We start from the raw sequence: 144,179 nt of genomic DNA on the forward strand, positions 1-144,179 counted from the left end.
CATGGTTGGAGAATACAAGCATGTCGTCTTCTCTAGCCATGGATAATATTTGTTCGTCTTCTCCAACCATGGAGAAGACATATCTCGTCTATGGGCATCTAAACTGCGGTCAACTATTCTCGCTAACAATTTACATGTTTGGTTTTAGAATGGATTTTACAGATACATCATCTCATTATCTAATACTTGTAGAACTTCATTAGAGGACATAAAATCTCTAAGACTAATAACAACCATCAAAACCCCGTATTTGCCCGATGGTAGATTTGATCTCGAAGGATATGATGCATTTGTGAATATACAAATTGTTAATGGTGTTGAAGTTGTGATAGTCTACTGGAGAAGATAGATCTTGTCTTCTCCATGGCCGGAAAAGACAAATGGAGAAGACGGTGTTCCAAGGCTGGAGAAGACAACATTTTCGTCTTGTCCAGCTATGAAGAAGATGATTGGTGGCCAGAATGTAAACAAGCGCTGGCCGGAGTGGGAGTGGGTGATGGTCGGAGTGGCGAGATTTAAAATTTTGGGCTAATAATCAACTATGACACCTCAATTTTGGCCCCCTATCACAAGACCCCCTAAAAAAACATCACAAATCCCCTAAATTTAATGACGGCTCTCATAAAACCCCTTTTTTCCAAAAATGACCAAAATATCCCTAAAAGTCATTAGTTAACTAAAAAAAATCAAACCTAACCAAACTCAATCAAACTCAAAACCATCTATCCAACCCCCTAACTGGCACCCAAACACTTGTGATCGCCAGAAACCACCGCCATCGCTGGAACAGACCTATCTAGATTTGACCTTCAACGAAGAACAGACCCTAAATTGGGTTCGTGCTTCGTTGAAGTTGGGTTTGTCCTTCGCTGAAGGAAAACCCCAATCTGGGTCTGTTCCGGCAGTGGCGGAGGTCGGCGCTAGGTGAGTGCCGGTTAGGGGGTTAGGTAGGTGGTTTTGAGTTTGATTGGGTTTGGTTGGGTTTGATTTTTTTAGTTAATTAATGATTTTTAGGGAGATTTTGGTCATTTTTAGGTAAAATGGATTTTGTGAGCGTCGTCATTAAACTTAGAGGGTTTTGTGATTTTTTTCTTATGGGATTTTGTGATAGGGCCCTTAAAGTGAGGTGTCCAAAATAAATTTTAATAATAACATTGGCGGTTTTTGATTTATTTAATCTTTTAATAAAATTTAAATCAATTATATCTCTACCAATATAATTAAAAATTATAATTATAATCTAATTAATTATAATTTTAAACTAATTTTTATTAGTTAATTTAAAAAACATTAATTTTTTTAGTATGTATAGATTTTAGGGGTATTGGCGAAACAAATCCTGACGTTTCACTTTTTTAGCGATTTAAGCCTAACGTTTGAAATTTTACGAAAAAAATTCTAACTTTTTCAATTTTTGCAAATTATAGCCCAAGTTCTGATTCCAGCCATTTTATCATCTTTTTTAGGCTATAAGTCGCGAAATTGCGAAACGTCGGGATTTTATTTGCAAAATCTTAAAACGTTGGAATTTAATATACTAATAATATGGTTGCCACATAAGCAAATAATGTTGGAATTTTAAAACGTTGTTGGAAGTGTAATATTTAATTATTATTTTTTAATAATTAGGGAGGGGAGAGCGTTTGTGAGAGAATTTGAACTCACAACCTAATAGTTTGTTGCCAATGCTTATATCATTTGAGATATATCTCATCAATTTTAATTATTTAAATTAGAAAACTCAAATTATTGAAATAAAAAATTAATATTTGGTTATTAGTCTATAAAAAATGTTATTTTGATAACCAAAGAAAAAAATTACCAACCGAACTTCAAAATTTTCATCTTTTCAACACCTCTTTGTTTTCATCGAATCAAAAAGAAAAAGAATTAATTGATAAATGCTTACGAGATAAAAGAAATATAATAAAAAAAATTATTGATTAATTTTTTGTAAAATATTTATTTGATTAAAAGTATTTTTAAAATAACTATATAAATGTAAATTATTTCTAAAGATAAAACTATTCTAAAAAATTACCCATTGACTAAATATTTTCATAAAAAATATTTTTAATTAAAAATATTTTAGAATAACTTTCTCAATGTATATGTAAAATATTTTCAAAAATATATTTTAGAATAACTTTCTCAATATATATTTCTCAATATATATTTTCAAAAATATATTTTAAAAAATACTCCCTCCATTTCATATTAGATGACGTTTTAGGGGTGATTTCTTGTTTGGAAATACTTGGCGTTTTATGCATTCAATGCATTTTTAGACTTTACATTCCATGTTTGCCCTGAAACAACAATCTAATCTATGGGTCCATACGCCTAGTCCACTATAATATACTATCATTATGATTTAGAGATTGTTAGCATACGAGTCAAATTAGTCATTTGGATATGCATTTAAAAGATATTAACTGATTTCTTAATATGTGATGAGCCAACTCCAAACACGTCAACTAATACCAAATGGAAGGAGTATGATACATTGAGAAATATGTCCCTTCTTAAATGGTGTTTATCATACTTTTTAATGTACTCCCTCTGTCCCATTTAAGAAGGAACATATTTCATTTTTATTTGTCCCACTTAAAAAGGCCATATCGTGTTTTCTGTGCCAATTTATATAAATTTTCCTTTTTTACCCCCTATTTTCTTTCCATAATTAATGACTATTAGTCTATACAAAAAATACAACACTATCATAAATAGGGGTAAAATAAGAAAACACTATAATAGTTAATGCTTTCTTAATCTATGTGAAAAAGTCATTTGTCTCTTCTTAAACAGGACGGAAGGAGTAATTACCATTAGTGCCACTAACTATTGTTCCCCACCATCCCATCATCCCCACCTTCAGACATCATCCCATTTCCCACCTCCGGACATCGCCAGGTGCTGCCTTCGACCGTCGCTACTTGTCATCAGTTCATTTTGATTATTTTCTTATTTTTATTTGAAAATATTTCGTTGGGTCTACTTTTAGTTTACTTTTAGTAAAACTTTAGTTACTTTATTTTATATTCAGTAAAATTTAATTTCAATAAAACTTTAATTAATTTATTTTCAATTTACTTACAATTTATTTTTAGTAACCTTTGTTAGTTTACTTCTAGTAAAACCTTAGTTAGTTGGCTAAACCTTCAAAAAATACCAAACCTTTGCGATTTTTGTCAGTTATGACCAAATCTTTCAAAATTTGCAAATGTAATCCGTTTGGCAAATTATGTTCTTTTTATAGCCATTTTTGAATCAGTTTGTTTTTTTTATTGTGATTAAACTTTTTATTATGACACAACACGCAGACGTTTGATATTTTATTGCGAGTAAATCTTATATACATGGTTGTCATGTTGGCAAGAAAATCGGTTTGATCAGAATTTGGCTATAAAAGAAATATAATTTGTTAAAACGGGTTATATTTGCAAATTTTAAAAAATTTAGTCATAATTGACAAAATTTGTAAATGTTTGGTATTTTTTGAAGATTTGTCTTAGTTAGTTCATATTTAACTAATTTTCAGTTTTATAAATATTTACTGAATTTGTTTTACTTTCAGTTTACTTTACATTTTATAATTATTTCAAAAACATTTGATACATATTGACATCTGTCAGCGTCTTATTAGTTATATACATACACTCTTACAATTGCTGGTTGTAGACATATGTTAATATCTCACTAATTTTGTGCATTCACTCATATACATTTGCTACGAGCTATATATAGTTGTCCACCATCACAAGCCATCATCTTTGGCCAACGTTGATCACCGTCGACCGCCCACCCTAGACATAAACTCTTCCATTCCTAACTCCTAAAATCTAACCTTAAAATCTAACCTATAATTTTTTTTTGAAAGAGCACATAAGGTTTTTAGTTTGTTTTAGCCATTTGGCCCCTCTAACGTTTCTAAACGTTGCAAAAAAACTTTTTAAATTTTTAAAAAGAGCACCAGAAATTTATTTAATTGTTGTTTGGTGTTAGGCTTCACAAATAAATTTTACTTTTTGAATGTAATCTGGAGTTAAAGATTACCCAATACTAACCGATAATAAACTAATTGTAAACTTATTTTATTAGTAAATTGAAAATAAACCGATAATAAACTAATAATAAATTTATCTTTAAGTAAACTCAAAGTAAACCGATGGTAAACTAAACATAAACAAACTAAAACTAATTTCATACATAAAAGAATTTGATTGTAAACTAAACAAAATAGTTTACTATATTTTTTATAGTTCTGACAATAAATTAATAGTAAACTTATAAACCGATAGTAAAATGACTGTAAACTAACAGTAAACTTATTTTTTTTAAGTAAATTGATAGTGAACTAATAGTAAATTTATTTTATTAAACTAAAATAAAATAAACTGAAACTATTTTTTATTATGTTTTATAATATTGAAATTAAACAGATTGTAAACTAATCAATAATTTACTTAACTTTATGATTTAAAAAATAACTAATAGTGATTTTTTTTAAAAATAAACCGATAGTAAATTTATAGTAAACCGATAGTAAATTTCTCTGTTAGTAAACCGTTAGGAAAATAAAATTTAGAAATTTTATGGAAATAGTATTTTTGCAAAAAAAGTCGTATTTTTACAATCAAAAAGTCTAATTTTACAACTTTTAAAAATCAAACTGTATTAATTAATTCAAATTGGTTAAATTATATTTTTTAAAAAATATTTTCCCACCGTAAGGGTATTTTTCAAAAAATCCCTTCTCTTTTTGATAGGAAAACTTGTTATCAAAAATCTTGGAAATCAAATTTCTAAATCGTATATCTTGAAAGTGGCGTTGTTTTCACCATCATTTATTTCCGCCATCTTTCCTTTATTCCACTAAAATTTTAAAATTTCAATTTATAACCCTAAGTTTCCTAAATTTAATTTTACTAACCATAAACTTTTTATCGCTTGTTTTTTTTTCTAGGAGAGGCCAGGGCCTCCAAAAAGACCTGTGAAATATTCATCTTCTAGTTTTCCACTCTATAGCACCATAAGTTAGTAATGCTTATGTGTTAATAAAAAAATATAACTCGACTATATATCTCTCTCTTTACCTTAATTTTATGTCGATACATGGGTAATTTTTGAGTTTTTATTTTAATATATATGTGTTTCAGTTCAAAATAAGATCAAAATTCTTTATAAAATGAAAAAACGGTCTAAAAATGAAATTTAAATCAAGGCGTTGTCCATAATCTTCCATGCTCGTCGAGGGAAATACATTGCGAAGACCATCAACTTCAAAACACAATAAGTTGAATTGGACACTTTTTAATGTATTGAAAAGATTATGATTTCTATTTTGATTCTTACTAACATTATTTCATTTTAAGTCTAATAATGGCAAAATTGTTGATGAATGATCTTAAATGTGGTTTGTTTAAACAAAATTTTCATTGCTATATTATTTTTGCCTTTTTTTGCTATCCTCGGTGCATTACTTCTTATAAAATCGAATGTATTTCATAGAATGTAACTTTAGTTAACACAATAAACAATTCAAAGTTTTAATTAGATTTATTAATAATACTTTCAATCTATCAAATATGATGATGATAATAAGGCAGTGTTCTACATGACTTTTGCTTTTGTTTTTATTTTTTATGTGAAAGGTTTTATTTTGATTATCACTAAATTTATTAAATATAGTCTATCTTTAATCAAATTAAAACTGTTAAATATTTTTCTGATATTTAGTTTATTTTTATTTCAATTGAATCAATTTATCTATATAAGACAACCATTCATATTCAATACTACATAAACAAGATATATTTAATTATAAGTACAAATAAAATTAAATAATTTTAATTATATTTTAAATAAAAATTAATAAAATTTCTCATTTTCTCATTTTTTATGCCTAATTATAATTACAGAAGAATTAAGCACAGCCCATGCATGTGACACATGTGCAATCCTCAACTTAAATATACATATGATACCCTTCAATCTTTCCCATTATAATTTGCACTTTTCATGAGATGAAATGTTGATTTTATTTCTTTTAATAAAGATTTTGTTGCCTTAGGCATAATCCCCATGTGGGCCACGTCATTACCTTTCACCTCTCCACCATTAATCCACTTAATATAATATAAATAATTAAATCAATTTAATATCATTTAATTCTCACTCTAATTATATGAAAGATAAACAAGAATATGAAGAAGAAAGTACTTACTATAGCATGGAAGTTGCTATTTCACATGGGATTCAACTTTTTTTTTTTATGAGGCAGAAAATGAACATTAGTCTCACTATTTGTTAATTTTTTAAAAGAAGAATAGGGATGAAATTGAAAATAAAAATTGCACATGTTTGCATGTGAAATTTGACATGTTCTTTCTCTCTATATGTTACTTTTTTTTATTATTTTAATTTATCTTAATGAAGGAATTGAAGTTAGTGGGGTCAGACTATGATTGAGGGCATCACTTCCTTCCATTTTCTCCCATCCCTTCTCTATCTTTTTGTTTATTTCTTGTTGGCTTTTGATTAGAGGTTTATTCGTTTCAAATTAAAATGAATCCAACTAAAATTTCTATCTTCGTCAAAATTGTATTGAGCCAAAATTTAAGAAAAAAGTACAAATTTTCAAAATGAATTGGTCGATTTGATTATGTTGATTGTTCAGTTTTGTTCGATTACTTTTGATTCGGTTTACGTTAAAATCTAACTAATATTTTTTATAGGCAAAATCAAACTAAACTAAAATCTAAATTTTTATTATTATCGAATCGAATTGAACTGATTTGATTTTCGCGCACACTGTTTTTGTGTGTGCTTATCTTCACCTCTTTCTTCTTATCTTCTATCACTTGAGTACCTCTACTTCTTGAAATGCCAAAATTGGCCATAATCTTATAACTTTTAGTATTCTTTATAGTAAGTAAATAAAGGTATAAGCAAAAGTAAAGAAAAGAAAACAATATGAATAAGACAACTGAAAATAAGAAAAAGGTATATCTAGTATAGTTTTCTTCATATAATCACATTAATTAGCTCTAATTTGATGTATACTTACATGGATCGAATTGGATTCAATTATATCCGACTTTCTTTTTATATTGAAGTCAAGTTCGGTTCAAATCTAATTTTTATGGGCTTTTTATATAAAATACAGGAAATCAGCCATTATTTTCTTTTATACGGCCCAACCCAAATCTTTACTTTACCTACCTCATTTTCTTACTTTGATAACTTGTACTTCAAATTCCTTTCTTTTATACGATTTTTCTTATTTCTCTCAATTATTCTTCTTCTCCACGATTTCTTTTGAGCTGTGAAAGAAAATTTTCACGATTTCTGCTCCTTCGCTTCCGCCGTTCCGCCTCCTCCGTTCCGCCGTTCTGCCTTCGTCGTTCCGCCTTCGCCGTTTCGCCTCCATCGTTCCGCCTTTGTCTCGCCGCGCCATCTTTCTTTTATCTTTTTAGTTTTAGATCTGAAATTTTTTGTTCTTTTTTTTTATTTTCAGATCTGTAATTTGTTTATCTTTTACTGTTGATTCACCATTAAACATGTATAAAGAGTATTTTTAAAGAATCCAATACTTATTTCATGTTCTATAGAATAATTTTGTGATTTTATATAATAAAATTCTGTTATTTCTGCATTTTTTTGTGTTTTGTTGTATTTCTGCGTTTTTTTTATTCTGCAGAACGATTTGTTGATGATGATTGATTACTGAATTATTGTAATGTTACAGTGTTGTTGATTTTATGTTGACTTTATGTTGATATTATGTTGATATCTACTGATTCTTTTTATTTTAACATTGACAAATAAGATAATATTGTCTGTGAAATAAACTTTCGTTGGATGAAATGAAACTGTATCATAATCGTCTTTGTCGAAATTTAGTTAGGTATATGAGGTGGAACGCAAAACAATTATACAAGCGATTTTGAAGAAACTGTGCAGCTGCAAAGAGAATTGAGAAAAAAATATATTTTAAAATAGATTTTTTTAATTTGTGAACTGTTGTGTTGTTGTATATTTAATATATTTTTATTTTTATATGTAAGAATAATTTTATTTTTTCATTTGAATTATTGTTGTTGTTTTTTCATATTGTTTTGATTACTTACTCTGCTAATATCTTTATCTGATTCATTTATTTTAAACATTTTGTACATTTGTTGTTCTTTAGTAGAATTACTACTATCATATTAACAAGTTATCAACATAATGTCAACATGATATCAACAATTAATGCTAATTTAGTCAAGATGTTTGTAAAATAAGAACATCGATTGATTTAAGCCAAAAACAATCAACATATTATCAAAAACATGTCAATAACTCATCAATACAGTAATTTAAGACTAACTTTATTTTTCTTTTAATGATTGAAAAATCAACATGTTATCAACAGTATATCAACAACATGTCAACATAAAATTGAAAATAAAAAAAAGTTAAAATACTTATCAACATAATGTCAACAATAAATCAACAAAGAATCAACAATTAATGCTAATTTAGTTAAGATGTTTGTAAAATTAGAACATTGATTGATTTAAGTCAAAAACAATCAACATATTATCAAAAACATATCAATAGCTCATTAATACATCAATTTAAGACTAAGTTTATTTTTCTTTCAATGATTGAAAAATCAACATATTATCAACAGTATATCAACAACATGTCAACATAAAATTAAAAATCAAAAAAAGTTGAAATACATATGAACATAATGTTTACAATAAATCAACAACGAATCAACATAAGGAATAAAATAAAACATAATTTTTTGAAAAATTGTGACAATCGATAAAATATCAACAAGAAGTCAACAACATGTCAACATGATAATGCTAACATATCCTTATTTAATCTCATTTAGATTTTGTTTTTTTTTTAATTATTTCACGCACAAAATTATCTAATTTGCTAATGTTTTTTTAGAATAAATTTTTTTAATGTTAAAATTAAGGAAATACCAACTAATTATCAACACAAAATCAACATAAAATCAAAAATACTGTAATATTATAATATTTCAGCAATCAACCATCATCAATAAATCGAACTGCAGAATAAAAAACACAGAAATACAACCAAACACAAAAAATACAGAAATAACAAAAATTTATTCCATATAACCATAAATTTATATTACATAACATGAAATTAGTATAATATTCTTAAAATATAATCTCTATACATGTTTAATGGTGAAAAAACAGTAAAAAAATTGTAGATCTGAAAATAAAAAAGAAGAAGAAGAAGAAGAAGAAAAATTAATAAATTATAGATCTGAAATCAAATAGATGACGACGATGAGCCGAGGAGATTATGGCGTTGACGAAGATGACAACGGAGACGGTGATGAGAACGATGACGGAGGAGCGGAGGAACAGAGGACGGCTCAGCGGAAGACGGCGAACGGTAAAAAAGAGAGAGGAAGAACTGAGAGGAAGAGAGAATTGAATGATGAGCAGAGAGAAAATAAATGAAATTATGATTTGTATGCTGTTAGGGTTTGATATATAGAGTCCGTATAAAAGTTATAATTCAGTCCGCACATGGTAGTTTAGAAAACTCAAACCTGCACCCGTATAAAAGTTATAAAGTGGGCAAAGTAGGTTGTTTGTGTAAAAAGCCCAATTTTTATTATCCAAGATCAATCCATAAATTAAATTTCTATTCATGCAATTTTTTTAACGAAAATACTCTTCAATTTTTTTATCTTTTTTTTAAATAAATAAAATTATGTTTATATATTTAGTTTTAAAAAAATATATATATAATTATGTCCATCCATTTCACAAAAGTTAGTTTTACCCCTGCCAACGAAAGATTTAGCGTAATGTTGTTCCTTAACTGAGGGACCAGAAACAGTAAAAAGTAAGTGTAGGAACTAGCTAATCAAAACAAGTGTAGTTACAGGATCTAATATTATGAGTCTAGCCATTAATGTATTACTTATATTAGTAATATAGATCTTTAAATAAAAAATTAAAAGAAAAAGATGTTAAAGTACTCTTAACTCTCACCTCTAAAACTAATAAACCCCTCTTAAACTTTGTATTTTGAATATACTCTCAAAACTATAAACATAAATCAATTGTGCCCCTTATTGAAACATAGTGTTGACACCGTTTGAAAGAGGGGCATAATCAAACAATTTTCAAATTTTGACAATATATCTAAAACATATAACACTGCTTACCCATAGGGCTGACAATTTGCTACACGACACGAAATTAAGCGGGTTCGGGTTGAGCTTATATGGACTTGGATTATAAACGGGTCCAACTCATTTATGACACGATTAAATAGCGGGTTAAACAGATTAAACCTGTCTAACTCGTCTAAGACACGCTAAGACACGTTTAAATCTATGCATTAATTATAATAGTTAATTATGTTATTATAATGCATATCATTTATTAATCGTTATTTGTTGTTTTGAGATTTATGGTTATTTTGGAGTTTTGTTGTTAATTAAAAAATATGTTAAATTCGTTAAATGGGTCATTAATAAACGTGTTAAACAGGCTAAACATTTAATCTGATATGATCTGTTTTGGTAAGCGAATTAAACAGTTCAACACGTGTCAACCCGTTTAATAAACGGGTTGGGTTCGGGTTTGACATTTTGACACGATTAGTTAAACGGGTCGGATTCGGATTGAGAAAAATTATCTATTATTAAATAGGTACATGACACATTTATGACACGGTGACACGAATTACCAGCCCTACTTACCCATATCCCGACATAAACATTAGGGGCAAAATTAGACCTTTTCCCTTATTACAAAGAAAATGAAAGAACATGGTCATTTTGGCCTTTCTTTGTATGATAGACTTACTAAAGATGAACATGGAAAGATTCCATTTTACTCAATTATCATAACGAACTAACCTAACCTTACAAATTAATTATGGGTGCTGACGATCTATTGTCTTCTGGAACAACATGAAGAAGAAGAAGAAGAAGGATACTAATATAATAAATTAATAAGAGAGAGTTGTGTGCTTCCATTCAGTAAATGATAAGGGTTTTATCAGAAATAATCACATGTATTACATCATTATCATGATTCAAAAATTCTTTTACTACTTAAATAAATAGAGATAAGAAAAAAAAAAGAATAATATTGTCATTCTTAGAAGCTACCCTTCAGCATTAAGTTATAAACTACTAATCAATCATTTTGATCATCTCCATCTAAAACTACTTTCAAAAGTAGCTTTTCAACAAAAATAGTACAAGAATTTAACTTTTACAAGGTTACACTCACCACTAATTGTGACTCACCAATAAGAAGTTTTCAAACATTTAATTTAACAACACAAAAATTCGGATTTTGCTAAGTTTTTTTTGAAAGCTTTATCACCTATGCATAATTTTAATTTGGAAGAGAACTTTTAAATCAATTTATGTATTCATGACAAATTTTCAAATGAAAAAGGTAAAATTAGGCGGCCACATGTATATTTGGCCAAAAACCTCATTGAAATTAAATCTAATATTTAGTAACCAAATTGGAAAAATTAAAATAATTTTGACATTCAAATTAAAACTCAGCCACCAAATTGAAAAAAAAAAAAACAATAATTTAGATATCCTAAATCATCAATACATGGTCACAGTCATTTGATAATGATAACAAACGAGAGAATTTTACTGCTTGATATTGTTAATATATGAAGACATAACTTGAAGTTTTTTTTTTTGCCAAAGGAAACTTTCATTGAAGAAATTATCGACTACACGAGTCTCGGTTCTAACCACAAAAATTGGGCTAGAGGATTGTTACAAAAAAGATTATCTCTTAGGGCCTTTTTGGCTACAATATGTGCCACCCAATTACATGATCTTCTCACAAAATTAAAGGAGTGAGCTGCTATATTTCTACATAAAACTCGACAATCTTGAAGGATAACGTCACAGCTCATATCGAAGTTCGTACAGTCCTTCATAGCATCAATAATGCCCTTGGCATCTCCTTCAAAAATTGGCTCTCTCAATTGGAGTCTAGCTGCCAAAGTAATAGCCTCTCTAAGGGCGAGGGCTTCAACAACAGCCGGCGAAGATACGTGCAGGAAACGGCGAGCAATCGAAGAAACAACCCGGCCAAGGTGATTTCTCACTACACAAGCTCCAACTCCCACCTTAGAATCTGCATGGTAAGCTCCATCGAAGTTAACTTTATAAGCATGCTCATGCGGCGGTAGCCATTGTTGAATTGTTGCGTCCTCTACGAAAACTGGAACACTCCTTCCCTGCTGCAAACAAGTGTTTTTCCATTCAAAATGAAGTTCGCCTGCTGTTCGGAGAATTGAATCTGGGCTGTTAACTTCATCCCTGAAAATTAGAGCATTCCTAGCAAGCCAAAGAGCCCAGACAAACCAAATAGCTAGGCATAATAGATTATCTCTATCCCCATTATTAGCTAATCTGAGAGTTAAAAAAGACCAAAATTCCTTCATAGAAGAAAAGGATGTATCCTCAACTCGAAGATTGAATGAAGAGCCTAACCATACAACTTCAGCGAACGGACAATAAAGGAACAAATGAACCAGCGACTCAGCCTTATTGCAGCGAGGACACAAATGAGATCGATCAGGGAGGCGACGGTGCAAGTTACTATTAGAAGCTAAGCCATCGCTAAGTACCTTCCAGAAAAAACACTTGACATTTGAAGGTAAATTAAGCTTCCAAAATAATCTCCAATCATTGGCACCAAAACTGGAGTGCGATTGAGCAAGAGCCGAAGTCTGAGTAGGCAGAGAGGATTTAGAGATGTGATAGGCAGACCGAACCGTGAAGTTTCCAGCTTTGTTGAAGTGCCACACTAATTTGTCTTTTGCTCCAGTAGCACTAATAGGGAGACTCAAAATGGCATCCGCTTCTGAAGGAGAGAAAGTACTCTTAACGAGCTCAGCATTCCAATTACCTCGACGTCTATCTAGTAGATCCGAGACCAAGTTGACATGATTTGGAACAGCCCCTGACCTGCTAACTAAAAAAGGATGGGTGGTGGGCAGCCAAGGATCTCTACGGATGTCAATTTCATTACCTGATTTCACCTGCCATCGTACACCCAATTTCAGGACATCCCGACCTCGAAGTAAGCTTTTCCAAGCCCAAGAGCTATTGTAGTGAGATTTAGCTTCCATAAATGAGTCATAAGGGAAATACTTTCCTTTGAAAACTCTAGAAATTAGGGACTCTGTGTTCGTTAGAAATCGCCAGCCTTGTTTTGCCAATAGAGCGAGGTTGAAATGCTCCAAATCTCTGAAGCCTAAACCACCCGCTTCCTTAGAATTGCACATCCGATTCCAAGACACCCAATGCATACGCCTTTCTCCATTCTTTTGACCCCACCAAAAGTTTGAGATAATGGTGTTTATCTCCTTACATAGTCTCTTTGGAAGTAAAAAGCATGACATAGAAAAAACGGGTACCGCAGTGGCTACGCTCTTGATCAACACTTCACGACCTCCGAAAGAAAGGAAGCTTTCCTTCCAGCCCGCAACCTTTTGTCTAACCTTAGAGCAAATCTCTCTGAAAGTAGCATTTTTGGACTTATTAACAATTGATGGCAGCCCTAAGTATTTGTCTTGACCCCCCATGTTTTGAACTCTCAACCGATTAGCCAAAATGTTCCTAAGCTCAGCAGGTGTATTGCGGCTGAAGAAAACTGACGATTTGACTCTGTTCACCATTTGACCCGAAGCCTCACAGTAAAGATCAAGAATAAACTGGATACTATCAGCTTGTTCACAAGACGCTTTGAAGAACAACAAGGAATCGTCCGCAAAGAGTAGGTGCGACACTCCTGGACTTCTACGAGAAATTTGAACCCCAGAAATGCGACCATTAAGCTCTGCTTGAACCAAAAGAGAGGAAAAGCACTCAGCACAAATCAAGAAAAGGTAGGGTGAAAGAGGATCTCCCTGTCTGAGGCCCCTAGACGGAGTAATGAACCCATGTGATGCGCCATTAAAATTCAGGGAATAACTTGAAGTTGACTATTTACAGTAACAGAACAAGTACTAAATAAACTATTTGAAGTGAATAGTAAGAAACACATTCCCTAGCCATGTTTAATGTCGGAGAAACTTCCAAAAACTTGCTGTCATTACATCCTCATTTAACAACTCAATACCTCACGAGCTCTCCATTATTAATCCAATCAAACTCACTCCCATTTCTTTATATTTCATACTCTTTTTCCCACTAAAAGATACTGAAAATGGCAGATTATACTAAACTGAGTCACTGACTCATATCCCCATGAACAGATGAGAAAAACAAGAACAAAATGCAGTTCAAAATCTTCATTTTCTTCTTCTGTTCTTGCATTAGTTTCTCTTCTGCTGATACTTTCAATGACGAGAGATCAGTTCTGCTGTCGATAAAAGCCGGGTTTCAAGATCCGTTGAATAAGCTTCAAGATTGGAGATTTTCTAATGGTTCTAGTCACTGTAACTGGACTGGAGTATGGTGCAACTCTCATGGAGCTGTAGAAGTTCTTGATCTTTCTCATATGAATCTGAGTGGCATTTTATCGGATGATATTCAAAAGTTGCAGAGTCTTACTTCACTCAACTTGTGCTGTAATGGATTCGCTTCATTGTTGCCGAAATCTGTTTCGAATCTTGCTTTATTACAGAAGATTGACGTGAGTCAGAATTTCTTTGTTGGTGAGTTTCCGATTGGTTTCGGAAGAGTTGCTGGTTTGACTTTGTTGAATGCGTCCAGCAATAATTTCTCAGGAGAGATTCCTGAGGATATCGGCGATGCGGTTTCTCTTGAGATTCTTGATCTCAGAGGGAGTTTCTTTGAAGGGTTTATTCCGAAATCTTTCAGGAAATTGGATAAGTTGAAGTTTCTTGGTCTTTCTGGGAATAATCTCACTGGCGAAATACCTGCGGGATTAGGGGAGCTTTCTGCATTGGAGAAGATAATTATTGGATACAATGAGTTTCAAGGCGGGATTCCGTCGGAATTCGGAAATCTAACCAATCTGAAGTATCTTGATTTGGCAGTTGGAAATCTTGGTGGTCAGATTCCAGCTGAACTGGGGAAACTCAAGTTTCTTGAGACAGTTTTTCTTTATCAGAATAATTTTGAAGGAAAAATTCCTGCTGCAATCGGCAACATGACTTCAGTAAAGCTGCTGGATTTATCCGATAACGCGTTATCAGGAGAAATTCCAGCTGAAATTTCCGAGCTTAAGAACTTACAGCTCTTGAATCTGATGTGTAACCATCTGTCAGGTTCAGTTCCTGCTGGACTCGGAAAGTTGACTCAACTACAGGTTCTTGAGCTATGGAACAATTCGCTTACGGGTCCTCTGCCTAGTAATCTCGGTGTAAATTCGTCACTGCAGTGGATGGATGTGTCGTCCAATTCATTCTCCGGCGAGATTCCAGCAGGTTTATGTAATGGTGGAAATCTCACTAAGCTCATCCTCTTCAACAATGGATTCTCAGGTTCAATTCCTGTAAGCTTATCCTCGTGTCTGTCCCTAGTTCGCGTACGTATGCAGAACAATTTTCTGTCCGGAACAATTCCTGTCGGTTTAGGTAAACTTCCAAAGCTTCAAAGGTTAGAGTTAGCTAATAATAATCTTACAGGTCAAATCCCAAATGATCTTGCTAGTTCTTCATCACTTTCTTTCATTGATCTCTCTAGAAACCGGCTTAGATCTTCACTTCCTTCAACAATTCTTGCAATTCCGAACCTACAAAACTTCATGGTTTCGAGCAACAACATAGAAGGAGAAATCCCAGATCAGTTTCAAGACTGTCCTTCACTTGCTGTGCTTGATCTTTCTTTCAATAATTTATCCGGTACTATACCAGCTAGTATTGCTTCATGTGAGAAATTGGTAAATTTGAATCTAAATAACAACCAATTAACCGGAGAAATCCCGAAATCAATTGCTTTGATGCCTACATTAGCAATTCTTGATCTATCCAGAAACTCTTTAACAGGTGAAATACCCGAGAATTTCGGATCCTCACCTGCCTTAGAAGTGCTGAATGTCTCCTTCAACAGGCTACAGGGTTCGGTTCCTGCAAATGGTATCTTAAAAGCGATTAATCCAGATGATCTAATTGGAAATGCAGGTCTCTGCGGTGGTGTACTGCCTCCCTGCAGCGGCGTTGCACAATCTGCATCGCAGCAGAAGGGTCTGCACAAAAAGCACATAATTGCAGAATGGATAATTTCAGTTTCGTTAGTTGTAGCACTCGTGATAGGACTTGTTGGTGTTCGATCTCTGTATAAAAGGCGGTATTTGAGCGGAAATTGCTTCGGAGAAAGTTTAGAAATGAGTGGAGAGTGGCCTTGGAGACTGATGGCATTCCAGAGGCTTGGATTCACCAGTACTGAGATTCTAGCCTGTGTCAAGGAATCCAATGTGATCGGTATGGGAGCAACGGGCACTGTATATAAGGCGGAAATGCCACGGTTAAACACAGTTGTGGCAGTTAAGAAGTTATGGCGATCGGGCAAGGACATTGAAGTAGGAAGCAATGACGATTTTGTAGGAGAAGTAAATCTTCTAGGAAAGCTAAGGCATCGAAATATAGTCCGGTTATTAGGGTTTCTTCACAATGATAGCGACATGATGATTCTATATGAGTATATGCACAATGGAAACCTCGGAGACGCCTTACACGGTAATCAAACAGGAAGTTTGTTAGTAGACTGGGTTTCGCGGTATAATATAGCAGTTGGAGTTGCACAAGGGCTTGCTTATCTGCACCATGATTGTCATCCGCCTGTAATTCATCGCGACATCAAGTCAAATAACATCCTCCTTGATGCGAATCTCGAGGCAAGAATTGCTGATTTTGGATTGGCAAGAATGATGATCCGGAAGAACGAAACAGTTACCATGGTGGCCGGATCCTATGGATACATTGCCCCAGAATATGGATACACCTTGAAAGTAGATGAAAAGATCGATACATACAGCTATGGAGTAGTTCTACTAGAACTTGTCACCGGAAAACGACCACTCGATCCTGAATTCGGAGAGTCGGTCGACATAGTTGAATGGATTCGAAGAAAGATTAGAGACAACAAACCTTTAGAAGAAGCACTAGACAAGAATGTAGGAAATTGCAAGCATGTTCAAGAAGAGATGTTATTAGTTCTTAGGATAGCGCTTCTGTGTACCGCGAAGCTTCCCAAGGACAGACCGTCCATGAGAGATGCGATAACAATGCTCGGAGAGGCAAAGCCGAGAAGAAAAAGTAGCAGCAACAGTAACAGAGATAAGCCAGTGTTTAGCACATCGCCTGTAAATGGCCTCGTCGTATAGCCATAATTTTCTTTTTCCTAATCTTCTTTTGTACGTAGCATTTGTTTATGTTTGTAATCATTGATTCAAATTGTTGTCCAGAGAATTAAAGGGTATATGAAATTTAATTTTCCCTTCTTTAAGCAATTAAAACCCATCATTGTCTGTCCATGAAATCTAGAAAATTTTGCAGCAAAGCAACTTCAAGACAAAGCTACTGTCACCTGATACAGGGTAAAACAAAGATCCGCTGCATAGCAACTTAAATATAAAGCTACTCTCTGGGGATGTAACCAAGCCGAATTAACTTGTGAGCTACGACATTGACTCGAAAAATATTCAAAATCGACTCGATGTTAATCGAGTCGAGCTCAAATTCAAATATAACTCCAGTAATTGCTCAGTCGAATTTGAACAAAAATACTCAGCTCAACAAGCTCGCAAGTACTTCGGTTGATTTATTTATGTTCTTTTTATTTATACAAATTTACACTAATATTTTGGTATAAAAAATCAACTTTTAAATATTTACCCAGCTGCTGGAGTCAAGTCGGAGCTCGATTCTCAACTGTTCTACCGAGCTCGAGCTTCTAAAGTAAAATTCAACCTAGTTCGAATCGAGATTCGAACTTCAAAATTTTAGAGTCTAATTGAACTTCAAACTTTAGAGTCAAGTAGAGCTCGAACTTGACTCCATTTGGCCATGACTCTGACTTTATTACAACCCTATTACTGTCTACTAATTGAGATAAACAATAATGAATGTTAGATGATCAAAAGGAACTTAAAGCATTTTGGAAGTAAGAATTTACAGGATCACTAAAATGCATGTATATATTACACCAAAAAGTAACGCTTTTATACCTTTCAAAAACTTTGTTAAGTATTTCCATATGTAAAACAAGAATGAACCAATAACATGGTTTGGTAATATGTAACCCAAACCAAAAAAACAAAAACAAAGCCGCAAAAAACCGGTCATGATTACTTTTCGAAAAGCCTTCCTTATTGTTTATTTTTCTCCTTTGTATATCACTCTTCAAGCCATATATTGTCTTCAGAATACTTAATTTAAGGGGAAATATCGAGATAGGAATGTTTTTATATACCCCATTCCTTTCATGCAATCTCGGAGCTATGTATTAAACATTAACTTGACATGATTAGTAATGGAAATGCAGCATCATGGCGAATCAGAATGTTCGAGTTGTATTTTATCATGTTTATTTACCGAGTCCAGTTGCCTCAGACGTCCGCATGATTCGGAGCCTCTTCACAGAGGTAAGGAACATCCTGAATACAAAATTCAAATTGAAAAGAAAGGAAAGGAAAGGAAAATTAAAGCAAGCATGAATCCAATCAAAATAACTTAAAAAGAAGCTGTGAAATGATAAAGAAGAAAGCACAGGAAATTTTTAAGGGAAACGGGAGCATACAACCTTAACTCTTTTCTTCTTCGCCCATTCCATTTTCTATTATTTATTATGCATGCATCAACACCATAATTTTTATCCAGTTTCCCAATTTTTTGGCTGTACTAATGATTACACACTGCCTCTTCTCCTTGTTTACCAATGCTTACGTTTATTAAGAAAAATCTTTTCTTTTCGCGCCAAAAGCTCTAAAGATTAATGGCACCTGCTCCAGACAGTGATATCTATTGGATGAATTTTCTCTTAGGGAGTTTAATGCATGGTCTTAACTTGCATTGGTTTTTTTGCCACCATAAGCTTGCAACTACTCAGATGGCAACAAACATCTAAATAAACTGGTCTGTCTAATCTGACTTCTGCCCCAAAAGGCCACGGCATTCAGGCTTAAAAAAATTTACACGATTTTATTATGCAGCATGTATGAACATAAATGCACAATGTATGATATACATACCCCCAAGGAACATCTCCAACAAGCATCCAATCCCCTTCCTTGTCCTCATAAGTAAGCACAAAATCAGATGAACCATCCAGTAATTTTGGCCGCCTAGTTCCATCTACCATGATGTTATGTTCTGGTGCACTCGATCCTAATTAAATATAGAATGGCAGTCACTAAATAAAAAAATTAAGTGTGGTAAAAAAATGTTCCATGTATTGAACAATAAAATCCCAAAACACTGGTAACACTTCTAAATCTCAGCTGTTTCATAGTTTTGATTTAGGCAACATTCCATGTATTGAACAATTATCAAGAATATATTGAACTTTTGAAACCAGCATCTATAAAAGCTTATAAATGAAAACTAAACATTATGCCCATCTGCATAAAGCAAAAGGATGGATAAAATGAATTTCCTCCCAGCATCCATATTAAGAATTATAACCGTTCTAGCTGTTATTATTGTATTTTAGTTATTGGAAACCAACTAACAAAGAATACAGAATTTAAGACATGAAAACAATAACACAAAGCTTCTTAGGGGAACATTTTTGTGCCAGCAAGTATTATTCATGTGGTTCTTAACTCTCTTGTAGTTGTCTTTAAGTGGGTTCTAAAATTTTTGTGGATGAAAATCATAGGAAAAACTTACGTATTGCATTGATAGTTGGAGCAGGTCGGAGGAACATATCTTCCAATGTTTGAGCTAAGGCCTCATAGCAACCATGACTACTCAGATCAACCTTCCTTCCTATAGGAATGCCATCCATATTAACCTTGACAAAGAGGGAAGTCCTGGCCTTCGAAAAACTGTTAATGTTGTTTCCATTTTTAGTATTCTCCACCAAAGTATTGTTGCCTTTACTTTTTCCAACCATTGAGTTAAATTCTTCGGTGGCCATTGATCTTGCCTGGTTAACCATGCTGTTCATTCTATAAGCTCTTATAGGAGGCCAACCAACAACCTGACTGCTATAAAATTAAAAGAAAACCAATTCAAACAATAAATCATTTCATGAGAGAAGAAAAGCATAAATGAAATGATAAAACAATGAAGCCTTCTGTACCAAAATGAAAGACATAAGTTGAAAATATTACAAGTATTACTCATAGCCATTATCTAAGATCTTAGCTCAAGCTAGTTAGAGAGTGAAGTGGATTCGAATACTATGGATAAGTGGAAAAAAATGATTTATTGGAGGGGGAAATGGGGTAAAGTAGCCAGCCTTAAGTTAAAATAAGCAGAACAAAAACACTTTTGAAAATAAAAATGAACAAAATCTCTCCGCCCTAACTAGAAAAGTGCAACAAGCAATTTGTAACAGCATAATCTTTAAGTAGGAACGATCAGGCATACAATATTGATTGTTTTAACATTCGAAGTCTCCACTATTTCTGAATTTCTAGATATTACAAATTGAATATTTCATTGTGTACATTGAATTGATGTTGCATAATTCACATCATCCATATAGAATTTGCAATTAGGAGACACATATCTACTTCACACCAACTAAAGTAGAACATATAAATAAATCGAAGTTCTTTATGGATTGGATCAATTATACCAAAATTTCCAAATAAACCGTATAGAAACTCAATATAGATCTAAATTAAACTTTAAAGCACTTAAATCCTATCCACCATTAACACCATATCTGCATAAAACTTTAGTCCTCGTTTGGTATTCATACAGACCCTAAAATGATAACAGGATAAGCATATGCTAAAACAAGGAAAAAACTTCTTAAGGAAACATTTTCATCTTATATTGGCAATTTGTGATACATGGTTAGCTAACTAATAAAAAGCTGGCAAAATTCGACAAGTTGTGGAAATCAGATCTAATGAATTCCAAAACTAGACGATCAATCAATAAATCAAACATAATAATAGAAAAGAACCTAACTGATCAAGTACTATTCATGCCAAAAAGGGGGAAATAACACCAAGTAATGATCTTTTTCACTACAATTACTAAACAATCAGGCATAAGAAACTAAGAAATTAACATTCATACAGGCAAAATTACAATAGAACATCAATACAACAAAATTAAAAGAGATAGATAGAGTAAAGGGTATTGATATATTATATAAGTATACATTAAAAATTGAGGGTTTCAAAAACAAAATGTGAATATAAGATAAGATATATACCTAGAAGCAGAATTCTGTTGAGCAGCAGAGAGAGAATCAGCAGCACTTCTCTTAGTACCCACATTATTATTACCACTACTTCTGCTCAAAGTAGAAGAAGACGACGTCGTAGAAGAAGCGTACTGAGAAGAAGGCATATCTTTAGCAGTCAAGATTCTAGGATAATCATAATTATGACAAGAATTACCCTTTATAACAACTTGATGATGATGATGATGATTGAAACCAAGGCTCAACCCGAGTCCCAATTCGAGCTCGGAGTCATCCGGGCTAGATGAATCCTCCGAAGACATGGCGGTGGTTGTTGTTGTTGTGTCGTCTAATTCCCTTGAAATTGTCGACATGGAGCCGCTTATAAAACCGCCGCAGCCACCAGCCAGAACACCGCCTTGCATGAATTAGCAGCAGCAGAAGAAGAGAAGAAAATTTAATAGAAAAGATGGTGAATTTGTTGTTGAGAGAGAGGGAATTAAATTGGGTGAAATTGAGTTAATTTGGTGAAACTGGATGAGTAGAGAGAGAAAGGAGGGAGTGAGTGAGTAAATAAGAAAGGTTTGGTGTAGAGAGAGAAAGCAATATTAGATGGGACCCACATGTCTGCTTTTATACGCCCACGTTTCTTCTTCCTTCTTTTTGTCCCCTCCCCCCATCTTTTTCTTTTCTCATATCTTCACCTCATATTTTCAATTTCTCGCCCTTTTTGTTATTCCCTCCCTCAAAATAAATTAGTACTACGGGAGTAATTCATTTTTACAATATGTTTTTATTAAATGAAAATTTAAGTATATATGGAAAAAAAATTAATATAAAAATAAGTTATTTCAATATTCAAAAAATCAAGTTAAGTACTAAATAGTTAATGATTACGATAAGATAATAAAATGATATATATTTAAAAATATTTATCTAAATATGTGCTCATTAATATCATAAACTAATAATCGTTTGAAGTTAAAAATATACTAAAAATAATTTAGTGATATTCTCAATTAAGATATAATGAATTGCACTTAATAATTAAGAAACAATGAATGTTATATATTGTTTATTTTTTATTAATATTTATGTGTATGGAGATTTAACTTATTAAATGATATTTATTTTATTATTTTGAAAATAAATAATATTTACAATTATTTAAATATGATAATTTTTATAAATTCATGCAACTAAACTATTGAAATTCAAGAATATCCTTAAATGATTAAATATCAATCTATGAATTAGTTAATATCTATATAAAGTAAAATTTTACGGTTCCAATTTATGAAGATTTTTCTGCAGTAGTAAGGTAGAAAAGCTGTAGCGGGCTAAGAGTATGGCAGCCCAGAGAGAGTAGACCAGGCCCAAGACTCATTATAGCGTGAAATTGGCGAGAAATAGAAATCATGAGATGAGATAAAGATATAGTAGTACTTAAAATGGAAACTTCCGCGTCCAGAATGGGACCCCATAATTGATTTTCCTGGGCAGAAATAAATGGGAGTGGGACCCGTTATTACAACTTCCAAACGACAAGCCGACAAAAAGTGGGTCCCGACATCTTACCGCTCGACATATAAGTAAAGCAGACGAGAAGAGAAAAGAGTTGCGTTAGGACTATCACGGGACCCACGCATCAAGGATTATTAATGCTACTTTTTTTTTTTTTTTTTTTTTTTTTTTTTTGAAATCAAAATGAAACCTTCATTAAAAGAGAGCATCCGAGCTCAAGATAGGAAACAAAAATGTTGGTGGGAAAATTTCCCATAGCATAGGACCAGACATAGAAAGAGAAGCTCTAGCTAAGCTATGAGCAGCACAATTCGCTGATCGGTAGACAAATCGCAAGGAGCAATTAGACAAACTAGAAAAGAGAAGCTTACAATCTTTAACCGCTGCACCAAAGTAGCTGCGATCATCGACATTTTCACGCATTGCTTCTATCACTTGTAGAGCGTCAAGTTCGATAATAACATTCGACAAATGACGTAACTTTAGCCAGCTTAGCACCTCTTTTAAACTTAAAATTTCAGCTAACTCGTTCATAATTATTATAATTAGTTATTTGTTACAAGGTTTTAAAACCCGGACCGGACCGGACGGTTCAACCAGTTTGACCGGGAACCGGAGGTCTCTCCGGTCCGATTATGCACTGAAACCCGGATTTCCGGTTCAACCAGTTTGAACCGGAAAAACCCACCAATACCCGGAAAACCGTGCAACCTGGTTCAACCTTGCAAACCGGTTTTAAAAAAATGCTTTATATTTATAACAAGTTTCAGATCTGCAAGAAAAAAACGCAACGCAGATTATTATAGGACATCAACTGCATTTGTAGTTCCACTGAGATTTTATATAGCTGAGACCATTATTAAAAGAGGAAAGTTTATGTAGTTAAGAATTTGGAGTAGAAATGAAGAATAAGAATATTTTTAAATTCAAAAGTTAGATAAACAGAGTCCATGAAAAAGAAGAGATGAGATGTTGTTATAAGGAGTGTTGCTTAAGAAAATAATATATTAAAATGAAAAAGATAAAAAAAGAAAATAAAAGCTATGAAAATGAAGTGTTGCAGTAGACACAGTGTAGAAATGTATTACTCCATGGACACAAGCTTAGAAGCTATTCATTTTCTGACGAACAGAAACCGAGGAGTCAAACCAAATGAGTGGATATTTTTCACTTGTAATTGTGATATGTCTTATCCAACAGTTTATTTTACTTTAGAGGTCGGACCACTGGTTGAACCGGTTGAACCGGTTGAACCTTGAACCGTTAGCTTCACCGGTTCTCTCGACGGTCCGGGTTTTAAAACATTGATTTGTTATAAATATTAACCGTAAAATTTATTTTCCTATTATAAAAAAATCTGATTGTATCTACTATATATACTGCTAATTACTTAAATATATGTTAAAACATGTAGATTTATTGATCTTAACTATAATTAATCAACTAATTTGATGTTTAATTTGTAAAAAAAAATATTTTTAGAATTGGACGGAACCGGCCCATTTCTAGACGGCCTAAAACCGTCCAAAACTTGTTTTTTTTTTCTTCGCTAAAAAAACTTGTTATTTTTATGTTTAATTTATTATAACATGTTCAATTTTTTAAAATTAAATTACTTAATATTAAATTAATAATTTGAAAGATAATTCATAAAATATAATATAGTCAATTTTTATAATATTTATCATTAGACTTTAATGTAATTTGTAAATACAGCATTTTCATTGACAAAAATATTTACAATTTAATAAATTAAGATTTACACCCAATGGTATTATTTTATACAAGCTTTTAATTTGAAATTGGTTTAACATTGGGCTCTATGAGATAAACCGGTTGTCAAACCAGCAAAGCAAACTTTAGTTGCCAATCTGATTATGATTTGCACCAGTGACGTTATTAATAGTGAAGAAAATCAAATATTTACTCATCAATTCAAAAAATTATTAGCAATGAAAATTATTATGTGGTAAATAAATTAATTATGATTGATCTCTAACTAATTTTTAACTTATCATATATTTTATTTTGATTATACCAACTAATTTGAAATGATTATGCTTATCTTGTTCTATTTTATTTAAATATAAATTTTTATTTATTTACTGAAGGTTATATTTGTCTTTTAATTTTTACTTTTAGTTAAAACTACTTAAATAACCTTCAAATATTTTTAAAAAGGACCAAAATGGGTCTCTCTATCCGGATAGATTCTATCCGGATAGCTTTTTCCTATTATATGGAAAAAGGATTTTTAATACTAGTAGTGATTTATTAGTAGTAATATTTTCGTTTTAAATTTATATGGCCGATTTTACTTATTTAAAAATTAGCAAATCAAACACACCTAACCTCTTTGGTTTTTAATTTAGTACTGCACCTTACCCGACCGAGCCATCAAATATTAGTTCAAAATCTAGTTGCATTTGCTTCTAAAGTTGAATTAAAGACAATTGTATAAGTTCAATCTAATAATAATAATAATAATCGATAAGTCACCAACTAGAACCAAACTCCGAGATAACCGAAGACACCAAAAAATAGAGGTTACACAGAACACCGGTGGGGGTTTCACCAGATGTCTGCTCTGGCGCTCAAGTTAATTTAGTGAGCGAAAGAAGAAGAGAAAAAAAAAGTGCAAATTGAGTAAACAGAGAAGTACTTTAGGGTTTGTACGTAAGGTTGTTTTCATAGCCTGACCCATGCGAATCTTGATGCGTTGTCCTTTTTTCTTCTTTGACCCCCACTTTTCTGTTACGGGAGGTGTCTTAATAACAAGCTGAATACTAGAGACAAACAACACAAATGAGGAACCATTCCAAATGATAAATACCGTTTTTGTAATCAAGCTAGTGAAACTATTAGAACTCGTGACCTTTCTTTTCTGAGTTTTGAAAGAAAGTGTTATTCTACCTGGGTTTAATAGAAGGTAGGACTATTGGAATAGGGAGGTTAGCTTCTTCACAAATTGTATAAGTTCAATCTAATAATAATAATAATAATCGATAAGTCACCAACTAGAACCAAACTCCGAGATAACCGAAGACACCAAAAAATAGAGGTTACACAGAACACCGGTGGGGGTTTCACCAGATGTCTGCTCTGGCGCTCAAGTTAATTTAGTGAGCGAAAGAAGAAGAGAAAAAAAAAGTGCAAATTGAGTAAACAGAGAAGTACTTTAGGGTTTGTACGTAAGGTTGTTTTCATAGCCTGACCCATGCGAATCTTGATGCGTTGTCCTTTTTTCTTCTTTGACCCCCACTTTTCTGTTACGGGAGGTGTCTTAATAACAAGCTGAATACTAGAGACAAACAACACAAATGAGGAACCATTCCAAATGATAAATACCGTTTTTGTAATCAAGCTAGTGAAACTATTAGAACTCGTGACCTTTCTTTTCTGAGTTTTGAAAGAAAGTGTTATTCTACCTGGGTTTAATAGAAGGTAGGACTATTGGAATAGGGAGGTTAGCTTCTTCACAAGAGGCAGAGTAAAGTCTAAAACTGCTAAAGTTAGGAAATTGGTTTCAGTGCAGCTGTCTATTAAATCCGGTATGCTAAAAATGAGATGATCTTTAATAAGAGAAATAATTTATATGATGCTATCTTTAACAAGATTAGAAGTAGCATTGAAATGAGATGTCGAGGCTGGAGAGTTAGTCTGTTTTTGCATGTGTTTGCTGTTGTTGAAGGCAAATCAGTTCTGCAGTGTGTGCTTTTTCATGTGTCTGCTGTTGTTGTAGCAAGGTCAATCTGCAGTGTGTGCTTTGCTCTTGCTGATCTGCCAACTTCTAATGCAAGTTTTGTTCCTTGGTGTTGTGTTTTAGCTGGATAAACCTATAGTTGTTTGGGTTATGCGGTATTTTTGTTGTTTCTGGGTTGAGGGTTTGTCCTCCCTTTCTTGATTGGTGTATCTCTCTTCTTAGAAATATATTTGCGAGAAATTTGCACAAAATATTCTATATTCTATATTTATTTGTTTTAAATACCTCAATTTTGAAAATTTATATTTTTAATCCTTTTTTGTAATGTTTTTATCTATACTTCAATTAGAATTTTAATTTATTAGCATTTTTACTCTACTCATACAGACACATATACACTTTATTTTTTTCATCTTTGTTCTTTTTTTTTTCTCTCTCTTTTTCTTTTTCTTCTCTCTTCTCTTCTCTCTTTTTTTTCCTCTTCTTCTTCTTTTTCTCTCTTTTTTTTCTTTTTCTTTTTCTTCTCTCTTCTCTCCTCTCTCTTTTTTTTCTTCTTCTTCTTTTTTTTTCTTCTTCTTTATCTCAGAATTTTTTTACTTTTTTTCATTTTACTAAAATTTCTTAACAAATTCTATCTCCTTCTTCTTAGCTCTGTAGTGCTATATAATAAAGTATATTGATTCAAATTTTATTATTATATTAGTTTAAAAACTATTTTTTTTAATTTTTGAATAAATATACAGAAAAGTCTAAATTTGAATTAAGCTGATAAGATAATAAAAACATATATTATTAATGATATAAAGAAAGCATTTTTATTGCTTGAAAAAGGCCCAAATACAACAAGCCCAAAGGCTATAACAGGAAAGCACAGCTAATCAAAAACATCAAAAACCAGCTAAAAACAGACACTAAGAGATCAAAGCCTATTTCTAACATCTGCTTCAATTCTATTGAAGACTTGGTCTACTATCTGATTTTCCTGCGCAAACACAATTTTGTTCCTTGCCATCCATACGTGGTATACAGATGCATTGAACCACAGCTTCATCACTTTAGCCCTAATGGATTTTTCTTTTGTTCTTCTAACAATATAGCTAACTTCTCTTCTCGAAGTGAATCTCTGTCTAGCTCTGTCAGAGATCTGTAAGACTTTCTCCCAAATACTAGAAAACCTGCAAGCAAAGAACAAGTGCTCTATATCCTCATTCTGCTGGTTACACAGGGAACATGTGCTGTTTGAGACAACCCCCCACTTCATAATTCTGTCTTTAGTATTCAGGCGACCCAGCAAAGCCATCCAAGTAATAAACGAGTGTCTTGGAATCTGTCCTGCAAACCAGACAATAGAATGCCAAGACTTCTTTCTTTGCTCTGGAATCATGCTTTTCCAGGCACTACTCACAGAATAGCTACCACTCTTATGGGCCTTCCACATAACCAAATCATTCTTGTTTCATTTACTTTGCAGTTCTGATTAAGATACTCCCAAGCTGCACCTGTTTTGTCATCCACAGGATCAGGCAAATACCATCTGCTATTCCTCCAGTTACTTGAGACATTTGCATACTTAGAAACATCAGAGTCCTTAATGTTTATTCCTAAAAACCTATCAGTAAGAGATAGACCATCTACCCAAGGATCATGCCAAAACAAAAACCTCTCTCCATTACGCAACTGATACTCAAACTTGTCTTTAATACAATTTCTTAGCTTTAAAAGTTGTCTCCATGCCCAAGAGCAATCATAGGGCTTATCAATCCCCCAGAAACTTAATCTTTTAAGCTTATTTTCAGTCACCCATGTAGCCCATAACGAAGGCTTAAGAGTAATTAACCCCCAGATATGCTTTACTAAAGCTGCTTTATTCCAAATAAGCACATATTTAATCCCTAACCCACCAAAGCACTTTCCTGTGCAAACATTCTTCCAACCTACTGGCCCACTTTTCCTATTAGAATTCTGATTATTCCAAAGGAACTCTCTGCAAATAGATTCTACCCCTTTAATCACTGCTTTAGGAAGCAGGAAGACAGAACACCAGTATATTTGCATACTTAGCAAGACTGACTTTATTAGCTGAAGCCTCCCAGCAAAGGACAGACTCTTTGCTGACCAGCTATTGACTCTAGCTGTAATTCTCTGGATTAAGCCTTTGCAGTGGTCTTTAGATAATCTAGAAGATACCAGAGGTAGTCCCAAGTAATTCACTGGCAAATCCCCCTCCTAGAATCCAATTAAGCTAAGGATATCACTCTTACTGGTGTCTGGAACACCATTGAAGAATATGGTGCTTTTGCTATGATTTGGATGTAATCCAGAAATCTCTGCAAAGGCTCTCAGGGTCTCTTTAACTATCTTAATGGAAGTATTATCTGCATTACAGAAGATAACATATCATCTGCAAAATAAAGATGATTGAGAGATATCACTTTGCACCCCTGATGGAAGACAAAACCAGAACCAGCTCTTGTATTATGCAGCATCAGCCTAGAGAAATACTATCACGACCCAAAATATTGAGCCGCAACCGGCGCTAGGGAACGGGAGTGGTAGCTCCGGAACCCGTAGCAAGCCTAAAACCACAGTTAAATTTTTCGCAAATAATATAAACCAATAGTATAACACAACAGAAGCAAATATATAACATATATAAACATTTACACTAACTGTTCTGTTAACCTCGCGGGCTCTAGTTACCGTACCCTGTACGAACTGGCCTCGCGGTACTATGTACATCAGTTAGTGTCTCAAAACATCACACCGGCATCTGGGCCGTGGATCATATACTAAACACGTAGCCTATCAAAAAGCATATAAATCAATGACAGCAGTTAATATATACAATCAAAATGAACTGTTGTCTAGGCTACTGTTCTACCGACAAAGGACCACTACTGCAGCATTTACAGAAGTCAGAAACTAACATATACAGCTGACTTCTGGACTTCAAAATTGGCCTCTAGCTAAGTCCACAAGCTAAGCACCTGAAAGACATCAAAGGTGAGGGATCAGTATTTGGGAAAATACTGAGTGAGTTTGCATTTACTAACGGTATTATTATAAAAACATAGCATCGCATCTCAATAAAACAATAATATAAAACATATAAACAGGTATTTGATCCGTACGAAACTAATATCCTAGCATGCGACACATTTTTCGAATAATCATTGTCATTCAACCCAATCGTAAATATCAATTGCGAGTCTAACTCGCTGGTGGCCCAGCCACTAGATACGGGGACTCCAGACTACACCGTAGCCGAGTACTCACTCGTATCAAAAACCTAATCGTATATCAATCGCGAGTCTAACTCGCTGGTGGCCCAGCCACATAAATTTTATAATCATCAACAGCTCCCAGCTGTGTCAAGTCATTTCTCAAATGCAAACATACTAGACTGACTCGATACTGGTGATCACACAGCCTATTGACACCCAATAGGTAGCTAGTTTCTTTGGATCGCATACTAGTTCTCGTATATAGAGATTAATAAAACATATAACATTTTGATCAAATATATATAATGCGATGCATGTAAACAGTATATAAATATCTATACAAAATAACTTTATATGTATAATACACGAAAGTAAAGTGCAACTCACAGTGACCGCTATCCAAGTAATGTTGTGGTCGATCTGATAGTACACTCTCGCTAGTCCGCGTCTACTAACCCCACTATTTGCTGACACGTCTGACAAATTGTTTAATGATTAGACGTGCACTTTATACTTTAATACGTATAATACTTTTATGTTCTAGAGTTTAGTTTTACTTTTAACGTTATTTATGATCTCATTATTCCTTTATCATAATTGCGATATCTCAAACTCTATTTCTCGTATTCGAGAAACGTGTAATATCCTTGACATTTTCGTTATCGTAGCTCACGTAAAACGCCGAGCTAAAACTTTACTTTTCAATTTATCGGGGTCCTTAATCGTTTTTAGGGTCTAATATTCAAAAATGTTGAAATCCCACTCAATTAGGGCTAAAAGCTCAATTAGGTCCCTGCGGACCCACCGTGTGCGCTTGCACACTTCAGTGTGCGTCCGCACACTTGGGAGTGTGCGTTCGCACACTCTGCAAGTGTGCGTTCGCACACCGAGTGCAGCTCACGCACAGCCCCGGAAAACCTTTTTTCCGGGCGTTTCGCCGGTCCCTACAACTTCCGACACATTTTAAACATCATTTCTAACAAAACCCGTATCGTGGTTTTTGCATAAACGCTATAATCAAGCCTAAATCGTCAAAATTCCAAATCCTAAACATTAATACAAAGGCAGCCATTTTCTATTCAAATTCAACATCAATTCTCAAGATATTACCTTAAAACGAAGCTCGGAATCAGTAGATAATTGAATTCCGAAGAGATTGCCGCGAAAATCACTTGAATCGGACGTCGAACGGCGAAACGGCGACGAAACGACGATGATCGGCGATGATTCTCAAATTCTCTCGATCCTTCTCTCTGATTCTTCAATTCATATTTCCTTCCTTATATATTTTTGGTTAAAATACCACTTTGATACTTGTTCTTTTTGTTCCTTATCATTTATCCTTTAAACTTTTCTTTTATACGATTTAGTCAATAGCTAAATCGATAAACTCTTTTATTATAACTTATACGTATTATTTATATCCGATAAATAATACAAAACTCGATATTAACACTTTCTCGTCAAAATCCAATATTTCTATTTTCGATACAAAACGGCTAAATTACCACTTTGGTCCCTATACCTTATTTTGGACTTTTCTTAACATTTTTCCTTCTAATTTCAATTCTAACTTTAGAATCGAAATATAACCTTAATTTTCTCATAATTTATTTCCTGAAACCGACCTACTTGAAATTTATTCATCTTAATTTTATCAAAATCTTTCCGATTTCGCCACTCTGCCGAATCTAAACTGAACACGTGGTCCAATTAGATAGTTAGATATTTTGGGGTATTACAAATACTCCATCCTAAGGACAAAGAGTAAGGGGGGGAATTGGATCCCCTTGCCTAAGCCCTTTCCCACCAGGGAAATACCCTGCCACTTCACCATTGACCATAATTGAGAACCTGGTTGTTCTGATGCAGACCATGACCAGCTTTATGAACTTAGCAGGAAATCTGAGACCACCCAGCACCTCTTCAACAAAATCCCACGCCAATGAGTCATAGGCTTTCTGGATATCAACTTTGATCGCACAATTATTTCCCTTCCTTCTGTGATAGTTCCTGACAACTTCATGGGCCAGAAGGATGTTATCTGCAATGCTTCTGCCAGGCACAAAAGCAGACTGAAAAGGATTCACAATCTTATTCAGCACCAGACTCATCCTTTTAGCCAGAATTTTAGATATACACTTGTATAAGACATTGCAACAGGCAATTGGTCTATATTCACTTATAGTAGCAGGGCAATCAACCTTAGGGATCAAAGTAATAATTGTCTCATTGGTTTGTCTAAGCATACTGCCTGTAGAGAAAAAGTCCAAAACTGCCTGATTGATATCTCCTTCCACAATTTGCCAGCTGCTTTTGAAAAAAGCACTGCTGAACCCATTTGGCCCAGGGGCCTTATCAGAATTTATTGAGAACATTGCAAAGTCACTTCTCTATTAAGCTCATTCCTGTCAATCTCATTCAGCACAGGACCCTCATTAAAGATGTCAGGCTCAGCAAATCTTCTATTTTCATCTTTAGCACCTATAAAGCTCTTAAAGTGCCTCACTATCTCAGTTTTAATGCTCTCCATATCATTACACAAACTGCCATCATTAAGCTTTAAGGAAATAATTCTCTTCCTAGATTGCCTTTGAGATAGACTTTTGTGAAAAAACTTGGTGTTCTGATCACCTTGTTTAATCCGAATTATTCTTGATTTTTGTCTCAATATGCTTTCCTCCCAGTGCATGATCTTTTGAAGATAATTGCAAACAGCCCTTTCTTCATCTTGTGAAGACTCATTAAAAGGATTATTTACCAAGTCATTTTGCAGACTATCAAGAAGAGCCTTAGTAGAAACAACTTTAGCAGCTATATCATTGAATTCCTCTTTGTTTAGAGTTCTAAGCTCCTTTCTTAGCCTTTTAAGCTTCTGGTAGACCTTAAACATCTTTGTGCCCTGCCCTTGCTGCTCAGAATTCCAACACTCCCCTACTACCTCCAAGAACTTTGGATGATTGCACCAGATGTTAAAAAATCTAAAACAACTCTTCCTAGCAGAGTTGTTATTCCCCATCTTAATCACCAAAGGAGAATGGTCAGAAATGCCAGGACTTAAAATATCACAATAAGCATCTACCCACTGGTTAATCCAAGCCTCATTCACAAAACACCAATCCAGCTTTCTCAAGATTATGTTCTCTCCCCTTTGATTATTCCACCAAGTATAAGTCATTCCTTGATGCTTAATTTCCACAATATTAGATTGACAAGTCCAATTTCTAAACTCATCAGCTGCTTGGTGGTCAATAACATTGCCCCCAATTCTATTTGCCTCACTCATCACTGCATTAAAATCTCCAAGAATGATCCAACTTTCCATCATGTTCAAACTAATACTATTTAGCTTATCCCAAAGCTCTTTCCTATGCTCAGGGATGTAAGATCCATACACCATAGTACAACAGACTATTTTACTCTCAATCTCCACTCTGCAATGGATAAACTGACTATGAGCTTCCAACAGACTAATTTTAACATCATTTTTATTATACAAGAACCAAATTCTCCCCATACTAGAGCAGTTATAGTTGTGGATGACTTTCCACCCATTCAACTTCCTGCTAAGAGAACTCCAAACTTTATCAAAACTACTACTATTAACTCTTGTCTCCATTAATCCCAGAACTTTCAGCTTATTCTTACAAATCAGAGAATACACCTCTGTTTGTTTGAGGGTATTATTTACCCCTCTCACATTCCAACACCCTATCATACAACCAGGTTTGGGGGCTTAGCAGGTCTCATCCTGCCCTCACCAATCACACCAACATCCACATTCTTTCCAAAAGAGCCACCAGATCTTAACACAACTTTTTCACTGCCAATAAGTAAAGCATTAAACCTATTTGGAGTTACCTGGATACAATCAGCATTCACCTTCATCTTCCCTTTATCATCATATTGAATCTTAGTGATCTGTGAATCTTTCCCTACTTCACTAGGAACAGAATCCACTACTGCTACAGGTTTCTTACCCTTATCCTCCAAGACAGTTTCTATATTAGACATCATTTTCTCCTTATCTCTCAATACAACTCTGCAAAATTTCTTAGTATGCCCCATTTTCTTGCAATTCCCACAGAATATAGGTTTCCATTCATACACTATGCTCTGTTTAAAACTGCATCCCTTCTCATCCATCAGAGTGACAGATTCAGGAAAAATACCAAGGACATCCATCTCCACTAAAATTCTAGCAAATCCTAATTTTGTCATGTGGATGGTGCATTGGTCACAGTAAAGAGGTGAACCACATATACTCCCTATTTTGCTTAAGATCCCAGGAGACCAAAACTCCCAAGGCAGTCCTGGTAATTGAATCCAGATTGGGACTGTTTTAATCTCATATGGATCCATAATCATTCTTGGATGCCATTTCTTGATCATTAAAGGCCTTTGATCAAACGTATATGGCCCCGATCCCAACACCTTCTTGCAATCCTCTTATGTTTTGAATTCAAACAAGAACATCGAAGCATTGATCCTTATTACTTTGTCAAGCCCTGAATTTCCCCATCTGTTCTTCACAAAAGCCTCTATTCCTCAACACATCCTACCAGTGCATTTTTCCATTTCTCCTCTTCTTTGATAGTTTCATTAGAATTGAAACTAACAATTCGTTCTCCATCCAAGACCGCAGGAGGAACATAACTAAGTTCACCATTACTGCTCCTTAATCTGTTACCAGCAAACAAATCTCTCCAGTTCTGTTGGTCCCCCCCATTTTGCGATTTTGCTCCATTAGTTACCCCTTGATTATCATCAGGAATAGTTGATTCCAAATTAGATTCCTCAAGATCCATATTAGATTCCTCAATATCCAATTTAGGGTTACTCTTATTACGATCAGATTCAATCTCAACTTGCACAAACCCTAACTGTTCCACTGAAGTTTCAATTACATCTTCCTCAACTGCTGCCGGAGAAGAGATCACCGGAGAACTGACCTTTTTCTGGACTCTTTTCCTCGCCATGGAAGCAAGAACGTGATCTAGACGGAAAAAACCGTTATTGAAATGCGTTCAGAGAAAAAAGAGAGGAGAGAGAAAAGTAAATTTTTTCGAGTGATAGTTAATATCTATAGGTAGGGGTGTGCAAAACCGAAACCGAAAATCGAAACCGAATTGAAAATTGCCTGTTCGGTTTTAAAATTAAGATTTTTTATACATTTCGGTTCGGTTGGTTTTGAGTTTTTAAAAACCGAAAAAACCGATATTTTAAAATTTATTAATTTTTTTATAGAAATATTACTATTATTTTTTTAAAAAAATACTATTGGCTTTCATATTTAAGTGTTATTGTGTGCAAAACATTACATTTGATTTAGATTTGAATTTTAGATTTAATTTTTTTAATTTTTTATGAGTAAAATTTAAAGAAAAATAATTATTTTCCTATTTCGGTAAAACCATAAACCGGACCGATTTTTTTGGTCAAAATTCCGGCCGGTTTAAAATTTCTAAAAACCGATCGGTTTTGATAATTTCACTTTCGAACCGAATCGAAAAACCGAATGCACATCCCTATCTATAGGTGAGACAAAAATGATTAGATGCGAACAAATCATTATATATTTCCACGCTTCTGCAGACATTTGCCAGTATATATGTTCATGAGTTCAGATTGTGCTGAATTTTGTTTTTCAAATTTCTTGGGCGTGTACTGTGTCCTTCAGGGTTTGAATTGTCTCCTTCAGTCCATTTTTTTTGGTTTGACAGAAGTATTGCTATCTATTTTCTTTTGGTTTGAATTGTCTCCTTCAATCCAAATATGGTTTAGTTGGTAAATGAGTAGAGGGTAAGCCAAAGACAATGAACTAGATCACCCGTTCAAATTTTATTTCCGCGTGAATTTATTACGGTAAATTGCTGGACTAGTCTTAACGGAATCTAATTCAAATAATTCAAAAGGACTCGGTGGAGATGCTCCGATAGTCCAAAGAACGGCGATTTAATAATATTGTACAAAATCAATATAATTATTACATAACTCCATTTTGTTGAAAAATCATTTATTGTAATATAATTTTTTTTATGAAATAACTCAAATAATGTTGTGAAAGCTGATTATGTAATAAGTGCAATGAGTTTCAGTTCAAGTTTTTGAATTCAGACTGCAAAAACCAATGAGCTATAGTTTGTAATGATAGAAGAGTCCCGCAGAATTCTGCCTGGTTGTGAGTTCAATTCCTCCTATGAACGTTCCCTGTTTCAATGATAAAAGAAACAGACTGCAATATACAATGATAATTCATTGCTTGGCTGCCCAAATAAATATAAAAAAAATTGGACTAAGTATACAGAAATAAAAAAACCTTTTCTTAAAAAAAAAAACATTCAGATCAATGATCTATTTAGCAAGGCAAAGTGAATTGTAAAGAGAGGTTTCCCTTTTCCGGTTTTTGTGGTTATGGTCTGTACTGCATCATCATATCTATGTGTGCCTAGCAGTGTTGGACCCAGGCTCCAGCTAGGGGTGAGCACTTGGTTGTTTTAGTTAAACATAACCAAAACCGGAACCCAATCAACCAACCATTGTAACTGAACCGACCAAATAATCAACATTAACCAAAACCATCCAACTGAACTGACCATAATTATAAAATTTCAAACTGAAGTGACTGAATAACAAATTTATCAAAATTTTGCTCACCCCTAGCTCCATCTCACAGGCAAGCAATCTTCCTTGAAACAGCCGAAAAAGCTATTACTTTCATTTCTTGTTTAAAGTAATGGATGCATTCTGATTAAGAATTCTTATTCTAAAAGCAACAATAAGAGTTGGAGTAAAATTTACAACTCTCTTAATTCTTAATCTTTTGAACACTCTTCAAAAGTTACAACTTATGTTGCATGGAAACATAAATGAAAAAACGTTGAGACCGTTTTTACAAGAACACGTTATAGTATATAGTTTATGAGTTTGAAAAGTGTTTCCGGAATGGAAATGAAACACGGAAATGTAAGACAAACAAGTTTCCGTGCAACATACTGCAACTCTATGGGATTTACATCCCAGACCAAAAAAATAGAAAGGCCTAATGACTGCAATAAATCACATGCCCTAAATGAGAGCATCATCTGTTTAGCCGTAAAATTTTATCCTACAGCTGGAAAATATAGCGCTTGTTTGCAGAAAGGGGAAATTGCAAAAAAGTTCCACTACTATAATATGCAACTTATCATTTGTTCTCTGGCTTCTGGGATTCCTGTGGACATGTGGTACATGTCGTACAATCTGAAGGTGGGTAGTTGTCGGATAAACTAATACGTAGTGTTTGCTGCTTCTCGTTATTGCCAGGAATGTGAAGGAGAGCTTCCATTATTAGGATTTGCCAGTCACGTGGAAGGAAAAATGAAAACCAGTTGTCATCTGTTAGAAAGACGCTGTTCCCTTGTTAGTTTTAACTTTTAAGAAGAAGAATTTTAGCTACACAACATGTCATCTGAAAACTTGAAGCAAAAGGCAAAAAGCAAATAGCAAGAAGGCAATATTTTTAACCTATATTACACGGAAATTTGTGGAGCCCTATGTTCCAGCATTTTATTTCTATTTCTGGAAATATGTTTGAAACTCAACATTTTATACTTCTAAATCTATTATAAAAAAATATCATTTCGTCTTTTCCAGTTTCAGCGTTTTCGTTTCCATGCAACATAGATTTTAACTTGATCAACATTATTGATGCTAGCCCATTGGTGAAAACTAGAGACTCAATCAAGTCAAGTAAGACGGCGTTCAGGCCGGACTCCGGAGATCATTTCTGGATTGAGTCATTTTGCATTCAGTTAGTCTCAGGGTTGGCTCGATTTCGGGTCAAATGCTAATCCGTTGCTTGCATGATGGACATGGACTTTGCATATAGCAAAAGGTTCTCAGATAAGATATCAACGTGGACATAATATATATAGCAAAGAATGAAAAGCGCAAGGAAATTAAACCTAAGTGCACAATAGGACAAGAAGAAAAAAAATAAAGCACAAACCTCCATTACGAACTGCCTTCAATTGGAAGACTCCGTTGCCATTTGGACCGGAGACAGGAAATGTGCAAGACACAGACTTCCTTTTGTGAGCTACTGCAAGAGAGGCACTGTACCATGGACCTTTAACAATTGGTTCTCCAATAGCATCTTTGATTGCCTGATTTTCACTGGCTTTCTCCATCGCCTTGCTGAAAAAAATTGGGCGAAACAACGGGCATCAGGACCGTGAATGAAAAAAATGTAAGACACCAGCTAACCAACTACCCTTTATTTCAACAAGAAAAAAACATCATCAAATTACTCAACTTGGATTCCTCCAGCCAACTTTCCCTTAAAAGTTCACTCTCATTTTCTCTCTCTATTCAACAAAAGATAATTTAAGCAATTTTCTACTTAGACATGAAAATTAACAGGACTTCAAGTTAGGAAATTGCTTCTGTCAAGAAGCATAACTAGAGGTACACGTAAAGATACCGTGAGCACAAAAGAAATGTAAACAAATATAGGAAACTATTGAGGGATATGACATTATGACAGATATTATCCTAATTTTTGGGAAAAAACGAAGGGGAACTTTTCTGTTGTAATGGAAGTAATGGTGCCATGGTAAAGTGAAATCCCAAGCAGAAAACTACAGATTAGCTCAATCATTTGGAATCTTTGCATGCCATAGAGATTGGTCAGACCTGAAACCCGCAAGTCCTGGTAGCAACCAATACTCCTGAACATAATAAAATGATCTCTAATAACCAGCTAGAGCAAACTACCATGTATATAGCTCAGAGATAATACAACGTCACACTGTTTTGGACATCGGAATAAGTTCTCTAGTTGTCCTAGAAGGTCACAATACAAACCTTCATTTAAGGAATTCTACGAGTAGAGGAAATAAATTGAGGTTGTCACATTTGATTTAAAAAATACCGCCAAAATAAGTCATACAATTACCAATGAGCCAGCAAGCATAAACCGGAATCACTACAAATCATGAAAGAAACAATTTAAACCTACATCAGTGATTTAATTCAGAAATGAGAAAACGCTGGGTAGAGAGGAGGACAGATTCAATAGAGTGTCAAGTATCATGCAAGAATTCACAGATGGATCCACTTTAACAATTTGAGCTAAAATTGTAAAACTTACAAGTGCATTCTTTTCTTTTACTTGAGACGAAAAATTACCATGGATTAAACTTACGTAAAATTGCCTGATTCCCTAATGTGATTAACTAACAATTTCGATTTCTCTATAATATAGAGCACACCACAGCTTATGGCATATAAATAAGCAATAAAAAAAACATTAATCTAACAGAACCAATTCTTTTTCTTTTCAACAACTTCAACATTATTGCAAGTTAAGTAAAAATGAGAATGTAAAAAACCTGCTGCAGCCTTGATATATAGCAAGATCATCGAGAGCACTCAAAGCAACACCACCAGTAACAGTAATCAACACAAATGAAACAGCTTTACGACCGAATGAGCGGCTCTTTTCGTCATCTACCGCCTTTGCAGTACTGTAACAATACAAACATTATTAATCAAATTTCTAAACCTCCATTATTAAAGAACAATAATTTGCCTTAAAAAGAAATGATAAAGTTCAAAACTTGAATTCTTATAAACAACAATTCTGCACCTTAAACCTCACTGAGTACACTGCTTAAATGCATTTTGTTACCAAAAGCAACAATAAAGTTCAAAACTTTCACTGTCAAAGATTAAAATAGGTTGCTTACTTAAACCCTAAGTAAATTAAAATTGTTCTAATTTCAATCTAGAATTCTAAAAAAGAAAAAAAATTGACCTGGAAGGCTGTGATGCTGAAGATCTTCTAAACAAAGAACCTAACCTTCTCCCTAACATCTCTCTTCTAAAGCTTCAAAAATGTTGAATTGAATGGTTTCTCAAACTATTGATCAATTTCAAATTTGCTTTCTTTTTTCTTTTCTGGGTCGGGTCTGGGTTTGAAAATAGTACTAGTATATTAGGGGAGATCAAATAAAGAAAAGATAATCCTGAACTTCAGAAAATTTTAAATTTACCACTGAATTTGTAGGTTTTGACCTCTCAGAATTAAATTAACATTTTGACATTGGTTAGTTCTGAAATGGTCTATTTACTTAAAAATCACCCACCTTGTAACTTTTTTCATTTATACCATGACTTAGGAAAATTTTCAATTGTACCCTATTTTTTATTTTTATGTTTCATCTCTATCCTAATGAGTTGAATTGACCTATTTTCTTTTAAAAAAAAGTTTAAATTAGTCCTTCATTTTTAACATATATTCTAATAAAACGTTAATGTTAATCATTTATGTATCTTGTTTTTAATATTTTCATCTTTAAATTAATTAAATTATCAAAAAAAATATTTTTGGGGTACAAACGAAACATAAAAATTGAAAATAGGGTACAATTGAAATTTTTTTAGGTCATGGTATAAATGAAAAAAAATTATAAGGTGAGTGATTTTTAAGTAATTAGGCCTTCTTAAATTTATACATTTAGACTATGTTGTACTCCTAGCATAGATATGAAATAGGATGGGAAAAGGTTTATTTATGCCTTTAATGTTTATCCCAAAACACGGAGTTTCTTCTAAGTTTGTTTTTGGCTTAAATACACCCTTAATGTTGGAAAATTGTCCTACTTATACCCTTATTTTGACGGGATTAAATAATATAAATATAAATTTTTCATCATCTGTTTTTTATATGGATGATAACATGGCTGGTGCATCTAAGGTGGCGTTTGATAAAACTGAAAATTAAGTGCTAAATTTTAAGTGTTGAAAATAATAATTGATGATTTTTTAAGTGATGAACTAAATAAGTCTGTTTGATAACTGATGGAGTCTGCCTTCTGAACCGGTGAGCGAACCTGCAAAACAGGGTAGAAGCTAACCGGACGGTGGTTGTCCGATTAACTCTCCGATGCTAAAGTCAGTTTAGAGCTTTGAGCAGCGTTTTGAGTATATGAATGTAATTCTGATTCTAGGCATACCTCGTGCTCCTTTTATAGTAGTCGAATATACCTAGTAGAGTTGTATTAGGCAGGTGAATCCTATTTTGTAGGGATTCGGCCGTATCGCAAGGATTCTCCTGACTTTAGCATCCGGTGATTCCTCGTTAGATTTTTCTCTGTCAGGACTTTCCTCGTCGCTGGTTTCCTTTTCTCGCTGGTTTCTTGCTTCGTTCCTTTCTTCGTTTCCTCTGGTCCGAGGTTCTTTGCTTTTGTTGTTTTCTGCCCTTGTCTCTCGTCGGCCTGGGTTTGCTTTTTCTGTTCTTTCTCTTCTTCTGGGAGCTGTAGGGCTGAAGTTTTCCCTTAGCATTTTCATAGTTTCTTCGTGCCTGTCGTTTGTTCTTTTGGCCTCATTGGCCAATTTGTCAAGATTTGCCTGTACAGATTCTAGTATCTTTTTCAGCATTTCGCTGTGTGGATCTTGTGCCGCTGCATTCGGTGCTTGTTCTTCAGTGCTTAGGTTGAAAGCAATTGGGATGCTTCCTCTTATTGGATTAGTTTGGTACTGGGGTGTTGAGAAAGAGAGCCCTCCGGTGTTGCTTTTTTCCCCGGAGTTGAGAAGCCCGTCTTTCGTCACGTTGATTATCTCCGGAGTGCTTTTTGGGTCCATTGGTTGCTTGTCCTTCAGGTTTACTCTTTCAGAAGTCATCTTCTTCAATGAGATTTGTTTTTGAGTTCAGAAAAGCTCCTTCTTTTGAAGTTTAGTTAAGCTTTTCCCACAGACGGCGCCAATTGATGGAGTCTGCCTTCTGAACCGGTGAGCGAACCTGCAAAACAGGGTAGAAGCTAACCGGACGGTGGTTGTCCGATTAACTCTCCGATGCTAAAGTCAGTTTAGAGCTTTGAGCAGCGTTTTGAGTATATGAATGTAATTCTGATTCTAGGCATACCTCGTGCTCCTTTTATAGTAGTCGAATATACCTAGTAGAGTTGTATTAGGCAGGTGAATCCTATTTTGTAGGGATTCGGCCGTATCGCAAGGATTCTCCTGATTTGTCGAGATCTACCTTAATCTGATAAGAGTCCTATTTAGGAACGTCTTCCTAAATAGTCTTATCTTCCTAAAGTAGAGCTTATCCTTCCATATGTAGTGTTTGTGTCCAAATAGGACAAGATTTCCATATTTAGTCGTTTACCCGAATTCCGGACCTGACGCGCTCTTGGCGGATCATGTGGGATTCGGTCTTTATCAGTGTGTTACCGAATCTTAGAGATTCGGTATCTCCTTCATATCTTTCCGTCTTCAGGGGGAGTCCGGTGTCGCCTGAGAGTGGATCTCCTGCAACTCGGCTCCATTATATTTTCAGTGGGATTCGGTATCCATCATCTGTTTTGACGGGATTAAATACACCCTTAATGTTGGAAAATTGTCCTACTTATACCCTTATTTTGACGGGATTAAATAATATAAATATAAATTTTTCATCATCTGTTTTTTATATGGATGATAACATGGCTGGTGCATCTAAGGTGGCGTTTGATAAAACTGAAAATTAAGTGCTAAATTTTAAGTGTTGAAAATAATAATTGATGATTTTTTAAGTGATGAACTAAATAAGTCTGTTTGATAACTGCATGACTATAATTACTGAATATTATTAAAATTATTATATTTACATATTAAACTTTAAAGATTAACTATTTGAAAAATCAAATTACTGCATACAAATTATATATTATTTAAATTTTAAAATATAAATAAAAAATATAATAAAAAATAATAATGAATATTATAAATATCATAAATAAAAATTATAAATTTTAGTTGCATTTGTTGATAATTAGTTCTTAAAGATTATAATGATGCTCTCCTTTAACTTGAAAATCAGCCCTTAAAATAAAATACTAGTTTTTAGAACTCTGAGAAACCGTTTAAATATGGTAATCAATGTTGTGTATTACAAACATAAGTCCAAATAATATTAAAAAGCGGGAATATTAAATAAATGACATATAGACTATAGAAAGAGATAAAGATAGAAAATAAAATATTTATAATGAAAAATATAGTATTTCGTAATTTTAAGTGATGATCTAAATATAATATACTCATTGTGATATTTTAATTAAAAAAATATTAATATATGTGAGATAAAATATTTTTATTCGTGAGTTATAATTGGAAATAATAAAAATATAAAATTTATTCAATGATAAAACTAATATTTAATAATTTAATATTTTCAGTAAAAAAAATTAATCAAAATTTTTAACTTGTTATTTTAAGTATATTTTGACTTAACTGAATAAGTTAAGTTGAACTTTTTTGAGTTATCAAATCAACTTAAAATAATTTAGTGCTTAATATATTAATTTAAATAATAAACTAGGTTATCAAACACCCTCTTATTATGGGAAAAGGTTGTTTATGCCCCTAATACTTATCCAAAGATCCGAATTCGCCCCAAAGTTGAATGATAAAAAGTTCAAAGTAGTATTTAGTATTTCTCTCATTTCTAAATTAATGCTTGATCATTTTTAAATTTTAATTTTCCCATTATATTTTTAAACTTTAAAAATTAATTTTTTTTAAAATAAAAATTGAGAGACTTTTTTTAAAATTTCTACATTACGTACCCATTATAGAAGCAATCATCGGCCGGAAAACGAGGAGTTGGTTCTCCTCGTATTCATTCCATATCCACTGATCTCGCCAGAAGGAACCCGATGAGTTCAACCTCTTTGAGGATGAACCCGAGTTCATCCGATGAATTTGCGGGAATTACTGAGTGTAAAAAAACCTTTGTTTAGGTGTATGAGTCATGTCATTCATGTTATCATCCACGTAGGAAAGAGATGATGGAAAATTTGAATTATTTAACCCCGTCAAAAATAAAAGCATTAGTAGGATGGGTTTGCAACGTAAGGGTTGTATTTAAGCCAAAAACAAGCTCAGTGGAAAATCTGGATTTTGGGGTAAAGATTAAGGGCATAAACAAACCTTTTTTCAAATAGAATAGTTATTTTTTTTTGTTAATGGAATAATAACTCTATAAAATATTATTTTATAATTTATAAATAAAAAGTAGCTATTAGATTCATTACGAAATAACTATTTCATTTCATAATACATAGCTAATATTTAGCTCAATTTAACATATCAACGAGTACATCTTATGCAAATTCAAGTATATATTGACCAAATTGAATCTATTAGACTTAAAATGAATAAATGCATAGAAATAGAATAATTGAATCAAAAGTTTAGTTTTGAAGTTAATATATCAAGAGTTGTGAATTTACATAACAAATTAACATTTAAAAATTACCAAATTATTAAAAAAAATTGGTAATTTCATAAAAATTCACCAACTTTACACGTTTTTTTAGTTTAATCACATTATTAAAAAAATTTCATAAAAATACACCAACTTTCATTTTTTTTCCAAATTCATACATGGTGTTGACGTGTCACTTATTCATTGGTACAATTTGCTGAGGTGTAAGTCATTTTTAACCGATGAATGAGTAACACATCAACATGGTATATAAATTTGAAAAAAAAAATGAAAGTTGATGTATTTTTATGAAAAGTTTTAAAAAATGTGATTAAATTGAGAAAACGTGTAAAGTTGGTAAATTTTTATGACAGAAACCCTTAAGAAAAACTAAAAAAAAGTTTACATTGCTCGTATATTTTAGAACGCATGAAAAGTAATGTGATTTTTTTTTTACTTTTCATTCGCATAAATTGATGGAATTAAATTCAATTCAAAAAGTTGTGGACTAAACTATTAAGGAAAGCCAAAGTTACACTGTAAAATTATGACCTTTAACTTAAGAAAACTCAAACTCTCTCTTTAAATTTATATACAAGAATGAATGAAAATGAAATACATAAATAATACAAAATCAAGCCGTGTGATTCAATGATTTAAAAGCTGTGAATGAGACTCACATATGGAGCAAGAAAATCCAGGAACTCAGCTAACATGCTTAGCTCCTTTCATCTCCTATCCAGTTGTTCTTTTCTTTCGGTCCGGTAGGACCTTCTTCCCCGGAAAGCTCCACTGGAAGCTTATAAACTATGTTCTGCACAGAATATCTAAGCATCAACGGCAAACGATCAAGTATTTTGTCTAACTCACTTCTTGAATTGTACACTATTTTTGGACCCCACTCTCTCATGTATTGCAACCAACCAGGTTCAATAATATCTCCTCCTAGATATTCAGCTGCAATGACTTCGTAACGGGTGCTTGAATCCACGTATAAATTACTACGAGCTGCATCGTTTCGTATTCCAATCCCGAGAAATGCAGAACCTTGGATGTAGGTTCTGGGATGAGGATAGCTAGCATGTCCATGTTTAGATGAGTAAACTATGGGTTTATTGCCGTTTATGTACTCCAAATCATAAGGCTCCACCCATTTGCCACCGCTATGCTGAGAGAAATACATACTTGAAAGCTCTCCGTTAAAGTTGCATATGCGAAGAGTGACATGCTCCCAGTCACCCACATGCTGCCCAATCTTGCTCAACGGAAAATTTACGGGTCCGATTTTCAGAGTCGCTGGTCCGTTGAACGGACAGAATATCCACATTGCCAGATCGGTGAAAGTTCCACCATTTGCAGGCTTCACATGAATATAAAGTTTTGCACTTTCCAAATTTCCTTTCTTGACAGTATCTCGACGATCATCACAAGGCAAGTCTATCCAAAATTCGCCATTGTTTGTCCCGTCAGCTGGCAAATTTGAGCCACTAACATCGATAGGTTCGCCTGTCGAATCATCAGCTCTGTATAAGAGCGATCCATTTTCAAAAAACCATGAAACAGATGATGGCAAGTAAACTTCATCCGGATGAAAGAACACTGTGGGACCATAGTTGTTAATCAACGCATGGATCTGTTCGATATTTGGCATGCCGTGTAGTTCAGGATTTACATTCCTCAAGCAAGCAATATTCAGTTCCTCTCCAGATGACCAGTAGCTACCGCAGAAAAATGTGCCAACTGAAACGCCTTTACCTAGCATTCCTCGATGACTCGGTCTTGTGCTCCAAACTTCAAACGGAAAAGATGAAAATTTAGAGAAGACATTAAGTATTGGGCGATAAGCTTGACATTCATCTGTCAGGTCTGCTCTAACACACCTCACTTCATCTAAATCTGGCTTGTCTGGATTGTTGGTAACTATATAACCCAAAGGCTTATATCCTTCAGGAGGCTGAGGTAGCCAGAAGAAGCCGCATCCATCGTAACTTTCATCATTTAAATTATACGAACTCCAAACTAATGTATAATCAACGGGCTTCCGCAGAGCAGGTGAATTTCGAACAGAGCTGGCAACGTCTGTGGCTTCCATTTTAGAAACAGTCACCTCCCTCGCCGCAAGAAGAAAGCTTCTTAAAGGCTGGTTGTTAAATTGGCATAGGTGACCGAGGCTATAAAATCTTTCGGGCACTCCTACAGGTTTGTAGAATGAAACACCTTTCTTCTCATCCTGTGGAAGTTTGCACATCCAAACGAACTCGAGCCTCGAGATTTTAACGACTTCAATTTCCCCAAGATTTATCCTTCCAGAAGCAAATCCCAAGCCTGAACATAAACATAAAAGCAAATTACAAATGACAGATACAAGTAGTACAAAAGAAACAACAAAGCTAGACAACCACATCCATTTACACTTGGACAAACAAGTGAATCCAGCTTACTATATCCTTAAGAACTACTTGTCCTGCAAACTCTTCATATTATACAACGCAAAGAAGCACAAAACTACAATGCAGATATGCATAAGGATAAACCATGCTCTGTCTCCTATGCAGCACGAAAATAGAATTGCTGAAATGAATAACTGCGAAACAATATTTTTCTGTAAGAATGGGTTATAAAGATAAAGTTTTCAAGTTTCAGACACGTTTCCAGAAAAGAAAAAGAAACGCTGAAACGCAAACTCGAGAAGTTTCTGTGCAATATAGAGTTTAAGTATTTCATAAGCATTTTCAAAAAAGTTAATGAAACGGAAAAACATAGGAATCGAGAAGTTTTCGTACAATATAAAGCGTCTCAAAACACAAAGGTGACTTGGTATAGAAAATAGCAAAAAGATATCTAACTCATATTCTGCCTGCCCAAAAAGACAAAAGGAACAAATTTTTTGCTTAAAGGTTGAGATTCAAGTTATCTAAAACTAAAATGCAGAGGGACAGACCAAATTCAAATGTGAATATGTGACCAGCACAGCCATCCATGACAAAGAAGATTCAGATATAAGTCAGAACAAAATTTGCTAGCTGACGTTCACAAATTGGGTAAGTAAAAATGGAGATTAGGAGTTACCAATCATGTTATATAAAACAAGAAGCAAGCATTCAGTAAAGTACAAGATGCAGATACAGTTTGCAGAGTGAATAAAGGAGTTCCAAATAAAATAATTATTAGGCTTGATTAGCTTCTGCAACTATTAGCCAAATATATATAAAATTTTGTCATTTGCTCTTGCTCAAAAGTGTGAAACTCAGATTTTATAAAGCTATTAGCTAGAAGAAAAACCAATCAAGGACTTTCTATCCCTGGTTCCATCTGGCAACTACTTTAAGCAAAAGATAATCATAATTTTGAAAACCACCAAAAGGAATTAAATAAGCTTAATCAAGTGAATATTACATAATTGTCAAAATGTAGCAGGTGGCAATTTTACATGAACTGCATTGCTCTTCATTAAAACAGCCAACTTCATTCCTACAAATAGACCACCATCTCAGCTAAAATACAATGTAAGAAGGGCCCACAATGTTCAACACTTCAATATTAAAGAAAATCCAAATCTAATGTAGCAATCAAGGACAAGATTTATCCAAATTTTCAATCTTTGTGGTCATTCACAGAGACCAAAAATTACCCTTTATCTATCTTCACATAGATAGCACGGGACACGGATAAATGGAACACTTGGACATCGGACATGGCGAAACAGTATTATTTCAATAATTTTATGAAAAGTTTGATGTCCGAAACGTCGACTGTCCAACACTGTTTCAGAAAACATTGATAGAATGAAGTGTCTGTGCTACCTCGCAGAAGCCATAATCCAAAAACCCAGAAGCACCCATCAATTGCAAAACCAATAAATTAACAATCTAGCAATGACCCAACAAATTTAAGAGCAAAATGTAACGAATCAAAGATAAAAGAATCGATCTTTTAGATGGAAAAATATGAACAAAAAGTACCTGGAGGCCAATGAGGAAGAGAAGCTGGGAGAGAATAGGAGTCTGATTCGGGTGGCAATAGATAATCTATTTTATTCCAATGAAAACATTTGCATCCCAACATCTCCAGATGTTTGTCAGCACAAGAAAAGGTGTAATAGTTTTGGAGTGTTCTTTAAAGAAAGGATCGGATGGAGTGTGGACAAGTGTAAAATATAATTCTGAAAAAGTGGCAAACATGATCCAAGAATTTATAAGTGAAGAAGATAAGGATGAGTGGTATTTGTGTTCATAAAGAATAGTAAAACCTAAAAGTGAAAGAAATTAAATCTTTCAATTATTGGTTGAAGCTTGCTAGATATTGTTCATGGCATTCATTCTCAAGGCTGATCATCACTTTTCTTTTTGAGTTTTGTCCTCTTTACTTTTGGGTAATTTCATCAACAATCCCTCAATTTTCATCAATTTTCTATAATAGTACTTATACTTCAATTTATAACTATATTCCCACTCTATTTTGTAAAGGTTCATATCATCCTCCAATTTAACTCAAACAGTCAAAACTGCCCAAGTTTATAATTTTTTGACAAATAAAACTTTAAATCGTAGAAATGCACTTGCGAGCGTGATATTCATTTTCAGGTTAAAGTATAAACTGATTCAAATTTGATAAATTGTGTGAATATAATCATAAACAATAAAATTAGATACTTTAAATTTTTTATGATAAGTTGGAGGGATAAAATAAATTTTTATTGATATTATATGCTTTGTTTTAATTCATTCTTAAATTAGCCAAAGAACTGTGCAAAGAGTTGGGGTCGAACCCCAACCTCACGCACATATAACCTTAGCCATCGCTGCTAAATGCCCAAGTGCCTATTATTAAAGTTCTCAATGTATTTTCATCAAATTTTAATAATGTGTTTCCTTTTATCTTTTTTTAGGCCTAATGCCCCCATATGTTTTAGTCTCTTTTTCAATCCTATTCCGATGTTGAAGATTCCAATTTTATCATATTTAGCATGTTTGTGTGTTAATTGTACCCTGAAATATTAAATCGACGTCTTATTTATTTGAAAAAAATTCAAAAACGTTTTCCATATCTAGCACATATTAATTGTATACGTTTTTAGTTTATTTATATTGAGTTAAATTAATTAAAAATTTAAAACGTAATTTGATTATGGTTTTTAGTTAATTTTTAAAAATAAAGGACTTATACTTTTTTAAATGGAAATGAATTTAATTTTATCCTTAAAATTACTTAATTAAATGATTTCATCCTTTAAGTAAAAAATTGTCAAAACTGAAATATTGGGGTACAATTGAAACGAAAAAATGTGAAATAGAGTAAAATTAACCAGTTTTCAACGTTAGGGTAGAATTGAAAAGGAGTTAAAAGGTCAACATTTTTAAAGATATTAGGCCCTTTATCTAATATTGATTCATGTGATTTAATGATTTGGAAATTAAAATGATAGAATCCATCTTCAGATCCCTAAATTTTTTATTTTTTGTTTAATTTGTTTCTTATCTATTTAATTTTTAGTCAATTCTTATATTTTTATATTTGTCACTATCCCATATAAAATTTATTATTTACTTAGTTCTTTTTAAAGTTTTATTTTTTGTTTAATTCATCCCTAGTCTATTTTTTTAAGGAAGAAACCATTATAAAATTTAATTGTAAAAGGATAAAAAATTAATATTTTTTTAAAAACTGAATAAATAAAAATTAAAAAATACAGAGACTTAAAAAGGGGTCTGCCAATTAAAATCTATTTTTGAGACTAATACTCCCTCCGGTTCGTAATATTTGTCGCATTTGAGAATGTTTTTTGGTTCATAATATTTATCACACTAGAGTTTTAAGAAAACATTAATTGCTATTTTTTCAAATTTATCCCTAATAATAAATAACTTAATAAGGATAGAAGGACTAGTCAAACATACAATTAGTGATAATTAATATGGACAATTTAGTAAAAATATATACAAATCAAGATACATTTATTAGTTTTTTAATTTATATAAAATAATCAAATGCGACAAATATTATGGACCGGAAAAAATACAAGGATATAAAGAAGGCTACATGAGTATAGAATTGTACTTGTATTTTTGTTGAGTATTCATCACAAATTTCTCTAGTGTATTATGGTTGAAGGAGTATTTGATTTATAATGGTATTCAGTTTCATTTATGATTTTGTTTGTATAGTATGGTTCATCAAATCAGCTAGGTCTTCAAGTGGTCATTATTATTTCCTTCTTTTTTACCCTTGTTGATCATCCTTGGCACCCGCCACCGCATGCTACTCTAGTGGTTCACATTTTTCTTTTTCCATTTTTTTTTTGTATGATTATGTTAAAAGGGAAATTGATCATTTCCACGCTGAACCGAATTGATAAAAAAATTACATAAATCAGAAGATAATATAATGTTTACAAACTATATCAAATTCTTATGTGCTCAAGATATGAAAATATATTATATATTACAATTTGACCTAGGTCCAAATTTTAATTTTGATACTTCATATTTTTTTTAAGAATACTCTTATATTTCGGTAAAACTTTAAACCAAAAAAAAACTAAACTAAACAAGACATAAATATCAAAATATTTTCCTATTTGCGAGGAGGCTAATAATGGAAATCGAATCCCAAATGTAATAAACCGAGTCGTACAAGATCCACTCACTAGAGAGAATCCAAGAACTCGCCAAAGCGAAAGCCGGAAGCTGACAATGCTCGAACCCTAGAGGTCTTGATAAACCGAAGGCTATTTAAGAGAATTCGCCTGAATCCCTAATATGGTCGAATCCTACAGAGTTTGGCAAAATTCAGAATCATAAAGCGTGTCGTCAGAGGACTAGATCATACGGAAGCGGAATGAAGATTCTAGAAGACCCAATCTTACGTAATCACTTTCCTACTTGGAAACATATTTCTATTAAGGAATATAATCCTATTTAGAAAAACACTCTTGAAATCCCTAAGAGTGGGGGTGACTTAGGTTTAATGGCTAATTAAAATTTGTTTAAGATAGAAAGAGATGAATTTAGAGTTTAGAGAGAATACAAAGAGATGTTTAAAGTGGTTCAGATTAAACACAAATCCTATGTCCACTACTCAATTAAATATTGAGATTTTCCTCTAGAAATAAACTTGATCACAAGTTATAAAATTGGTGCTTTATAGCTAAACACCCAACTTGAAATTTTTTCAAAGCTAAACCCCTAACTTACAACTAATTGACTTTTACAAGACTTAATCAACAACCCACAAAAAAAACTATAAATGTTCTAACAGATTAGAACAACAAGCAATTAATGTTAAAGAATTGATGCACAATAAATTTGAGAGAGTTTTGAGTTGTTGAGAGTTTTGAATGTTTGCAATTAATGTTCTAACCAAACTTAAGGGGTTAGAACAAGTCTTTAAAGGCTTCTTGCTGATGTGGCAAAGTCTATTTGTCCAATACAAAATAATCCTGTTACTTTGTCCTTCAAAAAACCAAAATCAAGTTTGCAGTTACCGACAGACGATCGTCCAAAGGGAGTAGATGATCGTCTGCCTCTAACGGTCATAAAAATTATAATGATGGGTTGACAGACGATCGTCAGCTTGTGATAGACGATCGTCTATAAGGCTGACGATCGTCTTCCTGATCGTCTTCCTGATCGTCTTCCTGATCGTCTTCCTGCTCGTCTGCAGCACGCAGAACTCCGGAGAAATTGCCAAACTGAAACAGTGCGTTTTAAAGTGACAGACGATCGTCTATTACCTAAAAACAACACAAAACTGAAAAATGCTAGGAGTGATATTAGAAAACGATTATACGCCAATTAATTATTTATATCAAATTTAGGAACGTTAAGACGCATGGTCTAACAACTCCTAAACAAGATTCTTATTGAATAATGAATCTTTTTCCTATTTAAATTCCTATAATTAAATAGGAATCTCTTTCATATTCTAAATCTAAAAGATATTCACCATGCTCACTCTATAAAGACATGAGGTATGCCTACAAACACAATTACATAGAATACACAAACACTTCCTTAAACTCATTATTGACTTAAGCATTGGAAAGTTAATCGGACAACCACCATCCAATTGACCATCTACCCTGTTTTGCAAGTTTAATCACGGTCAAGAATATAGACTCGATCAATTACTTTTCCTGTATTTTTTAAATCAAAAAATAAATTAGTTTTCTTATCTAAAACCCCCTATCTTATGTTTGTTCTTCTTCTTCCTTAACTTTTCTTTCTTTCTTTACTTCTCTTTTCTCTTATCCCCACACTCGTAAACAATTATAACACAGAAGAAAAAAAAAATGAAACAGAAAAATTCATTTCATTTGACTCTTCATCATCTCAAACTTCGTCTGTGCAAATTTTATTTTCATCTTTACTTCAGAACCCACCATGCCAATGTTACGTATTCAGTTATAGTAATCACTTTATTTCTTCAATAAATACATTTTTAAACTAACCTAAAAAACCTAAAACTCTTTAATAATCGGATCTATATTTCTTAATTGAAGTTCATAGATCTAATACATAAGTTGGTGGTGAATCAGACTGATTTTCCGGTTCTACCGGTTCAATAGTACTTCAATTTTATCGTTTTTTCCGGTTTAAAGTGATTGAACCATAAATCATACTTTAAGGTAGAAATAATCAGACTGGCCCGGTCCGGTTTGGTTTCTAAAACGTTGTTTTTATTATCAGAGATAAACTTACTCTAAATTAGTTGTTGGATGGAATTAGCAGAAATTAGTATGCATCTTTTAAATTTAACTCAGACAAATTACGGCCTGAAGAGAATCGGGGATTCAAATCCCCGACCTCATGCACCAGAAGGACTTGGCCATCGCCAAGCCTTCACATGCTAAACTGCTGTTTCAAATATATGGAAGAGTGGGAGGAAATCACTAGAAACCCGCATGGTCTACTTTCACTTAACAAAAACAAAACGGGTCAAAATGAAATTAGCAAAAGAACACAATCTTTGAGTTGATTCCACTTGAGTCTTGTATTATTGTATAGTAACTTCCAAGAAATGATAATATTTCTTTTGGACTTAGGCATCCAACTGGCAACATGCATTTGTTTCTCTTAAGAAGAAAATTGTCATTATTTTCAAAAATTATATGACAGTTCCCTTTATTTATTAAAGAGTTACTTGCAAATTAAATCATAAACATTAACTTAATATGCAATTACAATACGGATTTTAAAATTTGATAATATCAATAACCAACTTTCATTTTTTGACAAATTATTAATACGCCGATCTAAAAAAAATCTGATGTGCACACTGTAATGTACCGTCATGTGTCGCTGCATGATTGGTATGTGTATCAATTTACAAATAAAAGTTGATTATTGACATTGTCAAATTTCAAAATTCGTGTTGCAATTAGGATAAAGTTTATGATTTAATTTGCAATTAACTATTTATTAAAATTAAATGAACTCAAAATATTGTAATTTAAATCAGATCAATTTAATTTCATTTTTAATCGGGAAATTTTCAATTGGTATCAAATAGTTACTTATAGAAGAATTCAGAAAAGATAAACAATTTCAGTAACTTGACACAAAATAAAATGTTTAAACAAATACGTGCATATTATTATTCGCAGATCGCTTTATAAAATAAAAATAATATAACATAATTATTTATAAAATAAAATAAAGTTATATAATAGTTCTAACATAATAAAAATAAAATCGTCATTTTTATAATTAAAGACTGACATTTTTTTTAAAAAGACGAACAAACTCCTCATATAAAAAAGACAAACCAAACCTTTAATAAAAAAAACATATAGTAGAATATATTAACACAATAGACTATAAAATAAAATACCGATAGCTTTTAGATGGTTTTATTTTTATTTTTATTTTAAATTTTGATTTACCTTCGATTCTTAACTCATATATAAAATTAAAAAAAAAATACTTCTCTCATCACTTCTCTTTCTCATCTTCTTCCTCTCAACAAACAATAACTGTATTCTTAATTTTTTTTGTAAAATCATTTTTGCCTTCTTTTGACTAAAAAACACCTCCTCACCTCTACATTCTTCTATTCCAACAACAAATAAATGATTTTTACCTTATATTAATAGTTTAGTGTTGCTCTTTTCTTAATTTTTAGTTTATGTACCCTACATGAGTTTTGTTCTTTTAAATGATGAAATTTTTGTAAGATATGCTGAGTCATAAATCGTTTGATGGTGCTAGCAACAAGTGGATCGTCCAACCCTTATATATTTTTGCATTTTCGTTTTACTAATTTAAAATCTTTACAACATAATTTGTGATAGATTTATGATTTTTTATTGTAATTTTTTTAGATTTATAAAATTGGATATCTATTTGGAGGATCTAGTTTTTTCGGGTTGATGTCGTATATCGTTTTTGGGTGACATTTTAGGTAGTTGTAATGTCCTTCTTAACTGTAATTATCTAATCCGATACACTAGATTTGAGACTCTTAGTAGTCGATTTTATAAATAAGATATTAATTTTTTGATAAAAGAAATATATAAAATTGAATTCAATACGCTGATCATCGATGAATTCTAATCAACTAAAAACAAATAAGATGAAAATAAATTTGACAATTTATTATATTTTTATGAATTAGTGCAATATAAAAAGAATATCATCAATGATAAGAAAAAGTCATTAACATCATCGGTTGGAAAGAAATACAAACAAGCAATGCTTTTTTTTATAATTTCATGAAATGTTCTGTACGGATCTCAACTATTAGACATCGTCTTTAAACTTTTCATATTCATATTAATTTTTATTCGATTGGAGCAAGTTCTTTGTGAGAGAAAAAGCTCTGACTTTAAAATTTAAACGGCTGCATATATGAATGCGGTTAGATACCGCAACCTCATTTAAGGTAAAAAAGTGTTTTACTAACTCACATACCTTTTAGGGTTAATGGTTAGCGTTTTTTTGCTTGAGGGGAAAAGGGGTAAATATGCCCCTATAGTATATAGCGGGGAGCAACTTAGCTCTTAATGAATTTTCGATCTCAATTAAGTGGGTGTTTGGTTCAGTTTTTCGGTGGAACTTTTAGCTTTTGCTTTTCAAAAAGCTCCATAAAAGTGTTTGGTGATATTTTCTTAAGAGCTTTTTGGAACTTTTTGAACCTCCAACAGCTGCTGTTTGAAAAACTCCATTTTGGAGCTTTTTGCCAACAGCTGGTAGCTGTTTCAATATTTTTAATTATTTTGACAAAATTACCCCCATTATAATATACGCTTTTTTAATATATAAAATTATTTAAATTATTTTTAATTACTCCAATCATTTATAAATTTTATAAAATTATTTTATTTATATTAAAACAGCTATAATTTAATAATTTTTTTAAATAAATCATAAATTTATCAAAAAAAATCTAAATAAACTTAAACTAAATATTGGATTTTTATATAAAAATAATTATTAATATTTTTATTAAATATTATATAAAATAATATATTTATAGTTTAATAAATAAAAACAAAAATTATGCCATTTACGATCATTTCACATATAAACAACATCAGCTAATCAAATCTCACCAAACACGTATGGTCTATCAGCTATCAGCTACCAGCCAACAGCTAACAGCTATCAGCAACAGCTACCAGTTATAAGAAACAGCTGAACCAAACAGGCCCTAACCCTTAACGTTTGAAAACTGGTGTAAATAAGCCCTTCGTTTTAACGATGTTGGAAAATAAACAGCTCCGCTAAACATTGTCTATGTTTAAAGTTATTGATGCTGATGTGGTGTCCACGTGTGATTAAAACATTTCTCCAGTCTCCACCTTCAAAACTCTTTAACCCAATAATCCTTTCCTCTCCACCATTAAAACTTGACCAACCCATTTACAGCTAACCAACACCAAAAATTAGGAAGTTTTCTGGTGAGATTCAAGAAGCTAACATTCAACTCTTTCAAGAACAGACGGGTGGTTATGAGCTAAACGGAGAACACGCCACTCCGACAAGCAAGAGCAAATACCACCTAAAAAAGGGCCAGAAACCGACCAACCAGACATTCAAATTCTTCAAGATACCCTTGGCTGCTGCAGGTAACTATATTGAAATTGCAACAACTGAAATCCCAATTCGACAAAAAAAAATTGGGTCAAAAGAGTTTTGCACATAGCTAACGCCTCATTGGTTTATGGTACGAATGGCGTGGCGCAACCGTTGCGTTGTATAATTATTCTTAACAAACAGAGTTATTCAATCTTTTAACATCGTTAAAATGAAGGGCTTATTTACACCAGTTTTCAATCGTTAAGAGGTTAATTGAGGTCGAAAATTCATTAAAGGCTAAGTTGCTCTCCCCTATATACTATAGGGGCATATTTGCCCCTTTTCCCTTTGTTCGAGAGAAGAAAACTGTAATACAAATGGACCCGTGTCTTTATTAATGTATGCTTTTTCACAAATAATAGTTCCACCCACCTAACCCGAACCATGTGCCCATTTGCATGTGTCCACTAAACAAGTACAAAACTGATTTTTTTTTCTTCACTGACAAATTACATCATTCAAAGCCTTTCTCCACCGCACAAAATAATTATAAATGGATTGGGATTCCCTCAAGTTCATTTTCAACTTGAGGGGGTCATGTTCAGATCTACACCGTTCATTATAAAATAAACAGCGTAGATTAATTTAATTAAAATTATATCTTTTTAATCTACACCGTTCATTTTATAATGAACGGTGTAGATCTGAACATGACCCCCTCAAGTTGAAAATGAACTTAAGGGAATCCCAATCCATTATAAATTTCTTCCACACCAAACTCATTTAATTTTCTTACAACAAAAATATCGAATCTTTCTATCATCCTCTCTCTGTCCAATCTCTTATTCACAATCTTTCTGTTTTAAAGTTGACATCTTTTTCACCCAAATTACTCTCATTTTTTTATTCCGACAATACACAAAATTACAGCCATAATGCTGCTAAGAAGCTCTTCAACTCCAGTTCTTGGATCTCTGCTTTCCCCATTTTCAGACACCCTAAACAACAATATTAAATCCCCGTATCATCAAATTAGCTGTCTCAATCTCTCCACTACTACAGTTAATTCTTGCAGTTCTTCTCCTTCCATTTCTGAATCATCTGACCATTTTTCGCGTAAAGGCGGCATCATTCGAAGAGCTCAATCTGAGAGCAACTTGGATGGACTACTTGATGAAGATTGTCAACTTTCGAGTCAGCCCAAGAAAATTTCATTTTCTGGGAGACAAAAGTGTTTGATGTTGGAAACTATACCCTCTTTCTCTTGCTATAACTTAAAGAATCGGATCGGAGAAGAAGATTGCGATGAAGACGATGATGGTGATGACGATGATGGGAGTGAGTTTCATATGGAGGAGGAAGAGAGAGTTCAAATGGTGGCAAACAGTGGTTTAAGTTTGATGGAGAGAAATTGGGAAGTGGGGTTTGAAGAGGAAAAGGGGTTTATTAATGAAGAGATGTATCTTGCTAGAGGGCTAGGGATTGGTGGTGGTGGTGGTGGAGGAGGTGGTGGTGGTGGTGGTAGAGTTGGCAGCGGCGGTGGAGGTGGTGGATTTCGTTGGGCTGCTGGAGATGGTGGAGGAGAGAGGCAAGATACAGAAGAGTATTATAAAAAGATGGTTCAGGAAAATCCTGGGAATTCCTTGTTTTTAAGGAACTATGCTCAGTTTCTCTATCAGGTTAGTTCTTTTTGAATTATTACAGAAGTATTTGATGCATATTTTGATGAAAATTGATACCATGATTTCGGTTTTCAGACAAAGGGCGATCTTCATGGAGCAGAAGAGTACTACTCGAGAGCTATACTGGCCGATCCTGAAGACGGCGAGATTCTGTCACAATATGCAAAGTTGGTGTGGGAATTACATCATGATCTAGATAGAGCTTCGAGCTACTTCGAAAGAGCAGTTCGAGCTTCTCCAGCAGATAGGTATGTGCTTTCAACATATGATAAGTTTGGTTGTGAATCGGTTCAGTTTGTTCAGGCAATTCATTCAACTAATTCAGTTTTGGGTAAATATATTGTTTAAACAAAAAAACAAATGTACAAGAGCTGAATTGAGTTAAATTTCTGGATTTACAGCCATGTACATGCAGCATATGCTAGTTTCTTGTGGGAAACAGAGGAAGACGAAGATGAATGTAATGCAGCAAGAGATTTTGATACCATGTCACCTCATTTCCATGGAGGTGTAATGGCTTCTACACATGCATAACTGCGTCAACTTGTGCAAAAACTGCATTCAGAACAGATTTGACGTCCTAGAGAGTTTTTCTTAGTGCTATAGAAACGACCCTCGTTTCCAAAAATGAAACTGGTCCAGCAAAATTACCATGAATTGTGTAAATCTAGGAACATAACATTGAGTGACTTGAAAATTTAGTGTGTAAGCTAGTTAAAATAAATGTTTATCTTTATGTTCTACATTGCTTAAAGAAATTTGTCCATGAGTCAATCCCTATGTAACTCAGACCCCGGCGATGTGCGCAGAGAGAGCAAGCAGTGTCCGGGAGATGCAAATTTTAAAACTAAAGAGGATTGTATAGCCTATAAAAATCTCCCGCCTGAATTGCATATAAAACCATTCAAGGGGATCTCAAATGCAGCTATACCCATCAGAAACAACAAAAACAATAAACGTTTATCTCTAACACTCCATCTGTAATAGCACACCTCAAAAAAGTACACGTCGAAAGAAAGACATTTGATTGGGAAATCAATCACTCAAAAAACTTGTTACAATTGTTCTAGATCAAAAACCTGGATGTAAGCCTGAGCGCTTCCGGCTGGAACACACTGGTTATTAGCCTTTCTCCTATCGTGAAGCCCGCTGCTGATAGAAACCATTACCTCTGGGTCTAGAGTAGTCACCGCCATCTTGATTGCTTCCCCTGCCCCCCACAGGGCGGGAACCAAATCGCCCTCTTGGTGCATCTGCTAGATAACTGCCTCGGCCTCTTCCTCTTCCACCTCGAACTGATTAAACAGCAAAGCACAATTTAGGCGAACAATTTTTATTTTTTTTTTCATTTTACAATCATCTAAAGCTTCCAGTGTTCAAAACATAATTGCACACCCACAAAAAAGAAAGATTCAGCAGGTGAGTTTTGATTGCACGAATCATACATTATGAAAGTAAAATGGCAATTACACAAGTAACTATTGCTATCTACTACTACCACAAATAACTATTCAAAAAAAACAATCTACTATTACCACTGTATATAATGCAATATATTCTTAGCACGGACTCTAATTACTATGAATAACTAGATCATGCATCTAATTTAAAACATCAAAGCTCATACAACCAGAACATGCATCAATATCAAAACACGAAGCTACATCCATAGATAAGCCTATAAAGCTAGGAAATCATGATTGCTCTGTGCTTCACATAGTTTATGGGTAAATTATTCATCCACGAGAGAGCATATTTCTTAGATGGGAACAACTTCACTAGTGCAAGTAACAGAATAACCAAACACTTCAAAAACACTATAGCTCTCAGAAAAGAAAGATAGTAATGAGATCAAAAATGAAAGTACATCTAAATAATAGAATGCATTAATGACTAAACTACCTCCTCCACCTCGAGAAGCAATGCCAGTGTTTGGCCTTCGCTCCTCAATGTAGACCTGCCTTCCAGCCAGCTGTATCGGAGATGCCTAAAGGAAAGACAAGATTAGGTCAGAATGATATATGCCCACAACACTTCATTCAGAAAATGCTTCAAAAATGGGAAATAAATGTGTACGCTTGTATCAACATTAGAAAAATAAACTATTTTATAATTTGAAATTTGTCCATTTGTTTAGCTTTAATAATAGTGAATTATGGATGCATTGAATAATACAGAAGTCCTAATCGTATAACTAGAAGTACAAAGCCAACAACATATTTTCATTAAATTTTTAAAGTGCATTAACATAAATTTAAATTCCATTGTTTGTTTTTTCATCTTCAGAAGCTTAAATGGATGGACCAATTCTCTATGTTTGAAACACTACTAATACTTAAGGTGGCATCATTTGAAAGCACTGTAGCAAATTGCCACAAATAGCAATTTCAGTGATTAATTAAAAGTAAAACAACAAAGGTTGGAGTCTAGGCAATGACAAAAAAAAAAGAATAGTGAAGGCTAAAAAACAAGCATAAGTTACAATATACCAATGTTGTCAAAACCGACCCGGTGCTTGAACCGGTGACAGTAAAGGGTCAAGGGTCTAAGGTTCAACCAGGGTTCAACCAGGGTTCAACCAGGGTTCAACCAGAGTTCAACCCATGTTATGGGAAAATAAAATTATAACCATTTATAATATAATAAGAAATATAGACAAGCATTCAGTTGAGCTTGGTGGTTTAGTGTGCAGCTCCTTTATCTCAAGAGATGCTGGGTTCGATCCTCAGCATCCTCATTTAATTTCTTTGATTATTAATAAGGATATTGAGCTGGTTCCTTTATTATTAATCAAACTGAATCCGGATCTTCTGGTTAATGGCTCTAACTGGATGGTTACCCGGCCGATTTGATATAAAACCGGCGGGTTTCTAATTATAAGGGATTTAGGTGCAACCCGAACCGGTGATCTGGCCGGTTTGCGGGTTTTTCAATTGAACCGGTTTGGGTTTGACAACAACGCAATATACAGCAGTCAGGTGCATTATATATATTTAGAAAACATATATTAAGCGAAAAATAAAACTTAAAGAAAACTTATCAAAACCTGGACTGCATTTTGAACACTCGCAAGGTCTTCAAACTCAACGAAAGCATAGCAAACGCCAATAACATCCTGTGCGAATAAAATGCATTTCAGCTAATTTCAAGTTTGTACAAGTAAGATTCGTACTTAGGAAGAAAAGGAGAAATAGATTTACCTTCCGATTCCTTACAAACACACCATCAGGCTTGATTCTGCCAAAGTTCCTAAATACCTCATCAAGTTCGGCAGCAGTGATATCAGATGGCAAGTTTCTAACATAGACAGATTTTGGTTCACCTGAAAAAAAGGATTATGTTAATTGCAATGATTATATCTTCCCTCAAGTGTCAGGCAATACAAATAACAAGTTTTAAACTAGGTAAAATCATTTATGAGCTGCTTAGGGGTGGAGGAGAAGGGGGTTAACCGAAAAGACAGTGAGAGATTAGTTGAATAAAAAAGTATTTTTTGGAATGAAGTAGTTGTCTAATGTTTACATAGTGCCAAAACTATTTGAAAAGGAATCCATGCATTCAAAAGATGGCTCATATTTGACCTTGTCCATTGACTAAATCCAAAATATCAGCCATATTACTTTATGAAAAGCTCAGCAAATAAAAATTCCAACAAAAAATAGACAGGTAGAATGCAGAACTATAGCAGGAATGCTTTATAAAAACAACAATTAGCATATCTTTAGAGTACTGAAATTTAAGAGCTTGACCTTCATCTAGTCCGAAGTTGTCGTTTGCTTCAAATCCAGAATCAGACAGATTAGACAATCCAGAGTCTGATGGCTGAGGTGTGGATTCCGGTACATGATTCCAATCAGAAGTCGTTGGGAGACTCTTGTTAATAGGTGGATGAGTAGCAGGTGGAAGAGTAGCTGGTGGATGAGTAGCAGGTGAATGAGTCGCAGGTGTATGAGTCGCAACTGATGACTGACCCCTAGCAACCCGTAACTGTCAAATTTACACCAATGCAAAGGAAACAAAAAAAGAAATTAGTTAGTATACCACCAACCTTGCAGCTTTTTAGAAAACAAGAAGAAAAAAGAATTATTGTTCCTGCTCTTGAAATGCTCTGCCTAAAGAATTTAATGCCAAATACTGGCTGCTCATTACCATTCCTCAACCACATTGTATGATCCTATTTCTCTACTTACTTGCCTCTCACGCAAAATTGGAATTCAAGAACAGCTTCAAACTTTTATGAGGATGCAAAAACAGAGGTACGTAAAAGAACCTAGGAAAGCATAAAAGGAATAACAGAATTGGCACGTACAATAGATGCATAAGTTTTCCGTGGAGCATCTTCTGTAGGTTCTTCCCAAGCAACAGCTGGAGAATCTTGCACAACATTCACAACACCTTGAAATGAAGTAGGTGTCTCCTCAACAGGAGTTTCTTCAACTACGACTTCAGTCTCAAAATCTTGCTGCAACTGTTGTTCTGGGAGACTGTACTTGTCCACTGGATCATCTTCTATATGCACTGAGTCCACATACTCCCTAGCTTCTTCTTCCAAAGCATAGTCGGAAACTACAAATTCAAAGGTTTAAACAAAATAAAAATCGTAGTCCTATAATCAAATCAATCATTAATATCATATGCAAAGTATGGCAAAAACAATAACATTCATTCAGAAGCTACTTTATAGCCGCATACTTAAATAAATTTGGTCTACTACGTCTTTTTTTGTATCAGCAGTTCAAAAATTAAGAATTGGCTCCCAGTCCCACCATAGCCCTTTTACCATTTGATTGTAGGCCCAAAGGCGTGCGCACATAGAGCGCAAATACTTATATCTATAAGCAACAGCAAAAATAGAAAACAGGAACACAATGCAGCTGACTATCAAACAAAGCACGTCACTTCACCAAGCTAGCAGCATGACAATGGCTTTTGTGCCTTCTTCTCATAAGTACGAACAAAACCATATTATAGAGCCTTAATTTAAAAATAATGACCTAATCATATGATCTCCCAATCGCACAGCAGTCAATTCATTACCTGGAGGCTCTAGAAGATTGCTAGAAGCATTCAATTGTGTGTCATGAATGTCCTCAGATGATATCCCAGCTGAATGTTGCTGGTATACATTTTCAGATGAGACAGGAAGCTGATGCTGCTGGTAAATACTTTCCTCGTCAATAAACTGGAAGATATCATTAAGAACAAAGTAGCCCTTCTCCTGAGGAGCCAAGAAAAAGCTCTGCACAAAACTCCTCCTGCCACCGACATCCTTGTTTTTAATAGATCCAGAAACCATCACCGTAAGACCTCCATTCCATGACTCGAGCGAATTAATGGTCTTGATCTCAATTGCAGTAAAAGCTAAAGAAGTGACAAGAGTGTGGATTTGCTGGATAGAAACAATAATAATAAGTTAATTAACTAGAAAAACAACCAAAATACCGCTCAAGACCGCACCCACCAAAGAACCCGAAATCAAAATGCCCAAATACAGGTTCCACAGTTATTAATTCGCAAATAAGAAGCGACATCAAATCATATTGATATGTAATTATACTAAATATATCGACAGCAAACACTTAAAAAAGACATGCCAAAGATAAAATAACAATCAAAGATTCAGACAGTTCAGTAACTACAAAAGAATTCGATCAATTTATGAATCACAAACAACAACCAAAACACAATTATAATAAAAATTAGCATATGAGCATCATTTCATCAAAAAAATTCAAAAAAAAAATACCAGCATTGAAGAAGCAGATTGGGTGGAATCGCCATCAATACGAATCATAGAACTGGAATCATCATAAAACTGATGAACAAGATCAGGATGCTGTTGAAACACCTGATAATACTGCGCTACAAAATACGATCCCACCTATCCAAACAACACAAAAACACATTAAAGTTCACATCTTTTCAAAATTTATCATCAAAACAAACAAAAACACACTAAAGATTTTACATCTTTTTCAAAAGTTATCGTCAATTCAAACAAAAACACACTAAAATTTATCATCAATACAAACAAAAACCAAGAACATTAATTACCCGATCAGCACCCGGGTATGAACTCGCCATTATTACCAAACAAAAACAGAAAAGATTGAATCTTTTTTTCTTGTGGAGATCTGATGATGATGATGAATAGTAATTTTTTCCTCAAAACCCAAAATTTTAGGGTTTATATAAGTGTTTGGATGTTTACTCTTTAGAGTGTTAAATGAAAATGTTATTTTTTTTCTTTGTAAAGATTTGCTAAACCCAGAAGAAGAAAGAAGAATCCTCAGATATATAATAGGAATAGGATTAAACTGTTACCAAAAAAAACGTTTCTTTTTTCTTTTTAAAGAGATTTTTTTTGTAGATTTAATTTTTATAGATCTGCGGAAATGAAATTAAGAACAAAAAATTACTAATGTAGTGTATTATTATGATTTGCTAATTGAAAGTAAAAAGAGTAATAGGGATTAGCTGCATGTAATCATAGCTGTACACGTGTCAGTATTAGATTTAGAATCAAAACCTAAATGTATATATTACTAGAATTTTGTCTGAGGTAAATTGGTAAAGTGTGTTTAGCTCAAATAGGAAAATTAATGAATTAATTCCAAATTAGCTAGAATACTAGAATTGTAAAAAAAAACTCCAACTATGAGAATTAATTTAAAGAATTACTTTATAAGAATTTTTAATCTTTAATCTTTCTGTGTTTACGCATTAAAATAATGTCATTTCATTTTAAATTTTCACATTATTTTCTGAATAAACAAGTGGAATTTTGTGGGATAAAGTTTATAGTGAAATTGTCCTTTGTAGTTTCTTAAAGGGATAAACATCCAACGGTTGAGATTGGGTTATGATGTTATTGTAGCTCTGTTTTAAGAATAAGAACTGAACCGACCAGCCGATTCGAGCGAGAGCCGAAAGTCAGTCTGGATGGGTTCTTTCTTAAAAATAAAAAATACTGTAAAACCTTTTTGAATAGAAATCAGTTAAAACTAAAAGTTATTAAACCGTAAAAATTATATAATTTTTTTATATTCTATTTAGAACACAGATTCGGTTTTTAACACTGATCGTATGAATTGTATCATAGTGAGTGCAGCTGAATGTAGGATAGAAGTGGGCATTTACAAAGTACAAACTACTTTTGTAGTGAAGAGCAGAGATTGGAAAGGAAAAAAGAGAGAGTAAGCTATAAATAGAAGTGTTTACCAAAACAAAAGGAAGTGGACTCATTCCAAGAACTCAGGGTTATCTTTGGAACGCTTTCTGATTTAATTAGGCAACAAAATGAAGCACTTTTATTGTTACGACAGAGACTGTAACCTTTCAAGTACCAAATCAAAATGGAAGTTTGGTGCAAAAATTCTCATTAATTTTATTTTGTGAAATGGGCTATCAAAAAAGTAACCTGGTGTTTTCAAGAGGAAATTACACCCTATATCTCAATTTCTATAAAAGTATACATTAGCGACTCAAAAAAATGTTATGTGCAGAAATCTCTCATTTTATTTTTTGTCTTTTCATTTATACCTCAAAATATTTTTATTCCTTTTTTATCCCTGTTATCCTCAAGCCAAGGCAAAGATCCAACATTCAAGCTCTACCACTGTCGCTAACCATATCCCATGCTCCGACGACCGTCCATGACTTCCGTTTATGCTCCGACGACCACCGATGACTGCCGCAACCGAAAACCTTCCGTCTAATCTCAATCAAGCTCCTTCTCGATTAGGCCAAATCGATTAGATCTATAACATTCCAGAAAATGAGGAACAATCATTGTTTGGATTTTCTGAAAAGGCAAGCCTCCAATCTCTTTTCAATTTTTTTTTTGATGAGTCTTTTGGTTTTGTTATTAATTTTCTGATTTGTTTCCTCTCCTTTTTTCTGTTTGGGTGTTACTGGAAATAAATCTGAAAATATAGATTGATAGTTTTGTATGCATAATACAGGAATAGTAGAGGGTTTTAGTTAGATGATAAGATCTTTTGATAGTATTTTTGTTGATATTCAATCCTTCTCATGATAATCTTTGGATTCCAGTCCATGTTATAAGCAAATTCTGAAGTTGTGTGGTAATGTGTTCTCATAGCATTAGGAAGCTAATAAAGGATGGGAGCATCAAAATGAGAAATCGGGTATAACGTGAAAGCGGCCAACCGTTGGTTGGATAAAACTCAACTCGGATGCGGGGAAAGCTTCTGATGGTTTGGGTTGTCTTGGGAGTATTATCTGAAATGCAGATGGGAATATGATGGATGCGGCAGTAAGCTGATTGAAAACTGTATTGATATAATTTCTGCCAAAGAAGAAGCTATGATGTTGGGACTGCAACTTGCCAAGGATTGTGGTTGTTCAAAGTTAATTGTGAAGAGTGGCAATGCCTAACTTATTTTTGCTTTGAATTATGAAGCGAACTGTTTAAATGAGTTAGACGATCTTATTAAGGAACTGCATATTTTAGCGAGGAGTTTCGATCAAGTTCTTTGGTGTTTTACTCACAGAGAAGCAAACCAGATAGCCCATGAATTGGATGCAATAACGGAGTCGAAGACGAGTAGAATCTGGTATGAAGAGCATCCTGCATTTTTAGATCCAATCTGGAAAAGAGATAAGATGGTTATGAGTAGTGAAGGGTACTGCTGGTTTGGATCTTAGTTGTTTGCTGTTTTAGTGTTTCTTTGAAAAAACAAAAAAAAATCAACTTGTTATGACCGGTAAAGACAATCTTACTAATTATAAATATGCAAATGTCAGATGTTTGTTTAAATTAACCTTATATCTTTATCATTTGTATTTTATTCTTTTTTTGGTGTAAATTTTGTTCTAATAGATTTATGATTTCTTTTAAAGTTAAGTGGGTGTTTGTTTGTTTATTGGTTTTACTTTTCTAAATCTATTAAATTTATCTTTTTGACCATGTTTTATAAAGGCCAATAAGTGTCAGTTTTGACTTTTTTTTTTAAATTCTCTTTAATCTATTGATTGTTTTTTGTAATATGACTAATTTATAATATAAACTAAATGTCAATTTAAAATCAACTACAAATCAACTGAAAATCAACCAAATGTCAACCAAATATGAAAAGTTTTATTTTTTATTTTTCTTTCGCACTCCATTTTTAGACAATTATTACCATTTTCCCCTTTTTAATGTTGACAAACGTTGATTTCTACTGTTTTGACGGGTTTGTTTTATTCTGTTGAAATTCTTATTTTATAATTTTTTAAATTTTAAAGATCAAACAAATGTCAATAAAAGATCAATTAAATATCAACTAAAAATCAACTACATGTCAACTATAAATCAACCAAACGTCAACTAAAATTCAACTACATGTCAACCATAAATCAACCGAATGTCAACCAAATATTTTCATTATCTTTGGCAAAATTTATTTATTTAAATATTAGTTATTATAATTTGTTATCACTTACATATAAATTTAAAATCAAGTTAAATTTGATCTCTACATGTAAAATGCCATCTGCAGTGGTCGGTCAATAGTTGTGGTAAAGTACTAAAAAAATTAAATAAAATATCATTTTGCTCTCAGTGGGATTCGAATTCAAAAATTCTTCTGTGACACATTTTAAAACTATTATTATCTATTTTTTCATTTCTTAATGTTGACAAGTGACGATTTTACTGTTTTGACGAGTTCGCTTAAATTTGTTGAAGCCGTTATTTTAAATTTTTACCAATTTGTAAAGATCAATTAAATGTCAACTATAAATCAACTAAATGTCAACCGTAAATCAACTGGATGTCAACTTAATATCTACCGAAGATCAACCAAATATTTTTATTGTCTTTAACGAAATTTATTTATTAAAATATTAGTTATTGAAATTTCTTACCAATTTCATTTAAATTTAAAACTAAAATAAATTTAATATCTACATGTAAAATATCAACTGCGATGTTCGGTCAACAGTTGTGGTAAAATATTAAAAAAATTAAATAAAAAATAATTTTACTCTTAGTGAGATTCGAATCCAAAACTTTTGCCACGACACATTTTTAAACTGTTATTATCATTTTTTTCACTTCTTAATATTGACAAGTGACGATTTCCACTGTTTTGACGAATTCACTTTAATTTGTTATAACTATTATTATATAAGTTTACCAATTTTAAAGATCAACCAAATTCAACGGAAGATCAACTAAATGTCAACTGAATATTAACCATATATTTTATGTTTTAAATATTATATTAATTTTTAGTACATTTGAATTCTTTTGTGTTTATAGATTAACTAAATGTCAACTAAAGATTAATCAAACAGATATCAACTAAAGATTAATCAAACAAATATCAACTAAAGATTAATCAAATGTCAATTAAAGATTAACTAAATATCAACCGAAAATCAACCATATGTTTTTATTATTTTTGACAAAACAGAGAACATGAACCAAAACATATAATCCAATATTTTAAAAATCAATAACACAACCAGCAAGAGTTGATTCTCAATATTCACCCTGAATATACATGGCAGTATGCCATAATCAAGATTGGAACGGAATCCATCTTGAAATGCTACAGAGTTATTATATGGTATAACCAAATAATATTTCTGAAAAAACTTGGGGTTTAACCCATCAGGAACGGGAGCCTTGTCTTGATGCATATTAGAGACCACAACTTTTCTTCTTCTGGATCAATATTCCTCAGTGACATGAAATTCTGCTCCAGGATAACATTTTTATTCACACACTCAATAAAAAAATCACCAATAGAGGTATTAGAACTAAACAAATTCAAAACAGAGTTAAGCATCAAGTTACTTAAATTTCCATTAATAACATGCCAAACAATGATAGGAATAATAGTGACTCAAAATTTCCACCAGCCAATTGTATTTTCAACATCAAATCCAAAACCTTTTTGAAAATTTCCAGTTTTATGTATTTCAACAAGCTTCCTTCCTAAGACGGACCACCACAAGCAAACGATTTAGTCCTACAAGTATAAAGTGATAATACAACAATAAGCCAATTAAAGTTTTGCCATCCACCTTATTGCCTTTAGATGCACCAAATTCAATAAATTCCATGATGATATATGTTACACTTAGATAATCAGACAGATATATAACATAGGTTAGTTGATAAGCAAAATCCAATACAATAAGAAAAGAATCAGCTTAGACTATTCTCGCAATAAACAACAAGCACATATACACATCATTTAACCTGTATAATTCCAAATATCTTTTTACAATGTTAGTCAACAACAAAAAATTTATGAAAAACTAGAGTTAACCCAGATCACAAATTGTGTCAACATTGATAACTACTAAGAAAATTAAAATGCATTAAGAATTCAAAAGGACTGGTAAAGATTCATTTTTTCAAACAAAAGCTTACTAGATCATAAATGTCAATAAAAAATACGTTGAATCTAAAGGCTAAAGCAAAAGTTAAAAAAAAATGAAAAGAAAAATGAAAAATAATAAAAAATGAATTATTATTACCTTTCTGATAGTGTGAGCGAGAGGCACCAACGATGCCAGGACCAACATTGATGAAAAACGATTGAACGGAGGAGCAGTGGAACGACGAAGTGGATGGACAAAGGTTTGGCGGAACGCGCGGAACAAAAGACAATAGAGTAGAGGAGCGAAGGACATCGGAGCAGAGAAAGGAAGGATAGTAGAGCAGAGGAATGGAGATCGCCGCCGCCGCTTCTAGGAGATCGTCGTTGCCGTTTCTAGAAGATTGTCGCCGCCTCTTGAATGAGATGATGAAGCCGGCAATATTTACAGATCTTGTAAATGTGGATTCTTAAAGAAGGGTAATTTTGTCCTATTTTTAGTGAAAACCTCTGTGTTTGGTGATTTTATGTATTTACGAAAACTATTTTTTTATTATGAGAGATTTTTGCATTTATTTATTAGCTGATGTATTTATGAAAGGAAGGGGACCATTTAGGTTATTTGTGTGCTTGACCCTGTTTTCAACCAAATACAATTCAAGTTTTACCTGAATCTGATAAAACTCGAACTCTAATAGATCCAGACCCAATGAGATATGAACCAAAACTGACCTGAATTTGTATTAACTAGACAGAAACTCGAATTTGATAGTACCGAAAATTACCTAAAATAAAACCAATAAAATCTGAAGCCGATAAATTTAAACCTAAGTTGATAAAAACCAAATTAACCCACCCCAAAACAATCAAAGCGAACCGTCCCAGCCTCGTCATTTGGGGTCTCTAAGTGGAAGCTTAACAGCCAGGCAAGTCAAAAAGAAAATACAATAAATCATAACAGAAAAACAAAAAAAAAGGCAATAGTAGATGATTTGATAAGCTAAAGAGATTTCAAACTAAATCTTTTTTTCCCACATTATCATTTCAGTATCAATATATAAACTCCAGGCTACCTTATGAAAAAACTGTTGAAAACTAACACTAAAAATACATCAAAAATAGAAAGAAAAAAATTGTTAAGACTAACTACAATGCCGCTATAGTGACTAGAGAAAATAAATAGCTTGTTCCTTCATCCCCCACCTCCATTCATTCATTTCTGCTACACCATACCCTTGTGTTCCATACAAAACCATGGAAATCGTTGATGACCGGAAAAGTCCTGCCAGCTAGTAGTAACTCCCACAATAGGGCTGAGGAACAGCAGCTGGCTGCTGTGCTGGAGCCAATGCCGCTGTTGCAGCAGGTTGTGCATAACTTTGTTGAGGGAAAGCCTGCTAAAAATTTAACAAGAACATCAGCACGGGAAAAGGAAGACGAAGAAAATTTTAATAATGCCGTGATTTGAACTAAAAGAAGAACAAGAAAATACGCTCAACGATATACAGAATTTTGCTCATAGTTATATCCGAGTCAAAATGGAAAGTAGAAAACGCCGCTAATAGACAATTTTCATGTAATATTCGCAGGACCACAAGTCCAAAATTAGGAGTGTTGTTGCTTGCAAAGGTTCCTTCCAAAATTAATGCAAGCAATGAGCAGCGAAAAGAACGTGAATGCATAGCATAACCACTGGTGGAATCCAATAAGGAAAACACCATATGTGCAAAGAGATCAAACAGAAGCAAATTTGACAATTTGGTACCTGGGTAGGATAGGTTGGAGGATAAGCACCATATGTAGCTGTTTGTGCAGCAGAAGTGGGCACTTGTGGAGTAGTATAGCTGTTTGCATAACCACCATATGCAGCCTGCTAAAAGATATCCCAACACTCACAAAATCATAATCAAGTTGTTTGTAATCTTTGAAAAAATAGACACTAATAATTGATGATGTACATCGACAACTGAAAGAGAATCAAACATACTATCATCCTTATTCTTTAAATGGACCTATAAAACTGTTTAGAAACACAAAAGTGCAAATGCTACATAACATTGTAACAGTTTGGCTTGTAGTTGAGAGAGTATTTTTTTTGTTTAAAAAAGAGAGAAGGATGTTAATTTCTATGTGAAAATAAGGGTCTACGATCTGCACTACTGAATTTAGTTGATCTGGATACACAACAAAAAGATGACCAGAGATATACTGATTCCAAAAATAATAGCACCTTTGATGAATTCTACTAGTTTAAAAGCATAAACTTCTAGAAGTAATCACCTGTTGTTGGCCATAGCCAGGAGTCCACTGTTGTCCTTGTGTAGCTGGTGGCCAAGCTTGAGACTGCACACCATAACCTGCTGCCCACTGATTTTGTGCACTTGGAGGATAAGCACCAATAAGGGACTGTGCAGGTGAACTATCATCACCATAAGGTTTTGCTAATTTTGTCTTATCTGAAGTTAGGTAATCCTCTGCATGGCGCTTCTTTAACTCTGACTTGCTTCTATGAGGTAGAAAGAGCTTTGCATGCCGATCATCGGCCTTCTTAATAGATTGTGCATCCCCAAACATACCCAAAAACTGTAAAAATAAATAGATCTAAATGTAAAACAAATAAGAAAATAACTGTGAAAAGAATTATAAAAGTTAAGTTAACCATTCAGCCGCGGGTACCTTTGAGGGTAGTCATCAATGTTGTTAAACCCGACCCAGTGATAGAAACGTTGACAGTAGAGGGTCAAGGTTTTAAGGTTCAACCGGGGTCCCAACGGAATTTAATTCGTATTATAAAAATATATCAAATACTATGTATAATGAAATTTACAATAATGACTGCAAGAACCAGTCATAATATATATGTATATATATCATATAAGCAGAAATGCAGACAGGTAACTCAAAATAGATTGATGATTACTTAGACGTGCAATCAGCATATCTCATTTAGCCGAGCTCGATCCCAGGCAACAACACTTAGTTTCTCTCTTTCATTAATAAGGACACTGCAGGTTTCTTGATTACTTGGTCGAGCCGGATCCAGGTTTACCTGTTTAATTGTTCTAAATAAATGGTTACCCGGCCAGTTTGATAAGAAAACAACGGTTTTCTGATCAGACGGCTATTAGTGCAGCCCAAACCAGTGATCTGACCTGTTTCAGTTTTTCCCGGTCGAACCGGCCGGTCCAGTTCGGGTTTGACAACAATGGTAGCCATTATATGAGTATTAAAATCCATCTAAAGATAGACTATAGCATGACATAGCATGTGCACACCACACAGAACAGACAATCTCCAGCATACTGACCTAAGATTTAATTTGTCAGAAGACCCAAAATTTTGAACTTTGGAGGTCCGAGTCAGTATAAGATTTATTAAATTAAGTTGGTTCAAACAGGCCAGCTGCAAATATAAAATGCAGATAATAGAGCATATAGCTGGATGGAAGAAAATCTAGACTGAAACTGATTTTAAGTTATTAACATAAAAGTCGGTATAGAAAAAAAAAGGTTTAATGTCTTAAAAAACCCTGACCTTTCATCCCCTTTTCAATCCTACCCTGACGTTGCAAATCTGTCAATTTTACCCTATTTTGCATTTTTTTCATTTCAATTGTACCCTAAAGCATAAAATTGACCTTTTTTAATTTGGGAGAAATTCTCTAAATTGACTCTTTTTGCATTAAATTAACTTTTTATATTAAATTGACCATTTTTAAAAAAACTTATTGAATTTTTTTCAAATAAATAAAGGTCAATTTTATGCTTCAGGGTACAATTGAAATGAAAAAATGCAAATTGGGGTAAAATTGACAATTTTTCAACGTCATGGTAGGATTGAAAAGGGGATGAAAGGTCGGGGTTTTTTAAGGCATTAAGCCAAAAAAAAATCAGACTGTCTTGCCCAATACAGTTTAAAGCTTTTGGAGCAGCAAAGGGAGGAGAGTGGTAATTATGGCAGAAAAAGATTTTGAACTGTAATATTTACCAACTAACCTGCAAAGTCTATTCGAGCCAATAAGCAGATGCAGAACCAAAAGATGAGATTAGTCTTTTTGGTAATTCAAGCAAAGGGATTAAAAAGATCAATTACCTCTAAGAAAATGCAGGATAGTTCTTCTCTATCAGCAGCACTTGCAAAGCTATCTGTGTTGGATGCGATGAACTTCTCCACTAAAGAATCTAAATAATCAATTCGCTTTGGTTGTGACTGAATTGATTCAAGATGTATGAAGGCCTGCATAAGAAATATTAAGAAAAAAAATAAGGGAAAAAATTAGCTGCAAGAAGCATGATAAAAAACGGCTTCGGACATTTTCGCAATGTCCAAAGTCCAGAAGAAAGAGAGAGTACCTCAAGAAGTGGTTTTGATAATTGGACATTCTCAAGTGCTTCAACTAGAATTTCTCTAGCCTTATCCAAATTGCCAGAAACCTATAAACAAGATAGAAAAGAAAGGCGAATTAGCGCCGAAATTAAAATCTCAAAACCTTCAATTTGTTGACAGAAAGCATCAAGCATCACGGCCCTTGGACAGTAAAACAAGAAAGCATACAAAATCAGTTTCAAAGAATTAATAAAATCAAGAACTTGTTTAAGTTGCTAGATACAGGATAAATCCTTCTTCAACCCACCTAAATTCCCCTATGCACACACACACCAAAAATAAAGGTATTACTAAACATACTATGTATTTAATGGGACACAAGCCACTTTAAAAATATATAAGGAAAAAAATAATTAGAGAAGCAGCAAACTAAGACTTCAGAAAAGAAAAGAAAAAATGATTAAACCTTATATAATTAAATTGTTTCTCAGTAGTTTAACTATTTCATAGAGTATTTTATCTGATTTTCAATTCAGAAAAGGATGCATAGGGATTGATAAACATGTGTAAAAAAAAAAGATGGACAACATCCAAAATTTATCTGAAGTGACCAATATAGATCCAGTTTAAGGTTGCTCCTCCACCATAATAAACATGTAAAATATAGAAAAGGCTGCATAGGCCGAACCCAACCTACCAAATACAAAAATCGGGAATATTGTGCATATAGCATTGGTAACACCTGAGAATGCTCTTTTCCTTTTTCGATAGCTGTGGCCTGCTCATATAAAGAGCAAGCATCATTGAGGTTTCCCTGCAAGTGAATTAAATTTAGTTAAACAAACTGCAATCCATGGAAAAACTAATAAGTTAGATTTCAAGAAAAGATTCATGTCTCCATTTTTCACATTTACGAACTTGCTGACATTATCTTACCAGCCTATATTCCATGTTTGCATGCTTAACAACTGCTTCAAGAAGACCAGGTGCAGTTTCAGTGTGTAAAAGTTGGTATGCAGCTCGGGCACCTGGTATGTCTCCATTCTGCTCTCTAAAACGGGCAGCAAAAAGGTGAATCTCTGGCTGTCTCTGTAAAAAATTAGGAATAAACAAAGAAATCAACTGTGAGATCATTACACTAAAAGAAAAATAGAAAACGTTACTGCATCCATATTTCCTCAATTAAATATCAAGCAAGATGTCAACGATGATGATACAAGAAATAGATTAACCTGTAAACCCACTATACACCTCAAAGAGCAAGGAAAAGCCATAGTTAGAGCATAAGACTTTCATGATGCATTGGTTTGCAAGTGAACTCGCTAACTAGCATTATCGGTAGTCACTTAAACTCACATGTCAAAAGTTTTCGCAATGATGAAAGAATTTTTCTTTCCAATTGAATTAAACTTCAACAAAGCCTCGTAAAGTATTTTTAAAATAATAAATTCTAAATTAACCTAATGTGTGAAACAATTGTGAACTTAGCAAGATGAACTGAACTTACTCCAACTTCAAATAGCCTTCAATAAAAACACAACTACTTCGTATTTAAATTACTAATTACAACTGGGCTATTGAAGTTATATGAACAATCCAATTACATATCGGAACTGTAATCCACACGTGAATTTTCTTACCTTGACAAATACCTGAGTTGAACGAGCAAGTGCATTGTTAGCAAGATCCATGCTCCCACAAACTTCCATGCATAAGACATACCGTACCCAATACTCGGGATAATTGGCACAAGCAATTAGGCATCGTTCATATAACTTGACCACCTGATTCAGAAAAATATAACATCATAGACTGGAAAGCAGTAGGGAACCCATCAATTAAATAGCAAAAGGGAGAACAAAAATCACAAAGGAAAATCACAAAGGAGATATGCACAAGTACTCCATTGGGGAACAGAAAGGCCCCTCAAATACGAAAGGAGGGACCCTCCTAGCCTGATAGATAGATGGTTAGGAACACAAGAAGATACCTGCATGCATAACATATGAATTTTAAGAAAAAATATAACCTCAACACATACATGAACCTAGAATGTCCACTAACAAATGAGAGTTTGAAATACTTAGCCTTATAGAAACCAAATCGAAGGCCCATGCTTTAGTCTCAGTTCAATTTCCCGTTTAAAAAGTAGCTTCATCCAACGTTTAGCCATTAAAGCATATGATGCAGCAGATATTATTTAACTGTAAGTCAATGTATATCAAGGACAACTAAACTAAGGAACCGCGAAATAGACAGGAAAAGACAACAAACAAAACCAAATACCTTGTCCAAATCTTCTCTTTCTATAAAATCCAAATAGTTGTGCCAATTTTCAAGCTCGGCAACATTGAGAGGCCGCACATGAAAGTAGGGCCTCCTAATAGCATTTTCAAAATCACATATCTTTGAATCAAACTCTTTAGCTTTCTTATATATCTCTTCTCTACTGGCAATGTACTTCTCCAACTCTTCTGCTTCTGTTAATCCAGAAACTACAGGTTCAGAAGATTGTTCACTAGCATGATAAACTTCTCCCTCATTTTCTTGGTTACCGCCCCCTGAAGCAGCAGGCACCGCGACAACAGCAGCTTCCTCGGTTGTTCTTAATTCTGACAAAGTGTGACTTGCGGCAAAATCCTTAAACCTGCAAGAGACAAAAAAAATGTAAGTTATAAAAAAATGTCTAATGAACCATTACGCACATTAATTTTTTTATATTAAATTACAGCGAGAACCAGAGCAACTGTTTATAATTTTATAAACAAGCAAACAACAAAATGGAGACACCAAACAGATAAATTATTAAATAAGTGAACAGGTGAAATGAAAAACACCAAAGCAACCATATAACATTTGCAGTATCATCCCTGGCACCTTTTTATTACTACAACCTCTAAAAAGGTATGAACAGATCCAGCAACTTGCAAAAACAATTCACATATTTACAGTAAACAATACATGTGCCCTTTCTTCATAAAACATTGAGCTTTAATAAGTATTAAAAGCAACATGTTTACAAAGTCCAAGAAAATTTGTTTTGAAAGAAGACCCTTACCTATTGAAATAATCATCCAACCGCTTATTGGGAATCTCTAATATCCTCGTGTAAATTGTGGCGACATGGCTCCATTCTCCACGCGCTTCTTCATATTCTATGTACTTGTCCCAGAGAGGGCATGACAAATAATCTGTTCCAACATATGCTAATCCTCTCTCAAAAAGCCTGATACAAAAGAAAACATGCTTAGGACATTAGCATAAACACAAACCCAGTTAATGTTGACACATCCATAAAGGGAGACACCGGCAGAAATGTTGAAGGAGAAGGAACAATTCACTCTAACAGCACGACACTTCCAAATGCTGCATTTACCTTCCTTATAAAACCATATTATGTCTGAAATGGAGCAGTGAATGAGGCCATCTTAGCCCTAATTGGACGAGATCCTCCCAGCAGCATTTTGCATATTGAGTCACCTCCGAATGTCAAAGTTAAATAAAGCGATATTCAAATAAATTATTTTACTATGACACAAACCATTGGAAAAGGAAAGATGTATAATGACACCAGGAAAACAGATTTGACATCCTAAAAGAAATTTGGAACAGCTACCCATAGAGTAGCATCAAAACCAAAGGTTTGCACATCAGAAAATGCATTCTAAAGCATTCCCATCACACCTTTCGCCAAAATGTGAGCCACTGTTGCAGGCATACTGAAATCATGTTAGAGAATAACAAAATCATCACATTCTTGACACGATATCACAATGGTATGATCGCAACGTATTTCAAGACTATCAATGCAAAAATGAAGACCTACTACCTTCTGATGGTGTCTGGATCTTCATATGTGCTTATGGTGAATATGCAATAATGCAACCATATGTCCACTGAATATGTCACCCCCAGAACTGCCCGTTCATATACCTCCACTACTTTGTCCATTGAACCAACACGTGCCTCATGATCTGCATACTTCTTCCAATAACCATAACACAATGGGAATTCAGCCAAAAAAGCATCATATACTTTTCGAATTTTCAATATTTTGTCCTGCATCAGAGTTATATAAGAATGTTAGAGCCATAAATATTAGGTCCAATGTCCACCAAGTGACACCACAAAGTATACCAATGCATTTTATTAATTTGCAGCCTTGATCTAACTTTGCAGAAAGTTCTCCATTGCAATAACATCAAATCCTCAATCTATCAATATTGGATTTCTCAATTTATTTTTCTTTCCACAAATAACTAAGGTATTAAATATAAAGAATCTTTATTCATATTTAGCTGCATGTGTAATATCATCTTTCTTTTCATCTTAAAGTTGGTTTATCATAGTTATTCAAGTTTCCTGTGTCATACAGATGAGGTCATTTCAAGGATAGCTGACAAAAGAAGTGTATTTTAAAAGTAAACTGCCCCATTTATTAAAATATATTTTTGTCTAAGAATGTTATGCACTTAGGCCCTAGCAGCGCATCACATTTTTTAAGTCATACCCCTGCCATCTTCTCTGTTTCATCGATCAAGGCAGTCCATGCATCAAAGTCCAAGGAATTAGCCTTGACAATACTCCACAATCGCTCTTCTTCAGCTGACATTGGTGCCTCTACAGAGAACAGGGAAAAAATAAAATAAAACACTCTTGAGCATATACATTTCTAACAGGAAATACAGAGACAAATATCATAAGCTGGTAGCAACAAGCCCCAATACGACAAATTAACATAAGAAATCAGATGAAAAATCATTGCATCAATCTGAGTGTAAAATCCTTGACCCACAATTACAGACTTATTGATACTAGGTTTCTTTAGTTCAAAAAAAATTGATTTTGTAACAAGAAAATTAGCAAGACTAAGACCAAGGTAAGCTAATTCAATCTTTTAAAGAGTACCAATGAGTGACATCCACATTGCACTTGTAGCACATTTTGCATACTTAATGGCCAGTCAAATCATCAATTTCCTTTTAAAGGTAGGAGAAAGAAGTCCTTGGTGGCTCAAAATGCATAAACATGCAAAAATACACTGCTCTCATTCACCAATGTATGAGGTTTCTTGCTAACTAAGGAAAGGGGATGTGAATTAATAATGGCCTCCTCAAACCAGAGTCCACCTCAAATTCAACTAGTCAAATACAAAGCTACACCTACAATTTTTGTCTCGTATTATGCATTAGTTATTTTCAGCTAATTTACTTGTTAAAATTGACTAGCTTAACATTAATATAATTCATATGAGACCTTAAAGAGCCAGCGTACTGGTTAATGAATCTGAAAATCTGCATTCTTCTTAAGGACTTGAGTGCTTCAAAACATGTAGCTAAATAACCAAGAAAGGATAGAAGACATAATTCCTCATAAGGAAAATCGCATCGCAATCTCCTAATTTCATGAATGCTCTAGCAGCCAAAAATTAAAAAAGGACATCACCTAAAGTGTACAATAGACACTGAACAGGAACCAAATTGCATTACCAAGGTCTATTGCATTCATGAACAAGACTCTCTTCTCTCCTTCATATAGAAAGACAATCTCAAGGTTTACAATTTCTAATAGACTTTAAGTGAATATGATTATACCACAACTCCGCCACTGAAATAAAGTATAACTTGCAAAATTCAAAAACAGAAAAATCATAAATAAGACAAGGGAAATGGCCAATATTGCAGGAGCTTGTAGTTGCATTTTTAAACGAGCATGAATTTTATGCCGGGTGGATAAAAAGTAGGCAAGACTGATAAGGAGAAGTAAACAAGACAGCCCACTGTTGATGCAAACTTAATATAGTAATTGAACTAGTAGCTGACTAAATTGGAAGTACAAAATCTATAATTTACACCATATTTCAATTATCACAGTGCAGAAGACATACCTGATTCATGCGCAAACTGTTGCCCAGCAGCAGCTTCTCCAGCAAAATTAGCAGCAGTACCATTCTCAGTCGGTGTTATTCCTGTTTCACTACCGACATTTCCATTTGCAGAAGAATTGTAACCAGCAGACAGTGGTGGCGCCAAAGATGAATTCCCAGCAGCTTCTGCATTCTCACTAGCAGCTCCTGCTTCAACACCTGGCTTAGTCTCATATGTAGCCCCTTGTACAGCCAAACTAGAATCTTCATACACTGCCATATTATATGATGCATCAGTAGAAGCAGCAAAGGCTGCAGTACCCTCAGTGGAATAAACAGTAGAATCAGAAACAACGTTCGCACCAGTATCACTACCGTAAGCAGTTGTAGTAGTATATACAGCTGACGTGTATTCTGTGACTGTAGATGTTTCAGCCACTACCATCTCACTATCTCCCATACTCAATTAAATAAATTCCCTCTCTATATAGTAAAACCTACCGACATGAAAATACAAAATCAGTGATGCAATCCAATAGCCATAGTAAAATACACTACCACCGATAAGTACTATGATTAAGATAAAAACTGAGCAATTGAGGGTAAAACATAAAATGAGAAACAAAAATTGAAAACAATCAATCAATCACTACCCTACAAAGTGACAACTAAGTATATCCATAGCAAAAGTAATTAACAGTAAAACAACATTAATTAACAACAGCAGATCCGAAATTGAACGCAAATTAACTTCAAAATAGCAAAAACTGAAGCATAGTAATGATAATGAATGCTATAAACCCTAGCTAAAAGTTGTAGCGGACTAACCCTAGAAACTGCAATACGTGAATGATACAGGGAGAAAGGGATACGAATAAACAGTACCTGGAGTAGATGAAGCTGCGTCGTTTTAGGTTGCAGAGCGTCGTAGATTTGGCTCTGGCGTCGCCGATACGGTGGAGTTTCTGTTCGAAGTGAAAGAGTTTCGTTTCTTTTTGGTGAATAACGCTAGGAAAGTACAGTACTGTTGAACGCGGGTTTTTATATGCTAAAGAGATTACATCAGGTTGTTTTAGTACTGCAGTTGAATCTGTGCCGTTTAAATTTTGTAAAGTAGTTTGTTTGTGGACCGTTGGATGATTATGTATCATGGCCTTTTCTAATTTCAAATTCCACTTAAATTGTGTGTTTCACTCAGATTTAGTGGTACCCAGCTCTCGCTTTGCTTCGGGTGGGTGTTTTCTTTTTTAGAATAATTCGAGTAATAACTAATTATACTACAAAAAAACTGCTTCATTAATCTATATCTATCTATCTATCTATAACTATCTTATATGTGGGAAGGGGGGGACAGGCAAAATTACCGTAATAGGTTTCATTAACGGTATAATTAATAATTTAAAAGATAAAATTAATAAAAGATTAATTTAAATTACATAGCATAAGAAAAATATACTCGCAGCAACTCTCTTATCTTTGCACAGTTTCAATTTGATCAGGATTCATAAAACACCAAAGCCAATGTTATCAACAATACCGCATGGAGGAAAGGTTATATTAGGATTCTACTTCTAATATAGAACATTCAACTAATATATATATGTCTAATATAATAGTTTGAATAAATTGTGCAGGCGAGGCATGCAACTATTCCAGTTGGTTTTCCGTCCTTTAGCCAAAATCTTAATAATTTAAACACTCAGGTTGGTACCAATAGTATGGAGTTCTTAAGAATGTTTATGCTTTGATAATAGATATTCTCATGTGGTGTTTTTTATATCAACTAGACATTTGTTTTGTGGAAAAAAAAAACTTTCATCATGTAATTAAAAGGTTAACTTTTATTTTATGATAATTTAATTATTGTTTTTATTTTAAGTAACTAAATTTTATTTGGCGACTAAAATATGTATTCTTTGGTTTAAGTTTTTGTTGTAAGCAATCTTTTACGAGCTATGTATTCTACTGATTTTTAGGTTATTTAAGGCTATTTTTTGTTAAATTAATGTTTAATCTTTTGTTCTAATAATAATTTAAATAAATAAAAATAATATACAAAAAAAGAAATTTAATTTTAAGAGGAGTCGTTTTTATATAGTTGCTCATTCTTAATACGAATCATTTGTATTTCAATTAATGAACTATACAGTTGATGTAGTTTTCAAATTAAAAAATAAATAAGAACTGAAAGTTATATTTTTTAAATATAAAAAAGTTGAAATTAAAAAATTTATAGTTTGGCAAAAACTGAAGTTTAAGAGTTTAAAATTAAAAAGACTTATAGTTGTTAACATACTCATGATTAGAATTTTTATGTTATTTATCCTTATTCAAACCCAATTTTATGTTATTTATCCTTATTCAAATCCAATTTTATAGACAAATAGTTACAGTATTTTTTTATGATCATGAGATTTAATTATATGTGGCATACGTGTATTTAAAAAGTCAATAGATTTAATTTGATTTAATATTAATCTTTTTGAATTTGATTAATTTAGTTAATGTTTAATAAATATAACGGGTCATGTAAATGTCGTTCACGTGCGTAGCACGTGACGAAACGCTAGTACTATATATAAAAACACGGATGGGGGGACAGGCAAATTTACTGAATAATCCTTTTCAGTTTACAATTAAATAAAGGTTTTATAGTCATTAACTAATTAGTTATTTAATTAATCACTATTGTTATTAAAGTCCTAATTAGATTAGGTAGCTAAATTATCTCCAATTTAATTTTTAGTATGTAAAAATTAGCTAAATTGTTTCCAAATTAGTAGGAATACATATCTTTTAATTTAATTAAATTATAAAATTAAAATACTGTATTTGGTCAATATATTATTATTTAAATTTCTATCTTATTATTTTTAAAGATATTATTAATAAATTAAGTTAATTATTTAATTATGGTTATTATAAAACCAAAAGAAGAATAAATTCAGTATGTTTATTTTTACAAATTTTTTTAACTTATTTAATATTAATTATAAATAAAAAATTGATATAATTATAATAAAATTACTAACATGTTCATTGAGGAGTTACGTTACGAGCCACGTGCATAGCACGTAATGAGAAACTAGTCAAGAAAAAAATGGCCGTAAATTCATTAAAAATGGTCTTCATATGTCTAATCGGGACGGAAAAAATCCGGTCATAAGCCATCGTTATAGGCTCCCCCGTAAAAAGCATTTGGACGGTTGAAAGATATTCGATCATAATATATTTTGCGGAAGTAAATTTTTTCTTCGCTAAAAGAACATTAACAATGACAAAAAAAATCGGTCATCATTCAGTTTATACCTTCGTAATTATACATTGCAATTGCGATCACAGTCTGGAAATCAAATACGATCAAAATCCCTTCGAAAAAAAAATAAAGGGGCTGTTTAAACCACAATCTGAAAACCATAATTTCTGCTATTAGAAAGCTACTAACAATATTAATTTACACAAAACAACTTTAATACTAGTAGAATCTCAAACCACTAGAACAGATATCATAAAATTCAGTACTTAACTGCAGTGGCGGAACTAGGACTCTAACTTAGGAGGGTCGAAATTTTTACGTTCGGTTATTTAAAAAAATCAAACGGCTGTAATATAGAATAAATTTATAAATTTTCTATTGTAGGGGCGGTTAAAACCGCCCCTACAGGGAAAAAACCGCCCCTAACACATGTAGGGGCGGTTTATAGGGGCGGTTATAACCGCCCCTACTGAAAAAAAAACTTGTTTTTTTTTTTATTTTTTCCCGGCGAGGAGGGTCGGCCGACCCTCTTCGACCCTCCCTAGTTCCGCCCCTGCTTAACTGTCTACAGAGATCATAAAATTCAGTACTTAACTGTCTACGGAGATCATAGAATTCAGTATTTAATTGTCTACTAAAACAGAGATCATAATAAAAATCTACTAAAGCAGAGATTTGTGCATGTCTAGTAAAACAGAGATCAAAAAAGGATTTTTGCCTAAACAAGTGCCCTACAAAAAGATTTTTCCAAAAGGTGGCCCTCAATAGGATCCGCAACTCATACTTGCGGATTCATAACGAATTTGCAACTATGAGTTGCGGACTTCCCTTAATCTATATCTATACTATATATAAAAGCACGGATGGGGGGGACAGACAAATTTACTGAATAGTCCTTTTCAGTTTACTACTAAATAAAGGTTTTATAGTCATTAACTAATTAGTTATTTAATTAATCACTATTGTAATTAAAGTGCTAATTAGAATAGGTAGCTAAATTATCTCCAATTTAGTTTTTATTATATAAAAAATAAGTAAATTGTCTTCAAATTAGTATAGATACCTATTTTTTTGTTTGATTGAACTACAAAAAAATATTGTATCTGGTCAATATATTATTATTTAAATTTCTATCTTATTATTTTTAAAGATAAAAATTAATAAAATTAAGTTAATTATTTAATTATGAATAATCCTTTTCAGTTAACTACTAAATAAAGGTTTTATAGTCATTAACTAATTAGTTATTTAATTAATCACTATTGTAATTAAAGTCCTAATTAGAATAGTTAGCTAAATTATCTCCAGTTTAGTTTTTAGTATATAAAAAATAACTAAATTGTCTCTAAATTAGTAGGAATACTTATCTTTTAATTTGATTGAACTACAAAAAAATACTGTATTTGGTCAATATATTATTATTTAAATTTCTATCTTATTATTTTTAAAGATAAAAATTAAGTTAATTAAGTTAATTATTTAATTATTGGTTATTATAAAACCAAAAGAAGTATAAATTCAGTTTGGAAAAAAATTTAATAACCGAATATATTATATTTACTTTTACAAAAATTCTTAACTAATTTAATATTAATTATAAATAAAAATTGATATAATTATACTAAATTTACTAATATGTTCATTGACGAGTTACGTTACGGGCCACGTGCATAGCACGTAATGCGAAACTAGTTTAATTAAGGGGAGCTAATTTGATTCCCACATGGGAATCAACTGATTCCCATGTGGGAATCAGATAGAATGCACACCCAAATCCACTTTTTAAAATTTTATATTTTTAGAATTATCAATCTTTAAAAAAATAATGTCTTATTTTTTTTTCAATTTTTAAAATAAAATATTAATCTCTAGAGTTGTTTCAGTTTTGGAATTTTATAATTTCGGAATATCGGAGTAAGGCGTCGAAATTTTAGGGATTAGTCAAATATAAAAAAGTATTAAGATTATTAGTATTTTATTTTAGTGTTTAAAAATATTAAAAAACTGTAATTATTAAAATTGTTGATTTATTATTTAGTGTTCGTAAAATGGTAGGTATTATTAAAATTTATCGGAATTTTAAATATTTTAAAATTTATCATAATGTGGAATAATGAATTCGAAATTATTATTGTTAAAATTTAGAATAATAAACTCGAAATTAGTATAATTTAAAAAAAATTATAATTTAAAGAATTTAGTATAATTATAAAAATTAATTGCATTTTAGTAAAATGTTAGGGATTAGTCAAAATTTAGGGGAATGTTATAAATTTTTCTATTTTATTTAACTTCTAAAGAATGTTAGAGAATTGTAATTGTTAAAATTGAAGTAACAATATGAGGACCCGACGTACTCAGCAAGGTTACGATATGAGAACCCGAATGCGGCCACCGGCCCGATATCTTGATTAGTTTTGTTGTATTTTGTACCAAAATCTTTGTAAACATTTTTAAAATAATATTGTTTTTTTATTTATTATAAATATTTAAATTTCTATTTAATTTTTAATATTTTTATTAGTTTACAATTATTAAGAATATTTTAAAATGGGTTTTTATTTTTTTTAATAATACATCAATCATTGGGAGACAAAATGTGTTTCCCAATGATTGGTTCACCCATTAATCACCTGATTAAGGGTGATTAATCCCGTAATCAGGGGATTAAGGGATTTGTATGGAATCCGCAACTCAGAGTTGCAGATTCCATACAGGGCCACCATTTGGGAATATATTATTTTTAGGGCAATTGTTTAGGTAAAAACCCGATCAAAAAAGCCTATAAAATTCTGATATCGAAAAAGACTGCTAGTGTTCCAAGTAAAGATGAACATAAGGTCATTGTGATTTCCTCCACAGACGACAACAGAGAATGAAAATTAACATATTTAAAATAGAAGCCTCTCTTGCACAAAGAAACAAAAGCTACAAAAAATAACAAAAACCAAATAAATTTTTTTAATTAATGTATTCAGCAAAATTGCAACCAACAACATGTCAATTATGCTCAATGCAGTACCTTATGACCTTGGTATAAAGCAGGTAAAAAGGCTAAACACAACATATTGATACGCTTGTAGGGCCGGCCACAAACAAAATGAGGCCCTAGGCGGTAAAATACGTATAAATTAAATATTAATTTTTTTAATAATAATTGATAATAGTTATATCATGAATAATAAAATGAACAAAGGGTCAATTCACCCCCTCAACTTGGTACCAAATATCAAATAAGTCATTTTCGAGCATTTTGGATCAAACAGACCCGCAACTTGCGTTTTTCGGTCAAAAAAGCCCCTCCCCAGTCTCAGCTCGGCAAGTGAATCACACTCTCCCTACAAAAATGAAAAAAGCCTTGAAACACCCTTGATATTCTATTTATTTCTTCAATTAATCCTTAATATTTTTTAAATTTCAACTATAACTTTATAATTTTAAAAATTTAATAATTAATTTATTTTTTAATAAAAGATAAAGAACCCCTTTTTACCTTTTTCCCTTCTTCTTCATCCTTCCTTCTTCTTCTTCTTCCCTCCTTCTTCCTTTCTATCTCCATCCTTCTTTCCTTCCTACCACCTACTTCCGGCACCCACCGCTATCGACCTCCACCTACCTCACCACCCTCCGCCTCGACCTTCTCAGGCAAGGAGCTGTTGCTCCTCGCCTGAGGAGCAACAGATCTGCTCGTTAGAGCAGATCTGCCGTTTCAGGCGAGGAGCAGCAGCTCCTCGTTGGAGTTGCTGCTCCTCGTTGCTCCTCCAACGTGGAGGAGCAGATATGCTCCTGGGGAGCAGATCTGCTTCTCCGACGTGGAGAAGCAGATCTGCTCCCGAGGAGCATATCTGTTGCTCCTCCGGCGAGGAGCTGAAGAGCGGTTTCCGGTGGAATGGCGGTTTTTGGCGGGAGTTAATAGCGGCGGCGATGGCTGTTTTCTGATGATTAGTTTAGGTGTTTAATTAGAATAATTAGGTTTAATTAGAGTTTTAATTATATTTAATTAGTATTAATTATAATTAATTAATATTAAAATATAAAATTATTTCATCTCACTCTCTTTTTTATGTCAGAGGGGCGTTTTTGATTCGAAAATACAAGTTGCGGGTTTTTTTGATACGAAAACGTAAGTTGTGGGTCTGTTTGTACTAAAAACGTCCAAAATGACTTATTTGATATTCGGTGCCAAGTTGAGGGGGTGAATTGACCCTTTGTTCATAATAAAATTACATAATGTAAAATTAATACACTCATACAAATATATAAAAATTTCAAAACATGATTACAAAAATATAAACTAGAACTCTTGAAAATAATAAATCTTGAAATGAAGTCGTCCGTGCGTTGCATTCCAACTTTTTATCAACTACCTGCAATTCATTCAAATATTTTATAAAAATCTATTTTTCTTGTCTTTTGAGATACAAAATCATTCATTAAATTTTTATATTCAAGTTCTGAAACTAAACTTTTCTCAATAGAAATAATTGTCAATCCATTTAATCTTTCTTGTAATATAGTTGATCGTAAAAATGATTTTATTAATTTTAATTTTGAAAAACTTCTCTCAGCCGAAGCTACTGTTATAGGTATAGTCAACAATATTCTATAAGCAATGCATATATTTGGAAATGAGTTTAATTTTTGTATAAAATTAAGTAATTCTAGTAGTTCGTTTATTTCATCATGAATAAGTTCTTTTAAAATCTTGAATTCAAAAAATAAATCCAAACCATTTAAATCAAATGATGTATCATGCTTTAAATCTCTCAAATTAGAATTAATATTTTTTCATTTTTCCGGATCACATAAATCTAATTCTATTGTTGAATCGACTTCATTGTGACAATCTAAATTTTCTACATCGACCACATTTTCTTCACTAGGACTCAAAGCAGTTTGATTAATATTATTATCAATTGAGTTTTCTTCACCTAATTCATATGTTTTAGACTTTCTAGATTAGATAGTTTCACTTTCTAAATTTTTATCATTTTTATTTTCAGAAATTTGCTCCTTATTATTAGTTAAAAAATTATCAAGTGCACCTTTTTGAGGTTGAATTAATTCTTCCATTTTTTCTTTTTCTTTCGTTTTTCATATCCAGATTCAAATTTTTTTGTGGATATTTTTTTAAAAATAAAATAAGACAATATAATAAATAAATAAAAAATATCACCCGGGTTTCAAGAAGCAACTAGTGATGAAATTAATCAGTTATAGTGTCATCATCATTGCCTACAAAAGAACAAATTACGGATATAATTAAAAAATAATAAACAGAAAATATATAAAAGAATAACAAAAGAATAATAAATAAAAAGAAAATTAATTACTTTGATTGTTTTTGTAAATTTTATTAATTTAGCTTATTAAAAGAATTTAAAATAAGCTGAATTAATAATAAAAAAGGAGAAGAATAATTATTAACTAGAAATAATGAGCTAAAGAAAAATTATGAGATTTTAAGAAATATTGTGAATAAATGGAACTTGCTAAAATAAAGATAATTTATAGAAAATATTTAAGAAAATTAAGGTAATTTTAATTTGATTTGTTATCGTTGCCTAGAATCAGATTCAATGAGGTTTAAGGTAACCATTAATCAAAATTAGATTTCATTATAACATTATGCTTTATTGCTTCAATAGAAATATATAACGGCAGGTCCAAAAGTAAAAAGCCCATTACATTAATAATATAAAAAAAAATGAGGCTCTAGGTCTAGGCCTTAGTGGCCTAGGCCTAAAGCCGGGCTTGTACACTTGCAAAGATTAAACATATAAATTTGCACCAAAATGACTAACAGCAGAAAAACTAGACAAACTACAACAACAATAAATGATAAGGCAATACATGAAGCCATATTTAGTTTAACACAATTAATCAGTTAAATTGAAGCAAATTTCTTAGATCTCAAATATAAAAAAAAAACACTCACAATTCATCTCTAATGAAGAATAAGTCGTGTTCTTTCCTGTCATTATTAGCAAATAAAATCCAAACATAGATCATTAATTAAAGAGTTAATTTTATAAGAATTTACCAACTTTACACATCTCATTTTAATCACGCAGTTTAATTTTTTTTCATTTTCATGCACGAAATACCACTTTTTCTCAAGTTTATGCACGGTGCTTAGGTGTCACGGCTCCATTGATATAATTCGCTGAGGTGGAGGTCATTTTACTCTAATGAATGAGTGCCACCTCAGCACCGTGCATGAATTTGAGAAAAAGTGGCAGTTTGTGCATGAAAATGAGAAAATATAAACTGCATGATTAAAATGAGAAAGCGTGTAAAGTTGGTGATATTTTTTGACATTAACTCTTAGTTAAACGACAGCCAATTTCACATCAGGCTGTCTATGGGCATCTTAAGCAATTATGCACAGCACAGTGGAACTCAGCAATGAATAATAATTTAAAACACATTAGTTCCTTTCTCCTAATTGTCCTTCTCTTACAATCTTTTCTAGACTTCACTCACAAAATCACTTTACGTACTCAATTCATTAAACAATATAGTAAAGTGAGAACATATTAGATAATTTAAGGGAATAAACAACAACAATACTCACATTTTTAAGGTATAATTAAATTTGTTGGGCATCGGTTGTATAAGATGAAGTTGATGGTAGGTCACTTTTTTCTTGAGCAACAGATATTTTTTCGAACTTTTGAAATTTATCTTCCAACGTATTTAAACGATTTTTCAATGATTGATTTTCTTTTTAGAAGTTGAGCTTCACGTTCAACCTTGTTTGTTGATGGACCCTTCAAATGTTTGAGCTTTACTCCACCGCCGAAGCCAACCACATGGTTGCTGCTTTGATCTCAAAAATATTTAAGGACTACCTCAACATTTGAAAGAAAGGAATCTGATTGCATTACCTCACATATTTCATCCTAAATAAGAAGAAAACGAACAAATAATGAGATAATATTACAAGTCTCTTACTTGATATTTACAAGATTATTGTATACTGAAAACACTTGCAACATTAAATTATCGACATACATATTTCGCAATGGTTTCAGGTTCAATAATCTTGTCAATTTGTTTTCGAGTCTCATGAAAAATTGTGCCAATATTTGGTGGATTTCCATCTTTCCCATCCTAAAAAGATAAATCATATATAATAAATATAAACAAGAAAGATAAATCATATATAAAATATGTTCAAATACTAATTCATTACCATTTGATATATTATCTCCCTCATTGGTTTGGTTCCAATACAATGAGGCATTGTCAAATGCTTCCAATACGTTACTATTATCGGGAAATGTGGTTATCGTTATCGAAAATTAAGAAAAAGTATCGTACCATTAACAATCAGCAACGACCTTGGCGCGATAATGGTAACAGTGTATGGTGAATCAAAGCTAGAGGCCAGACTAGAGCAATCCTATCCCATACCTGGTAAGGAATATAATGCTGTAATTTCAAAATAGAGAAACTAGTGCAGGAAATTGGTATTTGAAGAAAAATACAGCATTAATTGAAACATGACTTGAATATAATCTAAACTAAACTTAGCCGAGTTAAGCATTAATAAACTCAAACTTATCTAACATTATAGAAATTAGCTTATAAACTAAACTAAAACCTTTATTTGTTTATAAAGTCAAAGAAGCAGAATCCAAATGTTAGGGAGTTCTAGATTATACCTTTTAACATTAGAATTAATTTTAATTACATATAGAAGTACTTGACTATTTTCCAGCAAAATCAAAGGCAACTGAAATCAACAAGTCAGACACCACGTCAGAATACACCTCAACTCGCTATTCCACACAAAAAATAAAAGAAAACGTAGCATATTTGTTGGCTTGATTAGCTCTTTGGAAATGAATTCTACTTCAAGTTTATCTCGTTTTCATTAAGAAAGAAAACCTAATATAACTCTTATCACCCGTGCTAAATCTCCTATAAAAATTGAAAGATTAGGGCCATTATATATCTCTTAACACCTATGCATATGTATAAAATTCCACAAATCCATATCTTTCGGACAAACCAGACTGCTTATTACTTATAACCTTAATGGAAGCAATTTGTACAATACATGAAACTAATTGTTAGACATAAAAACATGACAGAGAAACAAATATTTCAAAATATAAAATAAGTGTTTTTGGGTTATTGAAATGGAACTAGAATATCAAAATTTTGGTACAAGAGATTCATTTTGTTTTTTTATGCTTAACTCAACTTAAATTAGGTGAAAACAAAATCTAGAACTGATAGATCTTGATGTCTAGCATGCGCCCTGGATCTTCAAAGGTGAACTAATGGAGGAGGATTGGGAACCGTGAGTTTAGGATCCGGGATGCATTCCTGAGCTCCTAATTAATAAGTTGTCTAGTGAGATGGGTGTTTGTTGGTTCGGATTGCCTGTCCTTAGGCGTATGGGCTTGTGTTATATAGTGCTTCCAGCGTGTTTGTCTTTTCCTTCCTTCCTAGCCGATGTGGGATTTTAGCAACAGGAGTAAAAGTCTCCTCACTATCCATACCATATTCCTGAGAATACCCCTTAGCCACCAAGCGAGCTTTATATCTTTCAATAGGCCCATCATACTCAGTTTTAATCTTATATACCCAACGAGAACCAATAGCACATCTTCCTGCATGAAGAGACACTAAATCCCAAGTATGAGTTTGATGAAGAGCAATTAGCTCCTTAAACATAGCACGCTGCCAAAGAGGATCAATAACTGCTTCTTTGAAAGAAGAAGGCTCAGAAAGACCATGAATAGAAGCAAAAAAAGAAGAAAATGAACTTGAAAGGCAAGAATAATCAAAATCAGGTTGTCTAGTAGACTTACGATTTCGTACAAGATATCGATGTTCGATAGCATCCACCGTCTCAGAAGATGATTGGATAAAGACTGTAGTCGAGGGGCCAATCGAAGTGTCAAGATTGCCAGCAGGAGGTAGCTCATCATCATCAGTAGTAGTAAAAGGATAAATACAAACAAGATCAGGCATAGGCATACTGCGAGAACGATCCGAAATTATAAAATAAGGAATATGTTCAAAAAGACAACATAACGAGAAACATATAACTTATGACTGGCTGGATCAAAACAACGGTACCCTTTTTGTCATACATCATAACCAAGAAAGATACATATAGTAAATCGTGATGTTAACTTGCTCCGTTCAACATGAGGAAGTAGAATTAAACATGTAGAACCAAAAACACGAAGAGAAGGATTACTTGGGAGACTACCATATGATCTTTCATAAGGAGATAAGCCAGAATTATGAGAACTAGGAATTCTATTAATCAAATAAACAGAAGTAAGAACTATCTCCCCCAAAAATTCCCTTGGAACACTAGTGGATAATAAAAGTGATCGGGCAGTCTCAAGAATATGCATATATTTCCTTTCTGCAACTCCATTATGTCCAGGAGTATTAGTGCAATAATTTTGGTAAATTGCACCATCTAAAGAAATAAGTTCCTTAAAAGCATGAGAAGTATACTCGCCTCCCAAATCACATCTAAAGCATTTAATAACAAATGCATGTTAAGTCTTCAAAGAGATTGGAATTCATCATAAACGCCTAAAAATTATGATCGACGTTTCATAAGATAAATCCAACAATAGCGATTGCAATTGTCAATAAAAGAGACATAATAATGAGAATTCCCCTTTTGTGGAAATAGGAGAGGGTCCTCAAACATCATAATGAATAGGATCAAAAAGAGAAACACAAATAGTATTACTTTTAGGAAAACATAAAGCAGATTACTTTGATAGTTTACAGCCACTGCAGTCAGAAATATCATAAGTTTTCAAATTTTCTAAAACTCTGGTAGAAGCTAAAAATTATAAACGAGATCTAGAGACATGACCAAGGCGAGAATGCCACAAGTAAAACACAAACAAAGAAGAACTCAAACGAAAAGATGATATATCCACACCAGGAAGAGCAGCCGCAATCTTAGGAGTTTTGAGCTGATCCAACATATAAAGTCCTCCTTCCTTATGGTCGGTTCCAATCACTTCCTAAGACTTTGGATCTTGAACATTACAAGTAGAAGAAAAAAAAGAAACTAAGCATCCATTATCACAAATTTGACCAACATAAGCAAGATTTAAGTCATACTAGGAATATGATAAACATTGGATAAGGACATAGAAGGTGTAATAATCGAACCAACACCCTGTAAGGGCATAAGTGTACCACTTGCACTCATAATACGAACTAAAAATTTAAGAGTTAGAGAAGTAAAAGATGACAAATTATGATTCGAAGCACCAGAATCTAAAATCCATGAGGAAGAAGATATACCGGACGAACTAGATGACAAAACTATTTGAGATGAAGCTGACATGGCATGTGGCTGAAATGCAAAAAACTGCTGAAACTACTCAATCATTGATGGATCTAAAGAAGAAGTTGCCAGTGCATTGTGAGGGCGAGGAAGAATATGAGGTCCATTATGAGGAGCCGGTGATCGGTAGCTCCACTAATGAGACTGCTGATGGTGCTGATGCTAAGCATTCTGTTGCCTTCCTTTACCCAACTTTGGACATTGTGATTTCCAATGACTTTTCTGCTTATAAAAACCACATTCATCACGAGCAACAATTCTATAAGGCCTGAATTGAGAATTGAAATTTGGCCATGGAGGCATGGCAAAGACTAATGGATTAGAGACCGTAGAAACTTCCTTTACAACAGAAGGCTTAAGGCGAATTTCTTCATCCAAAAGTTCATTAACAACAGAATCAATAGAAGGCAGCATATGACAATGCAAAATGGACCTTCAAAGTCCCTCAAACTCATCACGAAGAGTCATTAAAAATTGTACCAATATCTACTCCTCTTTTCGTGCAATATAAGCCCCAAAGGCTCGTAATTCAACATATTTTGTGAGAGCCATTTGATCCAATAAATTTGTCATAACATCATAAAATTCTTGAATACTCATGTTTTTATGCTGCAGAACACAAATAGCAGACTCCAACTGGTATTATTTTGCAAAGATAGATGTGTGCATAGTCTAGTTAGATGATCCCAAACCCCTTTACCTATCTCATATTTTGCTAACGGGGTACCTATCGAGTGCTTAACAAAATTATTGATCCAGGTAATGATCTTGGAATTATCCACGTCCCATTTATCTAACAAAGTCGCATAATAAGCAGCTGCACTATCCTCAGGCTTAAGTTCAGCATCCGAAACATAACCCCATTTTTGTTTAACTTTCATAAATTTTTTCATCACATAACTCCTATAAGCATACTATCTTACTGAACATTAACTGCTTGAAGCGAATCATCTCTAGTTTCAGCCATATCAACAAAATCAACAACAAACAACAAATTAGATAAACTAATTAGAGAAAAAAAACCCAAAAGACAAGCAGAGAAGGCAAGCAACCAAACTGACGAACAACCAGAATTAAATCACCAACAATACCAAACAAACAAATCATCACCAATTGCAACAGCCTTAAAATGGCAAGAGCGAGAAAATGGCCATGATACCATGACAATATTAATTAGAGAAAAGAGAATTTCAAATACCATTGATTTAGTATAAAAAAAAGAGATACAAGAAGATAGAGGCTAGCAATAGCATGAAAGCATTAAAATCCTAATATATACAATGAAAGTTTATATAAGACTATACTATACTAGAAAAGGAAAGAACTATAATACCCTCTATCTTAACAAGAATCACACCATAAATGAAAGAGACATGCAAATGGGCCCGTGTATTTTTTTGGAAAAAGATATTGTTTTAACTGACATTATAAAAAATTGGTTTGAACGGTTTTAAATACTAGATTTTCGAGTTTTAACTGGTTTTTTATTTTTCGAAAGCTTGTTCGGTTCAGCTGTTTTTTATAACTAGTAGTTGTTGATGATAGTTGTTAGCTGTTGGTTGGTAGCTGACAGCTAATAGACTATATGTGTTTGGTGAGATTTGATTAATTGTTACTGTTTATATATAAAATGACTGTAAATGGCATAATTTTTATTTTTATTTATTAAATTATAAATATATTATAAATATATTATATAATATAATAGTTAATAAAAATATTAATAATCTTTTTTAAGAAGTTACATTTAATTTAAACTTATTTAAATATGTTTTTTTGATAAATTTATGATTTATTTTAAAAAATTATTAAATTATAGTTGCTTTAATATAAATAAAATATTTTTATATAATTTATAAATGATTAGAGTATTTGAAAATAATTTAAATAATTTTATATATTGTAGAAACGATATCTGATAATTTTGTTTAAATATTTAAAAACATTGAAACAACTTATTAGTTGTTGGCAAAAAGCTCTAAAATTGAGTTTTTCCAACAGCAGTGTTTGGAGGTTCGAAAAGCTATAAAAGCTCTTAAAAAATTTCACTAAACACTTTCGTAGAGTTTTTTGAAAGTAAAAGTTAAAAATTCCATCGAAAATCTGAACCTAACACCCTCTTAGTATATAACTGAAATAGACTGCTAGCTAGTTCTTAATTAACCCGGCTTGACCATTTGGTCCTGTACAATTTTATAAACGATGGATTTTAAGAAATGAAAAACGGTTAACTGTGGAAGAACAACTAAAATATAGACTCTATTTATGGCATCATTTATAGATAAAATTTATAATATTATAATATATCAATAAATTGTTTTGTAAATATAATCAAATTAATTAAAAAATTAACAATCAATCAAGTTTCATATTAGAACAACTTCATGTTCTTGATACTCGATCCTCTTCTCAAGTTGAGACTTAAAGGCTTTTCTACTTTATTTTGAGTAGCAATAGCTTTGATTTGGTTTTGATTTCTCAATTCAGAGTTGCACTTTCTTGGTGCCAGAGATTTTCCAGTCTTGCTTCTGCTTCCTATTATCTCGTCATTAGCTGTAAACAAATTGGAAACATGTCAATTTGGTTTACAATGTTTTGGAATGTATGCATATGGACTGAAAATGATGTTATTGTTTGTGAAATTTGCAAAAAAAGATAAAATTTTCATATCAATGAACACAAATTGTTATTTAGATCCGGTTTATGGTAGACTACATGCATGTATAGTTATTCGATGGACCGGATATTTGTTCATGCTCGACGTGCTTGGACTGAAATTTGTACACTTAATTTTATATTCCAGGTCTGCTTTTTGTTTACTTGCAAATATGAATTTTTTTAGTTTTTTGTTAAAATTTTATGCGAGTCAACATAAATTCAGTCTATAAACCGAACTTAAATTATAAATGTTAGATGTAAATTAATATAATTCGACCGACTTTAAATTTGCTTGCAAACAAGTGAAGTCTGATTTACCCTATCGGAATTCACTCAAAACCCGTCCATAATCATAATGTATATATTTTTCATGTAATTAAATGAACTCTACTATTCAAAGATATGAGAGTTTTATTTATGAAAAAATATCAGTCTATATAAAAAAGACACCCCATTAAATTAATAGTGAAGGCTGAGAGGAAGATACCAGGACTAGACAAGACTGCCCGAGGCCGGAAAGTTGATTGAGCTCTGTTATTCTCTGCACCAATATTTTTATCGTTCTTCACTGTCATCAAATATTTACGAGAATAATTAACAACAAAACCAATTTTTAAGCATGAAATAAAAATAATGCCAAAGCTAAATTTCAACCTTTAGTAGCAGAAACTGCAGGCGGTGGCGGTGTTAAGCTGAGAACATTAGGTTTCGTGATTCGGGCAACTAAAGATGGCGGCGAGTCTGGTGACTCACTTTGATTCTCCTTTTCTGCCAAGAAACATAAATATTAGTAATCACAGTGAAATTTTTATAGCTTAACAGCAAAAAAATTAGATTTAAGCAAAAACCTTGGATAGCTAGAGATTCGATAATCTTCAAGAACAGCAAAGATCGTTTAAATTCTTTTCGTGGAGAATGTTCATGTTCATGTTCATGTTCGGGTTCTTGATCTTGATCTTGTTGCATGACCTTGACCCTGGGATACACTTTAAAATCCAAGAACAACGCACAAGTTAATCATTCATAACTAATAAATCCTCAAAACCTACATCAAATCTGTAATATTCAAAGAAGAAAACTTACTTATTTAATTGCTTGTTTGGATTTCTGTAATGTAATGCATGAGCAGAATGTTTATATAGATGATACGTGACTAAGGACAATGTATGGCTTTGATGAGACTCTGAAGTAACGGTAACTAGAACTACTGAAAAGTGGCATAAATTCTCTGCTTTCTTTACTTCAAAATCAAGAATAATAATAATTTTTTCTTTTCAAGGCAGCAGAACTACTTAACGAAAAGCACCCTTAACATGTGAGGCAGTAGCAGTTCCAATTATGGTTGCGTTGCAGAGAGGGAACATTCTATTTATTTATTTATTTATTTATTTATTTATTTATTTATTTATTTGATTATTACATTTCGAATAAATTATAGATTTACTGAACTTATTTACAGTACTTTCATATCTTAGATATACAATTTTTATTTTTATTCTTGTTTGAAGATTATTCCATTATGTGTTTGATACGGTAAAATAAACATAATTATTCTTTGTATAAAATTTAGTTTTAATTAATAATTTATATATCTTTTAAGAACTAAAATTAAAAAAATCAGAATATAATCAAAAATGATTTTTTTTTCATTTGTTTGATGATATGATTTTATAATTTTAATATTATCAAAATATTAGGTTTAATGCCTTAAAAAACCCCGACCTTTCATCCCCTTTCCAATCCTACTCTGACGTTAAAAAATTGTCAATTTTACCCCAGTTTGCATTTTTTCATTTCAATTGTACCCTGAAGCATAAAATTGACCTTTATTTATTTGACAAAAGTTCAATATTTTTTAAAAAATAGTCAATTTAATATAAAAAAAGTTAATGTAATGCAAAAAGGGTCAATTTAGAGAATTTTCGCCAGATAAAAAAATATCAATTTTATGTTTTAGGGTACAATTGACAGATTTGCAACGTCAGGGTAGGATTGAAAAGGGGACGAAAGGTCAGTTTTAAAACATTAAGCCAAAATATTAAGTATATTAGCTCAAAAAATGAAAATATCGTAATACCTTCATCTCGAAAAGATGGATAATTAATTTTAAAAGTTTCCAAATTATTATTTTATATCAATTTGATGATCAATTTTTAATTCGATCTATTATAGCAACTAAATTTTAATATCTATTTCAACGACAACAATAAATATAATGGCAATTGATTTTTATTTATTTTTATTACATGACAATTAGTAGTTTTTACTTGAAAAATAACCATACATGAATAATTTTATTTTAACAATTTTTTTAAGATAAATTATACATATATATCGGTCAAAAATTAACAAAAATTAGTAGTTGCATATGCATTTTATATCAAAAAATTCTATATTAAAATTGAATTAAGATTTAATAACCAAATGAAATATAAAGATCTGATCACTAACAAATGAAATAGGTATAGGTATAACGAACTGAACTGTTTGTGAGCAGCTCGGTGTTCGGCTCGATAAGAGCTCGGTTCGTGTTGGTTCGTATTCTAAATAAACCGAACTCGAGCTTAATTTTATGTTCGTTAATTTAAACGAGTCGAACATGAACATAGTGGTGTTCAGCTCGTTTAGATTCACAAACAGCTCGATTAGTGGTTCATAAATGAGCTCGAATAAAAGTTCTTAGTTTGGGAACAAGCTCGAATAAGAATTCGTGAACAAACTCGTTTAGAAATTCAATTAGATGTTCTCGAACTAACTCATATTAAAATTAATTTATATAAGTATCTTAAATAATTCTAAAATTACATAGTTTTAATAAAACTACAATATATCAAAACTACATACTTTTAAGAGCAAATTATTTTAACTCACGTTTGTCATAATTCACAGTTTGGTACCCCTTGTTTAAAAATCAAACGATTTGGTACCTCGGTTTTGATTTGGTAAACTATAAGGCCCTTCTGTTAAATATAGGTACCAAATCGTTAACGGAATGAAACGTGAGGTACCAAATCGTTTACAAATCATTTGAAAATGAGGTACCAAATTGTTAAAATAATTAAAAGTGAGGTACCAAATCGTTTACATAATTGAAACTGAGGTACCAAATTATTTGAAAGTAAATATCAAATTATTAACGGAACTAACACCTTTATAGTTTAAAAAAAATCAAAACTGAGGTACCAAATCGTTTGATTTTCAAACAAGGGGTACCAAACTGTAAATTATGACAAACATAAGGGGCCTTAGAGTAATTTGCTCTAGTTTTAATATAAGAAACTAACGCAATTTTATGCTTGCGAATTTATATGTTTTAGCTATCTTACGAACGGGCTCGCGGATAGATTTGTTTGGTACTTATCAAACTTGTTCGCATATTCGTTTAGTAGCTATAAAGAAACGAATACGAATACAAACCGAAAATGAATACTGTAAAATCTATATGAACTGTAACATGAACACTCCAAAATTCAGCTCGACTCGGTTCATTTACATCCTTAAAAATAGGTAGATAGTTTGGATGCCTCCCTTTTTAACTCGTTTTTTCTTTCAAATAGAGAACTCTAACCATCAAGAGTTTTCTTTTTGTGTCACGACCCAATTTCAGGAATCGTGACCGGCGCTAGGGTATGGGTATGGTTGTACCAAAACCCGTAGCAAGCCTTGCGGAAAACAATTAAATATTTAAACCTGCAGAAAACTGCTCGGAGGCAACCGAGACTCCAACCTAATTATAGCAATTTATATTACAGTTCTAATATAAATAACTTAATTATCCAAAAATGCTCAACAGCATGCCTTAAATATAATATTAAAGTAATCCAGAGTAGACATGCTAATAATAAATAATCGATCAAATCGATAATCCCAAACTGCAATAACAATGTAATATACTAACTAGTTCTACTGCGGTCTAAGAGTTTGAAAACAGAAGTAGTTTAAATAACATAAAACCTCCGAGGAATCAAAAGAATCGGAGTGGACCGGCTTTCAAATCACAAACCTGGAAAATTTGGGAAAACAACGGGGTCAGATATACTGAGATGAGTTCGCAATACTATTTACATTTATTAAGTTTAAAACCCTTAAATCAAAACAGTTTATACAAATATAGTATGATTATGGAAAACAGTATTGAAATGATCCCAGCGTAAGTATGACATAGCATACCGATAAACCCAGAGTGGACGGGAATAAATCCTCGTCATATATATATATATATATACCAGCGTAAGCAAGACCTTAGTCTGCCGTTTCCCAGAGTACTTACCGGTGCACACAGTCTCGATACAAGCCTATCGAGTAGCTCGTTTCAATTCAGATCCATAATCCGTAAAAACAGTTCACAAACATTTATAATATTAAAATACGATGCGGTACTTAATAAAGCGGTAAATAGCACCACAAACTCACAGCTTGCTTATCCACGTGATCTTGGCAAACAGCTAATCCTGCGTAGACTCCGAAGCACGAATAGTCGACGGGTCTAAAATAATAAATAGGTTAAAATCCGTTGACCCCTAACTCTAAGATCACTAGACACCACGTAGGACTAGCACAATTAAATAACCAGATAAATCACAGAAGAACACAATTCTCAAATAAATTATAATGCCGTAATTAATTCAAGACTATTGAGTTCGTACTTAAATCCAATCCGAAAATATTATTAAAATAATATTTAATTGATAAATAAAATCAATTCCTCAAATAGTGGGTTAGCCGAGTTTTTTCAAAACTACCAAGCTAAACCCACATGTCGGTGATCCAAGTCCAAACCGATCCAACTGATATTCCAGAGTTTATAAACCAAAGTTTATAATTAATATTAAATAAGATATTAATTAATATCAAAATAGAACTCAATAGCTTGAAACTCAAGTAATTAAATATTATCGGCAATTATCTCAATAAATAAATAATTAAAAGCTAAATTATAAATTTAGTCAAATTGGCACGCTAAGCCAAAATTTAAAAAAATAATAATTATCATCCGAGAATCTATAAAATTATAGATTAAAAATAAAGGTCCATTTTTCATTTATAATAAAAATAACGATTTAATTATAAATGAATTTAAATATTATTTTTAGATTTTAAAATAAAATTATCAACTTGTTATATTTCAATTTAAAATGGAATCTCCGAATTAGAATTTAAAACAAGTAATCAATAGTTCAAATATGAAATAATTTAATTAAGGAATTAATTAATTAAAAATATAATAATCTAAGGACCATTCTTGTCTTTAACCATCACTTTCATTCCAAAACCAATTTCCTTCATAGTGACAACCCGCCAACATAATTCAAAACTTGATCAAAAGTTCCAAAATCATTAATCCAACAAAATTATGATTTTAAATGCTAAGAAAAGCTACTGGAACCAAATAAGCAATTTAACCAACACCTACAATAAGAACATCACGTATCTCATGACCAAACTTAGCAAAAAGAAAACAAAGTGAAACAGTAAACAATATTTCCAGAACTAAAAAAAATGCAACAGAGAACAACAAAGATCGAATCACCGATAAATTAAACGACGAACTAAAATTATGCCAAACGATTAACAAACAAGAACATCATACATTATAATCCTTTTTCACACAAAATCAACTCAGAGACAAACCCAAGAAATCGGCAAAAACTCATCCTCAATAATACAGTTTATAATCATGTAACACGGAGAAACGGCGGCGATTGATACGGGTTCGTTTACGTACCGTTTGATGAATGGAAGGCGCATAATCGTAAAGAAACGAGTCTACTATCACGGGGAATAAACGAAATTGATTTCGATCTCCAAACGGCTGCGAAACGAATTGAAAAACGAAAGCATCGTTTTAGAGCCAAAATCGAAATTAACTTAAAAGCGATAAAACGGCGGCGATTGATACGAGAATTATAACGTACCGTTATGTGAAAACTAAGTTCGGACTTGTAGAGGACTGAGTTTAAAATAGCTGGAACAAAACGGATCTCAATTTGGTTCTAAAACGCACAAGAAAAACGCTTAAGAATGGAGGTAGCGCTAAGAACCAAAACTGAAATAATGAACAAAATTACTTACTGAATTCAGAATGAATTTGAGGGATGATTTGAGCAGCGTTTTCATAGGACTTATGATATAAGTGACGGCTATGATTTAGGTTTAAGTGATGACTGAATTAGGGTTAATAAAACGGTTTTAAACCGATAACTAAATATGGAAAGAAAAGGAAAAGAAATGGTAGCTGCTACTGTTTCTTATTTTATATGAGTGAATAGCTAATGAGTTAAAAATGAAAGGGCTAAGCGTGATTGTGAAATTGCCCAGGGAAGAGTGCATGGCCCAATTGCATGGTCAAAAAAAAAAATTATAAAGAAAAGAACATGGCCCAAAAGCATGGGCTGTATGAATTTAATTAATTTATGGTCAAACCGACCCAATCCAAAAGTTTACTCAAGCCATGAATCGAATCACGAATCCGCAATGATCTAAATTTTTTATTTATTTATTTATTTTTTCGAAAAGTCATCGGAATTTTTTTAAAAAAAATATGGGATATTACATTCTCCCCAACTTATTTAAAATTCGTCCTCGAATTTATCACAACCTAAATTAAGATAAAATTAATTATAACACGCATGAAAACACACGTAACTCAAATTACGGAAAAACGCATCCCCAACGGAACGAAAGAAAACCACTAATCAAATAATTTATGATTTCCAAAATTTCCCAACGGTCGAATGACAACTCTACGGAAACAAACAAAGATCGCCTAAATCAACCTAAGCAAAACACCACCGCAAATTCAATAGATTAAACCAAACTCTTACTTACGGTAATTTCTATCACAAAGAAAACTGAGGAAAGCCAAACGAAACGAAAAATAATATAACAGAAAATATGCTGAGAATTTTTCGGACATCCTCCCCAACTTATTAAATTACGACTACGAAATTAAAACTGATTTGAAAACTCGAAAGATCACCACACGGATACGTTAAATTTTCTTATTTCAATAATCTGGTACCTCAAACGACTCTCCAAACACCACGTGTGAATGTATAAGAATTTATTCCCAACCGGGAATATAACCAACACGCTAACTAAGAAAATATTTTAAAATAATAGGCTCAAGTCCTAAAGACTACCAAAGTAATCTTATAGTGTGGGGGCAATTCAAAAAAATTTAAATCTTAAACTTACTAAGTCAAACTCCAATGTTACAACCTGAAATATACAGACACTTTCAAATAAAAATAATTCTACATCACTTAACGCCTAGGCACTATATCACTTAGTGGTCACAACATCACTTTCCTCAAACGAGAAGACTTATTAACAAATCAAAATGTCATCCTGATCAAATATGCTCTCACAAAATAATGACCGAAAACTAAACACCACTAGAATCGTTCCGGTTCACCAAATAAGATCAGCTCGACAATACTATCAACTTCGCGAACCAAGATGTACGAAAACACAAAATTTCTAAGGAAAACTTAACTTAAACTTCTGACAACAATATTTTCCATCCTCGACATTTATTTCTGAATCACCAAAACCCTGAATCCTACCGAAGATCATTAAGATCAAATCGCAATCAATCGGTTTATTGGTTATGCTCAAAACAATTTTTTTTTTAAAAAAAAACGCTTCCCGCAAACACATATATATAACAACGCAATCCACTTTCAATTTGAAATCACTGGCACCTCAATTTATTTTTCACTTTCAACCGAAAACAATTAACCCGTTGAAAAATCTCTTTGTTCGTAAACGTACCAACAAAATAAAAACTCTTTTTTTTTAAATCGTAATCGATTTACTTTCAAAATAAATTCACGATTTTTATATAATCTTTCGTTTAAAAAAAAATTTAAAATTTATTTTTAAATCAAGCTGTTAAAATTACATCACTTTTCCCAAAAATAAATTTTTCAAATGACAATCCCTTTGTTTGCGAAATAGTTTCCATAGCGGTATCAAAACTTTTTAAACAGATATTAAATCTGTAAGGACAAAATTGCTTTTAGTTTTTTTTTTATTAAAAACATACGCAGAGCATGACCAATGTTCTTCAAACAAAACTCCTCAAATCATATACTCTAAGCTGACACTACCCTTTAATCTGAACTAATATTTTTCCGCACCTACCACAACTAAACCTCGAGTGCAACTTATAACCATAGCTCCTATTTACCAAATGCTGATACTCCAACAACATAGAATAAATCCATACAATGCCATTTTTTCTTAAATCAGTACCGTCGTCACAGAGTATTTGTCTAGTTTCCAACCAAATAAAAATTTCAAAAGCGTTTGAAATTTATTAACCTTTTTAAACACTATTTTCACAATATAACTCGCGAGTTTATAACAAAATATTTTTCTTGAAAAGTCTCACTGATAAAATTTATTTTACATAATTGTGCGCCAGGGTGATGACAGCTCTCATCCCCAAGGAGTTGCATCCAACCCTAATAATTTAATGTCATGATGAATGTTCTAAATGCATGTATCAATTATTTATTTCTCTTTTAGTTAGTGATCATACTCAATGCTCAATGCAGTTTCCTATTCGTGGCATTTCAAATGCATGTTCATGACATGTCTGGGCACAATTACGTGATAAAACATTTCAATTTCTTTAACAAGTTAACATTTGAAATCAATTTTTTTCTTTGAAACATTTTCTAGACATTACACTCTGTGAGACGTGCACTCGTCCATCTTGACATATTTGTCCATCTCTATTATCCTAGTCTACCAATTTGCGTAGTTATTAACGAAATAACCCAAAATCAACAACGAAACTAAAATTTACCTAACAACAAATTTCTCTTCAAATCAATTTGAAATTTTTCCAAAGGCATCAAAGCAACACGACCGCCTTCACAGCTTCAATATCAGTTTCGATATTTCACCGATCTATCTAAAGAAAACACTATTGTATTACTACACTGATCAACCTCGATTCACAGATTCCATATTTAATTCTAGAACACTAACAGCTGAACTTTCGACTACAACAAATTATCGCAAACGAGACCGACGTAGAAACACATAACGTTCAAAATTTCACGCACGAAGTAAACCCACACGAGAAGAATTATTCCACAGGTGCTGAGTAATTAATTCGCCTTCCTCCAACTAGGACAGTTTCGGGATTCGAATCTGCGAACAGCTCTTGAGAATCGCTCCTCAAATTTATTGATAAGAAAATTAATCACTTCGATTTCCAGGGTCAAACGCTAGATCCGGCTAAAACAATTATAACATCAAAACTAATCGCAGGATAAAAGAAAACGAAGGTTCGAATCGCACATCGACACCAATACCAAAATTAAGCCAAAGAAAACTAGCGAGAAATACTCTCACGTGCTACTCCACACAATGAGGTCAACGAGGACAAAAACTGATATGGCTTAACTTAATCAAACACGAGATACAATAATAATAACATAGTAATATAGATCAAGAATTAATCACACAACCAAAAAAAAAAAACTTAAGCATCTTGCAGTAAAACAATTACTCATTCGGATGGTTAAACAATATAAATATCAAAGGATTGAGCATAGAATCATCTTATATGATCAACGAATTCCTACCGACATGGTGACAACTCAAAATAACCCGTAATTGATGAAAATTTAAATCATACAATAATATTTTCAACACATCAACATAAATCAAAATAATAAAGATATTGGTCAATAGTACTTATCAAAACCCACTTCAAAAGATAAAATTTATAAAATGGATTTTAAGTTCATGTCGGGCCCCACAGTTTTAAAAAATCATTTTCCGGAAAACCTCTTTTATAATACAATAGATATACTTGTTTCCAAACGCCTCAAATTAAAATCATCGAGTTAGCCAAGTAATTACAATTCCTAAACTCAACTCCAAATTTGGGTGACCCAAGTCAACCCCCTAATAACCATTTATAAAACGTATACAAAATATTTTAAAATCCAAAAAAACACGTTTTAAACAAATTCCAATCCTTTCAAAAATAGGAAGCTCGACGTCTCCCCAATGACAACATCAAAACATCTCCCAAGAGAGAAAACAACTATTCTTTAACAACCTTTTTAGAAACACAAGCTTAGTCAAAAATTAGCAAAACGAGCATAAGACCAACAACACCAAAGTGTTGACAACCAAAATGTGGTAAAATTACGAAAATAATGTTAAATCATCAAAACGGTGTCGCATTACCGAAATAAATTTTATTTCAAAACAATTATCTTGAAAACACCAAAACTAGACGTACCATTCAAATTTTAAGAATTCGAAAAATTTGTTTTGTCTCAAAAGAACAACCCTTTTCAATCCTTAATCAAATAAAATATTTTTAAATATACGGATTTCATTTTCTCTAGCAAGATAGTAAAAATGATATTTTAAGGTGTCGTGTCCAGACTACCTTTTTGACTTTTTGCGTCAAAAAACCTGTTGGGCAAAAATAATCTTCCTGAGGTAATTTAAAACCAATACATGGCCAACAACGTAATTCACAAAACTTGAAAAAGATTTCTTAGTCAAAAATAATTTAAACCCAAAATAATGCCAAAGCCTGACAAAATATTAATTTTTTTAGAAATCAAAGCTCACGGACAGAGCCAGAAATACTCACAAATAATTTAGCGTCAACAACACCATTAAAGGCATAACAGCCAAAAATATCACCCAAGTGAAAAGCAATATCATCAAGATAAGGCAATTAACATCATACCCAAGTATGACATAAAGAAAATTAGCAATATAAGATTTCCAGAGAAATCAAAAGCAATTAAATCAACCGGGTGAAATAACATCAAAAGCATCAAAACAAAGCATAAATAATGACTGACTTGACGCAATCCTATCAGTGTAGGCAGAAAGTTTTAAAATCAAAAGATGACATTTCAAAAGACAAGACACGAGTCCTAATTCCGCAGTAGATCCTATGACACAACAATAACACTTAATATGCCTTAAAGCGATAAACACATAACATGCAAAATTTGGCCTTAGTTCGAAACTAAAGCTCTGATACCAAGTTTGTCACGACCCAATTTCAGGAATCGTGACCGGCGCTAGGGTATGGGTATGGTTGTACCAAAACCCGTAGCAAGCCTTGCGGAAAACAATTAAATATTTAAACCTGCAGAAAACTGCTCGGAGGCAACCGAGACTCCAACCTAATTATAGCAATTTATATTACAGTTCTAATATAAATAACTTAATTATCCAAAAATGCTCAACAGCATGCCTTAAATATAATATTAAAGTAATCCAGAGTAGACATGCTAATAATAAATAATCGATCAAATCGATAATCCCAAACTGCAATAACAATGTAATATACTAACTAGTTCTACTGCGGTCTAAGAGTTTGAAAACAGAAGTAGTTTAAATAACATAAAACCTCCGAGGAATCAAAAGAATCGGAGTGGACCGGCTTTCAAATCACAAACCTGGAAAATTTGGGAAAACAACGGGGTCAGATATACTGAGATGAGTTCGCAATACTATTTACATTTATTAAGTTTAAAACCCTTAAATCAAAACAGTTTATACAAATATAGTATGATTATGGAAAACAGTATTGAAATGATCCCAGCGTAAGTATGACATAGCATACCGATAAACCCAGAGTGGACGGGAATAAATCCTCGTCATATATATATATATATATACCAGCGTAAGCAAGACCTTAGTCTGCCGTTTCCCAGAGTACTTACCGGTGCACACAGTCTCGATACAAGCCTATCGAGTAGCTCGTTTCAATTCAGATCCATAATCCGTAAAAACAGTTCACAAACATTTATAATATTAAAATACGATGCGGTACTTAATAAAGCGGTAAATAGCACCACAAACTCACAGCTTGCTTATCCACGTGATCTTGGCAAACAGCTAATCCTGCGTAGACTCCGAAGCACGAATAGTCGACGGGTCTAAAATAATAAATAGGTTAAAATCCGTTGACCCCTAACTCTAAGATCACTAGACACCACGTAGGACTAGCACAATTAAATAACCAGATAAATCACAGAAGAACACAATTCTCAAATAAATTATAATGCCGTAATTAATTCAAGACTATTGAGTTCGTACTTAAATCCAATCCGAAAATATTATTAAAATAATATTTAATTGATAAATAAAATCAATTCCTCAAATAGTGGGTTAGCCGAGTTTTTTTCAAAACTACCAAGCTAAACCCACATGTCGGTGATCCAAGTCCAAACCGATCCAACTGATATTCCAGAGTTTATAAACCAAAGTTTATAATTAATATTAAATAAGATATTAATTAATATCAAAATAGAACTCAATAGCTTGAAACTCAAGTAATTAAATATTATCGGCAATTATCTCAATAAATAAATAATTAAAAGCTAAATTATAAATTTAGTCAAATTGGCACGCTAAGCCAAAATTTAAAAAAATAATAATTATCATCCGAGAATCTATAAAATTATAGATTAAAAATAAAGGTCCATTTTTCATTTATAATAAAAATAACGATTTAATTATAAATGAATTTAAATATTATTTTTAGATTTTAAAATAAAATTATCAACTTGTTATATTTCAATTTAAAATGGAATCTCCGAATTAGAATTTAAAACAAGTAATCAATAGTTCAAATATGAAATAATTTAATTAAGGAATTAATTAATTAAAAATATAATAATCTAAGGACCATTCTTGTCTTTAACCATCACTTTCATTCCAAAACCAATTTCCTTCATAGTGACAACCCGCCAACATAATTCAAAACTTGATCAAAAGTTCCAAAATCATTAATCCAACAAAATTATGATTTTAAATGCTAAGAAAAGCTACTGGAACCAAATAAGCAATTTAACCAACACCTACAATAAGAACATCACGTATCTCATGACCAAACTTAGCAAAAAGAAAACAAAGTGAAACAGTAAACAATATTTCCAGAACTAAAAAAAATGCAACAGAGAACAACAAAGATCGAATCACCGATAAATTAAACGACGAACTAAAATTATGCCAAACGATTAACAAACAAGAACATCATACATTATAATCCTTTTTCACACAAAATCAACTCAGAGACAAACCCAAGAAATCGGCAAAAACTCATCCTCAATAATACAGTTTATAATCATGTAACACGGAGAAACGGCGGCGATTGATACGGGTTCGTTTACGTACCGTTTGATGAATGGAAGGCGCATAATCGTAAAGAAACGAGTCTACTATCACGGGGAATAAACGAAATTGATTTCGATCTCCAAACGGCTGCGAAACGAATTGAAAAACGAAAGCATCGTTTTAGAGCCAAAATCGAAATTAACTTAAAAGCGATAAAACGGCGGCGATTGATACGAGAATTATAACGTACCGTTATGTGAAAACTAAGTTCGGACTTGTAGAGGACTGAGTTTAAAATAGCTGGAACAAAACGGATCTCAATTTGGTTCTAAAACGCACAAGAAAAACGCTTAAGAATGGAGGTAGCGCTAAGAACCAAAACTGAAATAATGAACAAAATTACTTACTGAATTCAGAATGAATTTGAGGGATGATTTGAGCAGCGTTTTCATAGGACTTATGATATAAGTGACGGCTATGATTTAGGTTTAAGTGATGACTGAATTAGGGTTAATAAAACGGTTTTAAACCGATAACTAAATATGGAAAGAAAAGGAAAAGAAATGGTAGCTGCTACTGTTTCTTATTTTATATGAGTGAATAGCTAATGAGTTAAAAATGAAAGGGCTAAGCGTGATTGTGAAATTGCCCAGGGAAGAGTGCATGGCCCAATTGCATGGTCAAAAAAAAAAAATTATAAAGAAAAGAACATGGCCCAAAAGCATGGGCTGTATGAATTTAATTAATTTATGGTCAAACCGACCCAATCCAAAAGTTTACTCAAGCCATGAATCGAATCACGAATCCGCAATGATCTAAATTTTTTATTTATTTATTTATTTTTTCGAAAAGTCATCGGAATTTTTTTAAAAAAAATATGGGATATTACATTTTGTCTATCGCTTCAACTGCTGTTAATTAATGGTGTATTCTTATTATTGACGGTAGCTATTTTTTATTACTTTATTTATATATATAATAAAATAAATAACTGACTCCTTTTTATTGTTTTGTTGGTAAATTTACAGCGAGGCACATCAATATTAATACATATACGAATCAAATATAGATCAAAACTTTTCAAGACTGAAATTGAAATCGTTTTAAGATTATACTAGTTTTGTTTTGATATTTTTTATTTTGGTAATTGTCCTTTTTTATGAAAGTTTTGTTGTCTTTTCTTTCTGAAATATTTAGTTGTCCCCTTTTTTTAAAAAAGTTGATGAGTCTTTTATCAGATATCGAATAATTAAATTCTTATTATGATAGAGCATATAAATAATTTTAATTTTTTTATTAAACGATCTACAAAACTTTATATATTGTTCTATGTCAAGTTATAAAGAATAGTTATAGTTTTTTTAAAATTTATATTTTTAACTGCTTAATATTAATTGAAAGGCTATTTTTGATGTAAAAGCAATAGATAGTTTGGATAGCCAGAATCAATTACCAAAAAAAATCAATACAAAGGAGGAGCTACTAGATTTCAAGGGGAAAAAAGGACCTACTTAAAGCAGCAAAACGACGCTGTTTAATTGTTTCACCAAATACTTGTCTTCACCGTTTTATGATTAAACTCCAATCCAAACAAAACCCCAATCTCTTCCGATAAACACCGCATGGCTACCGACTCACGACGTGGCGGAGTATCACTTCCGGCTAGGAAATCCTCCAAGCCAAAAACAGAGCCTACAATCTTCACTAAGCTAAGCGATTCCGAAATCGTCGCAAAAGGAAAGCAAGCTGCGTACGACACCGCGTTTGTCGCTAAAAAGCTGCTCCGCAGCACCGGAAAAGCCGCGTGGATTGCGGGGACCACCTTCTTAATTCTGGTGGTGCCTCTAATCATCGAGATGGACCGCGAGCAGCAATTCAGCGAGCTCGAACTCCAACAGCAAAGCCTCCTCGGAGCTCCGCCCCAAAAGTGAAATCAAACGGGTCGGGTCAGGTTAGGGTTACTATTCTTTAATGGAAAATGAATTATTAGTAATCTTCATGTGATTGTTGTTGTGTAATTTGGCGATTGCTTGGCTATATTATGGCCTGAGTTAGTAACTGATTTCTTTGAATAAAATGGTTAATTATTAACCTAATTTTGATGCATGAATTAAATATTGTAGAATTTGTATTGATTCGAAATAAAAATTGAAGTATATTGGACACTGTAGAAGTGTGAGTTAGCTAAGATTGTATGATTAAAGCTTGTTGAGTTGGGAGTTAAGCTGTAGTGTTTGTGAGAAACCGAGAAAATTTGGTGGTCGGATTTCAGTAAATCGTACTAGGAGTTGGCTAATTTATGGAATGCAGCTTAAAGAAATTTTTGGTGTTTAATAATAAGAATATAGGAAAATCGATGAAGATAAAGTATTGTTTGATTATTCAGTTCCATCAGTATTATCATAAATTTAGCTGGTTGAAAATTTGAATATGAGCTCATTTGAAGTACATTTGAAGTCTGAGTATTCCTTATTATATTTCTAGAACTATAGGCTTAGTGTTACAATACTACCTTCTATTAGCTTTTTGCTCGAGTTTCAAATATAATTTCTCGGAACAGCCTAGCTCTTTACTTGCTGATATCGTAAATCTTAAGAGAATACTGCTGCTGGTATAGATACCTTAGGAAGTTTCAACCAGCTTGAGTGCATCTGAAAATTTGACGGTGCGGCAGCGAGGATTAGCGTGGTCATTATTGTAGAACAGTAGATTTATAGGCATTCTGTTACTAGACTAATGTCTTAGGCTAAAGTTTACTGATCCTAGTAATAAGACAATTCGAATGTGTAGTATAAGGCTCAGGAACCGCAACCTGGTACTTATTTATTCATCGAGATTTGGGGATTCAGATTCCTACAATTTTCTCTTCTCCTACATGTCTGAGGTTTTACTTTTACTTGCGTACGACCTATTTACTTGTGAAGTCTTTAAAGATTTGGCCGTGTCTGAACAAGCGAGACTTGCAATTCTTTTCAAGTTTCAAGTTACTTTGAGTTGATCGATTCACCTATGTTTTTCCTCCCAAATTTTATTATCTGCTGATGAACTCACTTTTAGCTGCTCTAAACTAGTAACAAAATATGTTCATTGTACTGTTGGTGGGATCAGTGCACTAGGATAATATACAAAAGAAACGGTGCAAATGTCACGCTTCCTTGTCATGTACATAGTCACATAATTGATATTATTCTATTGATGTGTTATAATGTGATAAGCTTTGTATACGGATAATGTGGTGGAAGGAGTCGCTGTCCACTATATCACATCTTTAAAAGTGAATTCATATATTATATGGTATAATGTAATTAAGAAGCTTATTGCAATTCACATTCATTCGAAGTACTTTATTATTAGGATGATGGAGATGTTTATCTCCATTTAGTCCCTTTTTCTTATAAAAAGGAAAGGAGAGGATACCTTTGACCTGAAATGTTCCATCACCGAGTTGTGCTTTTGTGGAGTTAAACTGGCCTTGCAACTACAAATATAAGAAATCCAACAAAAATTGATTTAACCATCTAAATTGGCACAAAAGATAAAAAAAGAAAACAAGTTCGTGGTTTTTGACAAAAAAAACAAAAACACCAACAAATTGTCAATTTAGAGTCTGTTTACATTTTTTTACCATTAACACTAACGCCAGTTTAAGGTGGAGACCGATGCCGGTTAAAGGTGTAGACTGACCGAAAATTGATAAGTTGTAGGTGTTTTTGTCCGAAGCCACGAAATTGAACTCCTTTGATCTATTATATCAAGTTGGAAAGAAGAAACAAATTTGCAATGAAAACTTTATAACTACTCTTTACTTATCGACTAAGGATTTCAATAAGTTCGTAGTCAACTTTATTGAAAAAGTTAGTCTAACTATAGCATGTCAAGCAAACTTTAGGAGATTGAAAATGGAATGGAACACAATGTTCACAAAGTTCGCCAAGTTTAATTGTTGCTATTTTCAGAAAGAAACGATGATCATAACATGCTATATTAGATAAAGAGTAATTTATTTGAACCATCATTTTCATCCCTTCTTATTATACCACCTAACCACCCGACTTGGCAATAATAGAGTTGACATATTTAAGGAGAAAATTGAAATATACGGAAAAAAATTGGACACATTAAAATTTGACACGTAAAAACGGACATTGAAAGTGGTATAAATTGGTTGATTATAAAGCACTTTTTAAGGTATAGTTGATACAATGTCCCATAAGCTTACAAATTTATTGGCACTTTTTGACTTGTATATGATTAAAAAAAAATCCCTAAATTCATAGTATTTATCGCATTTGGTCATTTCACATAGATTAAAAAAGTAATAAATATGTCTTGATCTATATGCTCTTTTATTAAATTGTTCATATTAATTACTACATTTTTTTTTATGTTTGACTAATCTTTTTATTCTTGCTAAGTTATTTATTGTTAGGGACAAATTTGAAAAATGACAATAAGTGCTCTTTTGATATTCAAAATATGACAAATATTATGGACCAATTTTCTTTCCAAATGTGACAAATATTATGGATTGGAGGCAGTATTATTAATATTTCAAAAATAATTTTAATCTTATTTTAATTTGTATTTTTTAATTGGCTAGAATTAAGAAATATATTGGAACTATCAATATTAGTCCGTAATTGTTAATATCCATAAAAATAAGGATATTTTTTGTTAAAAATTTAAAAAATTTAAATAAAAGATTGGTATTATAAAAAATTTATTAATCGTACATGTGTTTTTCAATTTAATCATGATTTATAAAAAATCAAATTTATACACAAGTTTTTATTTTGTGTCAAATCGACTGATTTTTCAAAATGTGGTGTAAATTGCAAGGTGGAAACCGGAAAATGAAATCTAATCTGGCAAATTACAGTTGATAAGTTTTTGTTTCTTTAAAATGTGTATTTTTCAAAGTAATAGTACAATAGAACGATTTTCTTTCTTCAAGAAATGATTATTATTTCTTTAAATATTAAAGCTTGGATTTATTGAAATTCGAATCAAAGATTTCCTCGCCTCTAAGCCACCGACTTCAATAAACGAGTTAGGATTTATCAAATGCATCATAACATAATAATCTGATTTTGTCAAATATGTAAAATTATCAAATTACGATTATATTTATAGGGATTGTATCGCTAACATGTCAAATTCAATCCGTTTACCAAAACAAAATAAATAGATAATGTCTCGAATCGATTCACAAATTATACTATCTATAATGATATCAAAATAAAAGGGTTATATTTTTATGAAATATATTAGAAATAAAAGGGTTATATACGTGAATTAAATATGTATATATAATATAAATGAAATTGAGTATGTTAAAATTTTAATAATTTCGGTTGATAAATTTAATGTTAAATTTATAATTATTTTAAATATCTTTATTTATTAAGTGAATCATGTTAGTCATACTATCTGTTTATCTCAATGTGTTGTATTGTGTTATTCGTTTTAAATTTATATTGTATTAAATATATAGTGTTCATATTAACTGTAATTGTGTGAATAGAGGGAGTCGACATACCAACACAATTCCCTACTTTGAGTTAATTGGATAACATCAAAGAGGAAGAAAAAAAGAGAGGCAAATGTGACACCTAAAGTATGAAACGATGGACCCGAAATCTGGATGACAAGGAATTGGGATGAGACCATGATAAACATATTTCATTTTGCACACAAAAAAAAATTATTCACGACAAAGAAATGTCTCTTCTTACAGAAATTAGAAAGCAGCATGAATGGCTCATTTCACAAGGTTTATGTTAAAAAATTGGTAAAAAAAAGAGAGAAGATCTTTAAAAGTCTATTCATTAAAAATATTTTTATTTTTTCAAATTTGATTTCATTATGACTATAATAAATTGAAAATGTAATTTTAAAAAAAAATGGAAAGAAAAAGACTAACACGATTGGAATGCCACATGGTTTAGATAAATCAATTTTAAAAAATATTAAATTAATTTTAAAAAATTTAAATAAATATTCAGCAAACCTGCTAAATTGGGTAGATTTATAATTTTTTTTAAAAATTAATAAATTTTTAAAAGTCAAAAAGATTTAATTTTTTAATACTATTCTTTAGGCTTTTCAAAATTTGTAAGATTATTATGTCCCTTTCTAATCATTCTAAGCTCATATTCAAAACCTTTTATTCTCTTTGATTAAAGGATTAATAATGTCTCTTCAAAACACAAAAGGATTAATTATGAATTTTATATCCTTTTTGTTTGATGAATACTAATTTTATATCCTTAACTGAGAACATTTAGTACATTAAAATATACTATATAATTTAGAATCCTCATTGGCTCTAGCCTGTCAATATTGACAATAATGTAATCTCATTGGCTTCAAAAATCCAAAAAAATTCACTACATAACATTAAAATTCCAGTATTAAGCCTGCCTACCAACAACATACACAAAAAAGAACTACTAAAGTTAATACAAAGTTCCCCCAAACTCCCCAACTTTGCTTCCTCTCCTCAAAATCCCATTAAAATAATATGCACATGAAACTAAACAAATTTTCCATGTATATCTAATAAAGCTAATTTCAAAGATTTTCCTTAAGAGTAATATATTAATTAATTAACCTAGTATGAACAAGTTTTAATTTCAATTCCACCCATCATGTTTACCCTTGCGCTTCTTCAAGATGGATCTAACAAACATCAAAAACACAACTAAAAATCCCAAAGCTGCTACTCCTCCAACTGCAATGGCCACTGTCCTTTGTGTATGGTTCTTTGTCCCTACCACTTCTACACAAACAAAACCATTTAAAGTTGCAGCATTAAAATGTTTTACCTAATTTTGCAACTGCATAATTGTACATATATTCATATCATAAAGCAAAAACCCCACAACACAATGTTGCATTGATTTTCGTTATCAATTAATCCGTATTCGAGTCGGATAGATCCATATAGATTATAGAAAAAAACTGATAAAGTTTTAAGCACAAAAAGATCATTCCGATGCTTCAACTTGCGGAATGAGTTCTTATAAATCAAAATTAGCATATTTTGATAATTGAATCCAAAATTCTTCAAAATAAGACCAATTATGTTCGCTCTTTCAATTTTCAGCGTATAAAAACAAATATGAGCTCCATGTAATCGGCATATGATATTAGATAAAAATATCTTCACAATTACTCGTCATGACTCTGAAAACACACAAGTGGATGCAATTGTCTAATTATTAACATAGGTCAAATTTGATTTAAATGAGTATGGTCCGCACAAGTTTAAGGACCGGAATAACCTATTGCTCAAAATTCGAATTCAGATAGTTTTAAGCCCTTGATGGTAAAAAAAGAATTCTACTTTTCATGACAAAAAAAACAGAGAAAATCCTGAGCTAAAAACAGTAAAGACTCAAACTTTGACCATTTTTACCAGTCAAAAGAATCTCCTATCCCATTCATACACCCTTCAATGCCATCAATTTACCATAAGCTAATCATCTAGAAACACCCCACCTTGCATTTTTTTTTCGTTTATACCCTGACCTTGTAAAAACACCATTTGTACCCAATTTTGAGTTTTTATGTTTCATCTCTACCCAAAAGTATTAAATTGTACTCTTTTCATTTGAAAAAAAGTTTAAAACAATCCTTCGTTTTTAACTTATATACGAATTAGATATTAATGTTATTAATAGTACAAAAATACCATCTTTTTCAAAAAATTAAAAATAATAATAATTTTTTTTATTTTTTTAAAAAATATTTTGAATTTTTTTTAATTTTTTCAACTTTTTTAAAAATATTTCCGACAAAAAAATTAAAAATAATAATAATTTTTTTTAGTTTTTTTAAAAAATATTTCGAATTTTTTTTAATTTTTTCAAAAATATTTTGAATTTTTTTTAATTTTTTCAACTTTTTTAAAAATATTTCCGACAAAAAAATTAAAAATAATAATAATTTTTTTTAGTTTTTTTAAAAAATATTTCGAATTTTTTTTAATTTTTTCAACTTTTTTAAAAATATTTTCGACAAAAAAAATTAAAAATAATAATATATTTTTTTAATTTATTATTATTTTATCAAATTAAATAAATTAATTAATTATTTGGATGTATTTGATTATTTTTTAAGTTTAAGGATTTATTTGTATATTTTAAAATAGAAAAAAGTATGTTTTAAACTCTTTTCCAAATGAAAAAAGTACAATTTAATGCTTTTGGGTAGAGATGAAACATAAAAACCCAAAATTGGGTACAAATGGTGTTTTTACAAGGTCAGGGTATAAACGAAAAAAAAGTGCAAGGTGGGGGTTTTTTAAGGAATTAAGCCTTTAAATGAGTATGGTCCGCACAAGTTTAAGGACCGGAATAACCTATTGCTCAAAATTCGAATTCAGATAGTTTTAAGCCCTTGATGGTAAAAAAAGAATTCTACTTTTCATGACAAAAAAAACAGAGAAAATCCTGAGCTAAAAACAGTAAAGACTCAAACTTTGACCATTTTTACCAGTCAAAAGAATCTCCTATCCCATTCATACACCCTTCAATGCCATCAATTTACCATAAGCTAATCATCTAGAAACAAAACAAATCAAGGGTTGCAAAAAAAAGAAGTTCTAGCTTCCTATGATGGAAAAGATAAACAATTTTAGTACTAGTAGCATAAACACTTTATTCAATCTAACTTTTTACGTTTCAGAAACATGTCGGACACTTGGCGGTTCAGATACGGAACTTCAATTTTCACGATGTCGGTGTCCAAGTGTCCCGTTTTTCTGTGTGTTACCTAGAATTTTACTATAGAATACAAAAAGTAATATATTGAGATTGAATGGAATAAAATATGTTTAAACTTTACCTGATCCTGCATTAATGGTGGGCACTCCATTAGGGTAATAACTATAGCTAAGAAAACATTTCTGAAGATAAACCTGGCCAGAAATGGACTCACCACACTCATCTTTCACACTCTCAACACCACTTTTCAAACAACTCCCACAATCCCCACTTGACAAATCACTCTCACACTGACCCAAAACAAAAACCCTCTGATAATCCCCAGTATAAAACCCATTTTTCACACCACTCACCATAGCAGCCAGCCCAGAATCCCTCAACTCGTCAAACCCAGCTCCACTCGCCCGAGTTGACCCACAAACCTTGAACAGCAACTCAGTCCCAGACTCCTGCTTGAACCCAACAATTTCATATTTTAGATAACACCCACTTAACTGAACCCTAAGAGCAATCACTTCACCGCATAACTTCTTCATCATGTCGAGGATTTTGGTGACGCATGTGTAACATTGAGCGGTTGAGAGGTCACCTCGGCATTGATAGAGCCCCATAATGGCATTTTGACCATCGCCGGAAGTTGTGGAGGCGAAATTCTTCTGTGATGACTGTGAAACTAAGGATTGTAAGAGATTCTTGAGATTCTGTGAGTAGATCCCAGTTGGGTCTTGGAAATTTTGCTTTGCACAGCCTTTGAAAATGAAATTTGTGTAGTCTGTATTAGCGGCGGTTGAGGATTGTAGAAAAATCGCAAGAATTGTGATGAAAAGGAGAGGTCTGTGTGGTTTTGAGAAACCCATTTGGTGAATTTTTCTGGTTTGAGCTGTTTAAATTTGTTGTTTTCAGAGCATTTATAGGAGGCGGGTTTTGTCTGAAATCAAGAAAATATGAGGTGGTTTGAGTTATATACAGTGTTTTTAAAACTGAACCAAAATTAAATCGTCGGTTTGGTTTGGTTCGGTTCTTAAAACACAGGTTATACAGCTCTTTAAGTAATTGTCCTTAAAGAGGACGTATATATAGCCTTTCCATTTTTTCAAATTAGTTTTTAAATTTATTTATTTTTTAATTTTATTAATATAATTAAAAATTTAAATTTTTATATTATATTTAATTTAATAGTCTTTTTTTATATTCATGTTTATAAGTTTAAATTCTATTTTCAGATCAATTGCGGTCAAATTTTTATAGTAAATTATTTTCAAAAATTAAATAACATTTTTATAATTTGATCGTAATCACAAATTTAAGGTTTGTATATATAAAAATACTTAAAATTGAATATAATTTTAAAAATTAAAAAATTTAATCATAACAAAAAGACGCTGAATTTAATATATAAATTTAGTTTTTAAAAAAAGGTTGTTTCTTGATGGAGTCTGCCTTCTGAACCGGTGAGTGAACCTGCAAAACAGGGTAGAAGCTAACCGGACGGTGGTTGTCCGATTAACTCTCCGATGCTAAAGTCAGTCTAGAGCTTTGAGCAGCGTTTTGAGTATATGAATGTAATTGTGATTCTAGGCATACCTCGTGCTCCTTTTATAGTAGTCGAATATACCTAGTAGAGTTGTATTAGGCAGGTGAATCCTACTTTGTAGGGATTCGGCCGTATCGTAGAGATTCTCCTGATTTGTCGGGATCTACTTTAATCTGATAAGAGTCCTATTTAGGAACGTCTTCCTAAATAGTCTTATCTTCCTAAAGTAGAGCTTATCCTTCCATATGTAGTGTTTGTGTCCAAATAGGACAAGATTTCCATATTTAGTCGTTTACCCGAATCCCGGGCCTGACGCGCTCTTGGCGGATCATGTGGGATTCGGTCTTTATTAGCGTGTTACCGAATCTTAGAGATTCAGCATCTCCTTCATACCTTTTCGGTCTTCAGGGGGAGTCCGGTGTCACCTGAGAGTAGATCTCCTGCAACTCGGCTCCATTATACTTACGGTAGGATTCGGTATCCATCATTTGTTTTTGTTGCCTTCTTCTCTATGATTTTAATTGCTTGTTGCACTAACTCTATTAACTCAATAATTTGAGTTGTATAATTGTATTATGATTAATTAATTGCTGATTTGGACATAAAATTGATTTAAGTGCAATGATTTCCAATGATTAAGGCGATATAGATTAAGGAAAGAGAAAGTTAGTGAGATTAATTAAGTAGTAATTTGTTGATCATGGAATGTTACTGTAAACAAAAAAGTGAATATGATCTGATCTGATTCTGGGTTTAGCCTTTAGAGTATAGTATTAGTACAGTCTATTTTTCTTTGGTTGACTGTAATTAAAACATAGAATTGGCTCCTCTTTTCACATGGATGGTGTGCTCTGGACTGGTTGTACATTCGGTTCAAGTCGAACTAAATTTGTTTAAATATTTAAAAAAATTCAACTGAATTAGTCGGTTCTGTTAATTTTTTGATTTAATTTAATTTTTTAATTGATTTATGTTAAATACTGACATATAAAACCCAAACTGAAACCAAAGTTAATTTTTTAATACATCGAATCAAATTCATGGAACTTAATTTTTCAGTCTAATTTAATTTTTGCACACCCTAGCTCTAGCTGTTATGACACCTCATTACTTAACGATCATATTATTCAAAATTGTCTAATGATCCGCTCCAAAGGAAACGCTTTCATATACTAATTCAAAATCATAGCTTATAAATAATAAAATACATGTAAGCCAAATTTACCTTTTTAATTCCATCTGGTGATGCCGAGTCTCATTAATATCATAGTTTTTAAGGTATCGATTGAATTTTTCATTGACAACTCAATATTATAATACAGAAAGATAGTTCATGTTAAGGAATTTATCAAATATACAACAAGTCAAAGAATGATTTTAGGTGTTTTGTCACATATTTATCTACGCGTGCTTACAAAATGTGATAAAAAGGATGTTCTGGTCTCTAAAAGTATCAAAAAGGATTTTTAAAGTTTAGGTATCGTTAATTTTACCTGTCAAATCTACAAATTGGCTCATAAATTTATAAGGCATTGTAATTAATTAAATTTCTTAAATTTTTATTATAATCCACTTAAACTTGTATGAGATATTTGCGGCTAATTATGTTTCAATCTCTCAAGTTGGTCTCTACGTACTGATTTAGCATGTTTAAATTCAAACATGCAGATTGTTAGCTCATCACTCGGACGATTTTCTTTGAAAATCATCATCAAATGTTTCATTCCCTTATCACTTTTTATTTTTCCGAAAAATAAATTTCTACAATTAACGATAAAAAAATTCTTAGTTTGCTGAAAGAGCATATGACCAATTAATGAAAAATTCGGGGTTTAAACTCCAGGTGAAGTAAAATGTTGTTTTATTTAATTATTTTAAAATCTGACCGATAAAGGCGTAAAGTTTGAAAAATTGAAATGTAGAGTGAGGCTTTTTTTAATTTTTTTTGAAATGTTGTAAAAAATTGTGTTTTTTTATAAAAATATATTTTCTTTAAAAATAATTTTTAAATTTTTCAAAAATCTATCAATGATCTATCAAAAATTTATCAAAATAATTTTTCTAAAAATGAAAAAAAAAACATATTTTCACAAAAAAATAATATTTTCTAATTCTTTTAGCGAAAATATACATTTTTACAAGAGCCCTTTTCTGTTGGCCTCTTTAGATAAATATCAAAAAAGATAAAAAAAATTCAAGAATACTACCTCAAATTTTATTTTTGAAAAATACAATTTGTACTTATTTTTTGCAAAAATGACTTTTGTTATTCTCAAAAATATTTTTTTTTAATCTCAGAAATACGATTTAGGTTAACCATCATTATACTAACAGGTTACTAACGGTTAACCCACCGTCTACTAATAATATAAAAATAAGGTTATTGGTGTACCATTAGTACACCATTGGTTAACCAACAACAAAACTATTACAAATTCAAACCTCCATTTCTATTAAACTAGTTAAAAAATCTATTACAAACCCCTTCGCCTTCACCACCGCAAGAGCAACCGTCAAACAAAATCTAAATCGTCTTTTTTTAAATTTAAAATTATTGGTTAACCATTAGTTAACCATTGATTAACCAACAGTGTACTAAAAACAAGGTCATTGGTGTACCATAAGTACACCATTGGTTAAATAGCAACAAAATAAAATTAAACAACAGTTAACTAACGATTTTATTAATAATATATTCAAAATAAAATTATTACAAGTTATCCAATGGTTTACCTAATGTTAACCATTAGACCCAACACCCAAAACATTACAATTCTCATAAACATTTTTTCAAACACTTAGAATGCAGGCTGTGCAACATTAAAAATTGAATCACCGCTATATCACCATCGTCGTTCAAAAAACAAAAATAAAAAATGAATTAACCAACACCCAAAATATTGATTCTATTTATACATCCACGACAATCTACCACCAACCTCCATAATGAACCTAACAAAACTCAAGAATCAAACGAACCTAATCGATCAAAATCGAAAAAATATAGACCTAAAAGGATATATAAAGAAACACAAATAAATAACTTTCTCTTCTAAAAAATGAGGTTACAGTAATCAAAGGCCAATTTCTTAACTGAGAAAATAAAAAGAATAAAAATTGTGATAGGGTTATGAAGTAAAAGATGGAACCAAACTCTAATAAGTTTTCTTCTTCTTGTTCATGTGGGAGGTGGTTTTTGGCCATTTTTGGCTAAAAATCGCCTCCCCAATCTCTAAAATCCAGTTTTTTTTTTCAATTTTTATCTTTAGTTATAAATAAAGTTTTTTTTGACCAATTTTATCTAGATCTAGAAATAAATTTCTACCCTAGTATTTTAATATGGATTAGATCTGATCTAATCGAAATTAAGAGTAGTTTTTTTCATCTTTGAAGATGAAATTGTTTTTTGCGGTGCAAACTACTTGAATCTCTGAAATGTTTAGAGTCTCCATCTTACGACGGATTTCTAAGAACCAGAGGCAGTTCGAGTTTTGAAGTTGATTAATGAAGAAGGTGTTTCTGTGGATGTTGCTTTAACGGTGGCTCAAACGATGCAGGACCATCGAGATCAATAATCACTTAGTATGGAACGTTCAGAGATTAGGCTCTTTTAGAACGTTCCGAAAGTTATGCGAGCTTGTTAATAAAATCAAGCCTAATTTTTTTGGGTGACCCGCTTGGTGGTTAGAAAAGCCTTAGTCAATGACTGTAATTTTTTATAGTTCTCATCATCTCTTTTAAAATAGCTCACTCAATATGTTGAGGAATCGTTCATCTGTAATTTTTATTATTATTAATAAAAAAATTACCCATTGAGAAAAAAAAAAGATGGAACCAAACAGAAAGGTCAATCAATCAGATGGCCATCAATTTTCCTATATAATAAAAATAATAATAGTAGCCTGAAAAATCAGCAACATAATCTTCTTCGACCAGATACCCGACATTCAAGGTGGCTGCTTCAGTGTTTGCTGCTTGACTGCTTCAGTGATGGCAGAGGGCTTGCGTCGAAGGCGGGCTTATGACGATTTTTGCGGTATGTTAGCACGGCACTGGTTTTTCTCTTCATCGGATTTGAGGAAGGAGAAGAAAATGGAGAATTGAGCTTTTATGTTAGAGTTAGCAGTAAGACTACTGCTATGGTCGTATTTATCAAATTTAGAAAGTATAGAAAAAAAGAAAACATAAATCTCTAAAAAGAAACTTAGTAACGTATTTATCTAATTATTTTGACTAATGACCGGAGAAATTTAGTAGATTCAGTCCACCACGTCTTCCTTAGAGTAAACCAATCATATCATAACACTTCATTAAAATGAAGGTATTCTTATAATATCATTATTCGAAAGTGTATGCAAATAACAAAAGAAATTACAAGGATGCCCTCATTTTAATGAGTTATTATGATATAATTGGCTTAGTACACAAAATGACGTGGTAGACTAAGTCTATTTAATAATTTCTCCTAATGACTGTGTTTTCTCTAATGAAGTCTATTCTGTTTCAATCCAAGTTTGGGCGGTTAGTTTGGACAGGCAATGCAATTCTTCCGGTATGTCTTTCATTCAGTTTTATGGATAATCAATGCTGTAACAGCCAAGAAACTTTCTCTGCACTAAATCGGAAAATTATGCTGCTGTTTGTCTTCTCGGCCACCACTTCTCCGTACCAAACCGCTGCCGTCTTCTGCTCTCTCAAACAGGTAATGTATTAGCTTTTTTGTCGAAAGTAAATTGTTAGTTAATGTACTGAAAATCAACACATTGTAATAAGACAAAAACCGTTTCTATGTTCTTTGAATTATACAACCTCCACTGCCACCACCATTTTCACCGCACCACTATCACTCTAAAATCCAACAGTAGCCAATTATCTATATCTCCAGAAAACAAAATCCCGCAATAATAAATCAATGATATTTCAACAATAACAATCACTATTCAGCCTCTAAATCAAAATCCAGAAAAAATAATTCAAAAGTTGAGAATGAAACCATTTGTTCATCAGTATAGATATCAAAACTGAAATGGTAGAAATAATGATATCATTGTTGAATGATTCCATTTTTACCCTAATATAACGATGGGGCAATAATGTCTCGAATTGGAGAAAATCCAGTGTATGGAATCTAGATGTCGAGGAACGCGAGGATAAATCCAAACAGTAACTTATATAAATTGAATTTCAAGATTGTTTTATCGTTTTTTCCGTGATTTCCTTTTGATTTTGAAATTTCAAATTTATAGCATTTCGACTTCTAATGCTTCAGTTTTTTTATCTCGTTTTCATCGTCAATGTCATCTTTTCAATTAATTTTAACATTTTTCATCACCAATGCTATCTTTTTATACGTTTCCGGCCCCTTTTTGTTAAAAAAAACCATTTCAATGTTTCCTTTTTAATTACATATGGTTAATTTGAGATATTTCAACATATTAAATTATTAGTATTTGAAATAATAATAATAGTCCTTTTAGTTTCAAATTATATAAATTAGGTGAAAGCCAAAAGAAGTCTAAACTGAAAAATTTTGATTTCCCTTCTTTGCTAGTCAAATACTACTTTTTAAATAATGAGTAAATTATTCCTTACTAAGAAAGTGTTACTTATCACTGACAAAAAATTTGGCCTAGAAAACATTGATATAAGTAAGCACATATATTTAAATATTTTTGCGTTTTCTGTTTCGTAAACCGAAAACTATTAAAAACTCGTTCGAAATCAAATCTATTGTATTAAAGTTTATTATTTAAATTACCTACTATATATCATACTTAAATATTTATAAAATTATATGTTATTTTTACTTTATCTAGATCTCATCAATTATTCATAGAATTTGTCATTCAAATTTGTGAAGTTAAAATACTCCTTATGAGGTTATTGTACTCCTTATGAGGTTATTGTACTCCTTGTGAGGTTAAACTACTCTTTGTGAAGTTTTGTACTCCTTGTGAAGTTTTATACTCCTTGTGAGGTTAAAGTACATTGGCGAAGGGCTCTACCGTCTGGAATGTTCAAGATAAGTTCTGATGAAGTTTTAAATTTTAATAACAGATTTATAGTTGTTGTTATGATTTGTATGAATATTTTGAGTTTTATCACCTATTTAAGTTTTCATTGTCTTTCAGGAATGATATCATCTGAAGTTGCGAAGATACTGAACATAAGACGAGAAAGATATACCATCAATAATAGAAGTCATAATTTTTGATACCGTTCGCTTACTTTGCATATGTTAAGCGAATGTGTAATTGGATGGCCCATGAAATGGCTAAAAAGTCCTTAAAGCCTCATTTTTAGGAGTTATTATTGTAACCTCTGTTATTTATTTCTCACAAATATTATGTACTTCTATTTACCAAAATTAATACAATTGCTATTTTGCCAAAAAAAAAAGTCTTTTCTGTTTAACTTCTTTATTGGGCTTGGGTTGGTGACGAACAATAATGCAGTTCCATTATCTATACGCGCCACCAGAACATCGAGGACGTATCGTACACTCACAATTTTTCTCGACTGCGGTAAAAATTAATGACAGCTGTTCACCTCTGCTCTGACACGTCATCTTCTACAGTTTATTTTTCACCTGCACTTAGACACATCCGTTGAATAAATAATACCATTACCTAAAATATTTTTATCTAATTAAAATATAATCCCCTTTTAATCATTTATGTAATCCATAGTTTAAATCACACATGAAATTTACCATTTAGTTTCCTTTATATTCTTGTATTTACGGTTTCGTGCCCTATAACTCTCACTCTCAGTCAGTCACTCACAGTACTACTTGGCTCTTCACCTACTGTTTGCCGGTAAACTCTTCAAATTTTCTCTGCACAATTTCTTTTACTGTGACAATGTTTGCGTTTCATTTCTGTTTTTTGATTGTTGATTAAGAACCTACATTGCGTTTGATAGGTATTATTTTTTAAATTTCTTGATTTTCCGTTTGTTTCCCGAGAAAATCAACTGTAAAGGAAAACTATGCTGCATGTTGACGTTTAAAGCAAAAATATCGCCGGAAAATTGTTTACTATCATTTACTTTGTCTAGAGTTGTTTTTTAAGTCATTTTCATGCGAAACATTCTAGGGTTTAGGGTTTATGTTTTTCAAGTCATCTTGTTTTGGTTTACATGTTTGCTAATTGTATTTTCTGGTTGATTAGGGTAACAGTGCTACTCTACAATGGCACCGAATCCCAAAATTATGAACGCCTTTCGGGCGATGAAGAATCTTGGTATACCCCAAGACAAAGTGAAACCTGTTTTGAAGAAACTTCTTAAATTGTATGACAACAACTGGTTATATGTTGAGGAAGAAAATTATAGAGCTTTAGCTGATGCCATCTTTGAAGCTGATGATGATCAATCCAAGGTCAAATTCGGCTTTTTTTGCCTTTTTTATGCGGATTCTGTTCGTTTTTATGTGTTTTCTGATGTGTTTTTGATGTCTAGCAGGGAGGAAATATTGAGGAAGAAGCTGAGGTGCATGATGAACCTGAGCAGCCGTTGAAAAGACAGCGGTTAAGAAGTGAAGAAGGGCAAGCCTGTGCTGTTTCGGATGACTCCAACTCAATGTCTGGTGGACCTCTGATGAAAAAGCCTAAAGTAGAGGGTGAAGCAGCGCGTGGTGCAAATGCTTTACAGAGATCGCCAGATATGAGGAAGCCGCAACCTGGGGATCTTTCTCCCCAGAATCGTAATTCAGAGTCGTCGCAGATGCGGAACTCGTATAAGGGAAAGGAACCTATGTTGCTGCAAGCTGCTTCTAAAGAGAAGAGACCCATTGTAGAGAGACCTTCTCTTGCAGTTCAGATTAGAGATCCTGTGGGTGATCGAGGCAAACAAAAGATGCGTGAATCTAATGCATTGATTAAGCCGAAAGATGAGCCATTTACTGATGAGTTGCCCCCAGACAACTTGCCTTGTTATGAGGCTCCTATTGCAGTGATCCGTCCAGGTACTTTTATTCTATTAATGTTGAACTCGAACCTATAGTTTTGAGGTTATGACTTTAAGAACGACTGGTACATTTCTCCATTTCATTATCCTTGTTTCTAATTGCTCCTTTCAATTTATTGATTTGGATTTTCCTTTGAACTTTTGGAGATTCTTCTTCAGTTAGGAGTATAACAACAGGAAAGCCGAATGATCATGTGCCACTTGCATCCCATTTTAGTGAAGAAAATGGAGGTGATACTCTTCCGGTTTCATCAAGTGAGAGAAGAACCAATTCTGAACTTGCTGCAGCAACTCAAGATAAATCTTCTTCTGACTTAGAGATTGCATCCTCAACATTGGGAGAGGTGAAGATTTCTTTGAGTTGTCACTCATTGCTTGGAAAGCCAAATTTTCACATGCCTAGTCAAGATGAGCTGCTGAAATCAATGCAGGAGAAATGTCTACAGTCATATAAAATAATTGATCCTAATTTTTCTGTCTTGCAAATGCTGAAAGATATATGTGAGTGCTTCCTGGAATTGGGAACTGATTCCTCTCATGAATCGCAGGAGAGTGTCATGAATGTAACAACAACAGTTGATGTATTGAAGAAACCAGCTGCCTGCATTGCTTTGGGCAATGGATTAGTGGATATGTGTAGCTTGACTGAAGAGTCCGCAGAACGAATTACAAGGCCACTACAACCCATCATTGAGGATACACAAGCTAGTGCTAATGGTTCTGTTGAAATTGACAGAGGGGATGAGTTAGAAGACCCCGAGTCACATAGTCTGGTGGTTGTTCCACAGAATCAGCTCACTTCTTCAGAGATCAGATCACTTCATGATATCAGTGACATTGCTAAGGGGGAAGAATTTGTTGAAATTCCATGGTTAAATGAAATCAACAAAGAATGCCCTCCATCTTTCAACTACATTTCTCAAAACCTCATTTTTCAAAATGCTCATGTGAAGTTCACTCTCTCTCAAATCAAGGCTGAAAATTGTTGTTCTACATGTATTGGTGATTGTCTGTCCTCCACTACAGTTTGTGCTTGTGCCAGTGAAAATGGAGATAAGTTCGCATACAATTCACAGGGCCTTCTCACGGAAGAGTTTTTAGAGGACTGTATCTCTATAACTCGCGACCCTCAACGGCAATGCCTGTCTTATTGTAAAGCTTGCCCACTTGAAAGATCAAAAAATGAAGAGATCTTAGAACCATGCAAGGGCCATGTGAAGAGGAATTATATAAAAGAATGCTGGAGCAAATGTGCCTGCCATAAGCTGTGTGGAAATCGAGTAGTGCAGCGAGGTATAATGTGTCAATTACAGGTACACATATGATCTTTCATCCCTGTAAGTTTCACAATTCGATATTTTCTAGAAATATGAAATTATGACTATGATCCTTTGGTGTCTTTCATGAATTAAGAATTAATTTTCTGTGAAAATTCTGTAATGCACCTAAACATTATAGATAAAATCTTCGTTTGGCCCTGTTCTTTTTTCAGTTCATGTGCATGAGCTATCTATCAATTATTCATTGGCTGTATACGTCAGGTTTTCTTTACACCCGAAGGAAAGGGATGGGGTCTCAGAACCCTAGATAAGTTGCCGAAAGGGACCTTTGTGTGCGAGTATGTTGGAGAAATACTAACTGGCAAGGAGTTGCAAGAGAGAAAGATGCAAAGAACAAGAGGCACCAATGTTAACCGTCATACATGTTCAGTTTTACTGGACGCATATTGGTGCTTGAAAGGAGCAGTGAAGGACGAAGAAACTCTTTGTTTGGATGCATCATTTTTTGGAAATGTTGCTAGGTTTATCAATCACAGGTAACTGATAAAGCTTGTGGATACGGCTTTGATCCTCATTGCAGTACTTGTTTTTCTTTGTGCTTTTCAAACTTTTCGATTGCTTTTGCCACTTTTGACATCCTTCTTGTTATTGATATGGTGTGTTAATTTACAAGGAGTTCAGAACTTCTCTTGCAGTTGCAAGTGACTTTCTTCTGATTACATTTTCTTTCTTTTGTTAGGTGCCTTGATTCAAACTTGATTGAGATCCCAGTCAAAATGGATACACCAGATCATCATTACTATCATGTATGAAAGTTTAAAGCTTTATCTTGTCTTCTGCTAACTATATAATATCTGCTGCATGAATGAGAAGACATTGCTTCACTTCTTATGCAGCTTGCCTTCTTTACCACTAGAGATGTAGATGCTATGGAAGAACTAACATGGGTTAGTAAATACCACTTGCATAATTGTTTGACTTTTGAAAGTTCATGGGTTTACTAAATTATGGATATGTTTTTGCTATTTAGTCTTAAATGAACAAGTTTGGTCTTCTTTGTTCGGTTATATAGTTATGATGTCTCAAAATGTTTGGTTACGCTGTTCAGATACTGTCTCTGAATATAGTACTGTTTGTTATCTTTGTTTTCTTTGTATATAAAGATTCAGGATAATGGAAATTTAGGTTTCCTTGATTGTTTTATGCTAATTTGGCATCTATTTTTAGTTTGTTCTGGAAGTATGGGGTTTATGATGGTCCAAATTTCATATTTTCTGATAGTAAACATCATCCATCAGGAACATTATTATGTGCTTGTGAAAAATGACTTATCTCTGGTGAAAACATCTATTTTAATATGTTCAAGATATTAAGAGTAATTCAGTTGCCATTTAACGGGTCAGATAATGTCGAGGTACACTAATTTTGAGGCGGGATGAGTAGCGTTGTGGTCAATATAGCAAGCATAATAGACCTTAGATTTTCTTAAAATTTATCAGCTAGTCAGAAGTGTTTTTGTGGAGCTACTTTGTCCATCAAACATGCTTTTGAGTTTCCAGCTTTCTTGAAAACAGGTGTCCAGCAGATTGTATGGCCATGTAAGTTATGTATGTCATAAGTGACACAACTTTCATGTTTTTTATGCTATTCTTAGATTTGTATCAGAGACAAGCTTGCCTGTGCGAAATTACCTGTCTGTAGATGGTTTGCATATATTGTGAACTTGTGAGGATCTTTTTTGGTTTGTTTTCAAACTAATATCTGATGCATCTTCAGGATTATGGTATTGATTTCGACGATAATGATCATCCTGTGGAGATGTTCCGGTGCTTATGTGGTAGCAAGTTCTGCAGGAACATGAAACGTTCTAATAGTAAGTTCACTCTGAATCTGTACGTGGCTAACTAGATAATTTGCACTTGGAATATTTTGCAATTTGGTATTAGGTTTGTGCTCAACTAGTTTCTGCTTAGAGTGTCTAAGTAATCAGAAAATGATTGATTGATGCTAGAGTTTGATTATTTATCTGGAGTGACATTTTGGGGCAGGTACACCTCCTGTCTCACAGGTTAATAAACTTTCTTGAGAAACTGGCAAATAAACCATTACTACTGGAGAGATTGTTTCTAATCACCATAAATTCCCAACACTCCTTGTCCTTTTATCCAAGTTCAATTGGCTGCCATTCTTTGCTTCAAGTGTCCAGTGGTTTGTTATGTAGATGATGGTTGCCTATGAGAATGTTTTTTTTAATGGGCTAATTAAATCATTTTTCTCCCTTGGTCATTTGAGCTAGCAGCCTGGCACATGAACTTTGTCTTATTTACTTATTACTACTATTCTTATCATTGTTATGGTACATAATCAATAGTGTTGCCATTGATGATTACATTCATTTTGCATGTTTAGAATATCCAAAGATTCCAAACCAAGTTTGACCTTACCTTATTTGCGAGTTGGTTGATGTTCAAAATCACCTAACATGTCTTTATCAGTATGCTTAAATTTATCTGCTTGGGGGGTTACCAGGGGCTCTATTGTCCATATGGAATGAGAATTTCCAGTTGTAGGTTTTGCTATAATTTATAGTTATGTACGTTATATGTAGTTACTCCAGATGACTTTGGAGTAGGGACATCATTTCCTTGGAATATACTGTAGGTCCAGGGAAAACCCAAAAGATTGAAGTTGGCCATTTATGTTCCATCCATTACATTGAAAATGTACTAGATGTTTCTGGATGATGAGGCCAATATTTCTGGTGATTTCGGCATGGATAATAAGTCACGTAAATCTGTTCACCTCATGGAGTGTGCTCCTGTCCAGCCTCTTTGTAACTGATTGAAGGTGTTAAGTATCTTATGCAGCATTGCATTCTTTTCCCTGTGGTATCTGGGTTACTATTAATTGTGCGAAATATGGCCTGACAGAGCATTGGATGCTTAATGTCAAATTACTATTTGTTTCTGTAATTACATTGGAGCTTCAAAGTTAATATGTAGCTGAATTGATTGTTTTTTGATGCTTATGCTTTAGGCCTCTTTAACCCCCTAACAACCAGCTTTTGCCGTGCAGGGTCCAAGCATCTGTTAAGATGACCGACTCCAGGAGATTAAGAGACTCGGGCTTTTTTTGTTTTTATCTGTCGCTTCTTGACAAGTAGGAAAAGTTCATGAAGCGGATCTTGCAGATTAGGTTCTAGTAGCTATGCTTTAACTGTTGAAGATTAGGTTATCCTGTAAAACCAGGGGCTGATGAGCTATACACTGTTACATGAGAGATAGATGGTATTTGTACAGAACACAAGTCATGCCTATGTGTTTTGATCTTGTAGCTAAATATTAGCTTAGTGGCCGGACCCTTTTCTTTTCCAGGTGTGGCCGGGGCAGGGAGACTGAATTTTGAATGTTGGTGTTAATGGCTGGTTTTTTTCCCTGTCATGGACGATGACTGTGAATCAGGTAGAATTTTCTGCTATTTTACAGTTGTTCTTGCCTCTTATCAAAGTTGTGCATATTGTTCTAATTTTAAATTTTCCAGGAGTATGATTCTATCAACTAACATTTTGCAGGTTACATTTACTTTATCCCATCAAATATCAATAGTTCATTTATTTGATCTCATCTCTATTCTCTCCTGTGAGTAGAATTCATCTATAGATGTATCGTCGGTGGGTGTAAACTCCAAAGAAGATTGGAGGATTTCATTTTCCTTCATGTGCTTTCCAAATCTGTCTTCTACGAGAAAACTATAGACAAAATTCAGCTGTATTCTGAGACCACGTCGACAATATGAGTTCATATCTTCCTATTTTCACATATGCTTCCGAAGGTTTTACATTCAGCCTGAAAATATTTTAGGAAATCGTTCAGTACATCTTGTTTTTCCTCATCTTTGCTTGCTTTCATTACATGGCACCTCAGTTTTTCTGTTATGCTATCTTTATGCTTCCTATCATTAGTTAAGAACTAGACTAGTCTAATCTAACCTATAATCTTGAACCCGTAGTAGTTGATAAAGCAGTTGATTGCTCTTACTGAATTGAGCAGCAGCATGAGAAGCCAAAGGCAACAGGCCAATCTGAGGATGAGCTGATAATGCCTCCAGATCAACCTTTATTTTCATTTCATATAAGAAGCAATCAGAAACATAATAATAAATAAAAATGAAGAAAAAGAACCTTGTTGAACCAGGTATTTCTGGCGGCAGCAATGGTTTCTTCTTCTTTAGCAAATCTCAGCATGCCGTGAAATCCTTCTCAAAAATCTTGATTTTTTCCTCCTCCTTTCTCATTTCCCTTAATTTATGTAATTTGAGGTAGTATTTTTCATTATTCTTTTATTTACTTCGAAATGGAAAACTGAGTCTGTTTAATTATACTTACTTACCTCCAACTGATCCGCTGTTTCCTGACAGAAAATAAATAATTATGTTTTCAAACAGAAAGATAAACACTCTTGTATTCTTATTAATAAAAATGGCAAGATTTTTTGACAATGAACAAAAGTCTACTATCCAATGTTGGGAAATGTAAAAGTAAAGGGCAATAAAGAAATCGATAATTATTACAAATACAGTATAAAGATAAGATAGTCCCATTTCACTCAGGCCAAAGATGTAATCCAATCCTTCAACCATGCAATTTTTTTTTCCCAAGCTAGAATCAATTATGAAGATTAAAAATTACATCACGTCAAAGTCATATAACAAAAGTTATCTATATGATCTTTCCAAAATATGAGATATTAAATAATAAACAACAATTCGAATACAAGCTATAAAAAATCGAAAAATAGAGAACAATCTAGACTTATGATCCCGAAACTTAAACACAACGATTATGTTGAGCGGGTGTTTAGATAGTTTCTTTTCCGATTTGCTCGACGAAACGCTTGAATCCGCTGAAGCCTACTATTCCGATCTCTATCTTCATTTAGATCCTAAAAAGATAGCTCCACATCCTCACTATTTCTTAGATCTACAAATTTTTTGATCTAAAGCTCCAACAAACACTATGTTCTTGAAGATCTAAGAAATATAAACAAAAGGAGGGACATAAAAAACCACATTATTTAATCAATAGCAACAAGACAAAGATCCAAATCAAAACTAAAATTTTAACAAGAATTTATTGGATAGAATAGTAGATCTACAATAGTTATTAAAGTGGACAGAGAGAAGATGATTTTCCGGTTAACCGGAGAAATCATCTTCTCCCACCCTTTAGAACAATGAAAAAAAGAGAAGTTTTTTCTAGAGAGAAGGGAGAGAACAAATTTTTAGAGAGAGTCTTTTGCTTCAACCGTGCAATTCACATCTTAGTCTATATCCGTAGGCACGTATAGTAAAACATTATGCACGTGCCACGTATAGGAAAACTATAATGTGTAATTCTTTTTCTTTTTCATGCTACAAGCTTCTAAGCAAAGATACTGCTGCGACATGTCAAATAAATTGGATGTTTGTTGTGAGAAATGACAAGTTGGTGGAAGACAAAAAGGCTTAATCACCAACCCCCTTTTAGCCCCTTTTCAAATGCACCCTAACGTTACAATTTTGTCAGTTGCACCCTAATTCGCACCTTTGGTTTTCAATTCCACCCTCAAATATTAAATTGATCTCTTTTTTATTTGAAAAAAGTTAAAATAAGTCATCCATTTTTAACTTTTTATATGGAAAAGAGTTCAAACGAGTACTTTATAAGGGTTTTTATGAATTTTTCCCGAGTGAAAAAGAGTCCAATTTTATTTTGAGGGTGGAATTGAAACTCAAAGGTGCGAATTAGGGTGCAACTGACAAAATTGCAACATCAGGGTGCAACTGAAAAGGGGCTAAAAAGTGAGGGTTTTTTTGGTGATTAAGCCTTGTAAAAAAATAGAACAATTGAAGAAAGGGGCCCTCAATTTCATCAAATAAATTGAACCATCATCAAATAAATTGTATGTTTGTTGTTAGAAATAGCAAGTTGTTGAAAGAAGGAAAGATGCATTGCAAAGACAATAATGCATACTATTGGTAACCCGAGCCCCGCACACCATCCACAACAATTGAAATCTCTTATAAAGCCAAAAAAACCCATAAAACTTTGTACAATATACAAAGTTTTTTTACTTCAGCTTTAAAATATAGAATATAGATTTCACAATGCTATCTGTCTCGAATATCAAAGGCAAATAGCATCTCAAATATCAGAGGCAACACCTCAGCTGCCGCAACATAGATACATTCATCATCCACTGCAAGCAGATTATCATCTTTCTTTCGGAATTGTCTCTAAATTTTAATTTGTACATCAAATATGTTTAAATTTTTATTTTATAACCGTATTATCCTTAATGTTCCATTAATCTAATAATGTAATCTATATCTATACTATATATAAAAGCACGGATGGAGGGAGGGCAGGCACATTTACCGAACCGCCCTTTTTAATTTATAGCTAATTGATCACTTAATTGAAGGTTTTTTAGTCATTTAAAATATAATACTAATTATTAGCGTGGACTAATTATTAGCGTGGGTCAAATAAAATAGTAGTCATTTAAAATAAGGAGTCAACTAAAATAGTAATGTACTGTGATTAATTTTCCACTTTCCTTAAAGACTATGAGTGTTTGTTATATAATTTGTTTTTAGTAGCTAATTGCCGAAATTTTACATTTTGTTAAGATAGTTTTATTTGATAGATCTTAAATTACTAAATAAATCTTTACAATTTCTTTATTTAAATAATTATAAAGATTTTCTCAAAAAAAAAATTATAAAGATTAATATTTATTCAATAATAAAATGTAAAATAGAATTATTATTTGATTTGAATAGGTAACATAATAGATTCTCAAAAAAAAAAGTAACATAATAGAAGTTTTAAATTTGACGTTTAATACCTATATGAATAGATAAAGTGGAGTTTAATTTGGAGTTTATTATAGTTTGGAGTTTAATTTGAAGTCAATTAAAAATTCAGTTTGAAGTTGACTCGGAGTTTAATATTTAGTTTAGTACCTATTACAAAACTCTGCAACTGTTTTTGTGTAAAATCGTGCACAGAAGTATAACATCATTAGGACTAAATTGACTAAGGAATTACAACATGTATAATCACTTTTTCTAATTATCCTTTTAAATTTATTATTAATTAATAATATAATTTAAGTTGCATTGTTACTACTAATTAAGGAATAAAATAAAAATGTATTTATTTCATTATCAAAGATAGAATTCTATTTAAATAAAAAAATTGAATTCTATTTGGAAATAATTGATAACATAATTTAAAATTTTATAGTCATTACTAAATGAAATTAAAATTAAAATATACTCATTTCATTATTAAAGATAGAGTCCTATTAATTATCAAAAAAAAGATAGAGTTCTATTTAAATAAAAAAACTGAGTTCTATTTGAGAAAACGAAATGGTATTATTCTATTGAAATAAAGAAATTGTAAATATATTGGTATAGTCATAAATATCTTTTTTAATTAAAAAACATTCTAACCAATTTAATACTCCCTCCGTCCCAATAGAGTTGTCCACTTTACCTTTATCACACAGTTTAAGAAAAACAATTATTGTTTATAGATTTTGTAAAAAAATTCTTACTTTTCTTGTCATACCCCTATTTAATATAGGGTCCACTTGCAATTTACTTTTACTTTACTCATTAGTGGATTTTAAATAGGGGTAATATAGAAAATTTGAGTGTAAAAAGTAGTTACTTTTTGAAAGTGGACAAGAGTTTTGGGACAAAAAAATTTCTCAAAGTGGACAACTCTATTAGGACGGAGGGAGTATCAATTACTTATAAAATACACTGGTATAGTTATAATAAACTATAAATAAATGCTATTAATGTTAATTAATTTTAAAAATTTAAAAGTTATACTCCCTGTATTTATATCTATACTATATATAAAAGTACGGATGGGGGAGGAGGACAGGCAAATTTACCAAATAGCCCTTTTAAATTTGCTGCTAAATTAAAGTTTTATGGTCTTTTAATTAATTAATTATCTAATATATATTATAATTAGATTCTTGACTAGAATATAGTCTATTATATAGGAACTGATTGTTTAATTTATTACCAGCACTATATTATAAGTAGAGTCATAATTAGATTATAATTGTATTGTATGTATTTATAGCTAAAAACACGAACCTGATTACCCTTTTTAATTATTTATAAAATAAAAATATTTATTTATTAACAATATAATGACGTTAAGTTAAATAGAAACACTCAATAGCATATAGAATAGTAATTAGATTTAACATTGACTTTAGTCAAATAGAAATACTAAATTATGTGGGACAAGTTCTTTATAACGAAATAATCACTTTAATCTAAATAGAACCACTTAATAGCATAAAATAAAATATAGTAATTAATTAGATTTAACTACGACTTTTACTCAGATAGAAATACTAGATTACATGTGACAACATTTATCCCCTCCTTTGTCTTGTATATAAAACTCTTTTTGATTAATTATAAACTTAAAACACTTATTTATCTATTAAAGATAAAATTCAATTGAAAGAAGAAACAAACATATTTAATATAAATGACAAATTAATGAATTTAACTTGAATGAAACTATTATATTTCATATAATGTCTTTTTTAAACTATCGTATATATGAATTTTCTGGAGTAATTACAAAATATAAAACAACTTTTCTAATTCAAAAAACTCTAACTAATTTACTAATAATCATACATAAAATACATTGATATAATTGTAATAAATGTAATTATATAATAAATTATAAATATATATATTATTGATGTCAATTAATTTTAAAAATTAATAAATTAAAATATTATATTTTTTTAAGAAAATTCTAATGAGTCTAATATTAATTATAAATAAAGATAATTGATATAATTATAATGAATATAGTTATTATATATATTGACGAGTTACGTTACGAGCCACGTGCGTAGCACGTAATGCAAAACTAGTCCCATTTAAAAAGGAAAATATTCTTTTTACACATAGATTAAGAAAATAATAATTACTCTTAGTTTTTCTTATTTTATCCCTATTAATTATTGTCTTATACTCCCTCCGTCCCACAATAATAGGCCGTTTGGACAAATACGGGAATTAAGAAAAAAGTTGAACTGAGTCAAATTACGAGACACGTGCGTAGCACGTAATGTAAAACTAGTCTAGATAAAAGTCTAGAAACAGTTTGTAGGTCGGGGATTTGACATGTAAGAAACTGTAGTTCTCCCAATTTTTTTGATTAATTTTCCACCCTTCTGTAGTGGAAAGAAGAAACATCAAGCCTGAAATTGCTTCCTCACGAAATTATTACAACAATAGCCAAATAATTTCATAACCTTTAATTTATTGGAATCAGACACAAGATCCTCTAACTATAATCTTGATAAATCTCAAGCACATCAGGCAAACCACCGTCAGTGAGTTCAGAAGCAACCGTCACCTTCTCACGTTGCTTTTTGTTTACCTTGTCATTTTAAGGTTTCTACACATAAAATACAAGCAAACGCGGGCTACAAGGAAATAGACTCAGATTTTTGTGAAACCCTAATCGGACACAGTGTAATATATACAAGGTTTTTACTTGTTAGGTGTAGTGTATCCTTCTCCTATCAGGATTGGGTAAAATTACAAAGACGATAAAGGAATATAATTTCATATTCGTAAAAGGATGTAATAATTTCACTTATCATATAGGAAAAAGATGGAACTCTCTGGACACTATATAAAGACCAACATTCATCAAAAGAATTCACCATCATTTTCAATAGCAACCGATCAATTATGTCCAAAAACTGCAATGTCTACGTCTCTGCCTTGTACACGGGTACGAGGGTAAATAAGTCTTCTTCGACTTCCGATATCTCCATTCACCTTAAAGTATCATCGAGCTATGTTTCAGATGTAACGGTCCCGACGAGCAAGAGACACCTTACTTTAGAATCTCTCAACAGAGCAGAAAAGGTAGCAACGGAGATTGAAAGCTCATGCACGGAGAAATCTTTTCTTGTTCCATGCCATTCTTTACTGTCCGAAGATGATTCTTCGTTGGACTTTGTTAGCAAGATGATCTCCGACATGAACATATCTTTTTCTTTAGATAAGCTTCATTGGAGAGCAAGTCCGAGAGATGACTGGATTCCTTTTGGGGATCGAGATGATGTTGTTAGGGAGATCCTTAGTCTTGCTCGTGGCAAGGCCAGTGCAGTTTCGACTGCTGATCAGCCGAAGAAGTTGAGCTTCCTAGTTGGTATCAAACGAAAAATAATGATTCCGCATCATGAATTTGAGGCAATGGCTAATGCAAGAGAAACTGAGTTAGCAGGACAAGAAATTTCTGATAGCATTGCATGGATCAACCAACAGCCAATTCCTGACAGGATTCGCTTTCTGAGGTTGCTCAAAGAACATCCAAAATATAATTGTTTTGAGACATTGATTGAGGGAGCAGTAAGGGATTTATTAGAACACACAGAATCCAAGCAAATTCCAGCATCCCAGTCATCAATTGAGGCTTTACAGGAGGTCATATTTGACGGCGATGATGATGATACAGTGTCTTCGTGTATATTCTGTATGGAAAATCTGGTCATCAGTTCTCCAGTCACTGTCATGCCATGTAAGCACAAGTTCCACAAGACCTGCATTGTAAATTGGCTGGAACGGAGCCATGTGTGTCCCTTGTGCCGCTTTGAGTTACCAACTGCACCATAGATTTCTTTCGCAAACATATTCGACTTTTTGCAAATCCAACCAACCTTTTTTGCAACTTTAACCCAATTGCAAAGTTTCCAGAAATTCTAACCGAATAACTTCCAATTGATTTGAGAACGTGTGCACATCCGACGTGTCTTCCATGTTGCCAACTAAAGTTGAATTTACTTATATATACCCTTGCTGGCGTGGATTAAAGGAGGTTGTCTTCAACAACAACCTAAGTTATCATTTGAAAACCATAAAATTTTCAATTGATCTCATCTTTATCCAAAGAAAGCATAAAGGCAAACCCCTGAAAATACAAATGAGTGAGCAATCTGTTGGTGATTCTGAAGTGGTGCAAATATCAGGAAGTAACATGATTCTGGAATGGATAGCAGTTCAAGCAAAGGCAGCAATTAAGGAGTTCGGCTTCGATTCTGGAAGGTTTTGAGTTGAGGAAATCAAACCGACTTGATCCGCCATGTAAGTTACTATTAGTTATTTAGAGAATCTAATTGTTTTGTAAAAGTAATTGTTTTATGTATTGTGGTGTCAGATTGCATTAGAGCCATATGATTAAAGTTCAAAAAAAAAATTAGAGCCATATGGTTAGAATTTCTGTAACATTTTGCAATTGGGATAAAATTGCAAAAAAATTAAAGTTTGGTTAGATTTGCAAAAGGTTTCATAGGTTTGGATTTTCTAGTGCATTAGGCCTTACTAGTATGATTATATTATTAATGCAAAGGATAAATTATTTGTATAGCCATCAAACTATAAGTAATAAAATTCATTCTTATTGGATAGTAAAAAAAAAAAAAACAGCCTTCATTACAAATACTAGTATATCTATCTATACAGAGACAAATTCTATCAGTATATATATACACAGAGATTTGATGTGAATAGACTTATGAAACAAAAACCTGCATAGGTGATAGCAATTCCCTTTTGTGAGGTGCGGATAGAAATTCATGGTCACATCCTGAAGGCATAACTGGACTAATGCTGCCGGGATTCAGCGGAAATAAAACTTTGTAGTAACCATCCATAATAGCAGAAAAGTTGCAAGTTTCCGCAACCTTTGGAGTCTGTTTGGCAAAACAAATGCAAGACATGAGTAACTTTAACACAATTACAGAAGCTTAAAAACATCCAAACATAAGATTGGATGCTCAAGCATCAACCTGAATAAGCATGCTATCATGTCAAAATAAGCCAAAAGCTGAACAAAGAGGCAAATTATGGGTTCCTTCGTGCACATTATCAAACAACCAAAAATCATTTATAGCAATAACAAAATTGTGTTGCAACAAAGAAGTTTATTTCTAGGCATAGTTTAACTAGTTTTTAGGTCCATCTTGGCAGCAAAAACATCAAAAGTCTCCTGTGGTTCAATATAACAAACCGCTTTCCATTTTCAGAACCAATATAACATAAGATTCGAGTTTGCCGCATTAATCATTTATGTACACTCTAGCATTGTCCATACTCTCTTGCCCCCTTGGAACTTCCAAGAATTGACATAAAATCTTTGGGAAAGGTCATTTCAGTCAGTCTATGATTAATTTAGTCTAATTTTATCTATTAAGATCAAATAAGCCCAAAATATTATAATTTTTGGTCAAATTAATCAAAATTTTCTTACTACTATCTCAAGTTGGATCTATTTGACGGACTCCTCTCTCTAAAGTCTGTGGTCTCAACAAGAAAATTATTTCCTTATCTTCTTGACAAAACATAACACGAAAATGCAGCTTGATCTAAAATTACATGCCTAATCATATATAACCATTTAAATTTAAAATATCCTATTTTTTAGATACACCATAAGCAAGCAGAAACTCACATAAAACTTGTACTGGAAGTTCATAATAGTTCAACAAGAAAGACAAAACAAATTCGTAAAACTAAAAGATCAAATAGCCAATTACCTGATATATATCACGCATATATCCATGAAGATTAGGATACTCAAGCAGCTTTTTCTTGGTGCACTTAAACAGAACATTATACACAAGATCAAACCGAATCAAAGTAGTAAATAAACAAACATCTGCTAATGTAATAGTATCGCCACACAAGTAACGCGAACTACCCAAACGATCATCCACCATATCCAATGTGCTAAACAAATCATTGGCCGCTTTATCATACGCCTCTTGACTCTGCGCAAAACCGCACCTGCAATACACAAAAAACAAGAACAAAATCACATTCCTTTTCATCTCTTAAACTATTTCTGCACAAACATAAATAGTTACACTTTACAATTACCTATAAACACCATTGTTTACATTAGGATAAATAACTTGATTCCACTCCTCAATCTTTCCCTTTAATGACTCTGGTTCCAAATCCAAATCCGGATTACGGGCTAACCCGTTTAGACCCGAATTAAAAAACTGAATAATGTCATAACTTTCATTACAAAAAACCTCATTCCTCTGAACATCCCATAACATTGGCACTGTGGACCGCCCATTATATCCTCCTCTTGTAAGCTGATAAACTTCCTTTAAATTCTTGCATCCATGAGCACTATCTATACCCGGAACAAGGATACCCGTACCCGTATTTACAACTCCTCTATTCTCAAATACCCAAGAACCGTCTTGACCCGGTGCTGCAATGGACACGGGGATGGAATCTTCTAGACCTTTGAGAGCTCTGACAATTAGGGCTCTGTGGGCCCATGGGCATGGTAACCCTACATAGAGGTGGTAAGGTAAAGAAGTTGAATTTTGGCGGGAAAATTGGGTATTTTTGAGGCGGAATTTGGAAGTGGGTCGAGTGTATGTGCCGGAGGCATCAGAGGGAGCTAGCTGGGACATCATGAGTTGCCAGGTGGTGGTCCAGGCGGTACGGACGGTGGAGATTAGGAGCCCTGGTGGCAGTGATTGACCCCAGAGTAGTTTAGTGACGGTGTTTATGAGGGTTTTGGGGTTTGGAGGCTGTGGTGGTAGTGGTGATGGTGGCGTTGGCGTGGAGTTGAGTGACATTTTTGGGAAGGTATTGCGGCGGCGGAGGCGGCGGTGATTGGTTTTGGCGGTGAGCGTGGCGGTTGGGAAATGGGAGGTGAATAGACAAGTGGAGTTCATGATTTAGTGATTTTGTTTTTTGTTTTCTCATTTGAAAACAGATTTTGTCCGTTAATGTTAGGGACGATGATAAAAGTAGCTAAAATTTTAAAAATATTTATAAAAATATCCGTAAATTTTTTTATTTATAAAAATACGATTGATTTAAAATTAATTACAAAAGTACTAAAAATAAAAATTAATTATAAAAGTATGATTTGTATAATATCGGTATAATTATGGTATAATTTTGGAATATTAAAACTATAAATCAGATAATTTAAAAATAATATTTGGTTTATTATTGGTATAATTTCAGTATATTTTTGGTATATCGATTATAAATTTTTATATATTTTTTCTAATTGATAATATGTATATTTTTTTTATATGTATTTTTCACTAAAGTTGGTAATAAATTAGAGAATTTATATATTGTTGGTAAGGTTAATATTTAGTATGCGATGTGGTGTAATGTTGATGTAATAATAAAATTTCAGTATATTTTGATGTGCACACTCTTGGTATACTGTTGGTATAATTTTGGTATTTTATTAATTTAATTTTTAGTATACGATTTGATGTAATTTTGGTAAATTTTTATTTAATATTAATAAAAGCTCAGTATGTATAATGTTGGTATAATGTTGGTATATGTTTATATAATGTTGATATAATGTTAGTTTATTAGTATATTGACATTATACCCACAGTATACACCGTATGTTTGATATTATTTTTTATTATTTTGTACTTTTGTAAATATTATTAAGATTTTTGTAAATGAAAAACGTCAACATATAGTTTTGTAATTATTTTTATTTTTTTTGGTAAAGTGTGTAATTTTCTCTTAATGTTACTACGTGATGGAGTCTGCCTTCTGAACCGGTGAGTGAACCTGCAAAACAGGGTAGAAGCTAACCGGACGGTGGTTGTCCGATTAACTCTCCGATGCTAAAGTCAGTCTAGAGCTTTGAGCAGCGTTTTGAGTATATGAATGTAATTGTGATTCTAGGCATAACTCGTGCTCCTTTTATAGTAGTCGAATATACCTAGTAGAGTTGTATTAGACAAGTGAATCCTACTTTATAGGGATTCGGCAATATCGTAGGGATTCTCCTGATTTGTCGTGATCTACCTTAATCTGATAAGAGTCCTATTTAGGAACGTCTTCCTAAATAGTCTTATCTTCCTAAAGTAGAACTTATCCTTCCATATGTAGTGTTTGTGTCCAAATAGGACAATATTTCCATATTTAGTCGTTTACCCGAATCCCGGACTCGAAGCGCTCTCGGCGGATCACGCGGGATTCGGTCTTTATGTCACCGAATCTAAAGAGATTCGGCATTTCCTTCATATCTTCGGATCTTCAGGGGGAGTCCGGTATCACCTGAGAGTAGATTTCCTGTAACTCGGCTCCATTATACTTTCGATAGGATTCGGTATCCATCATTAGCCCCCCCGCAAGTGAGCTGAAGTAGTTTGGCATTTATGCCTTAGTGGATTTTAGCTCTTTTGGAGCTGAGTTATCTTATACGGGCGAGTCGTTTTGTATTCCGGGCGAGTCGTTTCATATGTTTGTGAGTGACGTTTCTTCTTTAGTAAGATTCTGTGTTGCCACGTGTCGGCATTTAATGATTCAACGGTTAATGATTCAAAAGCGTTTTGTATTTAATCTCTTTGCATTTCTTCTTTTCCCTCTTACTTACTTTTCGAATTTACTCTCATTTCTTGTAGCTATTTCCTTTTCGTTCTTCGTTTGATTATTTGATTCTTCGTGACTTGTTTTCTCCAGATTTTTCAGGTATGTTTTCTTTCGTCGTTTGGATGTTAATATGGCTTTCTTCTTTGTGTATATCCTCCATGATTTATATTATGGAAATTCCTTTTCTGTACTTGGTGTTCTTCGATGTGTTTTTCAACGTGTTCTTCAATATATTTTTTGTTTGATCCTTATTCTGTGTTTATGTTTGTGATTTCCTGTTCTAGGATGCCTCTTAGTCGAGTGGAAGATGCATGCGCTGCTATGGCTTTTACCCGATCAAAGCTTCGTAGGGATGAAGTCTTAGATATCTATTTTAAGTATAGCTTTCCTTTCGATTATAGGGTAATATTACCCGGTGCCGATATGGCTGCGTCCGATTCTCCAGGATCTTCTTGTAGGGCGGTTCTCTTCGAAGAGCAATTTGCTGCTGGTCTTAGGTTTCCTTTAGATTCATTTTTAGTAGAAGTGTGTAGGGATTTAA

General features: G+C 32.6%; 14 protein-coding genes and 1 long non-coding RNA gene across 27 annotated transcripts; 5 read left to right on the plus strand and 10 right to left on the minus strand.

The window, feature by feature from the left end:
* Positions 1–14,306: 14,306 nt before the first annotated feature.
* Positions 14,307–17,467, plus strand: LOC126657179 (MDIS1-interacting receptor like kinase 1; the record flags this gene model as incomplete). Its single annotated transcript, XM_050351830.1, has 1 exon — positions 14,307–17,467. A coding segment is annotated over one exon (3,039 nt), but the record flags the coding sequence as incomplete, so codon positions are not given.
* A 694-nt stretch (positions 17,468–18,161) lies between these two features.
* Positions 18,162–21,901, minus strand: LOC126655449 (auxin-responsive protein IAA11). 2 transcript variants are annotated; one of them, XM_050349644.2, is made up of 4 exons: positions 21,359–21,901; positions 19,852–20,168; positions 19,212–19,347; positions 18,162–18,617 (listed from the first exon to the last, which is right to left on the minus strand). In XM_050349644.2, exons 1-4 carry the CDS (start codon positions 21,751–21,753, stop codon positions 18,548–18,550), a joined length of 918 nt encoding a protein of 305 aa, XP_050205601.1. In that variant the 5' UTR covers positions 21,754–21,901; the 3' UTR covers positions 18,162–18,547. The 2 variants fall into 2 exon arrangements, with proteins under 2 accessions (XP_050205601.1, XP_050205600.1); XM_050349643.2 differs by having other exon boundaries at positions 19,852–20,171.
* A 5,446-nt stretch (positions 21,902–27,347) lies between these two features.
* LOC126657180 (uncharacterized) lies at positions 27,348–27,939 on the minus strand. Its single transcript, XM_050351831.1, has 2 exons — positions 27,493–27,939; positions 27,348–27,410 (listed from the first exon to the last, which is right to left on the minus strand). Exons 1-2 carry the CDS (start codon positions 27,937–27,939, stop codon positions 27,348–27,350), a joined length of 510 nt encoding a protein of 169 aa, XP_050207788.1.
* Positions 27,940–36,564: 8,625 nt separating this feature from the next.
* On the minus strand, positions 36,565–39,873 carry LOC126654559 (uncharacterized). Its single transcript, XM_050348464.2, has 4 exons — positions 39,579–39,873; positions 39,154–39,288; positions 37,770–37,957; positions 36,565–37,156 (listed from the first exon to the last, which is right to left on the minus strand). The coding sequence occupies exons 1-4, from the start codon at positions 39,635–39,637 to the stop codon at positions 36,966–36,968; spliced, it is 573 nt and encodes a 190-aa protein (XP_050204421.1). The 5' UTR covers positions 39,638–39,873; the 3' UTR covers positions 36,565–36,965.
* Positions 39,874–44,547: 4,674 nt separating this feature from the next.
* Positions 44,548–48,335, minus strand: LOC126657595 (hypothetical protein At1g04090). Of its 2 annotated transcripts, none has more exons than XM_050352303.2 (2): positions 47,978–48,335; positions 44,548–46,340 (listed from the first exon to the last, which is right to left on the minus strand). In XM_050352303.2, the coding sequence occupies exons 1-2, from the start codon at positions 48,078–48,080 to the stop codon at positions 44,734–44,736; spliced, it is 1,710 nt and encodes a 569-aa protein (XP_050208260.1). In that variant the 5' UTR covers positions 48,081–48,335; the 3' UTR covers positions 44,548–44,733. The 2 variants fall into 2 exon arrangements, with proteins under 2 accessions (XP_050208260.1, XP_050208261.1); XM_050352304.1 differs by lacking the exon at positions 47,978–48,335 and adding an exon at positions 47,085–47,205.
* Positions 48,336–56,825: 8,490 nt separating this feature from the next.
* On the plus strand, positions 56,826–58,457 carry LOC126655240 (uncharacterized). Its single transcript, XM_050349315.2, has 3 exons — positions 56,826–57,711; positions 57,790–57,962; positions 58,116–58,457. The coding sequence occupies exons 1-3, from the start codon at positions 56,968–56,970 to the stop codon at positions 58,246–58,248; spliced, it is 1,050 nt and encodes a 349-aa protein (XP_050205272.1). The 5' UTR covers positions 56,826–56,967; the 3' UTR covers positions 58,249–58,457.
* Positions 58,458–58,673: 216 nt separating this feature from the next.
* Positions 58,674–64,041, minus strand: LOC126655239 (nuclear transport factor 2). The gene is made up of 9 exons (XM_050349314.2): positions 63,769–64,041; positions 63,461–63,595; positions 62,752–63,103; positions 62,024–62,280; positions 61,464–61,701; positions 60,915–61,036; positions 60,761–60,829; positions 59,617–59,701; positions 58,674–59,009 (listed from the first exon to the last, which is right to left on the minus strand). The coding sequence occupies exons 1-9, from the start codon at positions 63,796–63,798 to the stop codon at positions 58,849–58,851; spliced, it is 1,449 nt and encodes a 482-aa protein (XP_050205271.1). The 5' UTR covers positions 63,799–64,041; the 3' UTR covers positions 58,674–58,848.
* Positions 64,042–68,080: 4,039 nt separating this feature from the next.
* Positions 68,081–69,574, minus strand: LOC126657493 (uncharacterized). Its single transcript, XR_007633349.2, has 2 exons — positions 69,214–69,574; positions 68,081–68,423 (listed from the first exon to the last, which is right to left on the minus strand). It is a non-coding gene; the product is annotated as an uncharacterized LOC126657493 (long non-coding RNA).
* A 488-nt stretch (positions 69,575–70,062) lies between these two features.
* LOC126657472 (pre-mRNA-processing factor 39-1) lies at positions 70,063–80,268 on the minus strand. Of its 6 annotated transcripts, none has more exons than XM_050352167.2 (15): positions 80,131–80,268; positions 79,621–79,742; positions 79,267–79,518; positions 77,890–77,999; positions 77,209–77,438; positions 76,438–76,605; positions 75,666–76,026; positions 75,020–75,163; positions 74,316–74,468; positions 74,077–74,193; positions 73,406–73,486; positions 73,146–73,289; positions 71,334–71,636; positions 70,819–70,926; positions 70,063–70,450 (listed from the first exon to the last, which is right to left on the minus strand). In XM_050352167.2, the coding sequence occupies exons 2-15, from the start codon at positions 79,703–79,705 to the stop codon at positions 70,343–70,345; spliced, it is 2,364 nt and encodes a 787-aa protein (XP_050208124.1). In that variant the 5' UTR covers positions 79,706–79,742; positions 80,131–80,268; the 3' UTR covers positions 70,063–70,342. The 6 variants fall into 6 exon arrangements, with proteins under 6 accessions (XP_050208124.1, XP_050208123.1, XP_050208122.1 ...); XM_050352166.2 differs by having other exon boundaries at positions 79,609–79,742; XM_050352165.2 differs by having other exon boundaries at positions 70,063–70,447; positions 70,819–70,923; positions 79,267–79,742.
* A 14,837-nt stretch (positions 80,269–95,105) lies between these two features.
* On the minus strand, positions 95,106–96,727 carry LOC126656351 (uncharacterized). Its single transcript, XM_050350897.2, has 5 exons — positions 96,591–96,727; positions 96,356–96,493; positions 96,162–96,275; positions 95,995–96,075; positions 95,106–95,402 (listed from the first exon to the last, which is right to left on the minus strand). Coding segments are annotated over exons 1-5 (516 nt in total). The 5' UTR covers positions 96,592–96,727; the 3' UTR covers positions 95,106–95,220.
* Positions 96,728–110,093: 13,366 nt separating this feature from the next.
* Positions 110,094–110,725, plus strand: LOC126654613 (mitochondrial import receptor subunit TOM9-2). The gene has a single exon (XM_050348528.2). The coding sequence runs from the start codon at positions 110,252–110,254 to the stop codon at positions 110,558–110,560; it is 309 nt and encodes a 102-aa protein (XP_050204485.1). The 5' UTR covers positions 110,094–110,251; the 3' UTR covers positions 110,561–110,725.
* Positions 110,726–114,971: 4,246 nt separating this feature from the next.
* On the minus strand, positions 114,972–118,297 carry LOC126657666 (plasmodesmata-located protein 1). Its single transcript, XM_050352394.2, has 2 exons — positions 117,480–118,297; positions 114,972–115,410 (listed from the first exon to the last, which is right to left on the minus strand). The coding sequence occupies exons 1-2, from the start codon at positions 118,213–118,215 to the stop codon at positions 115,265–115,267; spliced, it is 882 nt and encodes a 293-aa protein (XP_050208351.1). The 5' UTR covers positions 118,216–118,297; the 3' UTR covers positions 114,972–115,264.
* A 7,306-nt stretch (positions 118,298–125,603) lies between these two features.
* LOC126654843 (probable inactive histone-lysine N-methyltransferase SUVR2) lies at positions 125,604–132,282 on the plus strand. 6 transcript variants are annotated; one of them, XR_008789452.1, is made up of 11 exons: positions 125,604–125,710; positions 126,065–126,273; positions 126,357–126,858; positions 127,008–128,173; positions 128,402–128,676; positions 128,880–128,946; positions 129,037–129,087; positions 129,917–130,013; positions 131,216–131,427; positions 131,515–131,601; positions 131,712–132,282. XR_008789452.1 is itself a non-coding variant. In XM_056103572.1 (10 exons), the coding sequence occupies exons 2-10, from the start codon at positions 126,085–126,087 to the stop codon at positions 131,236–131,238; spliced, it is 2,166 nt and encodes a 721-aa protein (XP_055959547.1). In that variant the 5' UTR covers positions 125,604–125,710; positions 126,065–126,084; the 3' UTR covers positions 131,239–131,617. The 6 variants fall into 6 exon arrangements, 4 of the variants coding, with proteins under 4 accessions (XP_055959547.1, XP_050204792.1, XP_055959546.1 ...); XR_008789451.1 differs by having other exon boundaries at positions 131,216–131,601; XM_056103572.1 differs by lacking the exon at positions 131,712–132,282 and having other exon boundaries at positions 127,008–127,204; positions 127,409–128,173; positions 131,216–131,617.
* Positions 132,283–137,776: 5,494 nt separating this feature from the next.
* On the plus strand, positions 137,777–138,872 carry LOC126654845 (uncharacterized). Its single transcript, XM_050348841.2, has one exon. The coding sequence runs from the start codon at positions 137,939–137,941 to the stop codon at positions 138,866–138,868; it is 930 nt and encodes a 309-aa protein (XP_050204798.1). The 5' UTR covers positions 137,777–137,938; the 3' UTR covers positions 138,869–138,872.
* A 758-nt stretch (positions 138,873–139,630) lies between these two features.
* On the minus strand, positions 139,631–142,004 carry LOC126654844 (uncharacterized). The gene is made up of 3 exons (XM_050348840.2): positions 141,131–142,004; positions 140,788–141,037; positions 139,631–139,944 (listed from the first exon to the last, which is right to left on the minus strand). The coding sequence occupies exons 1-3, from the start codon at positions 141,952–141,954 to the stop codon at positions 139,765–139,767; spliced, it is 1,254 nt and encodes a 417-aa protein (XP_050204797.2). The 5' UTR covers positions 141,955–142,004; the 3' UTR covers positions 139,631–139,764.
* Between the last annotated feature and the right edge of the window lie 2,175 nt (positions 142,005–144,179).

The sequence above is a fragment of the Mercurialis annua genome, linkage group LG7 (assembly GCF_937616625.2).
Source record: "Mercurialis annua linkage group LG7, ddMerAnnu1.2, whole genome shotgun sequence".
Taxonomy (NCBI): domain Eukaryota; kingdom Viridiplantae; phylum Streptophyta; class Magnoliopsida; order Malpighiales; family Euphorbiaceae; genus Mercurialis; species Mercurialis annua.

Coding starts and splice junctions, on each gene's coding strand:
- LOC126655449 (XM_050349643.2), bottom strand. CDS start 21,753: ATGCAAGGCGGTGTTCTGGCTGGTGGCTGCGGCGGTTTTATAAGCGGC. Junction 20,172..21,358: donor CAACAGAATTCTGCTTCTAG/GTATATATCTTA, acceptor TTAATTTTATAG/CAGTCAGGTTGTTGGTTGGC. Junction 18,618..19,211: donor GTTGGAGATGTTCCTTGGGG/GTATGTATATCA, acceptor TTTTGTATTCAG/GATGTTCCTTACCTCTGTGA.
- LOC126657180 (XM_050351831.1), bottom strand. CDS start 27,939: ATGATTCCAGAGCAAAGAAAGAAGTCTTGGCATTCTATTGTCTGGTTT. Junction 27,411..27,492: donor TCAATAGAATTGAAGCAGAT/GTTAGAAATAGG, acceptor TTCCTGTTATAG/CCTTTGGGCTTGTTGTATTT.
- LOC126654559 (XM_050348464.2), bottom strand. CDS start 39,637: ATGTTAGGGAGAAGGTTAGGTTCTTTGTTTAGAAGATCTTCAGCATCA. Junction 39,289..39,578: donor TCAGCATCACAGCCTTCCAG/GTCAATTTTTTT, acceptor GTATTGTTACAG/TACTGCAAAGGCGGTAGATG. Junction 37,958..39,153: donor ATATATCAAGGCTGCAGCAG/GTTTTTTACATT, acceptor AATTTTTTTCAG/CAAGGCGATGGAGAAAGCCA.
- LOC126657595 (XM_050352303.2), bottom strand. CDS start 48,080: ATGTTGGGATGCAAATGTTTTCATTGGAATAAAATAGATTATCTATTG. Junction 46,341..47,977: donor TCTTCCTCATTGGCCTCCAG/GTACTTTTTGTT, acceptor GTTTATGTTCAG/GCTTGGGATTTGCTTCTGGA.
- LOC126655240 (XM_050349315.2), top strand. CDS start 56,968: ATGCTGCTAAGAAGCTCTTCAACTCCAGTTCTTGGATCTCTGCTTTCC. Junction 57,712..57,789: donor ATGCTCAGTTTCTCTATCAG/GTTAGTTCTTTT, acceptor TTCGGTTTTCAG/ACAAAGGGCGATCTTCATGG. Junction 57,963..58,115: donor CGAGCTTCTCCAGCAGATAG/GTATGTGCTTTC, acceptor CTGGATTTACAG/CCATGTACATGCAGCATATG.
- LOC126655239 (XM_050349314.2), bottom strand. CDS start 63,798: ATGGCGAGTTCATACCCGGGTGCTGATCGG. Junction 61,037..61,463: donor CAACTTCGGACTAGATGAAG/GTCAAGCTCTTA, acceptor CCTTTTTTTCAG/GTGAACCAAAATCTGTCTAT. Junction 59,702..60,760: donor GTGTTCAAAATGCAGTCCAG/GTTTTGATAAGT, acceptor TCTTTCCTTTAG/GCATCTCCGATACAGCTGGC.
- LOC126657472 (XM_050352162.2), bottom strand. CDS start 79,705: ATGGGAGATAGTGAGATGGTAGTGGCTGAAACATCTACAGTCACAGAA. Junction 76,027..76,437: donor TTGGATGATTATTTCAATAG/GTAAGGGTCTTC, acceptor TGTCTCTTGCAG/GTTTAAGGATTTTGCCGCAA. Junction 71,637..73,145: donor TATCCTGCATTTTCTTAGAG/GTAATTGATCTT, acceptor TTATTTTTACAG/TTTTTGGGTATGTTTGGGGA.
- LOC126656351 (XM_050350897.2), bottom strand. Junction 96,076..96,161: donor TGCAGTTTCTGCTACTAAAG/GTTGAAATTTAG, acceptor ATTTGATGACAG/TGAAGAACGATAAAAATATT. Junction 95,403..95,994: donor GGCAGTCTTGTCTAGTCCTG/GTATCTTCCTCT, acceptor ATTTGTTTACAG/CTAATGACGAGATAATAGGA.
- LOC126654613 (XM_050348528.2), top strand. CDS start 110,252: ATGGCTACCGACTCACGACGTGGCGGAGTATCACTTCCGGCTAGGAAA.
- LOC126657666 (XM_050352394.2), bottom strand. CDS start 118,215: ATGGGTTTCTCAAAACCACACAGACCTCTCCTTTTCATCACAATTCTT. Junction 115,411..117,479: donor CACCATTAATGCAGGATCAG/GTAAAGTTTAAA, acceptor TTGTTTGTGTAG/AAGTGGTAGGGACAAAGAAC.
- LOC126654843 (XM_050348835.2), top strand. CDS start 126,085: ATGGCACCGAATCCCAAAATTATGAACGCCTTTCGGGCGATGAAGAAT. Junction 126,274..126,356: donor CTGATGATGATCAATCCAAG/GTCAAATTCGGC, acceptor GATGTCTAGCAG/GGAGGAAATATTGAGGAAGA. Junction 128,174..128,401: donor GTATAATGTGTCAATTACAG/GTACACATATGA, acceptor TGTATACGTCAG/GTTTTCTTTACACCCGAAGG.
- LOC126654845 (XM_050348841.2), top strand. CDS start 137,939: ATGTCCAAAAACTGCAATGTCTACGTCTCTGCCTTGTACACGGGTACG.
- LOC126654844 (XM_050348840.2), bottom strand. CDS start 141,954: ATGAACTCCACTTGTCTATTCACCTCCCATTTCCCAACCGCCACGCTC. Junction 141,038..141,130: donor GTAAACAATGGTGTTTATAG/GTAATTGTAAAG, acceptor TGTGTATTGCAG/GTGCGGTTTTGCGCAGAGTC. Junction 139,945..140,787: donor ATATGCGTGATATATATCAG/GTAATTGGCTAT, acceptor TTTGCCAAACAG/ACTCCAAAGGTTGCGGAAAC.